Below are 144,179 nucleotides of genomic sequence, written 5' to 3' on the forward strand. Positions count from 1 at the left end.
GGGAGGTAATATCCGAGGAGAATCTTAATAAGCTCGAAGCCCCGATCTCAGAAGATGAAATTAGACAAACAATCAAAAATGCCCCAAACGGTAAAAGTCCAGGACCGGACGGCCTAACTGTTCTTTATTATAAAAAGTTTATAGATATTTTGGCCCCGAAAATGTGTTCGTATATGAATGGCCTAGGCGAGAAGTGGAATATGGGTAAAGAAGCCATTGAAGCTACCATTACTTTAATTTTGAAAGAGGGGAAGGATAGCACACTTTGTTCGAATTATAGACCGATCTCTCTTTTGAACTGCGATACCAAGATTTTTTCCAAAATAATAGCAGAGCGGATGAAGGGAATAATGAAGGATCTGATCCACCCCGACCAGGTTGGTTTTGTACCAGGACGGGAGGGGAGAGATAATGGGATCAGAACACTGCTAGCCATTCAGAAAATCAGCGATAGTGGAGCTCCAGGTCTACTCTTATCAGTAGATGCAGAAAAAGCGTTTGATCGAGTAGACTGGAGCTTCATATATAAGACTTTAGAAAGAATTGGATTAGGCAAAAAAATGATGACCTGGATCAAGGTATTATATAATAAACCCAGGGCAAGAGTAAAAATTCATGGGACCCTTTCAGGGGACTTTGAACTACACAACGGTACAAGACAGGGTTGCCCCCTTTCCCCATTATTATTTATCCTAGCATTAGAACCATTGTTAAGGAAAATAAGGAAGAATCCTGATATTAAGGGCATAGAAGTCGGACGGGAGGAACATAAACTTGCGGCATATGCGGATGATATCTTGTTCTACTTAACATCCCCGAGAACAACGTTACCAAATTTAATAAAACTATTGAAACAATATGGAGAGCTCTCCAACTATAAAATGAATCCATTCAAGTCCGAAACCTTATGTATTAACATAGTTAAGAAAGATCAAATAACTTACCAAAAAGAGTTCCCTTTTGTGTGGGGGAAAAAAGAAATAAAATATTTAGGGGTAAAAATAGCAATCTCTAAAGAGAGGATATATAAAGTAAATTTTGTTTCTATGTTGGAAGATATCAAAACAGAACTCAGTAGACTCACGACAGGACAGATATCCTGGGGTGGGAGAATGAATATTTTTAAGATGGTGATCCTGCCCAAAATCATGTATAAGATACAGATGCTACCGATTGCTCTACCCCAGAAGTACTTTAAGACTTTACAAACGATCTTATTAAATTTTGTTTGGCAGGGTAAAAAAGCTCGTATTAGTTGGGCAACGCTGAAAAAAAATAAGACACAAGGGGGATGGGGAGCACCAGATATAAGAGGTTATTATGAAGCAGTAATTCTCACAAGAGTGATAGACTGGATTAGGGACACTAAGCAAAAAAGGTGGGTAAGCATGGAATTTCAGATGAGCAATGCCCTTTTAGGGAGCATCATCTGGATCCCAGACAAATATAGGGAGTTAGGTAGACAATCACATAGCATCACTCGTCATGCTATAAAAATATGGGATAAAGTTCATAAGAGGGAAAAATGGGATTTTAATTCACCACTAATGCCAATAAAAGATTCATATTATTTTACACCGGGGTTAGAAAAGATATCCGGTAAATGGATAAAAAAAAAGAATGCTCAGCTGAAGGACGTCATGACGAGAGATAAATTAAATACCTATGAAGAATTGAAGGAAAAAGGAGAGATAATAGAGATAAACGAATGGCGGTATGCCCAGTTAAAACATTTTTTTGAGGCTCTCCCACAGCCGCATAGATCAGCAGAAAATTTACGCCCACTCGAGAGAATTAGCCAAGGACAAACAGGGAAAGGAGTTATCTCCAAGATCTATAAGAATTTCATAGAAGTTGATCGTTTGGACATTCCACCATGTATTAAAAAGTGGGAGGAGGAATTGGGATCCTCGTTAAATATTCAAGATTTAAAACAAATATGGAGAAGAGTGTACACTACATCAGTAAATAGTAAAACAATTGAGTTAAACTATAAATGCCTAATCCGATGGTACATCACTCCAGACAAGGCTCACAAATATAAGAAAGAAGCCTCAGAGATGTGCTGGCGCGGATGTGGGCAGATCGGAAATATGGCCCATATATGGTGGCAGTGTCCAAAAATCAAAGTGTATTGGAGAAGAATTAGACAATTAATTACGGAAATAACGAATACAGAGATTCCAGATGACCCCTGGGGATGTTTGCATCAGAGGATAAGATTACCTACGAAACAATACCAGAAAAGTCTCTTACCCCACATGTTAACGGCAGCTAAAAGCATGATAGCCAGTCATTGGCAAGAAAGGGAAAGTCCTCCCATTAAAGAATGGTGTAATAAAATGAATTATATTCAAAACTTAGAATTTCTAAGGTGATGACTAAAGTGATTCAGATAGTTTAGAGGAATTTGAAAAGATATGGTCTAAATGGATGGAGTTCAAAAATTCCATGACATTCGCGGAGCTTATGGGTGCATAGGGTATAATACCTGATAAAATATTTTCGGACTTAAAAAGACGGATTCTATATAAGAGAGCCTCAAAACAAGAGAGGGGAAAAAAAAAAAAAAAAAAAAAGTCAGAAAGGCAACTGGAGTCCCAGGGGATGGGGTGGGGGGGAGGTGGAAAACGGGGGTATAAGAGTGACAAGAATTAAAGGTAAAATGTTTAAAAATATGATAAAATACACACGATAGAAGTAAAAAAAAAAAAAAAAAAAAAAAATTAACTTCTAAAAATTTCCACATATGATGCGAAACCAGGAAGGAGATATGGCGGGCAAATGAAAGGCGGGTTAAACTCGCGACCTTCCTTCGCAAATGGTTATGTCTGAGGTGGAAAAAAAAAGGAAAAAGAAAAAAAAAAAAAAAAATAGTAACATGCTGATGGCGGTGGTGTCGGCGACATATGAGTTTTTATATGTGGACGTGGGGAAGAATGGCCAGATGTCGGATGGTGAAGTCTTTGCCCAGACAGAGTTTTCCAGATGGCTCCAGAGGGGTGGCTTGGCATTGCCACCTGCTGAGGAGAATGTTGAAGGACTCCCATTTGTCTCCATTACGAATGCTAGTTTTACCAGCGCTTCCTTCTCGTACTTGATTCTAAGCATGCATGTTTTTTTGCGCGTCGGAATTGCATACAGACGATCGGATTTTCTGATAGGAATTTTTTCCGTCTGAAAATTTGAGAACCAGCTCTCAATCTTTTGTTGGCGGAAATTCCGACATCAAAAGTCCGATGGAGCATACACACGGTCAAAATTTCTGTTCAAAAGCTCACATCTGATTTTGCTGTCGGAAAATCCGATCGTGTGTACGCGGCATAAGAGTTAAGAGTTAGGACTAGCTTAGGTGTTAGAGATTAAAGAGTTATGTGTTGAGTGGCTGAAAAAATCCTAGTTATTTCAGATACCTTTATTTTTTATCGTGTTCCATGTTTAAGTGATGTGTTGTCACCCTGGTAAAGGAAGAAAAACATTAATGAACTTGCACAGATCATGTTTACTGTATGTCTCATAAACCTTTGTGTCCCCGCAGAATTTTCCTATATGCTTTTTACTTGTAAGGACTGCAAAAATGACATTTCCTACATATAGAAGGATATGGAGAGCTAATAGTTATTATCAAATGGAAAGTATACGTGATAATAGCTATACATACATTACAAGGAGCCGAGAGCTATTGTGACAAAACTCCTTGATTTGCCAGCATTTATGCACACAAAGTAGAAGAAAAGAACAGTTTAAAATGTTAAACTATTTAAAAAAATTCAAAAATGATTGTTTAAAACAATTCATAATGGTGTAATTTTTGTGGAAAATGACAGGAAAAATATCACTTTTAGAAATCTGACATCTCTATGAATGCATTTTGACAATTGATTGCCTTAAGCTTGTAACTGAATACTGTGTGTCAAAATACGTAATTGGCCTCTTATGCCAAACGAAAGACTTGTGTCATCTGCAAAACAAAAAATCGTTTTCAAAGAGAACTGGGAATAAAGCAGTCCTTTCATGTGTGTCAGTTGGTTAATTACCAAACAAAATATGCATATATGTTTATGATCTTTTTATGTGTGTTTTCTTAGTAAATGTGGGGACCTTTTGGTTGGCGTGATTTTGTTTTCTGGGGGGGGGGGGGGCAGCATTTCATTCTTGGTCCCAGGCAGCACAAGGTCTTGGGCCGGCACTGGTATTATGCATGCACATTTGCAGCCCCCAAGTGCATAACTTTGCATTTATCAACCATATACCTCATTTGCCACATAGTTGTCCAACTTAACAGTGCATTGAGGTCGGCTTGTATGTTGGAGACATCCTGCAAGGACGTTATTCCACTGCATAGATTGATGTCATCTGCAAAGACAGAAATGGTACTTTAATACCCAGACCCAATATCATTTATAAATATTTTAAAAAGCAAGGGTCCCAACACTGAACCTTGGGGTACACAACTAATAACCTTAGATCATTCAGAGTATGAATAATTAATCACTACTCTCTGAATAGGTTGCGCTAAGTAAATACGTACCCAACATGTCAAGCCTTAAAATTGTGTATGTTTAAAAGTCCTTACAGGTTATAATTTTAGAGTTAAACATAACTCTAAACTGATGAATTAATGTTGCTTTTACATATGCATATGCATTTACGTGGGGGCATCTCTTTTTGGAGGGGTTTTAAGTGCCTTGATGTATATTTAATTTTTTACACTTCCATTTTTTCACTTACATATATAGTTATAGTCGGTAATGCCGCGTACACACGATCAGAAATTCCGACAAGAAGAGGCAGATGTGAGCTTTTGGTCGAAAATTCCGACCGTGTGTAGGCTCCATCGGAATTTCCACCAAGAAAAATTTGAGAGCTGATTCTTAAATTTTCCGATGGGAAAAGTTCTTGTCGGAAATTCCGATTGACTGTATGCAAATCTGACGCACGAAAAAACATGCATGCTCAGAATCATTTCGACGCATGCTCGGAAGCATTGAACTTAATTTTTCTCGGCTCGTCGTAGTGTTACACGTCACCGCGTTCCTGACAGTCAGAATTTTGTGTGACTGTGTGTATGCAACACAAGTTTGAGCCAAAATTCCGTCGGAAAAAAATCCACGGTTTTCTTGTCGAAATTTCCGATTGTGTGTACGCGGCATGAGGCTGAAAAAAGACAATAGTCCATCTAGTTCCTCCTGTGTAGGTGCACGTATCAGTGTCTATGCTGAGTTCCCATATCCCTGTATGTTGTGTCCTTTAACTGCTTGCAGACCAGCCGCCGCAGTTATATGGCGGCAGTTCGGCTCTGCTGGGCGAGAGCATGTAGCTATGAGTCACCTCGCCCAGCAGCCAATAGGGGCACCCGCGTGCCGCCCCCCGCTCGCCCCCGACTCCCGTGCGCGTGCCCGTCGGGCACCCACGATCGCTCGTTACAGAGCGGGGACTGGGAGCTGTGTGTGTGTAAACACACAGCTCCCGGTCCTGTCAGGGGAGAAATGCCTGACCATCTGTTCATACAATGTATGAACAGCGATCAGTCATTTCCCCTAGTGAGTCCACCCCCCCCTTCAGTTAGAACACACCCAGGGAACATACTTAACCCCTTCCCCGCCCCCTAGTGTTAACCCCTTCCCTGCCAGTGGAATTTTTATAGTAATCCAATGCATTTTTATAGCACCGATCGCTATAAAAATGCCAATGGTCCCAAAAATGTGTCAAAAGTGTCCGCCATAATGTCGCAGTACCGGAAAAAATTCGCTGGTCACCGCCATTACTAGTAAAAAAAAAAATATTAATAAAAATGCCATAAAACTACCCCCTATTTTGTAAACGCTATAACTTTTGCGCAAACCAATCAATAAACGCTTATTGCGATTTTTTTTTTACGAAAAATATGTATCGGCCTAAACTGAGGAAAAAAAAATATTTTTTATATATTTTTGGGGGATATTTATTATAGCAAAAAGTAAAAAATATTTATTTTTTTCAAAATTGGCGCTCTATTTTTGTTTATAGCGCAAAAACAAAAAACCGCAGAGGTGATCAAATACCACCAAAAGAAAGCTCTATTTGTGGGAAAAAAAGGACGCCAATTTTGTTTGGGAGACACGTCGCACGACCGCGCAATTGTCAGTTAAATCGACGCAGTGCCGAATCACAAAAAGTGCTCTGGTCTTTGACCAGCAATATGGTCCGGGGGTTAAGTGGTTAAGAGTCTTTTAAAGATATCCATGCTCCCTGCATCCACCACCAACCATCCTTATTGCCCTAACAGTGTTTAAGGTTAAACCTCTTCTCCTCAAGTCTCATTGTGTGGCCCCATGTCTTTTTACATTCCCTGGGGCCGAATCGTTTATTTTCTATGCTGGGATCCCCATTGAGATATTTGTAGATCGCTATCATGTCCCCTCTCAAGTGTATTTTCTTCAGAGAGAATAAATTTAGTGTATGCAGCCGTTCCTCGTAATTAAAGGTCCTCCTGTCCCCTTATAAGTTTTGTTGCCCTTTACTGGAATCTCTCTAGCTCCAGCACATCCTTACAGAGGACTGGTGACCAGAACTGAATGGTGAACTCCAGATGAGGTCTGACCAGAGCTTTATAGTGTGGCAGAATTATAGTTTTGTCCCTGGAGTATATCCCCTTTTTTATGCATGCTAATATTCTGCCTGCTTTGGTAGCTGCAGCTTGGCACTGCATGCTGTTGCTCAATCTGTCATCTATTAGTACCCCTAGATCCTTCTCCATCCTTTATTCTCCCAGCTGTTCTCCACCTAGTGAATATTTTTTGACCCCAAGTGCATTACTTTACATTTCCCCACATTAAACCTCATTTGCCAATTATTTGTCTGTCGACTCTTTTATTATGTTCAGGTCTTTCTGACAAATGTCTATGTCCTGATGTAAGTTTATTACTCTGCTTATCTTTATGTCATCCGCAAAGACTGAGACTGAACTAGTTATCCCATACTCTATATCATTTATGAATATGTTGAATAGAATTGGTCCCAAGACAGAACCTTGGGGTACCCCACTCACCACTCCAAACCATTCTGAGTACTCCAGTCTGAGTACATGTTATTTACCACAGCCCTTTGGATCCGTCCCTGTAACCATTTGTTTACCCAAGGACAAACCCTAGGGTCAAAGTCCAGATACACCACATCCACAGACCAACCCATATCTAGATGGCTGCTCACTTCCTCGTAAAATGTTAGCAGATTAGTCTAGCAGGAACATCCTCTCATAAACCCATGCTGATTAACACTAATGATATTCTTCTCCTCTTTAAAGCTTTGGATATAATCCCTAATCATCTCCTCCAATAATTTACCCACTATTGATGTTAGGCTGACTGGCCTACAATTTCCAGGAATTTGTCTCTGCCCTTTTTTTGAATATTGGTACCACATTGGCTTTTCTCCAATCAGCTGGTAACAATCCGGTCAGTATGCTGTTCTCAAAGATTAGGAACAATGGCCTGGCTATAACTTGACTGAGTTCTCTGAGGACTCATGGGTGTAAGCCATCTGGTTCTGGTGATTTATTTGTGTTAAGTTTTTGAGTCTTTCATTGTCTCTGCCCTCTGTTAGCCACGTGGGTATGTCATGTGTTGCATCACTAACACTACAGGCGCTGTTGGTAAACCCTTCTTTTTACTGTGTAAAAACTGTGGAGAAGAAGGCATTTAGTACAGTTGTCTTCTTTGTGTGTAACAGCACTGGTGAACAGAGTGAACCACAACTGCGGTTAGCAAGGGTTTCAATGCGATTCTCTATGCGACAATTCAGTACTAGGCCCCAGGCGTCACTCCTCGCAACAGGAGTATGGGGCATCTATACATCATCTCTTTGTCACATAAAGAAAGGCGTTGAGCTACTAAGCATGGACGCATTACAGCATGCGACCAAGGCTTAGCGTTTAAATTTAATTCAAGGTCAATATCCCAATACACCACTACATGCAAGTGATTATCAGTAAGGGACCCCAGGCGTCGCTCCTAGCAACAGGAGTTTGGGAGTTCACTACATCATATAAACTTAAGCATGTAGAGATGTATTAGGCCACTAGAGGAGATGCTATGAAATAGCATCAACCTCTAGCATGGAAAACTAAGAGCGAACATGTTCAAACAATTAGGACGAGGCCTATTAGGATTTGTACTTCTGTCTGGCTTGTAGAAGATAGAGTAGTAGTAACTACTCTCATTTGCATATAAGAGGTACTTTAGTTGAGTAGTAGTACTTGCGTAAGAGAGGCATTATAGCTCAGGTAGTTATAGTAAAATATTGTGGATAACATACTATTGCATATGAGAGACAGTACCCACTTGGCTATTCTGCCAAGCATTTTAATCCTAGGCCAATTTTTCTTCGCTGATTTCTTTTTTTTTTTCTTCTCCCTTCTCTTTTGATTATGCTCCCCACGCCAGAACATCCGGGCTATTTTGTCACAAAGCGCTTTGGCACCACCGACCGGTGGTATATGCGCGCTTCCCAAATAAATAGTAATAATAATAATAATAATATACAGTAGCTCAGGTATATATAGTTGCAGACATGAGCTATATTTGTAGCAATGCTTACTTATGAGAGACAATATAGCTCAGGGTATTTATAGTAGCAATAAAGTAATAATGCTGTAATGATTTAGAGGTAGCTGTCTCTTTAAGGTACTCCTTTGCAAACAAGCTTTAACATAATGGTATATCTCCCAGAAGATATGTTCATCTCCACACTGCATTTGTAATACTAGAAATGTAATAGATGAAACAATTGCATTAGATCTTCCTATAGAACTACAAGTGAAGGAATGACTACTTATGCATTTTGTAGGTATCTTTATGCAGGAGATGGAAAGTCCATGATGCAAGCTGTTAAAGGCATGAAGGTAGTTCCCAGCAATGCTCTAGCTGTAGAGGAAGTCTTTGTAGTAAAGTAGTAGTTGTTTCCTGGAGCGGTGTCCCGGCAAAGGGAGCAGAGACAGGTAGTAATGTAAGGTAGCTGAGCTACAGCTGACAGACATGACTGACAGGCTACGGCTGACAATAATGGAACAAGGCCTATAAGCCAAGTGAAAGCCTTTATAGGGAGGAGAGGAGTATTCAGCTGCAGTGAATGAGCACTGATTCAAACAGCGCTGTGTGCGGCGCACTTTCCACGTTCCAGGCTGGAACGCATCACCGCGCCGGGCTATGACGTCATATATATATGACGTAATATATATAAAAAAATTGGATTATATTTACTTTCTTCCGCTATGTGTCTCTCGTGTCTTCCCGCTATGCGTCTTAGCCGCCCTGATTGTGATTTTACATTTCTTATCACATTCCTTGTAGTGAATGAATGATGGTGGTGACCCATTCCCTTTATATTTTTTAAAGGCCATACTTTTTTCCTTGATGAGGCTACTCACATTACGATTTCCCAACTTGGTCTAGTTTTCGCTTTATTATATGTATTGCCCAATGAAATGCACTGTTTGATACCTTTTCCTAATATGTCCCTAAAGCATTCCCATTTCTCTTCTGGGTTCACTGATTCCAGAAATTGGTCCCAATTAATTTCATGTAGCAATAACCGTAGCTCATGAAACTTGGCTCGTTTGAAATGTAGTGTTTTGTACTACCAATATGCCTCCTTTTCCTGTGATTTATGGTAAACGCGATCATCCTATAATCGCTAGATCCCAAGTTATTGCATATCTCCACATCTGAGATCAGACTTGGATCATTCGTAATTATTAGATCTAACAGGGCATTCTTTCTAGTCAGGGAATCCATCATTTGAGACATGAAGTTGTCTTGTAAAACGGGCCTTTAGTGAATGAGCTGTTCCCTCTGCCCAGTCGATATCGGGATAATTGAAGTCCCCCATTATGATTTCATTTCCCTGTTTCCCTGTCATTTCTAACTGAGATAGTAATTCCAGCTCCTCCTCCTCCTTTATGTTGGGTGGCCTATAGCATACCCCCACTCACCTCCTCTACCCATACTAATTCCATCTCCCCTGGTCCCATACATAATGTCACTCCTCTCTACCACTCTTACATCACTTGAGGGCGAGTGCGAGTGTGGGGCTGCCTCAGGGGGGCAAGCACCGCCAGATCACACAGCAACATTCCCGCACTCAACACTCCCGCTGTAACACAGCTTGGATTTGAATTGCCCATCTCCTGCATTTAAATAAAGTCCTGCCTCCTGGACCGACTCCTATGATAGACAGCACACTACTTCAATTTCCCAGCATTGGAAGGCAGGACTTAGTTTCACCAGGCAATTCAAATCCAAGCTGTGTCACAGAGGGAGATCCCCTCTCTATGTGATCCGACCAGCTCTCCTCTCTTTCTGATGTCCATGCACTGATGAGGCTGCATTGATGGGCACTGGTGAGGCTCCACTTATAGGCACTGATGAGGCCGTATTGATGGGCAATGGTGAGGCTGCATTGATGGGCAATGAGGAGACTGTATTGAGGGCACTGGTGAGGCTTCATTGATGGGCACTGGTGAGGCTGCATTGATGAGCACTGGTGAGGCTGCATTGATGGGCACTGGTGATGCTGCATTGATGGGCACTGGTGATGCTGCATTGATGGGCACTGATGAGGCTGTATTGATGGGCACTGGTAAAGCTTCATTGATGAGCACTGGTGAGGCTGCAATGATAGGCACTGATTAGGCTGTGCTTAAAGGCACTGGCTAGTAGCTCAGGACTTGAAATTGTGTGCCCTAGGGGGGTTACAACTGGGGAAAAGACTAGTGGAGAAGGTTCTGGGTGACCTGGTAGATCATGAGCTTAAAAATAGCATGCAATGCTAAGCAGAGATTTCCAAAGTGAGCAAAATCGTTTCTTGTATTAAAAGAGGTATGGACTGCAGAAAGAAAGAGAGACATTCATTTGGAATACAACCTAATTTGGTTCTCTCTGTGCTTCGGGAAGTGCCTTTTTTCAAAAATTAGGTAGGATTAGTAGGATTCCTTGCAGCAATCACCTCTGCAACACCTGTGTCTGAGCTGGCTGTTTTACCAGTTTTTGATTACAGGCCGGGTTCACACTATACTACATGACAGTAGTACGACTTTCATCCTACTTTGCTCTTTGACATTGGTCCTACATTGATCCTACATCCATCCGATTTTCATGAACAGGATACTACTTTGATCTGACTTTGTGATAGTCTGACTTGTTCTTTGACCTATCAAAACAATTCCAGTGTGAGATAAATTATTTTTAATGCTGCTGTAATCACAATGTCGGATGTCAAAATTCGGATGGTTAGGACAAGGCAGGCTCCTACTTTGGTCCGACTTCAATGATATTCAATGGGCTGAAGTAGGATCAAAGTCGGACCAAAGTAGTACAAGGAGCATTTTCAACGTCGGACCGACTTGTGTCGGACCAGTTAAGACAGCTCTCATAGGGAAACATTGATTTTTCACACGTCATGCGACCAGTGTGAACCCAGGCTCAGGCCGTGTTCACACTGGTCCGACAAACGATCTGACATTGGGAGCTCATGTCGCATGACGTGTGAAAATAATGTCTTATTTGTCCGACACAAGTCGCTCCGACTTTAAAAATGCTCCCTGTACTACTTTGGTGCAACTTTGATCCTACTTCAGCCCATTGAATATCATTGGAGTTTATTTAACATGGTTTCCTATGGAACGCGTTCTGTAGTGCAAATCTGCAAAATGCAAAAAGCACTAATAGCCAGATTCAGAGAGCGATACGCTGTCGTAACTCTGAATCGGGGCCGTCGTAAATTTAAGTGTATTCTCAAATTGAGATACACTTAAATCTAGCTAAGATACAACTGCGGGCGCCGTCGTATCTTAGCTGTCTATTTAGGCCGGCCGCTAGGGGCGTGTACGCTGATTTACGCCTAGAATGCGTAAATCAGCGAGATACGCCTATTCACGAACGTACGCTTGCCCGTCGCAGTAAAGATACGCCGTTTACGTAAGGCGTTTTCAGGCGTAAAGTTAGTCCAACAAAAATCTGGCCCAGCCAATGTTAAGTATGGACGTCGGTCCTGCGTCGAATTTTGAAATTTTTACGTCGTTTGCGTAAGTCGTCCGTGAATGGGGCTGGGCGTAATTTACATTACGTTCAACCAATAAGTCTTTGCGGCGTAATTTGGAGCATGCACACTGGGATATGTCCACGGACGGCGCATGCCGTCTAGCTATAAAACTGCATAGGTGTGAATCCAGCCTTAAAAAGGAAAGTCCTAGTCCTAAAACCCACTTTGTCCCTATGCTTTAATACAAACAGTGTGTTCCTTGTAAGATAAAACAGCCAGCTCAGACACAGGTGTTGCAGAGGTGATTGCTGCAAGGAATCCTACTAATCCTACCTAATTTTTGAAAAAAGGCACTTTCTGAAGCACAGAGAGAACCAGATTAGGTTGTCTTAACCAGGGAGTGAGAAGCCAGGAGTCTCTGAAACAAGATAGATAGGGCAGAAACATGACATGAGAATGACGGTACTGCAGAGGATACAGAACCTGTGTATGCCTACATTTTATTTTAGCTATAGGGATAGGGGGTGCTCTGAATATTATTGATGTAATGTTTTGCAATTTGTTCAAACAATGCAAAAAAAGGAAAGTCCACAATTAAAGTAGTTGCAAAGGATTTTTTTTTTTTAAGTGATTAAAGTTTTGTGTTTTTTTTTGTTTAAAAATAACAAACATGTTATACTTATCTGCTCTGTACAGTGGTTTTGCACAGAGCAGCCCAGATCCTCCAATTTTTGGGTCCCTCACCAGCACTCATGGCCCCTCCCTCCTGCTGAGTGCCCCCACAGTAAGCAGCTTGCTATTGGGGCACCTGAGCTGAGCCGCAGAGCGGGCCCTCTCCGTCTTTCTCCTCATTGGCTCACTGACTTTGATTGACAGCAGCGTGAGCCAATGGTTCCTGCTGCAGTCTCAGCCAATAAGGAGGGAGAGTACCGGACAGCAGCCGAGACTCTCGTGCAAGATTGCTGGATAGAGATGGGGCTCAGATATTAGGGGGGCTGCTGCACACAATTTTTTTTTTATCTTAATGCATTAAGATAAAAAACCTTCTGCCTGCATGCTGTGTGTGTCTATGTATGCAAACAACCTGGCTGATCAGCGAGCCTGCATGTCTGCCCCCCAGCAAGTGGCTTGCTATGGGGGAAAACACAAAAAAGGAGGAGCAGAGAGCACTGGGAAACTCCAGAAGAGGAGGTTTGGGGCCGTTCTGTCCAAATCATTGCACAGAGCAGGTGAGTATAACATGTTTGTAATTTTAATAATAATAAATAACCGTTACAAACTCTTCAATAGAAGAAGCATCTAAGGTGTTGTCAATTGAGGAGCAAGCAATATTTTTTTGCAGACAGATATCCCTCCAAAAGGATTTTTGGGTGTAAAAATCTGTGCAGATAAGAAGGGCACACCCAACCAATAAAGAATGTAGATCCAACCTCTAAATGTCATATAAGCATTACCAGCAGCTAAAACAGATATAAAGATCCTACTCTGGACATTTTGTGTTATGGGGGTGACAATGCTCTGCCCCTGTCTTCCCCAATCTCCTGTCTGTAAATTACCTCTTTATATGCTCTTCCAAAGGAAAACTTATGTGTTGACGCACATTGCCTAGGAATTTAACACTATTCTTACAAAAAAAAGGCACTTTAAAAATCAGGGAAAATGCCCTGTTAAAAACACCTGCAGCTGGTTATTGATGCAGTGCATGTAGACAATGACATGCTGTGAAATAATTCATTGCAATGAATAACAATTAGGAAATTAGGAAAAACAAATCAATTGAAGCCAGCAAAATTTAGGAAATAGTCAAAGTTTTTTGTTGTTTTTAAAAATAATAAACATGTTGGGGCAGATCCACAAAGATCTGCCCCGGCGCAGCGTATCTGAGATACGCTACGCCGCAGTAACTTACTTTTTTTGGTTTGAATCCTGGAGGAATTCGCGTGTAAGTTACGGCAGCGTAGTGTATCTCTCGCGGCGAAACGGCGCCTAATTCAAATCGGCGAGTAGGGGGGCGTGTTTCATTTAAATGAAGCGCGTCCCCGCGCCGAACGAACTGCGCATGCGCCGTCCCTAAATTTCCCGCCGTGCATTGCGCTAAATGACGTCGCAAGGACGTCATTGTTTTGACGTGGACGTAAATTATGTCCATCCTGATTCACGGACAACTTACTCAAACGAAAAAAAAAAATTCAAATTAAACACGGGAACGACGGCCATACTTAACATAGCAGGTTTAACTATACGCCACCAAACAGCAGCTTTAACTATACCCCGGAAAAAGCTGACTAGAGACGAAGTAAAAGAATGCGACGGCCGCTCGTACGTTCGTGGATCGTCAGAAATAGCTAATTTGCATATTTGACGCGGATTACGACGGGAACGCCACCCAGCGGACGCCGAAGAATTGCATCTTAGATCCGAAGACGTACGCCTGTCGGATCTAACCCAGATGCCGTCGTATCTTGTTTTGAGGTTTCAAAACAAAGATACGACGCAGGAAATTTGAAAGTACGCCGGCGTATCAGTAGATACGCCGGCATACTCGCTTTGTGGATCTGCCCCGTTATACTTACCAGCCCTGTGCAGCGGATTTGCACAGAGCAGTCTTTTCTCCAGCCCCTCTTCGGCTCGCCTGGCCCCTCCCTCCTGGTGAGTGACCCCACAGCAAGCAGCTTTCTATGGGGGCATCTTAGCTGAGCTTCAGCTCCGTTTATCCCGCCCCTTTCTCTCCTCGTTGGTTGACTGACCTTGATTGACAGCCAATGGCTCCACGCTGCTGTCTCAGCCAATGAGGAGGGGAGTCCCGGGCAGCCGAGACAATCCTACAACATCGTTGGATAGAGATGGGTCTCAGGTAAGTATTATGGAGGCTGAGGGAAGCTGCTGCACACAGAAGGCTTGTTATCTCAATGCATAGAATGCATTAAGATAAAAAAAAAAAAACTTCTGCCTTTACAACCCCTTTAATTGAATAAGCTGAAGTGGCAAGTTGATTGGCTACCATGGACAGCTGCACCAGTTTCTGAGTGCTTCAGTTTTAGACCCCTTTCACACTGGGGCCTTTTTCAGGCACTTTAGCCCTGGAAATATCCTCTGCTAAGGCTACTTTCACATTAAGGCGTCTGCAGTGAAGCGCCGCTTTACCATCATTTTTGCGGGCACTATTCAGCTGCTAGTGGGGCACCTTTAACCCCCGCTAGCGGGCGAAAAAGTTTAAAATGGTGGCGCTTTCGGCAGCGTTGCCTATTGATTTCTATGGGCAGGGGGCACTTTGGAAGCGGTGTATACATCGCTCCTACAGTGCCTCAAAGATGCGGCTAGCAGAACTTTTTTTACCATCCTGCCAGCGCACCACTCCAGTGTGGAGGGCGCTTTGCAGGCGCTATTTTTAGCGCCTGCAAAGAGCCTCGTGTGAGGATAGGATAGGACGGGAAAAATAAGATGCTGCTTTCTTTTTTTCCCCGGCATTTTTCCTGTTAGAAAAAGTCCGATGGAGCATACACATGGTCGGGATTCCCGGACAAAAGCTCTCATCTGACTTTTTCCGACGGGAAAACCGATCGTATGTACGGGGCATAAATCTCCCCCTATGAGACTCAAGGGGGTTTTAGAGAGGTCTGGGGACCCAAGAGGTTAAACTTTGGTTACAGAAAAATAAAAGTGTTGTGGTCATTCATTTATTTTAGGTAGTAAAGTAGATAATTTTCCAGTTATTTAAATAAAATTTTGCACACCATCAAACTGATACTAAAATTGAGCACAGTAGAAAAATGCTGGCCATAGTTACCATGGTAGCATGCCAATACTGTATGGCTTAAGAGTCAACATTTACTAAAAATAGTTGAAATTGACATTTTAAAAATGGAATTCAACAGATTTTCTTGGTCAGTGTGTTAATAATAGTAATATGTTACCATTCGTCACGTAAGAAGAAATGTTTAAATGACCTCTTACTGTTTTTCAAGGAATCAAGATGTATTCATTATTTTTAGATGAAAGTTAATTTCTTTAAACTGATTAACTTGTCTTAAATGTCTTAAAATTATGTTTTGTACAAATTGTATGTGGTAATGGTAAAACAAATTAAATAATCAAGCAATGTTTTTGTTGGTAGTACAATTAATGCTACAAACTAAGCAGGTGGGACTTTAAATGAGGCGCAAGGCATAGGGCCAAGCGCTTCCATCCCCGATATTTTGAACAATAAGAAATAGGGTGGGACTTTAATTGAGGCATGCACCCCGGGAAAACAACAATAACAGTGGGATTTGGACAGGTACGTGATCCAGCAGAACCGAGCAAATAACATGAAAGCATTGCACGAAAACAATAAACAGTCAGTTATTTAATAGTATAAAAATTATATATACAATAGATACAATAGTAGCATAGTAGATCTGTTACAATAATCAGAGAAAATTGCATACATTTCAACAGTTCATGGTAACAATGATAAAAATAAATAAATAAATATAATAGGTTCATGCTGGAAACGATATCAAGAGAGGCCAAATCACTGGAAAGTGTCTCCATGATAAATGAATATTGATACGTTGGTACACTCCACTGATATAAAGGGAAAATTAATTGGTAATAGATATCATATATAAACCAGAGAGGGGCTTCCAATGGCTCCTAACAGTATATGTTAATGCATAGTATAAACATTAAATGAGATCAAATTCGTTGGAATAACTCCATAGTAGTAGTGACCATAATCGATCATATAATCGATATGTATGATAATAATTAGTAGGGTGAGTAGGGTAGTGCTAAGGAACGACCAGGACCACGGGACACACCGCCGTAAGGAGAACTGCTGTACTGGAAGGAGTATAAATACTCACTAGGGTGGGGAGTGGCTCACCAACGGCACGTGGGTTGTCCAAGGAGGGGAGGCGGCGTGTAAGAGAGGGGGAGCGGGTGATCCCGCCGCCCCACACTAGCCGGCTCGCAAGGACTTCCAGATCAGAGATCAGCAACGTCAGTCCGCTGGCGTCACACGTTGTGCCGCAGCAGACATGGCGTAGGAAGCGTGCCGTCGATGCGCAATTGAACGTCCGCCCGACCCCAGCCACACCCCCACAAAAGGCAGTGGGAGGGATGGGGAAGGGCAGGCCCCAAGAGTGCATCGCAGCTCCCGGGACTGATCGAGCCGGCTGGTACTGTCTGCCCAACCACAAGCTGGCCCATTGTGAGGCAGCAACACATCTGAAAATCACATCGTGGGTAACGATGTGAGGGGTACTGTGAAGCTGAAACCCCTGGAGACCTACACTGGTGTAATAAAAGATTTAAACATATAACAATCATAGAGTTTAAAATGAACAGACAACTAAATAACCTAAAGGAGGGAGAGTACCAACATATATAGTATATAATTGTATGGGTGCATGTATCCATCCCCGGAAACATGTAGATGCAAGAAACTAAGCGGGTGGGACTTTAAATGAGGCGCAAGGCATAGGGCCAAGCGCTTCCATCCCCGATATTTTGAACAATAAGAAATAGGGTGGGACTTTAATTGAGGCATGCACCCCGGGAGAACAACAAAAACAGTGGGATTTGGACAGGTACGTGATCCAGCAGAACCGAGCAAATAACATGAAAGCATTGCACGAAAACAATAAAAAAAACAGTCAGTTATTTAATAGTATAAAAATTATATATACAATAGATACAATAGTAGCATAGTAGATCTGTTACAATAATCAGAGAAAATTGCATACATTTCAACAGTTCATGGTAACAATGATAAAAATAAATAAATAAATAAATATAATAGGTTCATGCCGGAAACGATATCAAGAGAGGCCAAATCACTGGAAAGTGTCTCCATGAATATTGATACGTTGGTACACTCCACTGGTATAAAGGGAAAATTAATTGGTAATAGATATCATATATAAACCAGAGAGGGGCTTCTAATGGCTCCTAACAGTATATGTTAATGCATAGTATAAACATTAAATGAGATCAAATTCGTTGGAATAACTCCATAGTAGTAGTGACCATAATCGATCATATAATCGATATGTATGATAATAATTAGTACATTAGCAACGGGCATGGGATGGGGAGCATCTGGTGGCTCCTCCATAGTAATAACACCCATAGTTGAAAAGTATATAAAATACAATCGATATGTAAAACGTTGGTAAAGGTATAATGGCAACGAATGAGAGGGGGGGCATCTATTGGCTCCACGCGTTTCGTGGCTAGTGCCACTCTTCAGGAGAAGAGTATGAGGTAGATGTCTGTAAATATTAAAAACAGTATGATTTAGAATGAGGGTATGTATAATAGATCCAGTTTGGAAAGAAGGGGAAGAGGATCACAGTAGTAACTAATCCCCAAAGTACTTACGGGTGTGTCAAAACCAAGGGTACAGACTAGGAGGGCAGAAACGTGGCCGGAAAGGTAACAGCCCACGGAAGCTGAGGTGGGCCAACCCCACCACAAAGATGGAAAACGACCCAGTAAATAGCTAGGTGTCCAAGATGGCGGCCTCATGGATAAATGGAAGTTAGTGTATCTTACATAAATATGATGATCTGTGAAAATTAAAAATTATAGAAGCTGATAATAGCTATATCGTGAACAATTGTAATACCAAAATAAGAAATAATAAAAATAAGAATAAATATTAAACATAAAATAATGTCTGAAGGTGTAGGCCAAGGGATAATTGGATTGTGACCGGGAAGTGTATATAGAGGTGCACTATGTCCCAATTGTGGTAACGACCATAAAGGGGGGGCTGTAAGTGGACCTCAAACAATGGGGTGGTATGCCAAAAATAGAAACCAATTGCGACAAAGGGACATAGTGTGAGGAAGGGATGGGTAGTGGGAAAAATTATGATCTCAGTTTTAGAAAGATTGAGTTTAGGGAAGTGGTGTGACATTTATGCTGATATGTCGGTTAGTAAGTTGGTAATGTGAGAGGAGAAAGAAGGAGTGAGGTGAGGAGTAGAGAGATAGATTAGTATGTTGTCAGGATAGAGATAGTAATGGAAGGGGAGTTTATTAATTGACCAAGGGAGGAGGTGTAAATGGAGAAGAGGAGGGGTCTGAGGACAGAACCTCTACAGAAAAAGGAAGTGGAGAGAAGGAAACAAAGTAGCACAGAAGGAGTGCTGTGATAGGTAGGAGGAGAACCAGAGAAGAGCAGGGTCTTGAAGGCCAAAAGAGTGACGTTTTTTGAGGAGGAGGGGATGGTCAACAGTATCAAAGGCTATAGAGAGGTCCAGTAGTATGAGTATGGAATAGTGGCCATTGATTTTATCAGTTAGTGGATCATTAGTGAGTTTCAGTAGGGCAGTTTCAGTGGAGTGTAGTAAGCGAAAGCCGGACTGTAATGCCGCGTACACACAACCGTTTTTAATGGTTTAAAAAAAACGATTTTTTTTTCAACCCAATTATTGTTAAGCCGGCCTTGCCTACACACGATCGTGGAAAAAAAAAGTCTCTAGCAAAGCGCGGTGACGTACAACACGTACGGCGGCACTATAAAGGGGAAGTACCATTCGGATGGCGCCACCCTTGGGGCTGCTTTTGCTGATTTTGTGTTAGTAAAACCTTGGTGAGAGACGATTCGTGCTTTTCAGTCTGTTACAGTGTGATGAATGTGCTATGTCCATTACAAACAGTAGTTTTACCAGAAAGAGTGCTCCCGTCTCATAACTTGCTTTTTGAGCATGCACGTTTTTTTCACGTCGTTAAAGCCTACACACGACCATTTTTTTACGATGTTAAAAACGACGCAAAAATTTAGAGCATGTTCTAAATTTTTAATGCCCATTTTTAACAATGCAAAAAATGCTCTGGAGCCCACACACAATCGTTTTTAATGACGAAAAACGGTCGTGTGTAAGGGGTCAAGAAGGTTGTTGTTAGTGAGGTAGGAGCTCAGACCATTGTAGATTAACTATTCTAAAAGTTTTGATGCAAATGGGAGCAAGGAGATGGGTCTTAAGTTGTTCAGGCTGGTGTGGTCCAGTTAAGGGGTTTTTAAATATGGGGTTGATCAGGGCATATTTATTTAAAACACTTAGGCCCCTGTCACACGGCAAGCCCGCTAGGATCTGCCTGCCCGTTTTTCAGGCGGATTTGAGCGGGCCATCCCATGACTCCTATGGGGAGACGGATGTCAACAGAGATGTGTCCGCTGACACCCGTCTGCCATCCGATCATCTAAAAACAGATGTATAGCGATACGTTCGCCATCAGTCTTTGCGAATCGGATGAGATCTGATGAAAATGGATCTCTCAATAGGAATCAGCGGCGCTCTGATAGGCCCCTCCCCGCTGAGTGAGCAGAGACGGATCTGTCATCAACGGAGTGATCTACTGCTGAGCTAGCGGACTCCACTAAACGGATCCGTCTCGTGTGAATGAGGCCTTACAAACTACAAACACATATGGATGCACACTCACATTAAAAGTGCCTCTCCTGGTACCTTGTATTTTCAGACTGTATTTGCGTACCCCACTGCCACTGCCATAGTGTTATTCTGTTTATTGCATAAAAAGTTTTTTTTAAATACGCTTACAATATAGCTTCTCTTGAAGATGCCCAATGGGAAGGGTGAAATGCCATTTCCCGGCCTATGGAACACACGCCGAGGTGGCTTACTGCTATTTTGTAAATGTAATTTTAAGAAAACTTTTTATGCAATAAACAGTATATCACTATGGATATTTTTATGTGATTATGCTATGGAGGAGTGGAGGAAGAGATACATAGAGAACCAGTTTTTATACAACATGTCAGAGTACTTGGGAGAGTTTTCCATATGGCTTGTTCCTTTGATTGCTGGTGAGTGGGGACACATAGGAGGGGAGCACAGCACCGTGGATTCAGCAGTTTAACCACTTGCCTACTGGGTACTTTTACCCCCTTCCTGCCAAGGTCAATTTTCAGCTTTCAGCTGTGTTGCATTTTAAATGACGATTCAACACTTTTATAATTTTTTTCACACAAATAGAGCTTTCTTTTGGTGGTATTTAATCACCACTGGGTTTTTTATTGTTTGCTAAATACACGAATAAAGACCGAAAATTTGAAAGAAAAACTTTTTCGTTTGTTATAGAATTTTGCAAACAGGTACATTTTCTCCTTCACTGATGTTTGCTGATGAGGCTGCACTGATAGGCACTGGTGAGGCAACACTGATGGGTACTGATGAGGCGCCACTGATAGGTGGCACTGATACGTGGCATTGATAGGCGGTACTGATGAGTGAGTGAGTGAGAAACTTATATAGCGCAGCACATGCGAACTGAATCGCCTCTGGGCACTAATTGGCAGCACTGATGGGCATTTATAGGTGGCACTGATGTGCACTGGTAGGTGGCACTGATAGGTGACACAGATGAGGAGGCACTGATGGGCACTGATTGACAGCACTGGTGTGCACTTATTGGAAGCACTGTTGGGCACTGATTAGCAGGACTGGTGGGCACAGATTGGTAGCACTGTTGGGACTGCCCTGATAATCAGGGCACTGATAATCAGTGCCCTGATTATCAGTGTACATATCCCTTTTAGAGGAGTCGTTTATCAGCTCTCTTCTCCTCTCCTGATGCTGTCAGCATGAGGAAGGGCATGCTTCTGTGATTGGACATAGCTGATCACATAGTAAAAAGCTGCTGATTGGCTCTTTATCTCAATCTGTGATCAGTAGTGTCTGGAGGACACTGTGATCACAAAGAGCGTTCCCATATGACGGCCTCCCAGAACCATTATTCGGCTATAGAGCGGTCAGGAAGTGGTTAAAGAAAATTTCTGCACTTTGCACTTTGATGACTGCACTTTATTATGGACTATTTTTGTGGATTCGTATTTTAATGCATGTATAAGTGTGTTTAAAGGGGTAGTGCTGTGACAATCCTAAGTCCCCTTTCACACTTATACGACTTGTAGCACGATTTTGGACGGCAAAATGGTATGACAAGTCATTCTTCATGATTTTCAATGACTACCATTCATACTGGCATGACTTTAACCTCCCTGGCAATATGATTATTTGAGATTTTAGGTGCTGAAAGCGGTACCATTATTTTTCAGGGAAATTTGGTGTTTTACATTGTAGGCAGTGGTGTAGCGTGGGTTGTCAGCGCCGGGGGCAGGGCAAGAGATTTGCGCCCTCTAACCCGCGGACTTTTAGCACTCTCTGAGTCTCTTCTGCTAGTACAGTAGTACTGATCAACCTGATTCCTACACCGACCTACCTGACCACTATACTAACCTACCTGATTCCTATACTGACCTGCCTGATTCCTACACTCACCACTAAACTGACCTATCTGATTGCTATACCAGTGTCATCTTAAGAGCATTATAGGCCCCCGGGCAATACAGTGCACTGGGGCCCTGTCTACACAATCACGCACGAGAATTTACTGACAAAAATCATAAAATTTACTGGCAGAACCACATTTTTTACTGCCACTGCAAAAAAAGTACCTAAAATTAGTTTTCAGTGCCCAACTATGCAAATGTCAGTATTTAAACTATAAACATATAGCTAGTGCTATTGGCAATGTGTTTAAGTTAAACAAAAGTAAAAAAAAAAAAAATGTCTTCATTGACATGAAGGTCAGGTTACTATAACCCAGCCAGCACAGAGTTTCCTCTTACATCAGAGTCTGCAGGATTCCCCCTTACAGTGAAAGGGAACTCTTATGTAAAGGGGAACGCTGCAGATCATGATCTAAGGGGGGAACTCTGATGTGGAGGGGGGCTATGGTGACCAGAGACAACCTTATATCAGAGTCCACTGCTTTCTCTTTCCCACTTACATCAGGGTCCGCAGACTGAGTTCCCCCTTGCATTGTAAGGGGGAATCCTGCAGACTCTGATGTGGGGGGTACTCTGGTGACCAGAGACCACCTTCCTTAGATTAAATACACTAAGGTAAGGGGAGTCACTAATATAGGAGGGGGAATCTTTATATCAGTGCCCCCTTACATTTTTGCATTCACTCCCCCCTTACATCAGCAACCCCCCGCACTCGTGGAGGACCATATCTTCTCTGTGATTTCCGCAAACTGGGCATGGGCAGTTCTAACCCGTCACTCTCCATAATTTTTTACTGGGGTTGCTGGGCAGCCGGTGGGGCCCCCCAGGCAAGCGGGGCCCCCGGGCAACTGCCCAGCGTGCCCAATGGAAAAGATGGCCCTGTGCTATACTAACCACTACACTGACCTACCTGATTCCTATACTGATCACTACACGGACCCAGCTGATTCCTATACTGTGCACTACACACATTATTATTGCTCACTGATTAGTTGCTAGATGATACTGCACATAATTACCACTTACCCATTGTTTGCTAGAGGTTACTGCACATCATTACTACAAACTGATTGATTGCTAGAGGTTACTACAAGATATTATTGCTCACTGATTGCTCGCTAGAGGTTACAGCAGATCATTACTGTTCACTGATTGATCGCTGAAGGTAACTGCACATCATTACCACTCACTGGTTGCTAGATTGCTGCATATTAATAATGCTCCCTAATTGGTTGCTAGACATTGCAGCACATCATCACGGCTCACTGATTGGTTGCTAGAGGTTACAGCACATCATTACAACCCACTGATTTGTTGCTTAAGGTTACAGCACATCATCTCACTGCCTGCACACCACAGACTGCAGAAGTGACAGGACCCACCAATAGACAGAAAAGAAGAAATTAGCAAAGAGGGTTGAGGGGTGCGCTGTGTAAGGAGTGCAAGGCTGAGGGATGCGCTTTGTACGGAATGCAGGGTTCAGAGGTGCACTGTGTGTGGCTTGCAGGGATGAGGGGTTGCGCTGTGTGTGGCTTGCAGGGTTGAGATGATGCGCTGTGTGTGACTTGCAGGGATGAGGGGGTGCGCTGTGTGTGGCTTGCAGGGTTGAGGGGGGTGCGCTGTGTGCGGCATGCAGGGTTGAGGGGGGTGTGCTGTGTACATCTGCCCCCTCAAAATCAAAGCTCTCTTTCCCACAGATTCCAGTTCAGAGCTCAGCACCAGCCCCCCTCCGGCTGCCATCATCCGTACAGAGCTTTCCTCTGTCGAGGCATACTCGCAATGTCCGTGCAGCTGTCGGTAAGGAGGGGCTTTTGTCTGTGTGGATGGAGAGAGAGGAAAAAAAGCGGCGCCTTCTGAGAGTAGTAAGAAGAATATTTATTAAAAAGTTTACAAAGGACATAAGAGATACACTCACAAAGGACCTAAAAAGTAGGGCTTATCTGTATAGTGATTTGTCCGCTCTATCCCGGGTACTGCTAGTGCTGCTGGTGCCTCGATGTTGACAGACGGGATCACTGTGGCTCCTTGCCTCTGTCAGTAGTGGTGGGGGAACCAGACGCTCTAAGTGTATGGAGAAGGAGAACAGCGTTCCCGAGAGCACAGCCATGGATGACATCACTTCCGGGTGTGAGATCAGCAGGGAGGTGCACGCGTTCGAAGCATGCGTGCTTCTTCATCAGGCTCTATGTGGATGATGCCTCATTCTCTTCCTCCTGGCCCCGGTTTCCTCCAGTCCTTGGTGGTCGGCACAGGGTCAGAGTGCCGGGAAGGCGTTGCAGCACACTGACAGGCACATGCAGGACTCAGAAGAAGCGACGGTGGTCGGAAGTCCGGGCTGTGGGGCGGGAAAATTGGACGGACAGCATGTCGCACGTGGACCTTGTGTGTGGGGAGTGGCGTGTAATTGAGAGGATGCCTCGTAAGTCGCCTGCCCTCCTCCTTCCCCCCAGTCTCCGCACGGTCACAATCCCTGGGATCATCATGGATGGTCTTCAGTGTTCATTTACTCACTGCTGTGTCAGTGTTACCATTAGAGCCTAAGCCAGGAATGCACCTCAACTTCTTCCTCATAGCGAAGCGGAAGAGCTCACAGTCTCCTAGACTGCACAGCACAGGACAAGAGCTGCAGGTCACCTGCCGCTGCGCCCCTCTAAATTTTGCGCCAGGGGCAACCGACCCCTAGCCCCCCCACGCTACGCCACTGATTGTAGGCCTGTAATTCTTAGGAATAACTCACTTAAATCTGTCCAAACAAGAGTCTAGTAGACATCTCGGGTATGATAAAGTTTGAAAAACAAAATCATTCATTATAATATAATAAATAACTATAAATAATTATAACAAATAATAATATTATTATAATAAAAATTATTCAATAATGTAATCAAATCAAAAACACTGAAATTTGCTCAGTTGCAGAATTGTCGCTGTCATTACTTTTATTTTTTTATGACAAATTCCCCCACAAATCGCTATCGCTCAATTCTGCAAGTGATTATAATTTATTATCGCTGTTTTCTAGCTGCTCTAAAACCACTTTTGACATAAAGGGACACTTTTTGGTTGCTATGGACAATCTACAGTTTGCAGGCAGAAGTAACAGTTTTTATTATACAAAAGTACATGTAGGGCACTGGGCAGACCACTAGGGACAAAGGGGGTGTGTTTATTTACTTTTTTAATTTGGCGCCGTTCTCCGCCCCCGTGCGTCGTAACGTCGCAGAGAATGGAGATCGGCGGCACACAGGCACTGTGTGAATCGAGCGAGGACGCTGCTCGCTCACACAGCAGGGATGCATCGCAGGATCCAGGGACAAGGTAAGTAAACCATGCCTGTGGACACTGCGAGGCGATCCCGAGTCTGGCTCAGGGATACCGCTTTTGGTCCTGAAATCTTACCCCGGGCAAAACTCGGGAATACTGACTTCAAAGTCGTGCCGACTTCAAAGTAGTTCCTGCATTACTTTTTTTCTGAAGTCGGATCAAAGTCAGATTCCGTATTAACAGATTCGACTTTGGCATGCGACTTGTACACGACTTGTGCATGAAGGGGAACTCCACGGCAATTTTTTTTAAAATAAAAACTGCATAGGTTCCCCTTTATGAGCATACCGGGCTCTTCAGTCTGGTATGGATTTTAAAGGGAACCCCCACATGCCGAAAAAACAGTGTGGGGTCCCCCCCAAAATCCATACCAGACCCTTATTTGAGCACCAGCCCGGCCGGTCAGGAAAGGGGATGAGGGAGCGCCCCCCCCCTCCTGAGCCGTACCAGGCCGCATGCCCTCAACATGGGGTGGTGGGTGCTTTGGGGCAGGGGGACCCTGCACCCCCCACCCCAAAGCACCTTGCCCCTATGTTGATGGGGACAAGGGCCCCTTTCCGACAAAACTGGCCGTTGGTTGTCGGGTCTGCAGGCGGGGGGCTTATCGGAATCAGGGAGGCCCCTTTAATAAGGGGGCCCCAGATCCCGGCCCCCCACCCTAGGTGAATGAGCATGAGGTACATTGTACCCCTACCCATTCACCTGGAGGAAAAGTGTCAAAAAAATAGACACACTACACAGGTTTTTAAAAACATTTATTAGTCAGCTCTGGGTGTTCTTCCGACTTCTCCTCTCTCCAGGGGTCTTCTTCTGACTTCGGGGGTCTTCTCCACTCTCTTCTTCTGCTCTCCGCGCCCCCGGTTTTTCTCCCGCTCTCCGGTGCCTTCTTCGGGGCTGGCCGCCGCTATCTTCTTTGAAGCTCTTTTACTAGTGGCGGCCAGCCCGGGCCTTTCTCATCGCCTTCTGCCTTCTTCCCTCTTCTTTTCTTCTTTTCTTCCGATGTTGACTCGACGCTCGCTCCTGCTGTAATGCCGGGTGTGCAGTGTGCAACGATTTATATAGGCCTCTTATGACGTCACAGTCCCAGCATGCTCCGGGTGGTGACGACATAAGGGGGCGGGTAATTATGTCATCGTCACCCGGAGCATGCTGGCACTGTGACGTCATAAGAGGCCTATACAAGTGGTTGCGCACCGCACACCTGGCATTAGAGTGGGAGGGAGCGTTGAGTCAACATCGGAAGAAAAGCATAAAAGAAGAGCTAAGAAGGAAGAAGGCAAAAGGCAGAAGGCGACAAGGAAGACCGGGCTGGCCGCCGCTAGTAAAGGAGCTTCAAAGAAGATAGCGGTGGACAGCCCAGAAGAAGGCACCGCAAAGCCGGAGAAGAACCGGGGAGCGCGGAGAGCAGAAGAAGAGAGCGGAGAAGACCCCCGAAGTCAGAAGAAAACCCCCTGGAGAGCGGAGAAGTCGGAAGAAGACCCCCGGAGCTGACTAATAAATGATTTTAAAAACCTGTGTAGTGTGTTTATTTTTTTTGACACTTTTCCTCCAGGTGAATGGGTAGGGGTACGATGTACCCCCATACTCATTTACACAGGGTGGGGGCCAGGATCTGGAGGCTACCTTATTAAAGGGGGCTCCCAGATTCCGATAAGCCCCCCGCCCGCAGGCCCCCACAACCAACGGCCAGGGTTGTCGGGAAGGGGCCCTTGTCCTCATCAACATGGGGGCAAGGTGCTTTGGGGTGGGGGGTGCAGGGCCCCCCTGCCCCAAAGCACCCACCCCCCCATGTTGAGGGCATGCGGCCTGGTACGGCTCAGAAGGGGGGGGCGCTCGCACGTCCCCATCCCCTTTCCTGACCGGCCGGGCTGGTGCTCGGATAAGGGTCTGGTATGGATTTTGGGGGGACCCCACGCTTTTGTTTTGGTGTGGGGGTTCCCCTTAAAATCCATACCAGACCGAAGGGCCCTGTATGCTCATGAAGGGGGAACCCATGCCATTCCTCCTAATTATTGGGGGATGAAAGTCGCGTTCCTGCTCATTGAAGTCGTATTTCAAGTTGTGGGGCAAAGTCGGATCCACAGTCATATGACTGTCTTGTTAAAATCGCGGCCGCGAATCGCGATAAAATCGCGCGACTTTGAAGTTGCACAAGTGTGAAAGGGGCCTGATGCCGCGTACACACGACTGTTTTTCGGGTTGTAAAAAATTACGTTTTTAATAGTCTAGAATAAACAACGTTTTTTTCAACCGGATCGTTAAAACGGCCTTGCCTACACACGACCATTTTTTACGACGTTAAAAACGACAACGTTATAAACGACGTGAAAATTTAGAGCATGTTCTAAATTTTTAATGGCCATTTTTTACATCGTGAAAAATGCTCTGGAGCCCACACACGGTCGTTTTTAATTAAAAAAAACGTAATTTTTTACAACCCGAAAAATGGTTATGTGTTCGCGGCATTAAGTTGTTTTTACAAGGTCAATTATTACCTTTATCACAGCAGCCCAAGTATCACTATTTGGAGGGTTGTTGTATTCTGTATATTTTATTTTATTTTTACTTTATGACCATGGTTTTATTGTAAGGTGACATAAGAGTATGTTGCAGAGGGGGTACTATATATAAAATGTTAATCTTGAATATATCAGACCTGGCTGGCCCCATGGTGGATTATAGTTGAACAGAATGAGAAAGCAAGCTTATAGGACATAGGGACAGAGGGCCAGATTCACAGCAGAGATACGACGGAGTATCTCAGATACTCAGTCGTATCTCTCAGAGTATCTATGCGACTGATTCATAGAATCAGTTACGCATAGATAGCCCTTAGATCTGACAGGTGTAATTGTTTTACACTGTCGGATCTTAGGATGCAATACCGCGGCCGCCGCTGGGGGGAGTTTGCGTCGTAAACCAGCGTCGGGTATGCAAATTAGTAGTTACGGCGATCCACGACGGTTTTTCGCGTTCGCTACGTCGCTGCTAGTCTAGTTTCCCGTCGCAAAGTTAGTCGTCGTTTTAGGTACCCTAACTTTACACAGCACACGTATGTGCTGTATAAAGTATGGCCGTCGTTCCCGCGTCGAAATTTAAAATGTTTTCCTTCTTGCGTAAGACGTCCGGGAATATGGAAGTACGCTACGCACGTCGCCGTTCGAAAAAATGACCTCACTTTGCGCAAAGCACGGCGGGAAATTCAAAAGGGAGCATGCGCAGTATATGGCACGTGCCCCTTTGAATTACGCGGGCTTAAGCCGGAGGCCGCCGGCGGAAGTTTTCTCGCAAGTGCTTTGTGAATCAGGCACTTGCGATGAAAACTTGCGGCGGTGTAACGTATCTACGATACGTTACGCCGCCGCGATTCTACGTGAATCTGGCCCAGAATGCTTTATGGATCCCTTATTTGCTGTGAATACTATTTAGGAATCCAAGTCCATGTTATACTGAAGTTTTAGGAGCAAATACAAGATAACAGTCTGCATTTTAGGAATGTACTTTTAGGGTTTCTGAGTAACTCTCAATATACAGCAGTACTATAATACAGCCCTCAAAATTTCCACTCGCCTACTAGCATTTGGCGAGTGGATTTAAGCTGAGGGCGAGTGATGACAGGGCTGCATGACCAATGTCCCTTCAATCTGTGCCTACACTTAGGCCCCATACACACGAGAGGATTTATCCGCGAATACGGTCCAGCGGACCGTTTCCGCGGAAAAATCCTCTCGAGGATTTCAGCGGATTTCCATGCGATGGAGTGTACTCACCATCGCATTGAAATCCGCTCCGAAATCCTCTGGCGACGACGTGTCGCGCCGTTGCCGCGATTATGACGCAGCGACGTGCGCGACGCTGTCATATAAGGAATTCCACGCATGCGTCGAATCATTGCGACGCATGCGGGGGATCCCTTCGGACGGATGGATCCGGTGAGTCTATACAGACCAGCGGATCCATCCGTTGGGATGGATTCCAGCGGATAGATTTGTTTAGCATGTCAGCAAATATTCGATCTGCTGGAATCCATCCCAGGGGGAAAATATCCGCGGAAAAAGATCCGCTGGAGTGTACACACCATAGGATCTATCCGCTGAAACCCATTCGCTGGGATTTTTCAGCGGATGAATTCTATCGTGTGTATGGGGCCTAAGGCCCCATACTCACGACCAAACATGTCTGCTGAAACTGGCCCGCGGACCAGTTTCAGCAGACATGTTTGGTCGTGTGTAGTTACGAGCGTACAGAATTTCACCGTACATTTGCCCGCCGGGCCGTTTTTCAGCAGACATTTATTTGCAAACTTGTTTTAAAACCGTCCGCTCAAATCCTGTCCGAACGTACATGTTTGGTGGTGAGTACACAAAACCAACGTACAAAAACCCCGCGCATGCTCAGACTAAATGAGGCCACGGGAGCGCTCGTTCAGGTAAAACTCACGTTTGTTTGGGATATGGCACATTCGTCAATAGAAAGATTAATTCTAGCAATAGAACACTGAAGCAAACCACACAATAAACAACGCTTGATGCCGTCGTTTTATTCATTCTTCTCTTGCTATAAATAATCCGTTATTTAGCTCATGTTATTTCAACTGAGTTGTTCCATACTGAAAAGTGACATTTGTTAGCTGTGATGTAGTAAGATTTTAGCAATCTTTTCTTGGCCCGACGTATCATATTTTTAGTGGTCCTCCACATGTCTAATTTTTTGCTTTTAATGTTTAATGTTTATCTTTCCCACTTTATTTATGTGTTTATAGTTATGTCACCATTTAGAATATTTTAATAGGAAATAGTTTTGATTTTGCTTTTGTTTGTATATTTAACTGGATTATTTTGAAGGTTGTTTAAATTGTCTACCATGTTGGCACACCAAATGCCCCCCCCCCCCCCCCCCATGAGTTAGTGAATATTTTAGATTAAACATTTTATTTGTTTGTAATGTTTGATGCCTAAAATAATACCCACAGTATTACAAACAATAGGCACGTTTTTCAAATCAACAAAAAGGCTTTTATTTTAGCAAATGATAAAAAGGAACAAAAACAGAATGGCAGCACTTGAACAGCTAGCAAAATACATGCAAACTTGCATTTCAAACATGGTGAAGGCTAAACTAGCCAACCTCAGGAGGCACACAAACTAAAATCTGAAGCAGCAGCACATAACCAAAGGAACCCAAGCTGTGGTAGTCCAAACAAGATGCCATTTGTGGGGGATCAAATGGAAGGCAGGGCATCAACGTCTCCTCTTTCTTGCAACCTTCCTTCCAGGCTGCCTTACAGCGGGTCTTCCCTGGGCCCTTGCAGGTGGGGATGATGTGGCAGCAGGAGTATGATGTTCAGCAAGCCGGGCCGGGTCACATAGCCCAGTGTCTGGGGTCAGCAGCTCCCTCTGCATCCACCAAAGGGCCTGGTTGATGATGCCCTTGGCCAATTGCCTCTGCTCCTCCGTGCCTTTATTGAGATCATGTGCCACAGAGGCACTGTAGGCCTCAGTGGGGTTGAGGGGGGCCCTCATGATGGCACTCGCCTCCCTAATCATTTGGAGGCTGGCTTCCTCCACTGCCCCCAATTTCTTCTTACGGCCTGGTGGCCTAATATAAAGGGGAGGAGCCTGGCTGGTGGTGCTTGTCCTGGGGAGCTGCTCAACGCCACTGGGCCCGGCCTCCTCCTGGCTGCCACTGACCCCTTCGGCCTGGCTGTCAGTGAGGAGAGGATCTGCCACCTCCTGGCTGGTCTCTTCTTCCTGTGTAAAAAAAAGGGACATGTTGTAATATATTTAGGAATATAATCACTCACATTTTCATGCTTGAATCTTATTTTTTGCCTTGAATTTAAACTTGAAAACAGACTCACCCTCTGACCCCTGCAGTTGTCATCCCTGACACCTATTTGTTTGCCCACGACTTTAGATTTTTACTTCCCAGCTTGTATTTTATTAACCAATATCAAGTCAAGAATCAAACAATAATTAATATTATTACATAAATAGTTATGAAACTACTATACCTCATCATCGTAGAGGCGCAGATCTGCCTCTCTGTCAGCCAGGCCCTCTTCATCCGACTCTGCAGGGCTGTGGTGATCTGGGGAAGTCCCGCTGGGAGGTAGCGTAGAGGGAAGGTTGGGATTCAGACTTGACATTGATGGCCTGCCTTCCAGTTGATCCCGCAAAAATGACATCTGGTTGTAATACCACAGCTTTGGTTCCTTTGGTGGTCTTGCTGCTGCTCCAGATCTTAGCTGCTTTTGGTGAGCTTTGTACGCTCTCCTATATGTGCCCCTGAGGTTGGCAAGTTTATCCTTCACCATGTTGGCACTGCATTCTGGCACCCATGTCCTCATGTATGCTGCTAGCTGTTCAAGTGCTGCCGCTCGTACGTCCTTGTTGTGGTAGGTGGGCTGCTTTGAATCCCACAGGATGGGCATTTCCCTAAATTTATCCAGCAAGTGCTGGATAATCTCTTGGGTCTGCAGGAGATCCATTGGGAAATGATGATTTAGTGATTTTTATTCTAGATTGAAAAAATAAAAAGAAACCAAAAACACAATTAAAAAAAGCCTCAGCATTTACATTGATAGAATATGTTGTTTAAAAAGTAGTACCTATATAGAAATACAAACACAGTGTCTCTTGTTTAGAAAATGCTGGCCAGCTTGGCCCCATTGGTTGGTTGTAGCTAACATTATTTTTATACATGCCGCCCCTTTGGTTACATTGCAGTAAATAATTGAAATCTAGAACCATACACAATTATTACAAATGACAGCATTCATCAAGGCACTATTGCATGTGTAGATATCCTGCCCCTCAGCATTGATTACATGAAAGAAACTTCCTAATGACCTCTGTCCAACCAACACAGAACAATACTTGGCCTGATCTGAATACACCCTACATAATTGATAATGAGTCACAGCATTTTTGACCTCTCTATTTTGTGATGTCTACAAAAGCATTTGGGTACGAAAATCACATTCTGGTATCCAAGAGACATAATAGCTTAATAAAACTGTGCAACCAACAGACCAAACCCCCATCCCATGGCTCTACATTTTATAGCCCGCTGCTGATCCCATGTTTAAATTTCTTACCTGCCTCTCTCAAAATCCTCGTTTGTTACGCTCGCTGAATTAACACGTAACCTACGTAATCACGTCAAGCGCCTTTTATCCACTCCGCGTATGTATGAAACGCCGCCCTCGTCACCTTTGCCATGCCCCTAATCAATTGAAAAAGTAAATATGGCGTTAACTGTGTAGGTTCTGGAATCGCGCGAATATTCTCCGCGTAACCTACGTCAATACGTTGTTGGCATTCGCGACACTCCGCATATGCAAGAATCCCCGCCCTCATCTCCGCCCCTGACGGGACATTTCCTCGTTTCCACGCCCCTAATCTCTGTGGGAAGGAAAGATGGCGATGTCACACGAGCGGGCACGGAGCTCTCATGGCGCAAGTGAAGGGACAGAGGCAGGACCGTCCCGATCCAGGCCTAAAAGATATAAAGCCACTAATATGGCGTTTGAAGAAATGGTGGAGTTGGTTTACATCATGAGGAGGAAGGATTATGATGGTGAATGTGGGCCCTACAAAACACCGAACCGTAGAAAGTCACACATAATGGACAAGGTGGCAAGGAGAATGAGGAGAATGTTTGGTGTCACCAGGTCAAAGGAGCAACTCCGGAAGCGTTGGTCCGATTTAAAATTGAGGGAGCCACATCACATGAAGAAGATCCTCAAAATTCTGCGTAAAAGTAAGTCCATATTATTTAAGGGGGGGGGGGGGGGGAATGTCTGCAATAATGTGTTGACATGTATTTTTTCACATCTGCCTCCTTGGCCTGCTTGTACTTTTGAACACGTGTAGATACTGTATTGTGTTTATGTCAAATAACAACCCTTACCAAATTTCGTGAAATAGTAAACACGCGTAATATGACATTGTTTAGCAAAAATGCGACGTTACTCCAGGAACAACACACCTGGACATGGCTGACTGGCCCCAAACTTGGTTTTCCAACATTGTTGAATAGCAAAATCACAGAAATTAAATTGAGTGCATGTGACAGGCAAACAAGATTCATTCTCCAAAATGCAAATAAAGCTGATGTTTTAACATCTGGAAATGCAAAGCACCTGTGTCTCAATAATCAAAGTATATTTATTTGGAGGGTCGACGAGAATTAATGTTTTGGGGGGACATCCATGTGTGTCACTTCTTTGCAAAAAAGGGGCAGGATCAGAGCTTGGCCTAGAACTACGCCAAAAATGGAGGATTGCTGAAAGAATAAACAAACAAAAATCATCATAAATGTATCGTCTATGCAATGTGTGCGATTTATGATATCCAATATCTGTGTGCTGATGAGTATACCTTTTGTTTTTCCTTATTTCTTATAGGGGAAAGAAGACGCCAGCAATTGGAGGAGGCAGAGAGGGCCAGACACCCACAAAATCAAACACCTCCACATGTTGAGGAGGAGGAGGCTGTGGAAGGAAGAGAGGAGGATGTGGAAGGAGAAGAGGATGTGGAAGGAGAAGAGGATGTGGAAGGAGAAGAGGATGTGGAAGGAGAAGAGGATGTGGAAGGAGAAGAGGATGTGGAAGGAGAAGAGGAAGGAAGAAAGGAGGAAGGAAGAGAGGAGGAAGAAGTAATTTTGGACTTAGAATTTATAGCAGATGAAGGGCAAGTGGCGGAAGAACAATTTGGCGAATTGAAAGAAGGTGGATTGATGGATGAAGGAGGAGTCGAAGATGATGGGGAGGTGGTGGAAGAAGGAGGAGTGATAGAAGATGATGGGGAGGTGGTGGAAGAAGGAGGAGTGATAGAAGATGAAGAAATTGGGGATGTGGAAATTATCAGGCCATCAGGTCAGTGTCACCCTTATATTAATAGGGCCAAACATATGCAGATAGGCTGGAAACTATTTACATATTTTGAATGCCAATTTGTTTCTTTTTAGGGGATGAAGATGGTGTAGCACATTTTTCACGTGCAAGTGCTTCTATAATTGTACAGCAAGTAATGGAGTGCAGCACGGAAATGGACAATATGCGGGAAAGGATGCTAGTCATGGAGCAGAATGTGCGAAATGTCATTTCAGAGTGTAGCACGGAAATGGACAACATGCGCCAAAGGATGCTAGTCATCGAACAGAATTACAAAAATATCATTGACATGATGGGCCGTGTCAAAGACTGAACCACAGAAGCCCATCCCCCGCCCATCCCCCGCCCACAAAACCCTTTTTAATTTTTGTACTTTATAATACGCCAAAATTTCTAAATGCACACACAGTGTGCCAATATGTGCTATCTGCCATCACAGACTATCTATTGTCTGTGCTTTGTGGGTACAAACCCCTCCTCGATCCTCAAGTAGTTGAGAGGAAGAAGGGTTTGCTCCCACAAAACACAGACATTGATCACCCATGATGTCAGATAGCACATGTGGCCATTTGTCTGTTTAACCAATGACATTTGGCGAGTTTTCACTGAATGTGTGCATTTAGAAATTTTGGCGTGTTCCAGTGTGAAAGCACACCATCCATGACTGACTGCTGTTCTTTTTTTAAATTTTTGTTTGGTGTTGATCTTTTTTGGTTTGTAAATGTTTACAGTTTCAGATCACAAAACGAACAAGAAATCTCACCTAAAGAAATAAGTTAAAGCGGATGTGCCACTAAAAAAATATATTAAAAGCCAGCAGCTACAAATACTGCAGCTGCTGACTTTTAATATAAGGACACTTACCTGTCCTGGAGTCCAGCGGTGATCGCAGCAGATGACGAGCCGATCGCTCGTCACCCTGCTGCTCCCCCCTCCATCCACGGTGAGGGAACCAGGAAGTGAAGCGCTCCGGCTTCACTGCCCGGTTCCCTACGGCGCATGCGCGAGTCGCGCTGCGCCCGCCGATTGGCTCCCGCTGTGTGCTGGGAGCCGAGTGTTCCCAGCATACAACGGGGGACGGACGGAAGGTAAGGAAAAAACCCGTCCTTTGCCCGTATCGTAGGGCCGGAAGTGGGTGCAGATACCTGTCTGTAGACAGGTATCTGCACCCCCCTCCCCCCTGAAAGGTGTCAAATGTGACACCGGAGGGGGGGAGGGTGCCGATCAGCGGGACTCCACTTTAGAGTGGAGATCCGCTTTAACGAATTTTCTTTAAAAAAAAAAAAATCTTTTTGTTGTGTTAAAATCTTGTTGAAAAAATTATACACAAACAAATACAAAGCCAAAAAATGTTTTGTATAAAAACAATACCCAAACATTTCTAAATGTAAATAAATGTCTTCGAAACAAATACAAAAAAAAAAAAAAAAAAACATTAAAAAATAACCAAAAAAATTTCTACATAAATTATTCTGGGTTATTGAAAAACAAACTAAATAATAACTTTAATTTTGAACCAAAGTCTAAAAAACTTATGTTTAGAAGTGTGTGTGTATATATATATATATATATATATATATATATATATATATATATATATATATATATATATATATCTATATATATATATATATCTATATCTATCTCTAGAGATAGATATATAGGAGACAAGCCCAAAAATTCTGGCGTATAGTTTCAGTGAAATTATTCTTACATTGTGTTTCGATCAGTATTATTGCTAATCACTGTCAATAAAGACAAAAAAATAAATAATTCAAAGCCAATATTTTGTACCAAAAATTTGCAGGAAATGTTTTCTGCAAAAAAATACACATTTCTTGTTGAAAAATGACTAAAATAAAAAAATTTAATTGTGACATCAAAAGCAGCAAAATGAGTGGCTTCTTATTTCTAGACTGAATACCCAGTTAGTAGATGAGTGAATAATGTGCAAATGTGGTTAGTTAATACATCTGAGTAAGTAAATTTGGCACTAGAAGTGCACTATTTTTGGAGAGAACCTGGAAGACAGAAAAATAGAGAAAAAGCAGTAATGACAAACAACTGTATAAAGTCCAATGGTCTAATTATTTATTAGTTGTGAGAATATTCCTTTCTTTGGGGGGCCGAATTAGAAAGAAATATGATCTGGCATAGCAATGGCCCCCCGACCCATGAAGTACTCAACATATTTGTCGCGTACCTCACGAGCAGATTGGGGGGCCAAGCCAGCGCGACCAGTGTCCAGGCCAGGAATGTTCTCTGAGGGTAGTCCTGCCTCAGAGCCCATGGAGGCTAGGTACGTCTGGGAGTGCCTGCGTAGAAAATTGTGCAAAATGCAGCAGGCAAATATAATGGTGTTCAATTTATATTCCGCCAAATGTATCGATGTCAGGAACAGGCGGAACCGGTTGCTGAGGATCCCAAAGGCATTCTCGACTACCCTCCGAGCCCTGGACAACCGAAAATTGAACACCTTCCTCTCTAAGGTGAGGGTCCTCTGGGGAAAAGGCCGCATTAGGTGAGGTCCAAGGCCGAAAGCCTCGTCCGCTAGGAACACAAACGGAAGTCCTTCCACATTCTCTTCATCTGGTGGCAATGCCAGACCACCAGTTTGGAGACGATCATAGAAATCAGTCCGTGCGAACACTCCCCCATCTGACATCCGGCCGTTCTTCCCCACGTCCACATATAGAAACTCATACTGTGCCGACACCACCGCCATCAACACAATACTATGATAACCCTTGTAATTATAATAGTAGGACCCCGAGTGGGGTGGGGGCACAATGCGGACGTGTTTCCCATCTATTGCTCCACCGCAGTTAGGAAAATCCCACCGCTCGGCAAATTGGGAAGCCACAGACTGCCATTCCTGTGGTGTGGAGGGTAGCTGTGGGGACAAACAAAAAAAGAGATTTAGTACTTTGGCACATAAACATTGCAAACATAATCCTACAAGCATCCTTGTGCAACTTTACATTTTTAAAATAGCATTTTCAAATTATGAAGGGAGAATTTCGGGGCACAAATATATAGGCCCACTTAATTAATAAGAGACTCCACAGCCCTCTGATGGGGACAAAAACACTTTGAAGGGGGGGTGGGGGGTGTTTAAACTGTTTTTAGAAAAAAAAAAAAAAAAAAAAAAGTGGCAAGGTGGGGGTTGGCCCGAAGATAGCATGCTGGACAGGTTAATATTGGGTAAGATCAAAATATGCAGGTAGGCCAAAATAAAAAGAACATGTAAAAGCTGATATCAACATGCATAGGGAGAAAAGGGAACGTTAGTTAAACACACAGCATATCTGGGAAATAAAATAAAAAGTTAGTTTGCCACATTATTAAAGACACATTGTGAGGTTAAAATGAGGAAACTTACCTTCATATACTCCTCGTGCATAACTTTAATGATGGCAGCACACGTGTCCGGTATGATGACCCCAAGCGCCTGCGGAGAGATGCCTGTCGAGAACTTGAGGTCCTGCAGGCTCCTCCCAGTCGCCAGGTACCGCAACGTGGCAATAAGCCTCTGCTCGGCCGTGATGGCTTGGCGCATCACAGTGTCCTGCCTCGTGATATAGGGGGACAGAAGATCCAGCAGACTGTTGAATACGGGGGCCGTCATGCGGAGAAAATTCCTATAGTCATTAGGATTATTCTCCTGGATTTCCCTAAGCAGAGGCATATGTGAGAACTGGTCACGCTGGCGCAACCAATTCTTGGTCCAGAAACGCCTCCGCCCCCTGTTTCTGGCCAAAGTACTGGAATAATGAACATATCCAGCAGCCATCCCATAAACAGCACCAACTCGCGAAAATTTACGCTGCTGCTCCATCATGGCTTCAAACCGGCCGGCTGGTCAGTCAAGAACACACTCCAACAGAAAGCACAATCAAATCCAGCGGTACCTGCAAAGAACGCACGACACACAGATACGAACGCACAGTACGAATCTGCAAAGCAGAACGAACTGCACGCCTGTACCCGAATGCCAACTACGTACCCACAAGCACACGCACTGAACGAGAAAATACTACCTGCTAAAGCCTGGAGACCGAGAAGCGCGAATCAGCTCTAACCAAACCTTCACTAACACGAGCAAAGCCGTAACTAGCAAAAGCGGAACAGAGGGCGTCGCCATTGACGTTGGCCTTTCCATTTATAGTGACGTCAAACGTGGATTACGTGCACGCGTTCAGGTCCGCAGGGAAAAATGGTCCGCTGGTGTGTACAAGCCAGCGGGCCAAATGAAAAAACAGCCTTGTACGCCGGAAACAGCCCGTCGGACATTTCGAGCGAACATGTTTGGTCGTGAGTACTCGGCCTTAGAGTCCCGATGAGATTGGCGGCCGAAGAGGAAAGGTGCATGCTCGGGAAAAGTAGTCTGTTGAGCCGCGCACAGGCAGAGCAGTACACAGGTGCTCTACTTACAATTCTCATTAAGCCATGGGACCCAACAGTATGACCTCTCTAAACCTGCCCCCCTCCCCCGAGCCCCGACCAATGTAGCTGGAGAGCAGAAAGTAATGAGTGAGGTGGAGGATTGCAAAAATTACCACTCCGGTGCAGCACTCACTGAAAGTTGCCCTGACATGAGAGCGGCAGCCTTCTAGTTTGTGCAGTTTTCTTCTCCTTGTGCTCTATGTCCCTCTGGTCTGCCCCCAGTGCCCTGTCCCTCTGGTCTGCCCCCAATGCCCTGTCCCATTTTGTTAAAGTTGTTGTTGGTAATATTTAATTTTGTAACTTGATTCTGCATAAAACATTGTCATTCCATGGAATAATCTACGAGGGTGTGTTTACGGGTGCAATTAGGTGCAGGGCAGTGTATGAATTAGGTGGGGCAACTGGTGGCGAGTAACTCTTGAGGCCTGGCTAGTAGCTCAGGACTTGAAATTTTGAGCCCTGCTATAATCCATTATTTTCCATTGTTAGTGTAGCAATGAAGCTGGGCTACCAAATCTCTGTGTGTATATTGACCCCTTTGACTGGGGTATTCCTATCACAGCTACTGTCAAATTTTCCATATGCATTTCAATTTGCCATCACAGCTTTAAACAAGTCTATAGTGAGCAGAATATTCTCTGACCCCATTCATTCTTTGTAGTCCAGCTGTCTAGGATCTACTAGAATAGCAGAGTACCCTGGGAATTTATTCTGCCTGCTGGTTAAAGTCTGATGCCGCGTACACGCGATCATTCGGCATGAAGATTTCGCCCATTATCGCACACCACCAGGCCCGGCTTGAGGCTCACTGTTGCCAACCACTCATCGGTCTGTTGTTCCATGTCCCTCCACAACTCCTGCGCGGTGTGTGGTTTTTCCCCCAAACAGGAACGTTTTAAAACTGCCTTCTGGCGTTTACCCATGGCTGTGCTGAAGTTGGTGGTGAATTTGTTACGCTGACTGGATGAGGAGGCGGTAGAGGATGAGGAAGCGGAGTAGGAGGAGTTAGGAACAGGAGGCAAACTGAAGCACCCTGCAATCCTCGGTGGTGGAAGGACATGCGCCAAACTGCTATCCGCTTCAGGCCCAGCCGCCACTGCATTTACCCAGTGCGCTGTTAGGGAGATATAACGTCCCTGACCGTGCTTACTGGTCCACGTATCCGTAGTTAGATGGACCTTGGCACAGATGGCGTTGCGCAGTGCACACCTGATTTTGTCCCCCACTTGGTTGTGCAGGGAAGGGATGGCTCACTTGGAAAAGTAGTGGCGGCTGGGCACGACATACTGTGGGACAGCCAATGCCATCAGGCTTTTAAAACTCTGCGTTTCCACCAGACGGAATGACAGCATTTCAAAGGCCAGTAATTTTGAAATGCTGGCATTCAGGGCCAGGGATCGCGGGTGGGTAGGGGGGTACTTCCTCTTCCGCTCCAGTGTTTGGGAGATAGAGAGCTGAATGCTTCCATGGGACATTGTGGAGATGTTTGGGGACCCAGGTGGTAGTGTTGCTTGTCGGTCCTCTAATTGAGGGGTGGCAGGTGGCACTGTCACTACAGAGGTGAATGAAGAGGCCGAGAGGCCCGAGACTGATGCAGAAGAGGAAGCAGGAGGAGCCAGAGACCTTTCTTGGTTTTTGAGGTGTCTACTCCACTGCAGCTCGTGCTTTGCACTTAGATGCCTGGTCATGCAGGTTGTGCTCAGGTTGAGAACGTTTATGCCTCGCTTCAGGCTCTGATTGCACAACGTGCAAACCACGCGTGTCTTGTCATCAGCACATTGTGTGAAGAACTGCCACGCTAGGGAACTCCTTGGACCTGGTTTTGGTGTGCTCGGTCCCTTGCTGCGTTGGGCAGTAGCAGGCATACTGTCTAGGGGACGGACGCTCTGCTTTGGCATCCTGCTCCCTCTTCTGCTGTGCTGGTGGCTCTGTGCGACCACCGCCTCTTCCTCCGAACTACATGGGTCACCTGCATGAGGTTGTCTGCACAATTGCAAAAGCACCAGAAACTGTGTTTCATCATCATCCAAGATGTGCTGTGATGGTCCCCCCATGTACTCATCTTGAAATATAAGTGGTTGGGCATCGGTGCACTCAATCTCTTCCACTTCTGGGGCTAGGCTAGGTGGATAGCCCTGGGAACACATACTAACAGACTCATCAAAAAGAAGAAGAGACTGCTGCATGATTTGGGGCTCAGACTGCTTGGCTGATTTGCAAGGGGGTGAGGTAAAAGACTGATGGTGGACATCAGCTGCAGGCGCCAACTCTGAACTTTCAGCACAAGACTGGTTGGAAGGAACTAGAGGCACTGTCAGCAACCAAATCTACTACCGCCTGTTCTGCTCCTGGCCTCAACATTCGTAGAGCTGGATTAGGCCCGACCAAATACCGCTGCAGGCTCTGTCGGCTACTCGCACCTGAGAAAGGTGTTTCACTTGTGCGTGTAGCTGGCACAGATCGACCACATCCTCTCCCTGTAACAGGAGCTCCACCAGCAGCACCACGACCGTGGCCACGTCCCTTATTTGACGTTTTTCTCATATTTCTCAAATGTAGGATCTTGCCCTAAATGGGTGTTTTTTAAATACAACAATAGTGTAATATGGTGTAATATGCAGATATTCACCTATATAATTCTTTCCCTATAGCAAGAAGCAGGAACCTAGCCCTAAACAATGTACTGGACAGACAGTATATCACAGGGCACAGGTGGAGTGCTGGTGAAATATGCAGAGATTCACCTATATATTTCTCTACCTATAGCAAGAAGCAGGAACCTAGCCCTAAACAATGTACTGCACAGACAGTATATCACAGGGGACAGGTAGAGTGCTGGTGAAATATGCAGAGATTCACCTATATATTTCTCTACCTATAGCAAAAAGCAGGAACCTAGCCCTAAACAATGTACTGGACAGACAGTATATCACAGGGGACACGTGGAGTGCTGGTGAAATATGCAGAGAGTCACCTATATATTTCTGTCCCTATAGCAAGGAGCAGGAACCTAGCCCTTAACAATGTACTGCACAGACAGTATATCACAGGAGACAGATGGAGTGCTGGTGAAATATGCAGAGAGTCACCTATATATTTCTGTCCCTATAGCAAGAAGCAGGAACCTAGCCCTAAACAATGTACTGCACATACAGTATATCACAGGGGACAGGTGGAGTGCTGGTGAAATATGCAGAGAGTCACCTATATATTTCTGTCCCTATAGCAAATAGCTGGAACCTGTCCCTAAACTATGTACTGGACACACACAGTATATCACAGGTGGTGACAGGTGCAGTGCTGGTGAAATATACAGAGAGTCACCTATAGATTGCTGTCCCTATAGCAAATAGCTGGAACCTCTCCCTAAACTATAAGATGCAGATCTCACAGAAATAAACAGTGCTTGTGTAGATTTCTGAAGCAGGATACACCTCTCTGACACTGTCCCTCAATCAACAGCAGCCTGTCCCTATAGCGAAAAGCTGGAACCTCTCCCTAAACTATAAGATGTAGATCGCACAGAAATAAACAGTGCTTGTGTAGATTTCTGAAGCAGGATACACCTCTCTGACACTGTCCCTCGAACAACAGCAGCCTGTCCCTATAGCAAATAGCTGGAACCTCTCCCTAAACTATAAGATGCAGATCGCACAGAAATAAACAGTGCTTGTGTAGATTTATGAAGCAGTATACACCTCTCTGACACTGTCCCTCAATCAGCAGCAGCCTCTCCCTACACTAGCTAATGCAGAGTGACGAGCTGTGCTGTGTGCCTCTATCTGATATAGAGGCTGGTCACATGCTGGGTCACATGCTGCACTGGCCAATCACAGCCATGTCATTAGTAGGCATGGCTGTGATGGCTTCCTAGTCACACTAGTAAAACAAATGGCGATTGGCTGCCGTGCAGCGCGCCATAAAATAGCCGAACTCCGAACCCGAACCCGAACTTTTTGCAATTATTCGGGTTCGGGAGCAAAAAAAAACCAAAGTCCGTACCGAACCCGAACTTTACAGTTCGGGTTCGCTCAACCCTAACCATAAGGCCCCATACACACGAGAGGATCCATCCGCTGAAAAATCTCAGCGGATCAGTTTCAGCGGATAGATCCCCTGGTGTGTACGTTCCAGCGGATATTTATCCACGGATATTTCCGATTTCCAGCAGATAAAAATTTGTAGACATGCTAACAAATCTATCTGCTGGAATCGGCTCCAGCGGATCGATCCGGTGGTCTGTACAGACTCACCGGATCGATCCGTCCGAACCCATCCCTCGCATGCGTCGTAATGATTCGACGCATGCGTGGATATCCTTATATGACAGCGTTGCGCACGTCACCGCGATGGGAATTCCGCGCGGATTTTGATCCGATGGTGTGTACACTCCATCGGATAAAAATCCTCAGAGGATTTATCCGCGGATACGGTCCGGTGGACCGTATCCGCGGATCAATCCTATCGTGTGTACCAGGCCGAAGCCTTCAATGACAGATTCGACCTTAATTTGGATCTCGGACGAATGCATTCTTTAACAGAACAAAATAAAAAAAAAACGAAAAAAAAAATATATAAGTGTGCACATGTCTAACAGGTGCATCATTTGTTTTTGCATTCCTATTTACTTTGGATGAATGGTATGAAATTAGAAGCAGTTCTGAGGCGAACAGAGCCTATCAACATTGACCCTAAAAGATCTAATTACACTGTAAGACCCCTTTCACACTGGGGCTGTGGCCACGCTGGCGCTAAAGCACTGCTTGTTTTAGTGGTGCTTTAGCGCTGTTTAAGCAGCGCTCTTTGGCCAATAGCGGGACACTTTTTAGGCGATTTGGAAGCGCTGACCATTCATTTAAATGGACAGGGCGTTTCGGGAGCGCTATATACAGCACTCCCACACCACCCCAAAGATGCTGCTTGCAGGACTTTTCCTAACGTCCCACAACCACACAACCCAAGTGTGAAAAGACACATTGAAATGAATGAGAGGTGGTTTCAGGCGCTATTTAGAGGCTATTTCTAGCGCTAAAACACCTAAAAACCACCTCAGTGTGAAAGGGGTGTTCATGTTAGGTAACTGTAAACAGTCAACATCTTTTTAAATTTTCCTTTTTTTTTTGCTCTATTTTAGTACATTAAAAAGCCTTCCAGAAATTCACTCATAAGTATCTATTTTGTTGAACTGAGGATTTCAGCTCAAGAAATGTATTTTGTTATCTTGTTTAAATTCTGTAAAAAAGGATTGGCAAAGGATTTTACATTTAATGGCAAAAAGCATAACAAAGATAGTAAAATTACATATTACAGTTTCAGCACAGATAGTCAAAGAGCATCAAGTACTGTAAAAAGTGACTGTTTCTTAGGCAAGGGAAAACAAGCTATGGATAAATAAGGATTAAGCCTAAAGCCTCGTACACACGATCAGTCCATCCGATGAGAACGGTCCGAAGGACCATTGTCATCGGTAAACCGATGAAGCTGACTGATGGTCCGTCGCGCCTACACACCATCAGTTAAAAAACCGATCGTGTCAGAACGCGCTGACGTAAAACACAACGACGTGCTGAAAAAAACGAAGTTCAATGCTTCCAAGCATGCGTCGACTTAATTCTGAGCATGCGCAGGTTTTTAACCGATGCTTTTGCATACTAACGATTGGTTTTGACCTATCGGTTAGGCGTCCATCGGTTAAATTTTAAAGCAAGTTCCTATTTTTTTAACCGAAGGTTACATAACCTATGGGGCCCACACACGATCGGTTTTGACCGATGAAAACAGTCCTTCAGATAGTTGTCCTCTGGCTATTCTATCGTGTATACGCGGCCACATAGGTTATTTAACCATCGGTTAAAAAAAAGCCAACTTGCTTTAAATTTAACCGATGGATTCCTAACCGATGGGAAAAAAACGATCGTTAGTAGGCACAAACATCGGTTAAAAATCCATGCATGCTCAAAATCAAGTCGACGCATGCTTGGAAGCATTGAACTTCGTTTTTTTCAGCACGTCGTTGTGTTTTACGTCACCGCGTTCTGACACGATTGTTTTTTTAACCGATGGTGTGTAGGCGCGACGGACCATCAGTCAGCTTCATCGGTTATCCGATGACAACGGTCCATCAGACCAATCTCATCGGATGGACTGATCGTGTGTACGAGGCTTTATGCTGCGTACACACGATAGGTTAGTCTGATGAAAACGGTCTGATGGACTGTTTTCATCAGACCAAACCGATCGTGTGTGGGCCCTATCGGTTATTTATCCATAGGTTAAAAAAATAGGAACTTGTTCTAAAATTATCTGATGGATAAAAAAAACTATAGAAAAAAACGATCATCTGTAGGTACGTCCATCGGTTAAAAATCCACCCATGCTCAGAATCAAGTCGACGCATGCTTGGAAGCATTGAACTTTTTTCAGCACGTCATTGTGTTTTACGTCACCGCGTTCTGACATGATCGTTTTTTTAACTGATGGTGTGTAGGCACGACTGATCATCAGTCAGCTTCATCGGATAACTGATGGAAAAATCCATCAGACCGTTTTCATCAGACTAACCTATCGTGTGTACAGGGCATTACAAACTGACAGCTTGCTAGTCAGTGCAAAAGCTGATAAAAGGGAAGGTTGATTTGCCTATAGAACAACTTGAAAAGGACAGACTAGATCAGATGATAACACAGTGGCCCAGATTCAGGTAGATCCGTGCAATATTTGCGTGGGCACAGGGCAACGAGTTTTGCTCTGCGCCCACGCAAATATTTTGAAATGCCCGCGATTCACGGAGCAGTAGCTCCGTAAATTGCGCGGGCGATATGCTAAACAGCCGGGCGTAAGGCTGCCTAATGTAAATGATCCCGCCGGGGGCGGGAATCATTTAAATTAGGCGCGCTCCCGCGCCGAGCGAACAGCGCATGCTCCGTCGGGAAACTTTCCCGACGTGCATTGCGGCAAATGACGTCGCAAGGACGTCATTTGCTTCTAAGTGAACGTGAATGGCGTCCAGCGCCATTCACGAATCACTTACGTAAACGACGTGAAATTTAAATTTCACGAGCGGGAAGCACAGCTATACTTTAGCATAGGTTGCCCCTGCTATAGCAGGAGCAACCTTGCGCTAAAGTCGCCGTACGGAAACTCCGTACCTTGCGTGCACAGGGCCCGCGCAACTTTTGTGAATCGGTGGTAGTATGCAATTTGCATACTATACGCCGATCACAATGGCCGCGCCCCCTAGCGGCCAACGCAAGAATGCAGCCTGGGATATGAAGGCATAAGGAGGCTTATGTCTGTCATATCCTAGGCTGCAGTCGGTGTAACGAGGTTCCTGAATCAGGAGCACTCGTTACACCGGAGCAAGTAAGCACTTGCACCGCGCAACCTATGGTTGCGCGGGCGCAAGTGCTTCTTGAATCTGCCCCAGTATGCTTAAGCACTCATTACAAATGATGGATGAAAGAGCAGAAAACATGGAGACTTGCTGCCTGAAAGGCATATGCTGTCATACAACCTGAAAAGCTTAGAGATAGCAAGAACGGGATGACTGCTAAACAAATTCAGGGCAAGAAAGCACAACTGAGAACAGGAGTAGAAAAAACAAATATGTGCTAATGATATATGTTTCCTTTTCCAATAAACTGCCTTGCGACAGGTACTACCTGTGATTCATAGCAAACAGGTACACCCTTTGCCATTTGGTGTCTGATCCATCTGCTTCTGTACTTACATTACTAATATCAACACTCTGTATTACTTACTCTGTAAGGTCTCATGTCATACACCATCACAATTCACTGTATTTCTGCAACCGGGAGTAAAAGGTGACAGCAGCCCAGGGGCGGACTGACCATTCGGGCACTTGGGCACTGACCGAGGGCCCCATGCCACTAGGTGGCCCCATCAGGGTTGCCAGCCTCAGTAAAACCAGGACAGTATGTAAAAATCTGTGTTTTTTTTTCACCTGTCCCTGAAATGTCCCTTACCGACATCCTATGGGTCTATAAATCCCAAGATTATAGCTGCCCCGCCTCTCCAGTACCTTCTCAGTGTGTGTATGTATACTGTGTGTGTATACTGTGTGTGTATATTGTGTGTCTGTATGTGTATACTGTGTATGTATACACAGTATACAGTAGTGTTGCCCCATAATCTCCTATTGCCTGGGGTCCCCATAATCTCCTTTTGCCCGAGGACCCCATAATCTCCTATTGCCAGAGGGCCCCATGAGTTGTCAGTCCGCCCCTGCGGCAGCCTATACAAATCAATGACAGACACCACTACCAACCATATGGCTGTAACTGCACATCTGAGTGGTTATACACATATCTTAATCGATGAGGGGCCCTGGATGCAAACTGTGCTGCAAGTTTTTCACAGTAAGGTCCGTTGTAAAGAATTTACAGTAAGCCTTGTACATCAAACATAAAAATTGTGCAAGCTGGGATTGTTGAGGTAGTAGCTGCCAAGATCTAGTTACTTCTAGATATTTCAAAGTGTGATTTGTTTTCCCAGTATTGGGTCATGTAATCTGTTATGCTTTTTATGCACAAATATGCTTTTGTGCATATAATAAATTCCTTTTTTGTACAAACTTACCGCTAGATATATGTTTGCTTAAGTATGCTCTTTTGCAATCACTTCTATTGTACACGTTTTCATAGGAGTACCATTAGTGCATAATACTGTGTACGTATGTATAGATCGATAGATAGACAGACAGTAGATATGTATATATATATATATATATATATATATATATATATATATATATATATATATATATATATACACACACACACACATACAGTATATTGATGTGTATGTGTATGTGTGTGTGTGTGTGTATATATTTATATATAACAAGATAATTCATCACAATAAATATAGAAAGACCAAGACAGCTTGGGCAGTATACAAGCATACAATGTAGTATATACTTATGTCCATATTTATATGTAAATATTGATTATACTATATGATTAATAAAAGGTACATTTTATTTTATTTTATTACATTTTACAGCTCAATTACATTTCAGAATCTTCTTTTTTTAACTTTTTGGTGACCTTAAAAGCAATTAAAGCAGAACTATAGGCAAATACAAAAAAAAATACGCATTTAATTAATTTGCATATTAATTCATTTGCATATCAATTAAAAATATTTTAGAATATCTTAAATACCTTAGGCATACATACATTATGCATTTATGCGACCATGGGTTGAAGGAAAAAAAATTGCTTGATTACCCCATACAGTCAGTGTTGATGGGTGAATCCCTCCCTAAATGCTATTACGTTCTGTCAGCAAGGAGCGCAGGGAGCCTTCCTGGCCAGCAGAACATAATAATCACTGCTGGCAGTCACCGGGCAAAAACAATGGACTACCTGTTCTGACGTCGATTGATGGATTGACTTTAGACTTTAGCCTGCCCATAGATGAACCAAAAAATGTGTCTGGTTCTTGTTGACCTGGATTAATTTTGATCCATCTATGGCCAGCTTAACATAGGGGGCTTGCTGATAGCAGAAGAGCAAGGAAATACCCTTAATTAGGATGGCACTGCTCCTTTCCTTTACAATTACCAATTAGGGCAAGTCCTTAAACAAACTGTACTGTTTTATTTGCAGCAGAAATGTGATGTCAGAACCTTGATCTGCTGCCAGGTGAATCACAAGAGTAGCTGATCACAATCAAAAGACCTTTAAGAGGTAAACATTTCAGACATATGGATTTCAATAGTTTGTTTAGCTACTTGTTTTATTTTTGTGTCCCACTCAGAAGATTTTACTTCCTGGCCGGTGGACACATCAGAAATGGGGGGAGATGTCTTCAAAGTGAGGAAAATGCTCTCTTGGACAGTTGTTGCAAAACTGGTATTCCCCCCGGAAGATTTTCCCTCTTTTCCTGCTCTGGTGACAACTGGATTATCTCTCACTTTCTGTTTCAGTGACAATGGTCAAATAGGATAAATAGAGCTAGGGGCACAAACTGCAAAAAAAAAAAAACTGTTATAACCACTCAAAAAAAACAAACACTTTAGTTGTAATTTGAATTTTATTTTATTTTACAGTCTAATAAAATGTATCTGTTTCTAAGTACCTTACTATCTACCTATATAAACTGTATGCGTTTAAAAATGTTAATAATGTCATTACATGTGCAGAGACAAGGGGATCCATGTGTAATGGGGAAGCTCAGCGTGGGAGGCAAGTTCTACCTATTCACACCCCTTAGAAAGTGAAACAGGAATTACACAAGAAATGCATAACACGTAAAGACAGATTTTCAATGACAGATTCCATTGACAACTAATGAATCTGATCAGGTGTGCTCCCATGTTGTCTCCAGCTGATACATCTGCACGTCTAGCTCTCAACATTCTTCGGATTACTTTTAGGACTCATACACCCGGACCTTTTAAAAAACGAGCTGTAAAGCTAGTACTGATGAAAGGAAAGAAGCAGCATTAAAAATGTGATTTTATCCACGTTTTGCATTGGTGTCAATGCGCGTTTAGCCGCGCTAGCTTTCAGCCACGTTTTTCTGCCTCTATTCAAAATCAATGATTCCTTATGGGGCTGATTCCTTATGGGAGCCCATTGATTTGAATAGAAGTCGCACCAGAAGATATTTCGTCTTGCGTTACGACTTGTGTGCTGAGGCTCTTGAAGGGGAACCCACCATAATGTAAAAAAAAAAAAAATTGCCTGAGGTTCCCCCCAAGAAGATACCAGACCCTTCCGTCTGGTATGGATCTTAAGGGGAACCCCCAAGCCAAAAAAAATGGCGCGAGGGTCCCCATACAGACCCTTATCCGAGCACACAGCCCAGCAGGTCAGGAAAGGGGGATACAAGCGAGCACCCCCTCCTGGACCATACCAGGTCACATGCCCTCAACATGTGGGGTGGGTGCTTCCCGACCCCCCACTATAGGTGTACATTGTAGCCCTACCCATTCACTTAAAAAAAGTGTCAAAAATAAACAAACGACACAGGTTTTTAAACTATTTTATTAAAGGAGTTGTAAAGGAAACATTTTTTTTTTGCTGAAATGACTGTTTACAGGGTATAGAGACATAATAGTTAACTTATTCCTTTTAAAAATGATTAAAAATAGATAAAAATCAATCATATAATGTACCTACAGTTTCAGTTTCGTTTTTGCATGCTGTTTCCTGCTTCTGTGATATACAGAGACTCAGAGCCAATACAGGGCAGTGATGGTTTGGAAAACTAAACTGATTGGTGTTGAGGGGTTTTAGACACACAGTAATCACACCACCTTGATTAGTGACCACAGAGAGAAAGCTCCCATGACTTTTTTCATCAGGAAACAGACAACCAGGAAGTGTTCAGAACAGAGAAGGACTACAGCAACATCAGAACAAAAACAAACAATGAGGACATGAAACCAGGACTGCAGTAAGGTAAAGGAAGCTATTTAGCTAAAAAAAATCCTTTAGTGACCCTTTAAGGCAGCACCGGCTCTTCTCCCTTTTCTGGCGATGTCTTCTCCCTATGCCGGTCCTTCTCCCCTCTCCAGTTCTTCTCCTCTCTGCACTGTCTTCTCTCTCAGCTGTCTTCTTGCTCTTTTGCTGAGTCTTCTCCCTCTGTTCTTCTTTCAATGTTCACTCAACGTGATCTCTCGGTGTAATACTGGGTCCGCTGTGTGCAATGACTTATATTGGCATGGGGCAGGGCCACCCGATGACGTAATTTGGAGGAAACACCTCTTGTGAATTCACCATCCGGGACATGATGGGGTGATGACGTCACAAGGGGCGTGACCTCCAAATTACGTCACCGGGTGGCCCTGCCCCACACACATGGCGGAACCAAAATTACAACAGGAGATCGCGTCGAGTCAACATCGAAAGAAGAACAGAAGGAGAAACCCCAGCAAAAGAGCAAGAAGACCCGGCAAAAGAGCTAGAAAACAGCGGAGAGGGGAGAAGAAATTGGAAGAGATGCCAAAGCTGATTTAATAAATTACTACCTTTTGTAGTGTTTTTATTTCTTGACACTTTTTTGGAGTGAATGAGTAGGGGTATGATGTACCCCATACTCATTCACCTAGGGTGGGGGGCCAGGATCTGGGGGCCCTTGTCCTCATCCCCCATGTTGAGGGCGCTCGCTCGTCCCCCCCTTTCTTGACCTTCCGGGCTGCTTGCTTGGATAAGGGTCTGGTATAGATCTTGGGGGGACCCTCACTCAATTTTTTTTTTACATTTTGGCGGGATTGCCCTTCAAGATTCTCAGCATACACGTTGCCCCGCAAATCGGATCATCTTGGTGCGACTTCTATTCAAATCAATGTACTCCAATGGGGAACTATTGATTTTGAATATAGGCAGAATATATTTTTGATTTGAAATATATGGAGAGAAACGCCAGATGAGGCTTAACACTGTGTTAAATCACGTTTAACACCTTTTACCGGCGTCTGGCGTTTTTACAGCTCTAGCGCTGGAGCCTAAGAACGCGCTGGTCCTGTTTTTTTTTTCTTGGAGCTTAAAAACACCAATGTGCCATTGAAAAACATTGCTGTAAAAATGTCCGTGTGTATGAGGCCTTAGGCTCTGTTCACACCTAGGCGATGTGTTTTAAGGCAGAAAGTTGTGCCATTTTTTTGCAATTTTTGCCACAATTTTTCAGCATTTGTGCTGCGATTTTGCCGCATTTTTGCCTTTTTTTTTACAGGTCAAAGGGTCACCAATGTAAAAAGCAGAAAATGCCTGTAATTTGACAAAAAGGAAGCTCCTGTACTTTTTTGAGCTTCAGGCGTTTTGCTTCAGATGAAAAAATGCTCAGATGTGAACAGGGGCCATTGAAATGAATGGGAACAATAGTTGGGCATTTTTAGAGCTGATGCTTACAGCAGAATAACGCCCAAAAACACCTAGATGTGAGGCTGCATTCACACCTGAGCGTTTTCAGCTCCTAAAACTTTCATAAACCACCCGGAAAAAAAGCCTGAAAAAACAATCGCATTTATTTCAATAGCACCTGAAAAATGCCTTAAAGCGGTATTCCGCCAAAAAAAACACATACTGCAGCTGCTGGCTTTTAATAAATGGACACTTGCCTGTCCTGGAGTCCAGCGACGTATGCACCCCCAGCTGATGTTTCCATTAGCTGTCGGGTGCTCCGCCGCCATTGCGGGTACGGGAACCCGACAGTGTAGCTTTTCGGCTTCACGCCGGGAACCCTACTGCGAATGCGCAAGGCCCTACTCCTCTCTCCTATTGGCCGGGGGAGGAGGAGAGAAGTCGTGAAGTTGTTGTCCTGTCAATCTTCCCCCCAAAAGGTGGGGGCACCGGAAGGGGGGGGGGGGTAAGATGAGCGAAAGTTCCACTTTTGGGTGAAACTCTGCTTTAAGCTCAAAAAAGAACACGAGCTTCTTTGGGGTAGATTACAGGTGTTTTTCTGCTTTTTACATTTGTGACCTTTTGACCTGTACAAAATCGCTGAAAAAAATGCAGTAAAAATCACTCAGGCTGCTGAAAGTGGCAGAATATGATGGTTTCTTTTAATCCCCTTGGCAGTATTCCCGAGTCTGGCTCGGGGGAAGATTTCAATACCAAAAGCGGTATCCCCGAGCCAGACTCGGGCTCGCCTCACAGCATCCACAGGCACCAATGACTTACCTTGTCTCTGGATCCTGCGATGCATCCCCAATGTGTGAGCGAGCAGCGTCCTCGCTTGATTCACACAGTGCCTGTGTGCCGCCGATCTCCGTTCCCTGCAACGTTATGACGCCCGGGGGCGGAGAACGACGCCAAATTCAAAAAAGTAAATAAACACATTACATACAGTATACTGTAATCTTACAGATTACAGTACTGTATGTTAAGAATACACACCCCCTCTGTCCCTAGTGGTCTGCCCAGTGTTTTGCATGTACTTTTATAAAATAAAAACTGTTCTTTCTGCCTGCAAACTGTAGATTGTCCATAGCAACCAAAAAGTGTCCCTTTATGTCAAAAGTGATTTTAGAGCAGCTAGAAAACAGCGATAATAAATTATAATCACTTGCAGAATTGAGCGATAGCGATCTGTGGGGAAATTCGCCATAAAAAAATAAAAGTAATGACAGCGACAATTCTGCAACTAAGCAAATTTCAGTGTTTTTGATTTGATTACATTATTGAATAATTTTTATTATAATTATATTATTATTTGTTATAATTATTTATAGTTATTTATTATATTATAATTTATGATTTTGTGTTTCAAACTTTATCATACCCGGGATGTCTACTAGACTCTTGTTTGGACAGATTTAAGTGAGTTATTCCTAAGAATTACAGCCCTACAGTATAAAACGCCAAATTTCCATGCAAAATAATTGTACCGCTTTTGGTACAAAATTCCAGACATAATAATACCGCCAGGGAGGTTAAAAGGCTCAAGAAGTAAGGGCCTTATCTTCAAGGCTGATCATTACTACTTTTAAAACTATGAAAATGAAAGCAGTATTAAACCCAAAAGCAAACATTTATTATATTGCAACTTACCAATTCTTATATGTGATGGCTACATTAGTTTTATATATATATATATATATATATATATATATATATATATATATATACATTTATTCTTTACTTTAGGCCGCGTACACACGGTCGATCCATCCGATGAGAATGGTCCGACGGACCGTTTTCATCGGTTCACCGCTAAAGTAGACTGATGGTCCGATGTGCGTACACACCATCGTTCCAAAAACCGATCGGGTCAGAACGCGGTGACGTAAAACACACGACGTGCTGAAAAAACGAAGTTCAATGCTTCCAAGCATGCGTCGACTTGATTCTGAGCATGCGCAGGTTTTGAACCGATGCTTTTGTGTACTAACCATCGGTTTGGACCTATCGGTCAGCGGTCCATCGGTTCGATTTTAAAGCAAGTTCTATCATTTTTGTCCAAAGAACAAAAGACCGATGGGCCGTACACACGGTCGGTTTGGACCGATGAAACTGAACTTCAGTCCGTTTTCATCGGTTTGGACCGACCGTGTGTACGCGGCCTAAGGCATTCTCTTTCTTGAAAAAAATATTACATTTTCTATGCAATCTCTAGACAAATAATGTAACACGCTGCTCTTCCCCCCGATGATGTGCTCTGACGCGAATTGCATTGGGAGTGCCATGAACTTGTGCCATCATATGCCCACCAAGGACACTTGCTGATACGGCATCTGTGTTTCTGCACATACCATTTGCTTCTATTATGTGAATATCTGTCCATGTTTTTAATAAATATATGCCTAGCGGTTTTCACACTAAATGTGGCCTCAGTTTTCTTCCTCCAATGTGGTTGATACAAATGGCCTGCCTGGGTTTGGTTTTTTGTTTGTTTATATAGCAAAACATAAAACCTGTGTTGATTAAATACCACCAAAAGAAAACTCTTTCTGTCTCAAAAAATTATAGTAATTGTCATTCAAAGTGTGACAATGTGAAAAATGGCCTAGAATGGAAGGGGGTGAAAGTGTATGGACTTGAAGTGGTTAATGTACAGTGCATTCATAAAGTATTCAGACCCCTTTCCTTTTTTTTTTTTTTTGTTATGTTACAGCCTGATACTACAGTTGTTTAAATTAATTTGTTTGTCATTAATCTACACTCAGTACTCCATAATGAGGAAGTAAAAACAGAATTTAAAAATGTTTGCAATGTATGAAAAAGGAAAAACTGAAATATCACATTTGCATAAGTATTCAGACCCTTTGCAACAATCCCTTTGGAATTGAGCTCAGGTGCCTCTTATTTCTCTTGATTATTGCTGAGATTTGAGTCCACCTGTGGTAAATTACGTGAATTGATGATTGGACATGATTTGGAACAGCACACACAATATGGTATGGGGATGTTTCTCAGAAGCAGGGATTGGGAGACTGGTCAGGATTCAGGTAAAGTTGAATGGAGCAAAGTTCAGAAATATCCTTAATGAAAGTCTGTTTCACATCGTTCAGACCAAAGACTCAGACTTAGCCACAGATTCACCATCCATCTTAGAAACAAAATCAATGGTGAGTAAATGAAGAAATTGTGATGTGAAATTCAAAAATGGTCAATGAAGTCCAAATTAACGTGACACAAACAGCACCAAAAACTTGTCTTGAGTGAATAAAATCAGAAAAATTCCACCACCAAAAAGTGAATGCACTGTAAGAAATGCACGCTTACCAAAAGGCAAGAATGGATAGCTTGCAGCTGTAAACAAGAAACCAAGCCTCGATCTGAGTCGAGAAACCCGGAAGCTCCAAAATGATAGTCTCAATACTCAATCCGACCTCGGAGAGTGAGGACATTTTTTTAAATAAAGTAAAAATATAAAAAACCCAGCCAAATTCAGACTGACTTTAGGATATGGAGGAAGGAAACTTATATCAAGAGCAATAAGATTTAGAAACTATACTCCATATAAAAATAAATAAATATATTGCTTATGAGATGCAAATGGCTCCATCTAATGGTGAAAAAAGAGGAGTCAATAAACATCTCTCAAGGGACAATACTAACGGTATATAATTTTTTTTTAGGTAAATTAAAAAAGGGTACAATTAAAAAAGCACTCAGTCTCTAAACATTATCTTTTGGCTCATAACAAAGACCCCTCTAAGACAATTTTTTGGGGATTGATAGGTACCGCCCACATTGGCGAGGAAGTTCCCTGGTGAGGAGCATTTCTAGGCTCGAAATGTCATGGATACACAAATTAAAGTGTTACACCCTTTTGGTCTCAACATTGAAGTTGATGTTAACGCATTTATTGATAATTCTTAAGTTGGTTTCTATATATTTATGGACCCTATTATTATTATTTTTATGTTTACCTTTATGTAAACTTGATCTGAGTTGAGGCGGGAACACTCCCATATGTTTTCCTTCCTTGTTGAGGTGGGGGAAACTTTGCCCAATTCATTATCACGTTTTTTAGTTGGTAGATTTTTATTTCTTCTTTATGGTGGGGTGATCAAGGCTCACCATTTTGAAAAAAGTATTTAGAAAAAAGTATTTATTCATATTTTCAGTTTTCATCAAATTATATTTTTTCCATTTTTATTTTCATTTTTATTTATTTTTATTTTTATTATTTTTATTCTTATTTTCCATCATTATAATATTTTTTATATATTTATATTTTATATATATATTTGTATTATTTTCATTCATATTGACCCTGACCTTCCATCAATATGGCTCACGTGCTTGGTCCTTTGGGGGTCATGTGAGTGGCATTTCAAAAATGCATTATTTATATCCCTTTTATTTGGGTTTGTGGGTCAATTTTTTAATTGTACCCTTTTTTTAATTTACCTACATTTTTTATAGACAAGTTTTTGATGCTATTTGTGTCACGTTAATTTGGACTTCATTGACCAATTTTGATTTTCACATCACAATTTTTATTGATTTTGTTTCTACTTTGGATTTTGTTTCATACTTAGGATTCATTCCTTCTTATATTCTATTATTATTTATGTTAGAATTTAATGCGATAGAGCAGCTACATTTTTATTGTTACTGTTATTGGTGTGTATTTTCACTTTTAGTTGCTGCTTAATTTAGTTATTCACATTTAGCGCGGTCATTTTCCTATTTTACATTCACCTTCCATCATGACAACAATCCTAAGTTCACAGCCAAGACAACACAGGAATGTCTTAGGAAAGATTTGAGGCTGTAATTGCTGCCAAAGGTGCTTCAACAAAGTACTGAGTAACGGGTCTGAATACTGAAGTACATGGGATATTTCAGTTTTTTTTTTTTTCATTTTAATAAATTTATGGACATTTGTAAAATTCGGTTTTCACTTTGTTATTATGGAGTACTGAATGTAGATTAATTTTTTTTTTTTTTTTTTTTTTTTTTTTTTTTTTTCTTTCACGTCAGACTCTGCTCACATATAGCGGAGAGGCTAGCTCACGGTTCGCCCGCCCTTAGCGTCTCTCTTGCGGCTTCTCATCATTCGTGGGTTTTTTTTTTTTTTTCTTCCTTTTCTTATGATTAAGTTCCTTTCCTTTTTTTTTTTTTTTTTTTTTTTTTTTTTGCCTTTACAAGTTTAACATTTTTAAACTATTAATTAATCTTTCCCCGCTTAACAAGTCTGACTGCATTCCTTGCTAGTATAACATTATTAGTCCCAACCCCTTTTTTTTTTTTTTTTTTTTTTTTTTTTCTTCCCCCCCCCCCCCCCGGATCTGTGTGTCATGTAATCTTCTTTATGCTTTCTCAGCTATCTGCTTCTATCATTCCCTGGGCAAACTTTTCTGAGGATTTGAATACTTTCCATTTTTCCCAAACCACCCTGTATTTGTCCTCTTCGCCTGTCTCTCTGCAGGCCAGATACTCCATCTCTTCTATATATTCCACCCTTTCTATCCACTCTTTTATTGATGGCCTCTTTGGATGTAGCCAATTTTTTGGGATCAGAGCCTTAGCTGCATTTAATAACACTGGGACCAGAGTTGTTCCATATTGTTTTTTTGTTTTTTCAGTTCCATGAAACAGACAGGGCAACGGGCTACATAGAATCGTCTCTCCTGTTATTTCTACAATATATTTCAAGATTTCTTTCCAATATTCCTGGATTCTCGGGCAGTCCCACCATATATGTAGAGTTGTTCCTTTTTGTTTACAGTTTCTCCAGCATAGCTCTGAATTTCTTGGATGAATCTTACTCATTCTTGATGGGGTCAGGTGCCATCGCACCATACATTTATAGTTTGCTTCTATGGTGGTAATGTCCGCTGCATGATTGTATACTGCACCTATCATTTGTGTTTTATCAATTTTTTTACCGATATCGCCTTCCCATTTTTCTAAGAAAGGCAGTGTGTCTTGAGTCTCGAGTTCTGTTAATATCCCATATGCCTTTGATATTCCATGTGTCAGGGGCTTATCCATGCTGCATATTTTTTCTATTGGGTATAGTGTCTTATCTTCCCTAATTGGTTGTGGTAGTGTGCTCACAAAGTGTTTTAACTGCAAATACTCCCATTCACTCATATTTTGTTCCTTTTCCCCTATTTTTATCTCTTGTCTTAGTTTAATTTTCCCACGTGTAACAATATCTTTTAATTTTTTCTCCCCTAGGTGCTTTCCAAAACGTGTTCCATTTCCTGGTGGAAAAAAATTTGTGCCTGCTAATGGGGTTAATGGAGAGTTATACTCCCATTTTTCCCGTCTAAATATTGTGTCCCATATTCTAAATACGTTCCTTGTTATATTATGTGTGTTCGTGCTCAATTCCCTCATTTTCGGTGGTATCCATATATTTCTATTTAATTGTGTCCTACTTAATATTTCTTCCATACGTACCCATTTTTTTTTTGTGTAGGCGTTTGTCCATTCTACCAACCTTGCTAAGTTTACAGCAAAATAATATCTTTTTATATCGGGGAGCCCCAACCCCCCTCCTTTTTTTTTCATACTCAGCAGTGGATAGCTTAATCTAGCCTTTTTTCCTGCCCATATATATTTCAAAATTACTGTTTTAATTACTTTAAAGAAGCTTTGCGGTATTTTTATTGGGAGCATTTGAAGTTTGTATGTTATCTTTGGTAATATCATCATTTTGAACGCATTAATCTTGCCTATCCAGGAGATATGTTTTTTTGCTAGGTTTTTCAGGTCTTGGTTAATGTCGTTGATTAAGGGGACAAAATTGGCCGAATAGAGTTTTTCAACTGTAGATGTAATTTTTATACCCAGGTACGTTATAGCTTCTTTTTCCCATGTAAATGGAAACTCTTTCTGAAGTTCTTCTGCTTCTTTTTTATCTATCCCTAAATTCAAAATTACTGTTTTTATCGGGTTTATTTTAAAGTTTGAGAGTTCACCGTATCTTTTTATTTCCTTTATGACATTAGGGAGGGAGACTCTCGGTTTGGTCAAGTATAGGAGTATGTCGTCTGCATACGCCGCCACCTTGTGTTCTTCATCTCCCACCCTCACCCCTCCTATCCCCGGGTTTTCCCGGATTTTTGCTAACAACGGTTCCAGGGCTATTACATATAGGAGAGGCGAGAGCGGGCAACCCTGTCTGGTTCCGTTTTCCATGTTAAACACAGACGACATACTCCCATTGACCTTCACCCTTGCCGTCGGGTGACTATACAAGTTCTTTACCCATTTCGTGAACCTTGGTCCCAGGCCTATATTTTGTAAGGTTTCCATCATAAACCCCCAGTCGACTCTGTCAAATGCTTTTTCGGCATCTAAGGACATGAGTACGACTGGGGGCTTCTTTTTTGGATCTTGTTGTAACAGTAACAGAGTCCTTATGCTATTATCTCTTCCTTCTCTGCCCGCTACAAAGCCCGCCTGATCTGGGTTTATTAATTGCGGCATTAAACTTTTTATCCTAGTTGCTAATATTTTCGCGTATACTTTCAGATCTGCATTTAACAATGCTATTGGTCGATAGCTGGAGCACAATGTTCCATCTTTTCCCGTTTTAGGGATAATAGAAATATTTGCCAATAGGGATTCTTTTCTTATTTCCTCTTCCTCTCCTATTTTGTTAAAATAGTTGCACATCTCTGGGATCAAAAGTTCTTTAAATGTTTTGTAATATTTAATCGGCAAACCATCGGGGCCTGGGCTCTTACCACACGGTGTTTCCCGGAAGGCTCTGTGTACCTCATCTTGAGTTATTGGGGCCTCTAAGGATTCAATGTCGTTTTGGGAGATTTTAGGTAATTTCACTTCTTCTAAGTATTCCCTGATTTTCCTTTTTCTCATCCTTTCTTGCTCTTGGGTTTCATTAGTTCTTATTGAATATAATGAGCTATAAAAAGTCCGGAAGGACTCCGCGATTTCGGACGTCCTATATTTCATAAGGCCATCTTGGTTTTTTATTTTTTCTATGTAGTTTTTTTTTTTTTTTTCCCTAGATATTCTAGCTAAAAGTTTCCCTGGTTTGTTCCCCAATTTATACCTCTCCTTTCTAACATTTTTAAATATGTCTCTTGTTTCAACCTTCATAAGATCTCTAAGCTGGGTCCTCTTTACAACAATTTCTTGGTATATTTCATTTTCTCCTCGCTCCTTATGCATTTGTTCCAGTTCAGATAGCTCAGTTGTTAATTTTTTCATGTTTGATTTTCTTATCTTTTTCTTCCCTGCTCCTATTGAGATTAGTTTCCCTCTGATGTATGCCTTATGGGCCTCCCATACAGTAGCTACCCTTACTTCAGGTGTGTTATTGAGGGTGAAATATTGCTCCAAATCCGTTCTCACTATGTTGTTTACCTCTATATCCTCTATAAGTTCTTCGTTTAAGTTCCATGATCCTTTTCTTTGCTCTGTCTCTTTGAATCTAATTTCCACTGTTACAGGAGCATGGTCTGAAATTGTGGTTACCCCTATTGAGGTTTTAACTACCTCTTCCAGTAACTCGTGGTCTACCATTATATAGTCCAGTCTTGAGTATGTTCCGTGGACGGGAGAAAAGTAGGTATAGTCCCTTTTATTTGGATGTGTAATCCTCCAAGGATCTATTAAACAGTAGTCATGCATTTTTTTTCTTAATATTCTAAACTGTTTAATATTTCGCCTCTGAGCCCCGGATGTACTATCCAGTTGATAGTCCATTGAGAGGTTGAAGTCTCCTGCTAGTATTATATGTCCTGATTTAAAGTCCATTAAAGCGTTCAAGATCCCCCTCAGATATTTGTATGGTTGGTTATTTGGGCAGTATATATTTGCTAACGTGTATTTTTTTCCTTGGAGTACTCCTTTTAGGAACAGATAACGACCGTCCGGGTCTACCTTCCTATCTTCTACTGTAAAAGAGATATTATTCCCTATTCCTATGGCAACCCCCTTAGCTCTTTTCTTTGGGGAGTCCCCATAATACCAAATGGGAACTGCCCGAGAATACAGTCTAACATTAGAATCCAACGTTATGTGTGTCTCTTGCAGAAAAACGATTTCAGCGGAATACCTTTCAATTTCTCTTAATACCATATGCCTTTTTTCAGGGCAACTAAGACCTCTTACATTATATGTTAAAAAATTTATGTTTGTCATATTTTTTTTTTTTTTTTTTTTTTTCCCTTTTCTGTCTTTCTCGGATATATATGTTCTATCCTGCTACATGACACACAGATCTGAGTCCCTTTCCCCCCCCCTTCCCAATCCTCCCCGCTCCCTTCCCACCCAAACTCCTCCTCCCCCTCCCTTCTCCCTTCCCCCCCCCTTCCCAATCCTCCCCTCTCTTTTCCCACCCAGACTCCTCCTCCCCCTCCCTTCACCCCCCTCCCCTCATATCTTGCCCCCTTGTTCTTCATTTGGGGCTTTCTCTTCCCCCCCCCCCCCCCCTGGTCTACCCCCGACCCTACGGTCATTTGGAGCTTTTTTTTTTCTATTTGGCGCTCCAGGCGCTCTTTTGCTCCTCCAGCCAAGGTGGAATTCTGTTTTGGCCCGGTCTCCTATCCCCCAAGAGTGGGGAACTGTGGGTAGGGTGCTCTCCAGGTCCCCCCTCTCCCCCCTCCCGTTGCTTACTATGTTAACCCCTCCCGTCCCCCCCTCCACCGCCCCCCCCTCCCCTTTCCACCCCCCCCCCAACCTCATTAATCTATTTTGGTATTGGAATATCCAATCTCTGACAGAATTCTGGCACTTCCTCCAGGAACCTCAGTCTTGCAGAGCTACCGTTTTTCCTGCCTATTAGGCAGGATGGGAATCCCCAGTTGTATTGAATATCATGTTCCCGTAAGACTCCTAATAGTGGTTTTAAGCTTCTTCTTCTATTTAACGTCTCTTGTGACAGGTCTTGGAATATTTGAATATTATGTTGGTCATATTTTAGTGATGACTTCCCCCTCAATTTTCTCCATAGTTGGTTTTTCTCTTCCCAACTTTCACACCGAACGATAATGTCCCTTGGGTACTCCTGTGCTCTCTCTCTGGCACGTCTTATCCTATGCGTACGTTCTATTCTTAATGGGGAGGTTGTTTCTCTCTCTAATATTGGATTACAAATTTTCCTAATGATTTCTGGGAGGTCCTCAGCCTGTGTTGTTTCTGGAACTCCGCGTATTCTTATATTCTTCCTTCTATCTCTATTTTCTTGATCTTCTAATTTATACGCCTGTTCTCGCTGGTTTATTTTTAAGGCTTTTATTTCATCTTCTAGTTTTTTAACTGAGGTTACATTGCAATCAACTTTTTTCTCCACTTCTTCCACTCTTTCCAATATATGCCCCATATTTCTCTCCATTTTATCCATTTGTGATTTAATTGATCTTTCTAAGGCGGCAAACATTCCTTCCATTTCCCTTTTTGTTGGCAAAAGTGTCAAGTCCCGCGTTTCTTCCTTATTTCCCTGATCAAAGTCCATTTCTTTATCTGTTTCTCTATCTTGATCTGTTCTGATCTCTGGGAGTGTTTCTGATTCCACCAAGGTGTTGTCTAGCCCCTTTCTCTTTTCTTTTTTTTTTTCCCTCTCTGCTTGGCCACCTCTACCGGTTAATGATTTTTCCATCTGCTGGTTATCTCCGTTTGTCCCGTGGGTCACAAATTTGCTCATCGGGCCTGGGCTTTGACTTAGGCGGGGGACCTTTGGGATAGCCACACCTTTCGCTACTTTTCCCCTTGTGGTCATCCTTACACCTGACTTGTATCAGTGTTACTTTAAAAAGATTTTCTAGGGAGGACGTTTGCACTTGTGAGAGGTATATACTGCACAAGACGATACCTTTTGGTGTCTTTTATTACCCGATTTAAAAATGTTTCAGGGCTCTACAGCAACCTTAACTGTGCTATATGTTGTATTTTTACCATCACATCTGCCAGCTTTTTAATCACATTCTCTGCCAACCCTTATGTATACTGTGAGTGATGAGGTACAATGCGGACAAAAAAAGAGAAAGAAAAAGAAAAAACAAGATAAAGTTCCGGGCATATCTTGCGTAAAAAAAGAAAAATTCTCACTTTGTTTTTAATTAGTCCCCCTAAGAAGAGAAAATGGCAAGGGAGGACCCCCAGAGACACTATGACATTACTGACATCTTTACAGACACCTGAATTGACGGTAATGAGTTCATGACTCTTGTGTCACGTTGTTTCCTGCTTATGTCAGTCACTTCCATTAGCCATTCTTCACAGAAGCAGTATCCCATTTATATATTTTATTTTCATTTATTTCATTTAGTTCTTATTTCCTTATCAGAACGTTTGTACTCACCACTTTGACGGAGCACTTTGCTAGGTGAAGAAAAAAACGTACTCACCAATCCAATGGCTTTCAGGATAGGGAGAACATAGGAACTGCTGCAATAGATTTCAAAATCTTTCTGTACCTGCTTTGATGGCTTTGGGTAATGGAGCCAGCCATAAACTCAGTCCTCACTGTGGAGTTTTCCTTTCTTTTTAGGCTGCAGGGCTACAGGACTACAGGGCTGCCCACTCCCCTCTCCCCCCCCCCCTAGAGCAGCGCGGCACACCACCACAGCACAGCCGCCCGCACACACGGGGGGGCCAGGAAGACGCTGCGCAGCCCAATGCTCACTGCAACGCCGCACCGCCAGCCCATCAGGTGAACCAGAGACGCCGATGATGCCGCTGACGCCGCCCGGCTCCCGTGACCGGCCCGGACAACAACTCGGGGAGACCCGGGGAAACCCGATCAATACGACCGCAGGGCTCTGCAAGCACCCGCTCCGGCCAGAATCCAGGTGGGGGGCGGGGGAAGGTGGAGGAAGGGGGGATACTTTAGCGGAGGAGACGGGGGATCCAGCTCCCATTCATGTCAACGCACGTTCGGAGCAGGGCTGGAGAGCAGGCAACCCATCTAGCTACCCCTCCGCACTGACCGCGCCATCTCCAGACTCCTCCCTTTCCCCTGAATGTAGATTAATGAGAAAAAAATATAATTTTAACGACTGTGGTATGAGGCTGCAATATAACAACATTGAAAAAAGTTAATGGGGGTCTGAATACTTTAGGAATGCACTGTATCTACTGTTATGGACACAGGGCTAACCAAGTGTCTCCTTGGGTCTTGTCACCCCCTACAGCCAACCCCTTCTATGCTTCCTATATTGTCTTCCATGGTTCACAGCTTTTATTGAATTAGCACAATAAAAGGCACAGAATATTTCTGCTGGCTTTCTCTGTTTATTTTTCAGGTCCTGGGAAATCTCTTCCCTCTCCACCCCACATCCTGGTCACTGACAAGAAGGCACAGAAGACAGCTATTGACAAAAGTTAATCATTGCTTGAATCCTGAGCAGTTACAAAAATGCGTAGAAACTCAATTTGAAAGCCAATAAAGCAACCAATGGGGATGAAGTGTTTTCCTATATACAGTAGGTGCCAACATATGTGGTCTGGTACAACAGTCTGAATCTTCAATCAAATTGACATCTTCCCTCCCTTTGTTGTGGACCTAACTTTAATGGGTGGTACCTGGTAGTAGGTACAGTTACTTGGTGCTTGAGTCCTAAAAGACTGAGCAGGCTAATGTCATCCCACAGGTGTGGGTGGACAGTGTTTATGGTGGTACCTGGTGGTTGATAAAGTTACTTGGTGCTTGAGTCCTGAAAGACTCATTATGTGGTTTGGTTTTAGGTAAAGTTTTAATGGTGATATTGGACTGTGTGTTTAATGTTATCGGTATGGTACAACTAAGGTTAAAGGTTATCATATTTGCTTTAAAACCCAAATAAAGGAACAGAGGCCATAATTTTCCACACTTCAGTTTCATGGTTTTCTTTACTATCATGATTGATCAGATGGTGATGGTGGAGTAGAATTAGGGTGGTTGTTGGTGGGGTTGTACAGTGTCATGCACCATTGCCAAGCTCCTTGTTTTGATCATTTTAATACAAGCACATTTCTTAATTTTCCAAAAATTCAGCAAAAAAATTGGATCATTTTGGGGTGTTCACTTTCCTAAAACAAAGTCGGGGGGGGGGGGTTGTACTGTCCTGGCATTTTTATTTCCTATGTTTTAAAACATAAAATAAGTGAAAAAATGTTTTTGTTTTTTAAATTACTTGGTCTTTTCTCCTTTTTATTGAAAAAAAATAAAAACCCCAGGGGTTATTAAATACCACCACTAGAAACCTCTATGGCCGCATACACACGATCAGTCCATCCGATGAGAACGGTCCGAAGGACCGTTGTCATCGGTTAACCGATGAAGCTGACTGATGTGCCTACACACCACCGGTTAAATAACCGATCGTGTCAGAACGCGGTGACATAAAACACAATGACGTGCTGAAAAAAACGAAGTTCAATGCTTCCAAGCATGCGTCGACTTGATTCTGAGCATGCGCGGGTTTTTAACCGATGCTTTTGCATACTAACGATCGGTTTCGACCTATCGGTTAGGCGTCCCATCGGTTCAATTTTAAAGCAAGTTCTAATTTTTTTGACCGTTTTCATTGGTTTTGACCGATCGTGTGTACACGGCCTATCTGTCTCCAAGCAATGCACACAGCAAATAGAGGACCATTGGAGCTCAGCCAGATAGACACATTGACATCTTTGGATTACCAATCTCCCACACCCAAAAACCCGCTGGCGATTGGGTAAAGCGAGCAAAACATGCTTTAGAATGGTGTGTGTGTGGGGGAGTTATAGAATTATTTTTATGATATATCAAATTGCAAAAATCCTGTAGATTTTGTGCTAACAAAATATGTTGTCTTGCAAACACACAAGTATTTTCTCAATGCAATACTTACATTACCAAAATATGTTTATATAAAAATGCACACACATTAGAAGCACAATTCCGTTGGTTGTTTGGCTGTTTTTTTAGAATGCAGACCACAATGAACATTGACATTTATTTTAGATTTCAATATTTTTAAATGAATGGCAGGCAAAAAGAAAAATATATATTTTAGGGCATTCTGCATTTGTAATCAACTTGATGAACAATTTATTAACATTTCAGGAAAAAAAATATTGATTTACTTTGTGTGTATAGAAATATTGGGAGCATAGCCCTTTTGGCACTGTAATAAAACAGAATAAGTTCAGAGCTAAAGCACTGCCAACATCAGCTCATAGAGCCTGTATTGTATTAGGTACCAAATTAAAGCTTTATAAGAACACAGTTTCTTTTTTCAAAAATGTACTCATACATATGTTACAAATGTAGAACAGGAACAAAATATGTATGAACTTCAAAGAAACTGATTATTATAAAAGCTAATTATTATTTTTTTTCTTTTCTATGCAGCAGTTACTCCTACTAATCAGCAGGAATTATATTTCAGCCCACATGGCAGTTAAAAAAAAATCAAACCTTTTCTTGAATCTACAAAACAAGGAAAAAGAAGTAAAGCTTTTCCACTGCTGCTATCTTCATCTTTTAGTAATTCAGGAAATTATGATTCTTGTACTGCCATTAAGAACTCAGATCTTTGTTTATTATATAGGTATAATTGTATAGTCAGGTTAAGAAAGGGCACACGTCCATTAAGTTCAAGGATGGAAAAAAAAAAAAATAGACAGAATAATTAATTAATTAAATAAGAACAATGGGGCCAGATCCTCAAAAGAGATACTCCGACTTAAGTGCTGTTCAGTCTGTGTGTAACTTTGGAAACGATCCTCAAAAGGCTTTTTCCAAAGTTAGACAGAAGATCCGGCATGTGTAATTGAATTACACTGCCGAATCTTAGGATGCAGTACCGCATCCGCCGCTGGGGGCATTTCGAGTCGAAATGCCGTTGCTAGTATGCAAATTAGCACTTAAGGCGATCCACAAAGCTTTCTAGCTTCCTTTTTGCGCCGTAAGTGTTATTTTGCAAGTGTAAAATTAGGGCTCGTTCTACAAAGTGTAAAGTTAGTCACACCTTGTAAAGGCCCATTCCAGCGACGGCATTTGGTATGCTTTCCCGAGGGAGAACTCCACGTCAATTTGTAAAAACAAAACCGGCATGGGTTCCCCCCCAGGAGCATACCAGGCCCTTAGGTCTGGTATGGGTTGTAAGGGGACCCCCCCTACGCCGAAAAATCGACGTAGGGGGTCCCCCTACAATCCATACCAGACCCGTATCCAAAGCACGCTACCCGGCCGGCCAGGAAGGGAGTGGGGACGAGCGAGCGCCCCCCCCCCTCCTGAGCCGTGCCAGGCCGCGTGCCCTCAACATGGGGGGGTTGGGTGCTCTGGGGCAGGGGGGCGCACTGCGGGCCCCCCCACCCCAGAGCACCCTGTCCCCATGTTGATGAGGACAGGACCTCTTCCCGACAACCCTTGCCGTTGGTTGTCGGGGTCTGCGGGCGGAGGCTTATCGGAATCTGGGAGTCCCCTTTAATAAGGGGGCCCCCAGATACCGGCCCCCCACCCTAAGTGAATGGATATGGGGTACATCGTACCCCTATCCATTCACCTGGAGGCAAAAAGTAAAAGTTAATAAACACACAACACAAGGCTTTTTAAAATATTTTATTATTCTGCTCCGGACGCCCCCCCTGTCTTCGTTATTAGCTCAATTACCAGGGGGGGCTTCTTCTTCCACTCTCCGGGGGTCTTCTCTGCTCTCCGGGGGGGGTTTCTTCTTCCGCTCTCCGGGGGGGGGCTTCTCCGGACTCCGGGGGGGGCTTCTCCGGACTCCGGGGGGCTTCTTCCATCTTCTCCCCTCTTCCGCTCTTGACTCGGCGAACCCCGGTTCTTCTGCAGCTCTCCGGTGCCTTCTTCTTCAGCGCTGGCTGCCTGCTATGTTTGTGTGTTAGCTCGATTTCAAACAGGCAGCCAGCGCGGTCTTCTGTGGCGTCAGGGTCTTCTCTTCCTTTCTTCCGATGTTGCCTCGTCGCCTGTTGTCGCTGTAATGATGGAAGCGCGCCTTGCATCCCATTTATATAGGCATCACCGTCCCATCATGCTCCGGCAGGTACCCACGTGGTGGGTGCACGTGGGTAGGCACCCACCACGTGGGTACCTACCGGAGCATGATGGGACGGTGATGCCTATATAAATGGGATGCAAGGCGCGCTTCCATCATTACAGCGACAACAGGCGACGAGGCAACATCGGAAGAAAGGAAGAGAAGACCCTGACGCCACAGAAGACCGCGCTGGCTGCCTGTTTGAAATCGAGCTAACACACAAACATAGCAGGCAGCCAGCGCTGAAGAAGAAGGCACCGGACATCTGCAGAAGAACCGGGGTTCGCCGAGTCAAGAGCGGAAGAGGGGAGAAGATGGAAGAAGCCCCCCGGAGTCCGGAGAAGCCCCCCCCGGAGTCCGGAGAAGCACCCCCCCGGAGAGCGGAAGAAGAAACCCCCCCCGGAGAGCGGAGAAGACCCCCGGAGAGCGGAAGAAGAAGCCCCCCCTGGTAATTGAGCTAATAACGAAGACAGGGGGGGCGTCCGGAGCAGAATAATAAAATATTTTAAAAAGCCTTGTGTTGTGTGTTTATTAACTTTTACTTTTTGCCTCCAGGTGAATGGATAGGGGTACGATGTACCCCATATCCATTCACTTAGGGTGGGGGGCCGGTATCTGGGGGCCCCCTTATTAAAGGGGACTCCCAGATTCCGATAAGCCTCCGCCCGCAGACCCCGACAACCAATGGCAAGGGTTGTCGGGAAGAGGTCCTGTCCTCATCAACATGGGGACAGGGTGCTCTGGGGTGGGGGGGCCCGCAGTGCGCCCCCCTGCCCCAGAGCACCCAACCCCCCCATGTTGAGGGCACGCGGCCTGGCACGGCTCAGGAGGGGGGGGGGCGCTCGCTCGTCCCCACTCCCTTCCTGGCCGGCCGGGGTAGCGTGCTTTGGATACGGGTCTGGTATGGATTGTAGGGGGACCCCCTACGTCAATTTTTCGGCGTGGGGGGGTCTCCTTACAACCCATAACAGACCTAAGGGCCTGGTATGCTCCTGGGGGGGGAACCCATGCCGGTTTTTTCTTTGAAAATTGGCATGGAGTTCTCCCTCAGGAATGCATGCCGCTGTCATTTTTTTTTTCCCCCGACGCAACTTTAAGCCGTCGCGATCCTCAAAACTCGGCGTAACGTAACTTCGCGCATGCGCAGTACGGCCGGCGCGGGAGCGCGCCTCATTTAAATGGGACTCGCCCCATTTGAATAGGAACGCCTTGCGCCGGCGGAATTTTAGTTACACAGCCTGAAATTTCTAGATAAGTGCTTTGTGGATCAGGCACTTAGGTAGAAACTTTAAGGCAGTGTAACTTAAATTGGATTTTTTAAGTTACGTCAGGTTTTTGTGGATCTGGCCCATTGTGCATCATCAGAACCCTAGATTTGCAGTAACACAATTTACTGTAGCATGGAAAAATAATCTTCCTTGATCCTAAAATGTAATCTAAAAGTCCCTGGATCAACAATTTTGCAATGCTATGATTCATAAATATTCAAATAAATTTATACAGCATGAATAAATACATTTAGCCCTTTTTGATGCACCCTACTGATTATTTTTTATATCTTTATTTTCTGAAACAATAACTGTGTTATAGAAAATATTACATTTCAAAATTACATAGTCTGTTTTTTATGAAAATATCAGAATAAAAAAAAAAACAATGACAAAGGTTATTTATGTCTTCATTTGGCATCCAGACCAGACTAGACCAGATAATGATTTTTTTTTGCCCACCTAGGTTAGGTAAGGTTTTCTTGTTTCAGGAAGAGGATGGGGGGAGGTGGGGGGAGGATGGGTATAGCGGTCAGGAGACAACTTACATCTGGTGGTGGTTGGTTTAGAAGGCAAATTGAAGGTATATGGAGTAGAGACAGATAAAGTGAAAATAATTAAAGTACTTTGACATGGAGTTAGTAGGTGCCTAGAAATCTGCCTACCAATACATGTCAGAAGCAGGCTTATTTTTACAAACAGACATACAACAATTTCTGAAACCACACCTGGATGCATGTTTAGCTTATCAATTGAGACATGTTCTAAGAGCCATAGACTCTTAGGACTATGTTTGAGGACCTATTTTAGGGGAGTTCTTATGTACTGCACCTACTTTCATAAATGTGCAAGATCTTAATACCTCCACCAGCAAAATACTTCCCACCTTATATCTAAAAAATGAAGAAACGTCAAAAAATACTTTTACACCTCCACAAATAAAAAAAAGCTATCTTCTTTGCACAGTTCTTCTATTGCGCACATATACCAGGAATTTGGCATTAAACTGTTCTCACACTGGTTTCGTGTCTGGACCTTTCTTAAAAAATCTAGCCACAGACATCCAAGCGGAATTCGAAATGTCTTTCTCAGCTGGGCACTCCTCTTTAAAAATGTTGGCCTTGTCCAAAAATGTGTTCTTTCTGGTGGGAGGTTCGGAAGGTGATCTAATAACTCACCTCTGTGGACCCAGGACAGCACCCAATTTTTTTAAAATATATATATATACCTGATCCCACCAGAACACTATAAATCACTTACTTGATGCTGCACATGTCTACATTTCAACATGGTAACAGACTACCTCTCCATCAATATCAATATGGTATACGTAAATAAATGAGATAAGGCAGTTAAAGGATCCATAAAAGGACAAACATCAGTGGCAATCTGAGTGTAGCAGTGTTTAAAAACAAGGTTTAATCCTAAGGTAATGCACTCACTAACTAGAAGATGTTATATAACAGGCACATCAATAGAGAGCAGCCAATAGGTACTAGAGGTCCAGGGCGGCATCAGTGGAGCACGGTGTCATCATAGTCTGCGGAGCCGGTGGTTTCCGGTGTGCCAGACTAGACGGAGAGGGCACAGGAATAAGCGTCAACAGGAAGTCTCTGGTCCCTGATGGAAGGAGGCTGATTTGTGCGTGCGTATGGAAAAATACATGCCACACTCTCAATAGAAGTGTCTCTGCTTCCGCCTTGGAGTACCTAGTGCGATAATTATTATAATAGTTAAAGGATCCAACCTCTTTTATCCATATTCAGCAAGGGGCAGGGATAGTGGTGACACCGTTGCCCAAATATGACTAGTGGTCATATGGGCAGAGATATCATTGTTATCACTGCCACTTTGATTATGTGGCAGTGACATCAGTTGTACCTAGGGATGGGGGGAGTGCATGCACCTGCTGCTTCCTTCAGAACCAGTGACAGTAGAAAGCTGTCATATATAGAAGTTGCAGAAATACTGCTTCTTTATTTGATGTTCGGCTCGCACCAAACAGGTGGGTAATGGGCAAAAGTTGGGGCATTTATCTGAACACACAAACAGCCAAGTTTGGTCCGAACCAATGACTTATCCCTAGTCTCCGATTAGTTACACCAACTTAGTCAAGGTTGTATAATCAGATATGGCGATAACATGGAATTAGAATATATTCCCTCAACTGGGTCTGGAAATCACCCATTGAAAGGTGGGGTCATAACAGTTTGGCTCTGATGCCCCCTTGCTTTTAGATACCTTTCCTATTTACCAATCCCCCGATCTAATCCTAGGATTTCACACATGCTTCCCCCTTCGCCCTACCCCACTTTCCACTCCTCCCTTTATTTTATTATTATCCTCCCTCTTCCTCTTCTTTTCCCTATTCTTCTTGCTCCACACTGGGCCCCTCTACCCATAGTAGGCTCTCCTTAGCCACTGAGAATGACCCCAACTTGTTTCTTGCTAAATCCATGTTCAGTCCCGTAAGGGCTGGTTCACACCAGAACACGGCGAGGAAAGGGCATGTTTTCCACTCCTTATTCAAAACACACTGCCTGTGTGATCTGCTGCAGGTACTGATACATTGTTAACGGCACCCCAAATGTATAGTGTGTTTGTGGGCACTAGATTGCATAGTACCTCAGTACCTTTCGTTTTGGTGCGGCACATTTTTCAAAAGTAGAGCTTCCACTGCAATTTCAGACTATTCAAATGAATGGGCTGTAAATCTCAATGCAGGGGAACGAACAGGGATCACACCATGTTCCTGTGTCATTCTGATGCAAAACCAGTCCTTATGATTTGCTTATAATTTATGTTAAAAAACACTGAACAACACACACAGGTTCAGGTATATTTTCAGTGTATCTGATACACTAAACGGTTGCTACTCAGGAGTAGCAAAGGTGAGGTCTATATCAAAAGTGAATCAATAGGGAAGGAGTATATTATAAATAATATGTAATCTCCTATTTTAGGGCAGCACAGTGGCTAAGTGGTTAGTACCTCCACCTAGCAGCGCTAGGGTTGCCGGCTTGAATCCCAATCACAACACTACCTGCCTGGAGTTTGCATGTTCTCCCTGTGCCTGCGTAGGTTTCATCCCACACTCCAAAGACATGCTGGTAGGTTAATTGGCCCCTGTCTAAATGTATGTTTATGTATAAATGTGAGTTAGGAACCTTAGATTGTAAGCTCCTTAAGGGCAGGGACTGACTGATGTAAAGCGCAACACCATTTCGATAGTCGCTATATAAGTACTTGTAATGAATAAATATATTTACGTTCCCAGTTGGGGGCTTCAAATGTTTGCCTGTGAAGGTACTAGCTGTGCTGTTCTAAATAAACAAAAATTTGGTGTGTTCAACAAAGTATAGAGCTGTTCTGGAGAATTATAGGTCAGTTTCTCAGGTGTATGAAAGACAATTCTACATTTTCCCAACTTATGCTGTAAATTCGTATTTCCATATGCAAAGGTTAAACTCTTTTCTACAAGGTACAAAGAGTACCCTTGTGTTTTTGGTAATAACCTTGAAGTGAACAAATTTCCCACAAAAGTTACAACATGGACAATTTATACAAGAATATTTTATCTCTCTTAATTGCCTTATATTATAGGTCAATAGATTTAGTTCAGAGATCTTACTAAAGCCGTGCATAGGGACAATAATATTTCACTTTCACTCTCTGTCTCAGTCTCTGAAATCTATTTGGTTTAATTCAAGAAAAATCTTGCGTGCTTTAAAAGATGACGATTGACATTGCATGCTGTTATTAAGCCTATGATCTTCCATTACAACCAGATCCTTCCCCATGAATGAATAACCCAGTTATTCTACTCCTCCAAAGCATAATAGATTCAATGGCCCAGATTCACGTAGGAGATACGACGGCGTATCTCCAGACGGCGTATTCATAATTTGTAAGGGCAACCAACTGAGTGGAATGTACCAGCTGATTGATAACAAGCAAACAAGGTACCAATATTCAAAAAGGGACCAAGATATATTTCTGAAAACTACAGACCCATCAGCCTAATATGAATACTATGTAAACTATTGGGAATGAGAAGGGACCATATCCAATAATTTGCAGATGGAAATAGTACCATTAGTAGTACCCAAAATGGAATTATGAAGAACCATTCTTGCCAGACCAACCTCCTAACATTCTATGGGGATTTGAGCTGTAATTTCAATAGAGGAATGTCTGTGGACATAGTGTATCTAGATTTTGCTAAAACATTTGATACAGTACCCCATAAATGCTCAATCTACAAATTAAGGCCTTTTGGCATTGATGGGAGTGTATGCACCTGGATAGAAAATTGGATGCAGGAGAGCGCCCAGAGGGTGGCAATAAATGGCATATTTTCTGAAAGGTCGAGTTGTGAGAGAGGTACCCAAGGGCTCTATCCTGGGACCAATTTTGTTTAACTTGCTCATAAATTATATAGAGGTTGGATTGAATTGTTCAATCTCAGGCCTCGTACACACGACCGAGTTTCTCGGCAAAGACCAGCAAGAAACTTGCTGGGAGATATTTTTTTGCCGAGGAAACCGGTCGTGTGTACATTTTTGTTGAGGAAACTGTTGAGAAACTCGACGAGCCAAAAAGAGAGCATGTTCTCCATTTCCTTGAGTGAAATGGCAGATAAGGTTTAATGTAGAAGAAGTAATGCACTCGGAAGCTAAAAATATGAATGCAAACCACACGCTGTCAGGGATCGGATGGGAGACTGATTTGATGAGGTCGGCCTCTCTTATATCTCCTGTCCTGGCTCCGCTGAAGGTGAGACAGAGGAAGCCGAAGGACAAGAGGGACACGAGTGCCTGGAGCCGGGGGTCCCGGGAGAACAGCTTGGCAGGGTTCAGCGGCCTGGAGCAGACTGTGATGAGTTGCGCAGTAACAGGTGATAGCCAGGCAGGTAACCGAGGGTTAACAGCAACCAGGAACATAGACAGGAGCAAGGTCTCAGGGATAGCCAGGTTCGTCAGCAAGCAGGCAGTGAGGTACCGAATCCATAGACAGAGCCAGAGTCAGGAACGGAGCCGGGTCAAAGATGGACATCAGTACAGGAACAGAACACAGAGCCAAGGTCAAGAGCAAGCCGGGTCAGAATACTGGGAAGACATACAGGATCAGAGCAGGATTCAGGAACAAGCTGAAGATCAGTCAGCAAGGCATAAGAGCCCAGACTCCCTTTAAATAGGCTGTCTGGCGCCAAACTGAATTAGGCTCGTACGTGTGCGCATGTGTGCCCGCAATTGCGAGCTCTGGCGCGCATGCGTACGCCTGTGAGCCATTCTATGGCAAAGGCTATTCGCTTGCGCACGTCTATGTGCAAAACGTCTTACAGGAGTTCCCTGACACACGCTAGGGGGAGGACCTCTAGGGGAAACAAGGTTGGAAAGGGATCTGGGGGTGCTGCAGCAAGAAACAGCAGACAGACTATTGGCGTGCAATAAAAAGGATATTTACTCAGGAGATAAAATAATAATTCTACTACTTTACAAAACTCTGGTTTGGCCACATCTTGAGTATGCCATCCAGTTTTGGTCACCAATTCTCAGGAAGAATGTGCTTGAACAGGAGAGAATTCAGAAAAAAGCTAATAAGGGGTCTGGAGGATCTCAGTTATAAGGAACGACTACAAACATTAAACTTACTCTCCCTGGAGAAGAGACACGCAAGAGGGAATATGATAGCGATTTAAAAGTCTATAAAAGGGGACTCTAGTGTCCCCTTGGACACTAGAGTTGTTTAATCTTAGGTCTCTAAAGAAGACACATGGCTACTCAATGAAGTTGGATGAGAAGTGGTTAATTCTTAAACTACATGAGGGTTGTTTTACTATTGGAGTGGAAAGGATGTGGAATTCCCCTCCACTGTTGGTGGTGTCAGGGGGAGTGTAGATCAATTCAAAAAACTTTTAGATGTGTTTCTTAGCGAATGCAATGTACAGTGATATTTAAAATAGTAGTGACAAATACACATACACTCGGATTGAACTGGATGGACTGGTGTCTTTAAACAACCTGACAAACTATATGTAACTATGTAAAAACTTAATGCAAGAAATAAGGGGACGTTATACAGTATATAGCACTAATGAGACATATGCTGTATTTTTGCATAAAATATTTCATCGTTTTACGAACAAACTGAATAAAAGTTACATGGACATACATTTATAAAAGCAGTCTCTTTGTGTATGAATAAGGTATGTTCACAAAAGGTTGTATAACCGCCTTAACATATAACTAATGCCAATGACACTAAATCAGTTGATACGTTTCAGAGATTAAATCCACTTCTTTAGAACTGGGTTGATATACAACATTAAAAAAATTAGCTAATCAGTGGTCCAGGCTTCATTCTAAAATAAGCATATATTAATATTTCAATTAAGTCCATGTACCTATAATATAAACATATCCCAATCATGATTTATCAATATTTCCAGAATACATACAAAGTATGCACAGTATATTTTTTTCTGATTTGTTAGTAATTGTCCCCCATGCTACAGGAGCCTTCCCCATAGATAACAACCAGCGGGGGCCTTACAGATGGATGGAAGGTCAATGGGGGGTGGTACAAAGGGTAAGCTGCAAGAGCAATTTCTCAGGTTATTTTACCAAAAGAGTAGTTGATGCTCTAAATAGATTTCTAGTAGAGACAGTGAGTCAGTCAACATTAAGAGCCAGATCCTCAAACGAATTACGCTGGCTTATCTATGGATACGCCACGTAATTTCAAAAGTATGCGCGGTCGACGCAGTGAAGTTACGACGTTTACGTTAGATTTGCGACGCGTAAAGTTGCCCCTGCTATATGAGGGGCAACCAATGTTAAGTATGGCTGTCGTTCCCGCGTCGAAATTTTAAAATTTACGTTGTTTGCGTAAGTCGTCGGTGAATGGGGCTGGACGCCATTTACGTTCACGTCAAAACCAATGACGTCCTTGCGACGTCATTTGGAGCAATGCACCCCGGGGATATTTTCCGGACGGCGCATGCGCAGTATGTTCGGCGCGGGAACGCGCCTAATTTAAATGCTCCACGCCCCCTACCCGGCTCATTTGAATTAGGCAGGCTTGCGCCAGGGGATTTACGCTACGCCGCCGCAACTTTACAGGCAAGTTCTTTGTGAATAAAGCACTTGCCTGTAAAACTTGCGGCGGCGTAACGTAAACCAGATACGTTACGCCCGCATAGTTTTACGCCCATGTACGAGAATCTGGGCCTATATTTTTATGTTAGGAGACATTGGCCAAAATGGTAAAAAAAAAAATAGTTCATTTCAGAAACTCCCCATATTCCCCCCTCAAGTCCAAGGTCCTACCTAATGTTAAAGCCCAAATCACATGGATAGGTTTTCCTGGACTGGTGGTCAAGTGATATGGCTATTTCCCCTGGAGCTGGGAGCTGGGAGCTCTGTCCAACTAATGTCTTCTTCCCTTTTAAATTCCCTACAGGGCCCGCCCCACCAGAAAACCCATCTTCTGTGGGCGGATCCTGTTCTTTGTATCAAAGATGCCCTAACCTTCTTCCTTTTATTTTTTTAATCTTCTATTTCCTTAGTGTCTTTGGCATGGGGTACAGTTACTAACAGATTGGGTAATATGTGTATATCGTATAGTATATTAAAAATAATAATTATATAATGATCATTAAATATCTGTTTTGGGATATGTATCTCTCATTGATATTTGTACTTACAAATATTCATATATGCTTATTTTTGATTGAAGTGTAAACCTTTACAACCACATGGAAACACTGGGCCAGATTCACGTACAATTACGGCGGCGTAACGTATCCCCTACGTTACTCCGCCGCAAGTTTTCGTCGTAAGTGCTTGATTCACAAAGCACTTGAGTGTAAACTTGCGGCGGCGTAGCGTAAAGCCGTTTGGCGCAAGCCCGCCTAATTCAAATGGGGCGTGTACCATTTAAATTAGGCGTGTTCCCGTGCCGAACGTTCTGCGCATGCTCCGGAAATTTCCCGCCGTGCTTTGCGCGAAATTACGGCGCCCCAACGTGTTTTTTGAACGGCGACGTGCGTAACGTACTTTCGTATTCCCGGACGTCTTACGCAAAAAAAAAAAAATTTAAATTCGACGCGGGAACGACGGCCATACTTTAACATGGATGGTGTAATTTTACACCATCTAAATAGCACTCCTGACTTTACGACGGGAAAAAACGACGTAAGAGAATGCGACGAACGCGCGTACCTTCGTGGATCGCCGTAAACAGCTAATTTGCATACCCGACGCGGAAAACGACGCAAACTCCACCCAGCGGTCGCCGAAGTGTTGCATCCTAAGATCCGAAGGCGTCGTATGCCTGTCGAATCTTAGCCAAAAGCCGTCGTATCTTTGTTTGTGAATTACAAATAAAGATACGACGCAGCAAATTAGAAAGTACGCCGGAGTATCAGCAGATACTCCGGCGTACTTTTTCTGTGAATCTGGCCTACTGTTTTTATAAATACGTGATCTCCCACTTCCCTCTTCCACCACCAATTTTAGACCATCCTAAATTCACCCCAGGTAGACGAGATAAAATTCTTCAAACATTAATAGCTAAGGATAAATATCTTGCATTCCAATTCATACTAAATTTGACTTTGAATCAAATGTCATGTGACCCCTCTTTCTCTTCAATTGGACCTTTACAAATCATTAAAAGTTCAAATTTTCTATGCTTTTTGCCAAATGCTGATTTATTTGGACGCTCATTTATAACATTTCAACAAGTATGCCGGGCAACAGGTCCTTTTCCCCATGCCCTTCCCTTCTCCTGTAAACTCTCACTTTTAGATTCATTACAACAAACTCTAAGATTTATAGATAAATGGGAACAGGATCTGGGCGTTAAATTTACACCACAGGCTAGCTCTAAAATACTTACATTATCAACTCACTCATCTATAAGTAGTCAATATCAGGAATCTGGATATAAATTACTCTATTGTTGGTACCGTACTCAAAAATTATTAAATTCAACCTATTATTATTATAAAGGATTTATATAGCGCCAACAGTTTGCGCAGCGCTTTACAACATCAGGGAAGACAGTACAGTCTTCATATTCCTGCTGGCGATGCAACAACCCACAGGCAGATCTATTGCATATCATCTGGGCTTGTCCCTGGCTTAATGATTTCTGGACCCAGGTCCATACTATTTCTCAAAGTTCACTGATCATTTTATTCCTAAAGACCTGGGGTTTTTCCTCCTACATCATAATGGCATTCCTCCTAAAACATATAAATTTGGTCCTTATTAGTAAATGCAGCACAATCCTGCATCCCAGCTCTTTGGAAATTCTGCTCACTATTCACCATATGACAGGGATTCCTTCAGATTCATGATATTGTACATATGGAAAATCTTACCAGTTTTCTCAAAGATATAACCCAAAAATTTAATATATAGTCCCACTGAAAGCACTTCTTCCATTCTGACGAATACAATCATATGCTGATAGACTCTTCCCCCTTCTCTTCGGGGAGCCCTAATGAACACTAACTTTATTCCGTCCATCATTCATATGATATCTTTATATATATATATATATATATATATATATATATATATATATATATATATATATATATATATATATATATATATATATATATATATATATATATATACAGCTGTGCTCATAAGTTTACATACCCCTGGGAGAATTTATGATTTCTTGGCCATTTTTCAGAGAATATGAATGAGAACACAGAAACTTTCACTCATGGTTAGTGTTTTGCTGAAACCATTTATTATCAATCAACTGTGTTTACTCTTTGTATATTATAATGATAACAGAAACTACCCAAATGACCCTGGTCAAAAGTTTACATACCCCAGTTCTTAATACCGTGTACCATCAATGACAGCTTAAAGGAGTTGTAAAGGAAAACATTTTTTTGCCTAAAATTAATGTCTGCAAGGTAGACAGACAGAATAGTGTAATGATTCTGTTAAAAAACGAGTAAATACCTATTAAATTCCTTCATCTATATCACCTCCGGCATTCTAGTTTCTGTTCTCTCATTCACTTCCTGGTTTGCATCGCTCATTCATGTAAGAACTACAGTAATTCACACCTCCTTGAGGTCCCTAACACATAGAGAGCGTCCTGCCGCACAGATGTAGTTCCCAGGAGGGGGTGAGCACGTTACTGACCACCGCAGTAAACCCTCCCGTCACGGTGGTGAGTAAAATCAGACAAGCAGGAAGTGAACAGAACAGAGAAGAAATAGAGTAACTTCTGAGCAAAAACGAACAATGAGGAAGTGAAAAGAGAAATATCTGCAGGTAAAGGATGCTTATTATGGAAAAAAAATTCCTTTACAACCCCTTTAAAGTCTTTTGTGGTATTTGTGGATGAGGCTCTTTATCTTCTCAGATAGTAAAGCTACCCATTCCTCTTGGTAAAAAGCCTCCAGTTCCTGTAAATTCTTGGGCTGTCTTGCATAAATGGCACATTTGAGATCTTCCCAGAGTGGCTCAGTGATATTGAAGTCAGGAGACTGAGATGGCCACTCCAGAACCTTCACTTTATTCTGCTGTATCCAATGACTTTATTCTGCTGTATCCATCTTGCCATCAATTTTGATCAAATTTCCTGTGCCTTTGTAGCTTGAGGTTTGAGGCGTGTCTCTTTGCTGTTTGGCGTATACTTTGTGGCATTTGAGTAGATTACTACTCAAATGCCACAAAGTATTCCGCTTACAATACGCCAAACAGCAAAGAGACAAGCCTCAAACCTTCTGCCACAAAGTCATTTGGAGTGATGAGACCAAAATTTTGCTTTATGGCCACAACCATAAACACTACATCTGGAGAGGAGACAACAAGGCCTATGATGAAAGGTACACTATTCCTACTGTGAAACACAGAGGTGGATCGCTGATGTTTTGGGGATGTGTGAGCTACAAAGGTACAGGAAATTTGGTCAAAATTGATGGCAAGATGATTGCAGTATGTTATCAAAAAATACTGGAGGAACATTTGCATTCATCAGCCAGGAAGCTGCGCATGGGACGTACTTGGACATTCCAACATGACAATGATCCAAAACACAAAGCCAAGTCGACCTGTCATTGGCTACAGCCATTAGGCTTTCTTCTGGCGACTCGACCATACAGCCCATCTTTCTTCAAGTGCCTCCTTATTGTGCATCTTGAAACATCCACACCACATGTTTTCAGAGAGTCCTGTATTTCACCTGAAGTTATTTGTGGGTTTTTCTTTGCGTCACAAACAATTTTCATGGCAGTTGTGGCTGAAATTTTAGTTGGTCTACCTGACCGTGGTTTGGTTTCAACAGAACCCCTAATTTTCCACTTCTTGATTAGAGTTTGAACACTGCTGATTGGCATTCTCAGTTTCTTGGATATATTTGTATGTCCCTTTCCTGGTTTATACAGTTCAACTACCTTTTCCCACAGATCTTTTGACAATTCTTTTGCTTAACCCATGACTCAGAATCCAGAAACGTCAGTGCAGGGCTGGATGAAAGATACAAGGGTCTGTCAGGAGTCCAGAAACGCAATGATATTTTATACACACACACTAATTACAAGCAGACAGATCACAGGTGAGGATAGTTACATTTTAATAGCCATTCAAACCCCTTTGTGTCAACTTGTGTGCATGTTATCAGGCCAAAATCACCAGGGTATGTAAACTTTTGATCAGGGTCATTTGGGTAATTTCTTTTGTCATTATGATATAAAAAGAGTAAACAGAGTTGATTGATAATAAATTGCTTCACCAAAACACTAACCATGAGTGAAACAAAAGTTTTTGTGTTATCATTCATATTCTCTGAAAAATGGCCAAAAAATCATAAATTCTGCCAGGGTATGTATGCTTATGAGCACAACTGTGTGTGAATATTCATTATTGGATTAGGTATTTCACTTCTGACCCACCCCTCCTCCTTTATTCCCTACCCCTTCCTTCCCCAATCCCACACCCTCCAACTGTGCAATTATTTCAACATCCATTGTGTAATCTCATGATATGTTATGTGTATTATATCTCTATGTTGTTTCATCTCATTTCCTGAACTGAGAACATTTACATTTTTTCTGTTATCCATTAATTTATAGTTACTGTTATGGTTGAACATGCTTCTATATGTTGTCCTTGCACTGTAAAATGTTTAAATATTTAAATAAAAGAATGTATAAAAAAATACAACATGTGACACTAATTTGGAATGTGTAGAATATAATCAGCTTCCAATAATAAGCCATACTTTGCTTGTTTTTATGATATTACCTTTATGTTATATACATTTAAAGATGTATTCATTTAAAAATAAAAATCATAATATGTAAAAAAAAAATTGATTGAAGTTCAGACCACTGATTAGTTATATTTAAAATACTGTTTTTTAAATCAGCCCTGAACAAATGACTTTTGTTTGTGAAATATGTTGACTGACTAATACATGGGTTTTAAAAATGCTTCTGTGGTTATTGCATGGGTTATACGTTAAGCCCTCTGAACCAAAAAAGTTGCCCGTGGGACTTTTGAGAACCGCACCAGACATCAACGGAACAACAATTATTTTTTTTATTAATTTGCAAAAATTTAAATCATGAATAAAATTCCATAAAGAATGACAAGATATAAGGTTTGAAAACTTACTACCATGTATACACATCAAGATAACCAGTTGGTATCCTATAACTCTCGACACATTTCGGGAAACAAAGTTTACTTCTTCAGGAGACAATTACGCTTCATACCTGTAGGATATCAGTAGAGAGGCCATATTAGCACTTACCAATTAGTACAAAAAAAAAAAAACAAGTGTCCAAAAAGGATTCAAAGAAGGGCAAAAGCCAAAGAAACCATGGCATAACTAAAAAATATCAACTATGTAAAAATCTAAATTTCAGGTCCTTTTCAGGTGAATAGCAATGGAGTGTGATGAAAAAGAAAAGCGTGGGATCCACTAAAAAAACAGCGTGGGACCCACTTTGTCTGGATGCTGTAGAGTGGGCAGAAAGCCATAGATACAGGTAAGAAGCTAGATAACCAGACAAAGGATGAAAAACTAAAAAATAAAATTAAGATAATATGCAAATAATGTGATGAGATCCTACAGATCCTAATGGCCTACAGAAAAAACTGAAAAGATAAAGCATAGCCCCATGTCTTACCTAAAAGTAACCATAGGCTCCCATAATTGAGATGCAACCGTCCAACATGTGCATCACCATCAACACAGTCAGATAAGAAATGAGTACCAGTGAAAAGAGAGGAAGATACACCATATATAGGTGCACCTGCCCATGTGATGAACGCCCACTCAAATGTCATGTGGGGGAGGGGGGAATTTACCCCCAATGAAAACCCCCCCGCCAAAGCAGCCGTGAGGTAACCCAGACGCGTCAGGGGAATGGCAGCTAAAAGGACAGGCATGCCTGCGCCAGGAGTGGTAAAAATGTCACACCAGCAGCGCCTGCACAGCTAGAAGTGGCCAATGAGGGCAGAGATGGAATAATGGGAATGCGCCAGAAAGAGCAACGCACCCACGTGACATCACATCGTCAAGCAGCTGGGCATGTACAGCCAAAGTTTGCGATGGAAGGTGGAAGGGGCCACATGACGCAGATCCCCTTCACTGCAAAAGGCCAAAAATGGCAAAGAGCAGTGTTGGCCAACGCCAACAGCTGGAGTTCCCCCCAAAAAAAGAAGAGCATAAGCCAGAAGGGGGATGGGAAAGGGGATTGCCGTTCCAGAAGATAAACAAAAACCCAGGCATGTCGCCATACCCCCAAGAACCTGAAAGGGCAAAAAAAACTTGAACATTTTTGAAACAAGTTTAATAATCATATCAAACATTATCTGATCTTCTAGCTCACATAGTCTCTCAAAAAGACATCAAATAACATAAGAAATTACAAAAGGCAATATACAATGAAATATACAATTAAATAACATCATAAAATTCAACAGGTAAAAATAGTTTAAATGAGGCGGACTTATTCCTACCGGGAGGATTGGTGGCTCCCAGGGAATTAATCCATCTCATCTCTCTCTGCAGGGACCCTCCTGTCTTCGTCACCACCTCTAGAATCTTGTGGAGTGTATCCCAACACTAGGAACAAAAGTGAATTAAGACAATATTGATGATCAATAGCAGCATGTGAACAATGGACGCTTTCTGTACAGGGGACAGCGGTGACATTGCAGGCTTCGGTTTCAGGTAAGTGATACATAATGGGCTACTATGCAATGCATAGTGGCCCATTATACTTTACCTTCGTAGGGAAATAAAGAGGAAGTAAAACCCATCAGGGTCATTGATGTCTAATATGATTATATGCCTTTCTCATATGTTTTTTTGAATAGCCTCTAACCAGGAGCCTATTCCTCAATTTTTTAGCTTCCATCTCGAAAGTGTTATTGTTACTGTAATTGTTTTGTTAAAAGTCGCAAAAACTGACTGTTAGGAATTAAATGTAGGAATGTTCACAAAAGTCCCATGGGCAACTTTTTTGGTTAAGAGGTCTCATATACAGGGACTGAACTGCACTTTCATTCATGGTACCCATGCTTCATTTTCTATGTACCTTGGGCTATATGTTAGGGTGTTCGTATAACATTTTGTGAAAATACCCTACTTATACACAAAGCCACTGATTTTATGGATGTATGTCCACATAACATTTATTCGGTTTGTTTAAAAGTTTTAAATATTTTAAATGAAGATATAGCTTACTGCTATATACTGTATAAAGTCCAATTTGTGTCCTACATTATGTTTGAACTTTGTATGGGATGATAGCACTAGAAAACCATAATAATTTTAAAGAGGTGAATTCTGACTCCATATCTTTGATACTATCAATTTCAAGGTAGTTAAAATCTCCTACAGTTTCCTTTGTGCCCGTTTGAATAGATCTTTTTATCTTTGAAAGGAGCCATATGAAACTTCACTTGTATTGCCTTAGCATCCTCATACTCTCTTTTGATACGGTTTTCTTTCACACTAACTTTTAGATCACTTCTCAGATAGAGACAAACACCACAACCTTTTTTGTTTATCCAGGCTCTCTAAAAGGGGACTTAGCCAGGAATATTAACATTAATTGTGTGAAGAATCAAGCCAAGGTTCTTCAGTACTAAATGTATCAACTTAACAATCTCCTTATTATCGCCCAGCATAGCCCTTCCCTATCTCTCTCATTTGACCTCCTGCAAGTTTCTGATCACTTTCTGACTCCCTTTTTTGGTTCTCTGTGTACCAAATAGAACCTTTAACCTTGCCACCACTCATTATTGCAGGTATAAGGGGCCAAATTCTCAAAAACATGTGTAAATTTAGGATTATCTAACTTATGTCATTTAAGTTACGGCGCCCTAAGTTGGTGTCGTAAGTACCGTATTCTCAGTGCATTTGCGCACAAAACTGCGCCATCCTTAACTTAAGTTTCAATGCGTAAGGCGTGGTTATGGCAAGTGGGAATGAAGTGGGCGTGCTTCATTGTAATGAGCCGTGACCCCATGCAAATGAAGTGCCGGCCGTACTGCGCATGCGCGCACAAATCTGGACCTCACTGCGCATGTGCAGAACTTTGGTCAGCGCAATCAGTGAGATAGGTAAAAGGCCAAGCGTACTTAGTTTGAAGATCGCCCTGTGTCTAAATAGCCCCAGTCAAACAGACTTCAATTGCAAAAGTATTTCCCTGTGTTCCCTTCCTAAAGCAAGTTGCTTCTGCTTTGAACGTTTGTCAGTGTTTGTTGGTAAGATTGGTTTGTGAGAAAAGTGTTTGTGGAGTTGGAGGGTATAGTTGGTGTTTGTTTTTGATAATTTGTTCTTTGTTTTGATTGTTTGCCTGTTTGTTTTTGATAAGTTTTTTTTTTTGGTTGTGTTTATATTTTTTGTTTTCCTTTTTTGCCTGTTTGTTTTCGAATTAATAGTAGCTGTCTGTATATTTTTTATTTTTGCTTGTTTGTATTTTCTTTGTTGTGCGTGTGTATTGTTGTTTGTTTTTTGGGTGAGTTCCCTGTTGCTGGGTGTTGTCTGTCATGGCTCCCAAGCGCAGGAAGCTTAATTTTACCCTGGCAGAGAAGCATATACTTGCTCAGGGCGTCATTAAATTTGGGCGATTTCTCCATGGCCCTGAGAGCCACACCACCACCCTGGCCAGGAGGAAGGAGATCCTTCAAAAGATCACCGATCGGATCAATGCGGCGGGGGGGGGGGAGACCAGGACCATCGCTGGAGTTAAAAAAAAAATAAATGACTTGAGGAGCGTGTCCCGGAACAAGCTGGCAACGCTGCATGCCCATACCAGGGGCACTGGAGGAGGGGGACCCTGCCCAGTCAGGATGAGTGAGGAGGAATGGGCAGTGGCCCAGTGTTTCCACCCACAGCAGGTGGTGGGCCTGCCTGGCTTTGACAATGATCCTCTTATGAGGACAGGTAATTTTTAGGAATTTCTATCTGGTGATTAGCATGTGTGGGTGGGGGAAGGGAAGATGTGCCAAGTGTGTGGATCCAACAACCTGTGATTGTTTTGTGTCCTCCCCAGATGGCCAGGAGGTGGCAGCCCCATCAGCCCAGGAGGTGGCAGCCCCATCAGCCCAGGAGGTGGCAGCCCCATCAGCCCAGGAGGTGGCAGCCCCATCAGCCCAGGAGGTGGCAGCCCCATCAGCCCAGGAGGTGGCTGGGCCATCAGGTCAGGAGGTTGCAGGCCCATCAGGGCAGGCTGCTGCACCACCCCCAAGACAGGCTCATGCAGAGTCCCAAGAAGGGCAGGATTCGCCATGGGAGGGGAGTGCCCACAACTCCCCTAATTTGGATGTTGAGTGGGAGGAGGATGAGGGGGAGGAAGATGACAATATTCTGATTGGGCAGGAAATAATGATGGGCCAAGATATGACCTTTGAATCATCCCCTGAGGGAACCCCACAGGCGCCCAGCAGTCAGGCCACCATCATGGGTCGCCCCTTCCAACCCTCCTCCAACATGCAGCAGCACCCATGGCTCACTCCAACTCCTCCTCCAAGGCCACAAGCCTCAGGGGCAAGTAGGATGCCGACCCCTGAAAACAGGGGGGGGTTGGTGCGTCTGCCGGTCAGTCTGTTGAGGGACAATGTCCGGCAGACCCGCAGTCTGTCTGCAATACAAAAAACAATGAGCAAGGTGGAGCGCAGCCTGGGTGCAATGAGGGAGTCACTGGGTGACGTGGCCACCAACTCCGTGGGGGTCATCACCTGTTTGTGGGACCTGAGGAATGCCACAACAGGTGTGGCCCAGGAGGTGACTGCCCTCACCCAGGCTGTGCAGGCCAATACCCGGGCTGTGCAGGCCAATACGGCTGACATTACTTCCTGTCTGACAAGGATAGCCGTTGCCTTGGAGGGAAGGCCAGCAGGAGGACAGACACCAGGGGAGGCTGCTTCCTCCCCTGTACAGTCCCGCCCCCCTGAAAATACTCCCTCCCCTGCACAGTCCCCCCCCCCTGAAAATACTCCCTCCCCTGCACAGACCCCCCCCGTGAAGATCCCCCAGTCGGCCGTGGCCGTCCCCGTGGCCGTGCCCGTGACCGTGCCCGTGCCCGTGGGCAGCCCAGAAGGAGCACTCGGCAACATCCCTAATTTGCAGGGGTACTTTTTTTTTTGAATTTTTTTTTTTTTTACACTGTACTTATGGTTTGGTTTATGTGTGTGAATGATGTGTGAATGTGCGGGGGTGGCATTCCTGAAAACATAAGGGTGTCACCCTCAGTTTTGGTGGAGTAGGGATCCCCAGGACCAGGGAGAAGTCATCCTAGGTTCCTGAATGGTGTATGAATTCACAGTGACATAATTGGAGCCGTGGCGGGGCGTTACTGCTCCCAAGTACCAAAGGGGGGGGGGGGTACTTGGATCTAATCCAATTCGATGTGCATGTGATGTGTCTGTGCTAGGGACCACAGTGACGTGCATTCATGCATTCTCATTGTGAGATAATTAATGTGCGTTTTGTAACTAAAAAAAAACATTCTCATTGGCATATAAGTAATGTGCATTTATTTTGCAAAGTAAAGATTTAAAGGTCACATAATCTCTGTGATTTGTTCTGGGCAAAGCAAAAACAAAAATATAATTAGGATCCATTTACTGGCCAAAGATGCCTTCAGACAGTTGTCTCCTGATTGCCTGGCCCTCAGCAGACCGGGTAGAGGGGTTTGGGGGGGGGGATTGCCTGGGTGGGGGGTTAGGTCAGGACATATCTCCACATGCATGCCCCTTCTTAAAGCAAAATTGTGCAGTATGCAACATGCCCCAATAATTTGGCATACAAAGTCTGGGGAATACAATAGTGTACCCCCAGTCTTGTCAAGGCATCTGAATCTTGACTTTAGCAGGCCAAAAGTCCGCTCTACTATAGCCCGGGTCTGGATGTGCACCTCATTGAATTTTCGTTCTCCGGGTGTTTGGGGGTTCCTAAAGGGGGTCATCAGGTGGGGTCCCAAGGCATATCCTGAGTCACCTGTAAGGGAAAAGACAGGAGGATATTAGTCATGCATGTGCCCCTTGTGATGTCTGCATCATGGGGGGGGCATACCTGACACCAATGTCACTCACCAATCAGCCAGCTGTCTCCATACACGTTCATCTCAAAGTCTCTGTAGATCTTGGTCTGCCTTAGGATGTAACTATCATGGCACGAGCCGGGAAACTTGGCACAAACGTGCCAGATGAGGCCATGTGCATCTACGATCACCTGGACATTGATCGAATGCCAGCCTTTCCTGTTTCTGAACAGGTGTTCAGTATCATGGGGGGGCTGTAGTGCCACATGGGTGCAGTCAATCGCCCCGATGGTCTTAGGAAAGCCAGCAATATTGTAAAAGTCTGTCATTGCTTGCACACGCTGGTCCTCCTGGGTGGGCATGACAAACTGGTTGCTCATGCGCCGCAGTATGGCAGGGACCACCTGATGTAGACATTTGCTCATGGTTGACTGCACCATCCCAGCCACACCTCCAGATGCTCGCTGGAATGAGCCACTCGCTAAAAAATGGAGGGTTGCCATCACTTTTTCAAGAGGTGTCAGGGCATGGGAACGTAGGGTTGGGGCGATTAGATCCTCATGAAGGAGTTGGGTGATCTCCAGGATGGCCTCCCTATCAAATCGGTAGTTGCCAATCACCTCATAAGCTGGCATTTGCCAAATATCACGCCGTGGCCGATAAACACGCGCCTGTGCCCTCATCCTCCTCCTCTGTGCCCTCCTCCTCCTCCTTTGTGCCTGTAAGGCAGCAAGTGCCGTCAAAATCATCGCTGGTCCTGGCATTTTTAAACAAAAACCTTCACAACTAGAGCTCTAACCTCTAGTCACTACCTTCAGCAAACCCTTCCACAGCATGTGTAAAATTAGGGCTGGTTTTATAATGTGGAAATTTAGTCAGAAAAACTAACAGGTGCGCACAGGGCGGAAAATACGGCACACACACTTAATTCTGAGAATCGCCCTAACTCCCTCATTTGCATCTTTGCCTATCAAAAACAGCGGCGAGCCTAGCGTAATTTGCGCCCGGGAATGCGCAGGTGTAACTAATTTAAGTACGGCTGAAAATACGGAAATCTTTGCTTAAGTCGTTTTGACGATCGTGCGCAAATATACGCGCCGTGTAAATTTAGAAAAATGGAGTTAAGTCTGCGTATCTCTTTTGAGAATTTGGCCCAAGGTGTACATAATACTATAAGAAAGAGAAATGTTTTTTTTTTTTTAACACCCACTTAGTTTAAATCTACTCGGTTCACAAGCCACTATAAACAAGCTTCATGGGAGCCCTGCTTTTAGTTGATTTTCTTTCCTGCAATCCGTGACTTCAGGAAAGAAAATTTCACCATCTAAGGCTGGCTTAAACAGACAAACTATCACAATCGGCAAGAAATCTGCTATTTTACTGCTAATGTGCAGGTTCCTAATGGGAGATACAATAGTCAGAACCTCACTGACACAACAAGAGTCATAAACAGGTCCACAAGAATCATAAACAGGTCCACAAACATATATTGGAATTGTAATAAAACAACTAGAAGAGATACCGGCTTAGGGCTCTTTCACACCAGCGGTAATGCTTACCATCCTCTGAAAAGCTGTAGCCTGTTTTTTTTTCCAATGCGTTTGTCTCAAAGGTTTGCAGTGTGGCCCTGTTGCTCTTAGTCTAGGTTTACATCTATGTGGTTGCATTTTTTCATGCAGTTTTCATGCGTTTTGCATTTTGTGGGAGTTTTTTTCCCAGCTGAGTGTAAAAAAAAGAATTGGCGGCAAAAAAAACTGTAAACAAAATGGTGTGCTCCCCCCAGATCCATTCCAGATGCTTTGGGGCTGGTATAGATTTGGAGGGGAACCCCATGCCCCTCTAGCGAGCAGCCCCTCCTCCTGAACCATACCAGGCCAGATTTCCTCAACATGGGGGGGTGTTTGGCTCTGCCCCCTCACCCCAAAGCACCTTGTCCCTATGTTGATGGGGACAAGGGCCTCTTCCTCACAACCCTGGGCTGTGGTTGTGGGGGGTCTGTGGGCATGGAGATTATTAGAATCTGGAGGCCCCCAGATCCCCCAGATCCTGTCCCCCCCCCCCCCATGTAATTGACTAATTTTACCTCTACTCATTCACCCAAAAAAAGTGTCACGTAGAAAAGACAAACAAACACAGTTTTTGGCAATTACTTTATTAAAAATCCACAAATAATGTCCCCCGATGTAGATCCATCGTCAATTGCACCGCCTGCTGCAGCACTGGACTCGTAAATAAAAAAGCTCTGCACTTATTTAATGCTTACAGCTGACTGCCCGCTCCTCTGCCTGACAGTTTATAAATAGGTAAGAGCCCTTTGTGCCATCACTGCCCAGTGCATGCTGGGGTGGTGACATAACAAGGGGCCGGCGCCACCAGGGGACATCACCAGGGGACATCACCGATTGGCTCTGCCCTTTACCTATTTAAGACTGTCAGACAGAGGAGTGGGCAGTAGGCTGTAAGCCTTCAATGAGTGTGGAGCCTCTTTTTTTTGAGGATCCGGCGGGCAACGTGATTGACAGTGGATCTACATCGGGGGACATTATTTGAGGATTTTTGGGGATTTTTAGTAAAAGAATTGTCAAAAACTGTTTGTGTTTTTTTTTCTATGTGACACTTTTTTGGTGAATGAGTAGGGTACAATGTTTCCCTATACTGATTCACATGGGGGGCAGGATCTGGGGACCCCCAACATACCTGGGCTATGGTTGTGGGGCTCTGCGGCAGAACCCCCCAGCCCCCAAACCCCCCCATGTTGAGGGGGGCATACAGCCTGATATGGTTCAGGAGGAGGGGGTGTCCACTCCCTTTCATGATTTTCCAGGCTGCATGCTCAGATAAGTGTCTGGTATGGATTTGGGGGGAACCCCACACCATTTTTTTTGCTGACAATTTTTTTTTTTTACATTTAGTTGTCAGCGGTGACTCATCAGTTGTTAAGGACATGCAGACTGCTTCCCAGCCTGCTCCTTAGTAACTAGCTATATTCAGTGTTTTTAAAGGGAGAGAAAAAAACACAAAGCGCAAAACGCATCAAAAACGCTACACTTGCATTTCTGGTGCGACTCTATTCAAGTTTATTACACACAAAACACAATCTGCTGCTGTCTCAAACCCTTTCCAAAAATTCAGTGGCTAAAAAACGCATAGATGTGAACGTGTACCATAGGAAACCATGTTAAAAGGACTGTAGTGCATTTCTGCAAAATGCAAATGCACCAAAAACCGTATAGGAGCGAACATAGGGTCAATGAATGATAAACTTTACAGCTCAGGTTGAAAATTCTACGTCTGCAAAGCAAGGCATTGTGGCCCTATCAGACAGTAATGTCAAAATTCCAGTGGGTTGCTTGGGGGGGGGGGGTTCATTGCTCAGATGCCTGACTCTTCCCCCTGCCTCCAATGTGAATCAGAGCTAGGTTCTACATAATAAGTTCTAGATGGTCCTAATAAATAGTAATCTGTCTTCAAAACAACCTCATGGCTACATTATCAGCCACAAACTTGTTTTAAAATCTCTCAGCAGCTTCTAAGCTTCACTGTAGCTTTCACAATCTTTTACAGCCCTCCATTGTGGCAAACTGCCAACCCTTCCCATAATAATGTGGTCACCATTCTGGGATGATTTTTTGTGATCTTAGGCTCCAAACTAAAGCAGGGTAGCTTTATCTCAGGATGGTAAATTGCAAGGGGTCCCTTTGATCCCCTTTGCAGTAACTGAAACCAGAAGGGATCAGGATCTGCTCTGTGCTCTTCCAGGTTCATGGCTGTCAGATCTATCATTTAGGCAGTACAACAGCAAACTGAAGGAACATGCATGGCAGGCTGACAATTCTGAAGCTACCTGTGCTCTAGGCAAGAAGGTTTGTAACAGATTTAAAAAAAAAAATGCCTTGCTTAAGAAAATTGTAAAATTGCTAAAGATACTGAGAAACAGATTTAGAGTTCATCTATACTCTAAAATATTGAACAGCATGGGTATAACTATAATTCTTAGAAGAAGGTCAGCAATGGCAGTTCCTGTATTTACCTGTATGTAGTGGATAATACATAAGAATATACAGTAAATCACATGTTTTTATTTCACAAGCAGAGAATTCAAACACAGCAAAGAATGTCACATGCAATCTCACATGATGCCGGTATCATACTTGTTTTCCTAGAACCCATGATGCAAAGTGTCATTGAACTGCAAACACATAAGAACAGAGCAGTACTCATGTGACTGCAATCAAGAAAAAATTCACATAAAACAATATATACTCTGTAGCAATATTAGCAATCGAACTGTAATGAAAAAATTAGATGTTAAATGAGCTCCAATGAAAAGTATATTTGTATCTTTACTTTACTATATCTTAGTTACTTTATAACTGTATTGCTTAAAGGGTAACTCCACTTTCGTAGTGAAAATAAATAAATAAAAAATAATATAGCGTAAACAATTGCGACACAAGTCATATTGTAATTGAATGTTGTTAAAAATTAAATTTTCTTTGCAATCTGTAACTCTATAACTTTCTGTAAAATGCAATATGGCTATCTGGGGTTGTTGTGTACACAGAATATGTACACAACGCCCCCCCCCCCCTTTAGAAACATAATTTCCTGCTTGTATGATTGGCTCACTGATTTTGACAGAAGTCTGCCCTTAATTACAAGTAAGATTTTAGGCATTCCTGCAATAAAATTTAATTTTTGGTGAGATACTTCCAATAGGAAATCATATTTCAAGGGATGCAGGCCCAGCAGCTTTTCTTATTAGTGCCCTGCAGGTGCAGCAGCTGATTGATAATTAAAACCGCTCCTATTAGATTCACTTTCCCACATGGATACACATAAAGTGAAAAGGAATCTACAATAAAGTTCCTTAAAATCCTTGTAATGTCCATAGATCAGCCAGAGGGGAATGTTTTTTTTTCTCAACAAAAGTGAAGTTACTTTAAATATTGTAAAAAGACTGCCACCTGCTAATTAGTGCATATTAGCACATATGGTTAATTTGATTTATCGCTTTTAAATATATAATATTATTTCATATATTTTAGCACTGCACTGTCTTTTTACATTATTTGAAATGTGGTATCACAAATTTTCAGCATTGACAGCTTTTTAGTATTTTTCATTTAAGCGCAGTGATTCCTTCTGCTTTGAGCATTGCTTAAATATGTATAACTTACATTACATTATACCATATTAAATATGTGGGGGGGGGGGGGGGGATTACAATACCGTGTTCTAAATGATAAGTTGTATATATAAACGTGATTGTCTTTTTGACTATAACCCAGCAGAAATACCCAATTTGCATATTTCAATATATGTGAAAAATCACTCAACTTTATTTGGTCGTAGATCTCTTTACTTTTAAACGTGTTTAGACATAGACTGAAAAAGGCGAAAAATCTGAACATCACTGCAAAATAAGATCAAGGAATTTTGAATACGCTACTATCTTTCATATATGCCCCTTAAAGCCATAATATCTCACGCCCCAATTTTCAGAAGTTCTACTTACCCTAATGTACACACGATCGGTTCATCCGATGAAAACGGTCTGATGGAATTTTTCATCAGATATCCGATGAAGCTGACTTTCATCAGTCGTGCCTACACACCATCGGTTAAAAAACTGATCGTGTCAGAACGTGGTGAAGTACACCACGTACGACGGCACTATAAAGGGGAAGTTCAAATCCAATGGCGCCACCCTTGGGGCTGCTTTTGCTGATTTTGTGTTACCGCGTGTTAGTAAAAGTTTAGTTAGAGCCGATTCGCGCTTTTCAGTCTCCGTGCTTTTCAGATCGTTTTCTAGTGTTCAGTTTGTGCTTGTGGGTTCCTATCTGTCTTTCAGTGCTTGCAGTCAGCTCGTATCTGTTTTGCAGTGCGTTCCTGTCCGCTCATTTTCTGTTTTTCAGCTTGTTCTTTATAGGCCTTGCTGTTCCTAGGTGCGTTCTGTTTAAAGTTCGTTCTGACCAGCCAACCGGTTTGAAGCCATGTTGGAATTACGTTCTCAATCTTGATATTGTGCTGCGTATGGGCTTGCTTCTGCATTTCGTAATGTTACCCGATCTGTGGCTGTGAACAGGGCGAGGAGGAGTTCATGGGCCAAGAATTGGTTGCGCCAGCGTGACCAATTCTCTCAAATGCCTCTGCTGCGGGAAATCCAGGAGAATAACCCTGATGATTTCAGGAACTTTCTCCGTATGACGAACCCCGTTTTTCACCGTCTGTTGGATATGTTGTCCTCCTATATCACGAGGCAGGACACTGTGATGCGCCAAGCCATCACTGCCGAGCAGAGGCTCATTGCCACGTTGAGGTACCTGGCGACTGGGAGAAGCCTGCAGGACCTCAAGTTCTCGACAGGCATCTCCCCCCAGGCGCTTGGGATCATCATCCCTGAGACGTGTTCTGCCATCATCCAAGTAATGCAGAAGGACTATCTTAAGGTAAGTTTGCTCCTTTAACATCACAATCTATGGGCCAGATCCACGTAGATCGCGTATTTTTAAGCAGGCGTAGCGTATCGTTTTTATGCTACGCCGCCGCTACTTTGAGAGGCAAGTGCTGTATTCACAAAGCACTTGCCTCTAAAGTTACGGCGGCGTAGCGTAAATCTCCCGGCGTAAGGGTACGGAATTCAAATTATGAACAGGGGGGGGTGTTTTATGTAAAATAAGCTTGACCCCACGTAAATGACGCTTTTTCCGTGCGGCGCATGCGTGCGCATGCTCAGTATCACGTTGAATTTTCAAATTAAATTACGCCCGCTCAATGCCTAGATGACGTGAACGTAATTTACGCAAAGCCCTATTCGCGAACGTTTTACGCAAACAACGTACACGACGGAAAATTCTACGCTGGCCCGACGTCCATACTTAACATTGCGTACGACTCATAGAGCAGGGCTAACGTTACGCCGAATAAAGCCTTACGTAAACGACGTTAAAAAATGCGCCGGGCGGACGTATGTTTGTGGATTGGTGTATCTAGCTAATTTGCATACTCAACGCGGAAATCGACGGAAGCGCCACCTTGCGGCCAGCGTAAATATGCACCTTAGATCCAACGGCGTACTAAGACGTACGTCAGTCGGATCTAGCCCAGCTTCAGGTGTATCTTGTTTTGTGGATACAAAACAAAGATACGCCGGAGCAACCTGCTTCGTGGATCCAGGCCTATGTCTTTAATGTATGCTAATTTATTGTATTTCTTTCATCCTTCCCTAATTACCATGATTGTAATATGCTGTGAATGTCCCCTTTGACTCCATGCATGCTGTAAGATTTTAATGCTCCTTTTTTGGCCTACATGCATATTTCCCTTCACTAACCTCTCCAGCATGCTATCCTTGGCCCAAACACGCCTAGCCTAGTCTGTTTGAAACTTGTTTTTTGTCTGTTCCATTGTAGTTCTGCCCCCCCCTTAAAATGTGTCCCAATGTCTTGTTTCTCATTCCATTTAGGCAGAGTGCTAGGGGGGGTTCTTTTTAGGGGCCTAAACTCAGCTAGAATCCCCCCTTAAAATGTGTCCCAATGTCTTGTTTCTCATTCCATTTAGGCATAGTGCTAGAGGGTTTTTTTTTAGGGCCTAAACTCAGCTAGAATCCCCCCCTTAAAATGTGTCCCAATGTGTTTTTTCTCATTCCATTTAGGCAGAGTTCTAGAGTTTTTTTTTTTCAAGGCCCAAACTAAGCTAGAACCCCCCCCCCCCCCCCCCTTAAAATGTTTAATGGGCCATCAGAGGGGTGAGGAGTCTGATAAGTGGGCCTATTTTATTTTTGGCTTGAAATACTCACTCAAATTAATGTTCTACTGATGATGGACAGGGATGTCTTTTTGTGATCTGATTGCAATGTTTATGTGCAAAAGTACTAATTTTTTTTTGTTTGACTCCACAGTTTCCTTTCACACCACAGGAATGGCAGACTGTGGCATCCCATTTTGCCCAGCGGTGGGACTTCCCTAACTGTGGAGGGGAAATTGATGGGAAACACGTCTGCATAGTGCCACCACCCTGTTCGGGGTCATACTATTATAACTATAAAGGTTTTAATAGTATTGTGTTGATGGCGGTGGTGTCGTCACAGTACGAATTCATGTATGTGGACGTGGGGAAGAATGGCCGGATGTCCGATGGTGGAGTATTCGCTCAAACTGAGTTTGCCCGATGTCTCCAGACTGGTGGCCTGGCACTGCCTCCAGATGAAGATAATGTGGAGGGACTGCCGTTTGTGTTTGTCGCGGATGAAGCTTTCGGGCTGGGACCACACCTGATGAGGCCGTTTCCCCAGAGAGCCCTCAGCCCGGAGAGGAGGGTTTTTAATTACCGGCTGGCCAGAGCCCGGAGGGTTGTCGAGAATGCCTTTGGGATAATGGCCAGCCGGTTCTGCCTGTTCCTGACAGCCATACACATGGCGGAATATAAACTTAACAACATTGTTTTTTGCTGCTGCATACTGCACAATTTTCTGTGCAGACATTCAGTTTCCTATCTTTCGAACCTTGGGCCTGAAGCCGGACATTCTGACTGGCCTGGACACTGGCCGTACTGGCTTGGCCTCCCAAACTGCCCGAGATAAACGTCAAAAATACGTGGAGTACTTCACGGGTAGGAGGGCCATCACTATGCCAGACCATATTTAATTCTTTACAGACAAAAAAAATAAACACCAAATTTGATCTTTGAAAAACTAGTTTTGTCATTCTTGCTTGTGTTTCTTTTATCTGTCTCCCTGGTTCTCCTAGTGCACTTGTATTGCCAAATGTATTTCTCTGTTTTAGTAAATAACCACAATTGTCACAGTAATCACTCACTTTTAAATGTACAAACTGTTATTGAGCATAGAAAGAAGAAGCCACACATTTTATTTATTTTTTGGGGGTTTTATTCTGTGCACAACTTGTGCGTTTTTATAATTTTCTTGTAGAAAAATAAAAAATAAATGTATTCATTTTTTTTGGCCTCAAGCTAGGCATGGTTAAAACAAGCAAATATCTACAAACAATGGAACTTACAAAGTTCAACCTTATTAGAAACACATGAGATGGGGTGATGTCACCCCCGAACAAGCCAAAATTTGAAGATGCACACATTTTGTTGGGCAAAATGGGTATTTCTATTCTGATCCCATGCCAAATGTCAACATGTGCTATCTGCCATCATAGGGGATCAATGGATGTGTTTTGGGGGTGCAAACCCTTCCTCTCACCTACTTGAGTAGTGAGGAAGGGGTTGCACCCACAAAGCACAGACATAGATATCCTGTGATGGCAGATAGCACATGTTGACGCACTGCGTGCATCTTCAAATTTTGGCTTGTGGATTGTCCAATGCAAATTTTGGCGCAGAACACAACATATATGTAGCGCTCACCCCCGAAGGAGCCGCTGATTAGTTGGGATCGGCCTACTGAGTTACCTTCTTGACTTGGTCTAGGGATGATTTCTGTGAGTGTGAATAAAGAGCAAGTGTCCAGACATCAATTCAGTTTTCAATGCTTTATTCCAAGGCCCAACACGGCTAACATCAACATGGCACACGACAGAAAAAGGTTAATGAGCGTAGAGAAACTTTAGTATCAGGCCTTGGATATGAAGAAAGAGCAAGCCTGCTCTCAACAATGATATAGCTCAATACGTCGCCACCCCAATCAGGGTGGGTAAAGTGCCCCCGGACAGGAAGTTATCTCAGGCCTGGCAGCCGGAGCGTCACTTGCGGATCACTGGGAGGAAACAGACCTCTGCCACAGGCCTGACTCAGGGCCTCTGCCACAGGCTGGACAACTTGGGATTTGTGAGATCAATTTGAGCAAATCCTCCCAGTTAGTTCAATCAGTGTCACCCAGTGACAGCTTGAGCATACCTGTTATATGGTGCGGTGACCGGATCCCCGATGGTTCGTCTAGGCCTCCTGGACAACCTCTAGTTCTAGGTTCCCCCGAGCCGTTTCCCAATCGCATAGCCTCCAGCTTAGGATCCTCTCAACAGAAGGTTGGGACCCAGCAAGTCGCTGGGGCCCCTCTCAATGTCAGGATGAGGCTCTGCATGGTGCACAACCTCAGTGAAGCAGGCCGCAGTGGCGGGGCCCATGGATGCGCGTACCCTGAAGGTGGGTACCGCACCTGGAATTCGGGCCCCGCATAGAACAACCCGCCAAAAACGGCTGCCCCAGATATACCCCCCTCCCAGCATGCCCAACGAGGGAAAAACTCCTCTGATTCGCTGCTGGGAGAAGGTGGATCCGTCAGAACCCCTCTAGCGCCAACTGCCGCCCAGGGGTGATAACATACCCCTGGAGCGCAGACTGACCTACAGGACCGATTCTGAAGTGGGCAGCTGCCTGAGTTTCCATAAATCATGAATGGGAGTGAAACTAACCCTTCCATTTCCCACTAAATTTAGTGTAGCGCCCGCACTGAAAGTAAGGGGGGCGCTACATATAAAAATGGTGGGGGGGGTGGGGTCAGTCTACTATTCGCCCCAACATGTCAATGATGTTTTTATATTTTTGTTCAATGACGTTCATCCTATTCCTCATAATGTCCATTTCACTACTGCATTCCATTATTTCTTGTATCACGAATTTTGCACTAGCACTTGAGAAAGGAGTACTAGTAGTTTCTGTGACACCACCATGTTCATCCCCTAAAAAAAAGGGGGGGGGGGTTTATTAGAAATATGCAGGCCTACATCTCTTTACCTGAAGCTGTGGTGACAGACACTGACCTGTTGTGCTGATAATCTCCACCTCTCCTTCTTCCACCTCTCCTTCTTCCACACCTCCTTCTTCCACCTCTCCTTCTTCAACCTCTCCTTCTTCAACCTCTCCTTCTTCAACCTCTCCTTCTTCAACCTCTCCTTCTTCCACATCTACCTCCTCCACATGCTGAGGTTGGTGGTGTTTAGCATGTTTGTGCTTCCTAGCCTCCTCTGAATGATGTCCTCCCAGTCTTCTATCCCCTAATAAAATGAAACTCAGCCACCAACATTTCTACTTTATTCACTTCATCACCCAGAGTGTTAACTTAAAGGTTGACACTTCACTCCCCAAGTCACATATACACTATAGATGCATATTCTCTCTCTTTTCAAAAAGAAAATCAGACCAGGAATTGTTATTTAACCACTTAACCCCCGGACCATATTGCTGGTCAAAGACCAGAGCACTTTTTGCGATTTGGCACTGCGTCGCTTTAACTGACAATTGCACGGTCGTGCGACGTGGCACCCAAACAAAATTGGCGTCCTTTTTTTCCCACAAATAGAGCTTTCTTTTGGTGGTATTTGATCACCTCTGTGATTTTTAGTTTTTGCACTATAAACAAAAATAGAGCGACAATTTTGAAAAAAAATTATATTTTTTACTTTTTGCTATAATAAATATCCTCAGTTTAGGCCGATACGTATTATTTTACATATAAATAAACGTTTATTGATTGGTTTGCGCAAAAGTTATAGCGTTTACAAAATAGGAGGTAGTTTTATGGCATTTTTATTAATATTTTTTTTTTTACTAGTAATGTCAGCGATCAGCGATTTTTTTTCGGTACTGCGACATTATGGCAGACACTTCGGACACTTTTGACACATTTTTGGGACCATTGGCATTTTTATAGCGATCAGTGCTATAAAAATGCATTGGATTACTATAAAAATGCCACTGGCAGGGAAGGGGTTAACACTAGGGGGCGGGGAAGGGGTTAAGTATGTTCCCTGGGTGTGTTCTAACTGTAGGGGGGGTGCACTCACTAGGGGAAATGACTGATCGCTGTTCATACATTGTATGAACAGACGGTCAGGCATTTCTCCCCTGACAGGACCGGGAGCTGTGTGTTTACACACACAGCTCCCGGTCCTCGCTCTGTAACGAGCAATCTCAGGTGCCTGGCGGTGATTGCACCCGCCGGGCACGCGCGTCGAGATCAGGGACAAGCGGGGGGCGTGTGCACGCGCCCCTCGTGGCCGCTTCACGAGGCGATGTATAGCTACGGGCTCTCGCGCAGGGGAACCGACCTGCCGCCGTATAACTGCGCCGGCTGGTCGGCAAGTAGTTAACCAGAACTTATTTTACTGAAGAAAATCAATTGTACATTCAGTTACTTAGAAGAGCAAGAGTATGCACAAGAGAGCCAGAGTAACACAGCAGTTAGAGATATGGAGAGTCCAACATTAAGTGGAATTGAGTAGAGTTATGGACTACGCACTGTTGATTGTATGGATGTCAGTGAATGACAAAAATACATGAAAGAGATTACTTGTAGATACAGAGTAATAAATATAACAATTATTATGAGGGCAAAGCTTGACAGGGTTACATTTAGAAATCGAGTGTTGAACTAAAGAATGTCTGTGAGTGGTTTTCCAAAGCTGTATTGTAAGTGTCAAATTAATTTGGTGCTATAGAACTCACAGAGGTACACTGTAGAAATTAGTTTTATGCCAGCTTTGAAAAGCGTTTGAGAGTATTTCAGTTTCTGAACATAAATTCTATAAAAGCGTAACAGAGCAAGTAAAAGTCAAGTAAAGCAATTTGCAATTTTTGCTATAGATCGAAGAGAAGAATTTTCTACTGGTCCCAGTCAGTCATCTTCAACAGGATTTGGTATAATTGCCTAAATACACCATAATAGTCTCTCCCCAAACTACAGCTACCTAGCCAAAAATAGCCATTATTATGTTGCTGGAGAGATAATAGGCAAATGAACAAATGTGCACACGCATAAACACAAGAATTTACAAATTTAGGCTTATGTATCCAACTGCAAGATAGGGAGAGCACATTCTAACTGCCATTAGTGAAAATAATGAAAAATAAATCCATGGCTCTTTATAGTATAACTAAAGGCAAAAGTTTTCTTTTTAGCTTTGGTTTAAGGTGAGTTGGATTAGAATACATGTCAGTTTTTATTGCTGTTTGTGTCCCTGTTTGAAAGATTCACCCTGTATATTTGTCCTGTTTACCATTGTCATTAAAGTGAAAGTAAAAGAAAATCCCAGATTTTGGGTTGTCCCCAGAAAAGTAATAGAGGGAAAATCTTCCAAATGGGGACACTTGTTCTGGTGAACAAATTCCAAATTCCCCTAATTTGCATGGATTTGCTCCCACTTCCTGTTTTGCTATGGGATGGGAAGTAAAGTTAAATCTCCCCAATGGGACAAAGATGGCAATAATAAACCTTTATTATTTTGACTATAATTCTACTTTAATTTATGTTATATAAAAATAATAATAACTAATAAATAGAAAAATATTTAGAGGAAAACAATATGATCAATTTCCATTTATCCACTTCACAGTATTTCATAGTTACATAGTTAGTCAGGTTGAAAAAAAAAAAAGTCCATCTAGTTCAACCAATAAAAGAATAAAAAATTTAAATTACCTGCCTTAATTTTTTTAGTAATAGTATCATGCTAGAAATGATTCCACTCCCTGATAATATGACAGGATAATTGTAATGTAATGTTTAGAATGAGGGCTGTAACTTAGTCACTTTTCTCACAATGGATAGTACTATATTATGAGATCAATGAGTTAAAAGAGAACTCCAGTTGGAATAGAACATTTATTTAACCTAACGCCTAAAATTAATCCTTAACACTTAAAGCAGAGCTTGCACCTGTAGCACCTGTGTACTTTTCGTACAGGTGCTATATTAAATTTAGTGGGGGAATGAGAGAGTTATATTGCTCTCATTCATTTGATTTGTTAAAATTGGCTGTCGCCAAATCTGGATTGTCCTGTGGGTCAGTCTCTGCTCCAGAGATGCAGAGTCTCATCTCTGGGCGGCAGGTGGCACCAGAGGGGTCGAGGCGGAGCCGCTTCTTCCCAGCAGCCAATTGGAGGAGTTTTCCCTCGCGGGGCATGCTGGGAGGGGTATTTCTGTGGTGGAGGCTGTTGTTCAGGGTTCTTTCCCGCGGGTTCCTGGTTCCAGGTGCGGCACCCACCTTTAGGATGTGCGCACATCACGGGCCCCACCACTATGGCCTATCAGGCCGGGGTCGCGTGCTACGTGGAGTTCCTGACTCTGGGCTCTCATAGCCCGGAGCAACTGATGCTGCCAGGGGACCCCAGTGACTTACTGGGTTCACATCCTTATTGAGAAGATCCCAAGCTGGGTGCTGTTCGGTGGGGGATCGGTCTGAGGAGAGCCCGGAGGCAGGTGATCCAATAGGACTTGAACGAACCATCGGGGATCTGGGCACTGGACACTGACAGGTTGCATTCAGGCTGTCGGTCGGTGACCCAAAATGACATACTGGGAGGATTTGCTCTACCGTTCAAACTTTCAAGTACTAGGCCTGTGGCAGAGGTCTCATCTTTGAAACCCAAAAGTAAATTAGAGCCAAGTCTGTGGCAGAGACTTGTTCCTTCCCAGAAGTTCTGAGTGGCGCTCTGGCTGCCAGGTTCGTGAGGGAGACCTGTCCAGGGGCACTTTACCCACTTCGGCTGAAGTAGCGACGAGGAAAGAGTTGCTGTAAAAGCAGGACTGCTTTTACTTATCCATAGCCTGATTCTGCGGAGTTTCATTATTCTTTCACCAACCTGTCCTGTCTACCTCAATGTTGGTCGTGTTGACCGGAGAAATAAAGCATTTGAAAACGTCAACGGTCTGGACATTCTATTACAACTCTCATCACTACCATCACCCCTAGACACAATATATAGGTAACTTAAATACGCCGATCCCAAATCTAACCAGCGGCTCCTCCGGGGGTAGCGCTACACACCTAAATAACATGGTCCCCTTCTTTTATATCTGGTCCCCTCCTGCTTGTTAAAATGCTGCATCTTCAAAAGAACTGAGGTAGGAAAAAGTTGAAATACTCACCTTTTCCCCAGCTTCCACCCAGTGCATCTAGACGATGGTGACATCATAGTCCTTTCAGCGAAACTCTAGGAAATGTTAAGTAGCCCAAATATCACTGCAAAGATGATCATTATGAATTTTTTTTTTTTTCCTCAGCGGGAGTAATTTTTTTGTTGTATGCAGTAGAAGGAGGGGGTCCACACTTAAAATTGCATAGATAATTACCATCCACAAATAACATTTTATAAAGCGACCTCTTATTTTATAAAGTAATATCTCATTTGCACGCAGTAATTTTAACTGCCTGATTTCACCAAGAATCAGAAAAATCTGTTTGGATGCAAATCCCAAAAGTGACAGCATAAAATAATGAATTTATCTATATCACCAACAGGATATTGTATAGGCTGAGCCTTCAGAAAATACGTTTATTATTTTTTGTATGTGTGTAGATGTGCTTGTGCCCTTCAGATTCACTCTATTAGGCCCCTTTCACACTTGTGTAACCTAAAGGTGGGCCACAATTTAGCCACGACTTTGAACGCGACTTAAAGCAATGTATGCGTAATCTTGAGATCTATGGACCTCAAGTCACATCAAAGTTGGGCCAAAGTAGTTAAGGGACTACTTTGAAATCGCTGCAACTTGAAGTCGCACAGATATGAACGGTACTCACTGGAAATCATGGGGTACAACTTGTCATGCGACTTTGTAGTCCCAAGTCGCAGGACAAGTTGTGAAAGGGGTCTTAGTGTCATTGTATAGATTCTTTCCAGGCTCCTTTGTGGTCAAAGTAGTCTGCCATGAGTAGGCCATACAACGGTGAAGCCAGCCTTTCCAAGGCCAGGTTTATACGATATACCTCCTAAGCCAACTGTTTTGTGCCACCCTGCTTCTACCTCTGTTGACTAGCTAGCCTCAATATTACATTGCCTTCATAGCTACATAAGCATTCCAAGGCTGGTAGAAGACAGAATGAGAATGATAGTTTGTCCATTCTGTGTTAGTAGAATTAGAACTGATCACTAGAAGAGGGCAAACTCCCTTCCTACTCTACTAGTAATTTGGTGCAGACCTAAAATGGGTGAGCGGGAACAACAACAAAGAGGACCAAGCCAAATTCCAAACAGCGGGCAGGGCAGCAGCCTGAAACATCTCAAAGTTATTGTGTCACTGGCATCAACATCAGGGCTCAAGTCCTGCGGGAACGCGTGGGAACGGAGTTCCTGCACTTTTTTCAAAGCAGGAACGCAGTTCCCTTTGCAGGACTAGAGCAGCCGAGCCGCCCGAGCCAATCCTTCACTAAGCGACGATGCCCAGCTCGAGTCACTGTCAGGGGCAGGCGAACCTTAGTAATCCTTTGTTACTGACCGCTTCCTGTATATGGATTCATCGCGTAGTGTGGGGGTATTCCGTCACTTCCTCGATGCCGCAATGTCTCCTGGGAGCTTTTGTCATTGTTCCCAGGAGACATTGCGGAGGTCTGCCGCAAGTTATCGCGGGATTTAGAAAGAACTTGCTTCTAGTAATTAAAACATGCGGTTTAGTAATTATGCATATGAGTGTATAATTTTTTTTCTTTTGGTGGGGGAGTGGATCTTGGGTGGGAGTTCCCACACTTTTTACCCCAGGACTTGACCCCTGATCAACATGATGTGTCTGCAACTGTGTGCTGTCCCTGTGATCGCCACCATTCATCTGTCTCCCGGGGGGGGGGTCACCGCTGTGGGAGGGGGGGTGGGGTGTTAGTTTAGAGCACCAGCCGCCACTGATTCAGGCCATGGAGGAGCCTATACATACAAATGTTGACGCAGAGGCTTCATATTTATCCCTGGCATTATCTCCCACCAACTTCATGCCTTGTGTGCACATAACAGACAATATATTCACCCACTTTGGACTTGTATACTATGAAAATATCTATAAAATTAATTAACAAAAGCACCTGCTCAGATCAGTTTTAAAAATAGGAAAAATTAGAAAAGTGCACATGGGCAGGGCAATATACATTACAAAATATATAAAAAAGAAAATGCAGCACATAAATGTCCATTAAAATAAATGTAAAAAGTCCTTTCATTCCTGGGAAGCACCTAAAATGTGAGTGACACCTGTCTTGCAGGTGAGCAAAAGTCCTCCACCAACACAAGAGGTCAGGTCAGGAAGATACATTACAATGCAAAGGGAGTCCCAAGCACACTTAAAATATAACCAGAATACAAACTAAACTGTTTCAGCTACTCAGGTTAAAAACAAAGGTTTTTGTTGCATACATTTGCAAATAATTTTGAAGCCACACAGATATACCAAGGCATCTGTGGTCCATAACTCAAAATTATATAATTCCTCAACTATGGAGCATATATAGTAATGCATCAACTAAGAGGGGGCTGGCGGGGCATGGCCAAGCAGGCATGTGAGCAGCAGCTTCTTCACAGAGCTCCCGACTTACATCCTGACTTGATCTGGTTTTAAGCAATAAAATAAAATGGCGGCCATTGCAACTTTTTTTCTTGCACTGTATTTGCGCAATCATTTTTCAAACGCCTTTTTTGGGAAAAAACGGTTTTATGAATTAAAAAATAACAAAACAGTAAAGTTAGCCCAATTTTTTTTGTACAATGTGAAAGAGGATTTTACGCCAAGTAAATAGATACCTAACATGTCACGCTTTAAAACTGCGCACACTCATGGAATGGCGCCAAACTTCGGTACTTAAAAATATCCATAGGTGACGCTTTAACATTTTTTACAGGTTACTATTTTCGAGTTTCAGAGGAGGTCCAGAGCTAGAATTGTTGCACACGCTCTAACGCACGCAACGATACCTCACATGTGGGGTTTGAACGGCGTTTACATATGTGGGCGGGACCTGCATGCGTGTTCGCTTCTTCGCGCAAGATAACTGGGACAGGGGCGTATGAAAAAAAAAAATTTAATTGTATTTTTATTTTACTTAATTTTTTTTATTTTTACACTTTTTTTTCATTTTTTTTTTTGATCACTTTTATTCCTATTACAAGGAATGTAAACATCCCTTGTAATAGGAATCGGTATGACAGGTCCTCTTTATGGAGAGATGTGGGGTCAATAAGACCCCACATCTCTCCTCCAGGCTTACAAGCATGAAATCGGTGAAAAAAAATCACTGATCACATGCCGACAGCCGCGATTGCGGCTTTATTTACTTCCGGGTACCGGGCGTGACGTCATAACGTCGCGCCCGGGCCTCCAACGGTCATAGAGATGACTGGTGACCATCTGGTCACCAGTCATCACTATGATTTCCAGCAGCGACGACGATTCGCTCTCCGGGCCCCGATGGCACGGGAGAGCCCGGAGAAGCACCGGATGGCGGCATCCGCTACCTCTAAAAATGATCAAGCGTGGAACCGCCGCTTTGATCATTCTTATGGTGCAGAGAATCGGCGGCTGAAGATGGCGATATTTGAATGATGCCTGTAGCTGCAGGCATCATTCAGATATCACCGCACAAAGCCGAGGACGTCCCAGGGACGTCCTTGGTCGCCAAGAGGTTAAGCTCCCTGTTTTGGCTCCAGAGCAATCCAAGACACTTGCAGCAGCTTAAAGACAGATTTTCAGTGGCCAAAGTCATATGATGACCCATGGAAACAAGGGAGAGGGTCCACGGCTGGATCGTCATGGTGGCCTTTCCACCTAAACCCCCTAAAGATCAGACTCGGGTCCCTCCAAAAGACATGAGATATTATGCACTAAAGCTGACAGAGCTGTCTGAATATGCTGCTCCTTTAGAGACTGATTATGTTTCAGAGGAACCCGGTACAGAGATGGCAGAGGAGGAGAAAGATCAGGGATCTGCAGCCATTATAGCATCTGCTCTGCTGAGGTAGAGGAGGATGAGGAGACTGGAGAGGAGGAGGGAGAAGAATCGACTTTGGCAGCAATCCTGAGGACTGTTAACAAGTGCACTGCTTCGGTTAACAACCTGCAAGAAAGATTTGGAGGTCATTCTGATAAGGCAATATCTACAACAGATAATAGAAAGAACCACTGCTGCAGATAGCACAATTAGTGACATAGAAGACAAGCTACCCCCTCTTCTCAGGGAGACTCAGTCTACTGCCCAGCTAGTCAAAGCTACAGATATGCAGGCCGATGACTTTGAAAATCATCTAAGGCACAATAACATGCATATAGTGGGCCTACTAGAAAAAGTGGAGTGCCATGACCCTACTGAATTTGTGGAGCAATGGCTGATAGATGTTTTCGGAAAGGAGGCCTTTACACCCTTATATGCTGTGGAGAGGGCTCATAGAGTTCCCCCTCGGCCACTACCACCTGGTCATCCACCACGTCCACTCCTGGCACGGTTGCTGAATTATAGAGAGAGAGAAATTGTCCTGAGGCTGGTTTGTGAACAGAAAAATATTCAGTTCAATGGTACAAGAATCTCATTTAACCTTGACTTCTCGGCAGAAGGTCCAGAAATGTAGATTATGGTCTAAGGAAGACTGATTTCATTACCTCTTAAGCTTGGATATCATAGAATGATCTAGTACCCTTACCCTTTTCCTAGAGGGGTTTTACTGGAAACACACATTGGGGTTTATTTACTAAAGGCAATCTTGCACTGCAAGTGCACTTGGAAGTGCAGTTGCTGTATATCTGAGGGGGACATGCAAGGAAAATAAAAAACTGAATTTTTGCTTGTAAATGAGTGGATGATAAATTCAGCAGAGCTTCACCTCATTTCAGATCTTCCCCTCAGATCTACAGCGACTGCACTTCCAAGTGCAATTCCAAGTGCACTTGCAGTGCACTTGTAGTGCAAAGTGGATTTGTCTTTAGTAAATCAACCCCATTGATTTTTTTTACAAAAAGTGAGTTCAGAACTGAGCTTGCTACTTTGCAATTCCTTAACTTTACTAGAGACTTGGATACTGCCGTTAGTGGTCATACAGACAGAGAGAGGGATCTGTTGTCCCACTTAGTTCAATTGTTCCTTAAGACAGTTTTGTGCCTTATTATGTCTACTATTCATGTTACAAAGGATACATGGCCATCATGGCATACTCTGAATTCCATTCCATCATGGCTACTTCATCAGGGCACCCTTAAGATGTTTGGAGTACCATTGTGCTCCTTTGTTCAGCTTTCATGGAAAACCCTAACCATAGCATTAGAATGTTCTCAGTGTAGCCCCAATGGAGTAATTTTTACTTCGAGACTACATTCTAGGTGGACACCACTTTAAAACCTGATTTTGGATATGGGAAAGACTCCATTGCCACCTATTGCCCTGGACGGAGCATCTTTTTTTTTTCTTTACCCTGTAATTCCTATACACATTCTCTTAAAGTGACAATGGTACCTGTGTTGGCATGGAGCATCAGGGGGCTGCATGGGCCTCTAAAATGCACCATGGTGTCTACCTCACTGCATAAGCACTTACCTGCTATTTGTGTTCTGCAGGAGACCCACCACTCAAATGACTCATGTTTGAACTTTGCATGGGTGGGGGAGGGCATACCACTCCACTCACACTACCTATTCCAGAGGTGTGAGTGTACTGGTACACAGCTCCTTGGACTCTGAGGAACTTGATTGTATGTTGGATGATGAGGGGAGATATGTGTTTCTACTATGCCGGTTATATTCTTTGAAGTGTATTCTTGCATTTGTGTACATTCTCCATCCATACAATAAGAAGACACTTAGAGCATTACTTGAGTATCAACTGAGATACCCTGAAGTACCCTTATTTGTTATGGGGAACCTCAACTGCTATATAGAACCTGATCTGGACAAGCACTACCCTGCTACTGCAGGGAGTGGAACTCATTGTACTGCCTTGAAAAAATTTATAAATGAAGTGGGTTGGATAGATCCATGGCGTGCAAAGCACCCAAGAGAAAAACAATTTCCCATTTTTCCAAGGCTTATTCTTAATTTTCACGTATAGACCTATGCCTATGCTCACTTACTGCTGATCGCTATATACTGGAAATTCATTATGCCCTCAGAAGCATCTCTGACCATTGCCCATTAATTATACAATTGGAGGTATGTCCTCCCTCTACCTTAGATAAGGCTACCTGGAAATTAAATGCCTTCTACAGTAGTTACACCTTTTTTTCCCCATGAGTAAATAGTGTCTCAAATAAAAAAAAATGTGGCATACTCATGCTGATAGCAAGAGTGCAGACGATACCTGGGAGGCCTTTGAGGCCTTCCTTAGAGAGGTCTTTTTTTTATAAATGTTCAAGCTATCAAGCAAAACACAGGTGCTCAGAGGGAAGGAACAGAACAGTTGGTGAATGACTTGGTGGTGGAATTCATTGATAGCCACATCTTTCTATGCTCATCAGTAGGACTATCAGCCCAGGAGGCACTATGTTGCACCACCGCTTCAGTGTCAGAGCAGAAACACTTATTTTAGTAGGCTAGCCTTTTATGAGGAGAGTGAACACACTGGTCACCTGTTGACAAAAATAGCACATTCCCAAAAAATATCCACCTCCATTGGAGCATTGAGGAGGCATACTGGACGGGAGACTAACTCACCAGATATTATTATGTCAGAATTTGTGGACTATTATTCCTCCTTATACATGTCCAAACAAACTTATTCAATAGAATCATTGAATGACTCTCGTGGCAATATTCGATTGTCCAGCACGTCTACTTCCTCCAGAAGGCAGTTGAATACTCCCATGACTTTGGAGGAACTGCAGATGGCGACCAGCTTGTTTCCCAATTCTAAGGCTGCAGAAGAAGATGGTTTACCCATCGAAGTGTATAAACAATATGCTGACTGTATATTACCCAGATTGTTGACAGTATTTAATGAAGTGAGGGAACGCCACTGCCTCCCAATGTCTATCACCAGGGCGAATATTGTACTGCTGTTGGAACCAAATAAGGACCCCCTTGACCCAGGCTCCTAAAGACCTGTATCTCTCCTTCAATCAGAATGATTTAAATATTCTGGCAAAAGTTTTAGCTCTAAGCCGCGTACACACGACCATTCTTCATGTCATGGAAAAAAAATGAAGTTTTTCTCGACGTGATTATTGTCAAGCCTGCCTTGCATAAACATGATTGTGAAAAGAAAATGCTCAAGCAAAGCGCAGTGACGTACAACACATACGACGGTACTATAAAGGGGAAGTTCCATTCGATTGGAGACACCCTTTGGGCTGATTATGCAAATTTCCCTTCTCATAACCTGCTTCTGAGCATACGCGTTTTTTTCCCTGTCGTTAAAGCCTACACACAAACGTTTTTCAAGACGTGAAAAATGAGAAAAAATAGAGCATTTTCCAAATTTTTAATGCGCATTTTTCACGTCGAGAAAAATGCTCTGCAGCCTACACACGGTCATTTTTAATGTCCAATTAAAAAATTTGCATTTTTCTCGTCATGAAAAAACGGTCGTGTGTACGCAGCATCAGACTAAATAAGGTTATTTCCGCCATTATCTGGGTCCATGCCTCAAAAGTCTACAGTATTAAACTAAGCAGACTTTTTCTTAATATACAGTCTCCAGCAGATAACCCAGCTAACCGAGCATTACTGTCCCTTGATGCCCATAAGGCTTTTGATAGCATTGAATGAGACTATCTTTGAGCAGTTATGCGTATATATTCAGGTTTGGAAAATGTTTTATTTTCTTGGTCCAATTGTTATACAATGCCCCATAGAGGCTATAAGGGAGGCGGGAAGGGTTTCTCTGAGGCCTAGTACACACGAGAGGATTTATCCGCGGATACGGTCCAGCGGACCGTTTCCGCGGATAAATCCTCTCAAGGATTTCAGCGGATTTGGATCCGATGGAGTGTACTCACCATAGGATCGAAATCCGCGCCGAAATCCCCTCACGATGACGTGTCGCGCCGTCGCCGCGATGATGACGCGGCGACGAGCGCGACGCTGTCATATAAGGAATTCCACGCATGCGTCGAATCATTACGACGCATGCGGGGGATCCCTTCGGACGGATTGATCCGGTGAGTCTGTACAGACCAGCGGATCAATCCGTTGGGATCGATTCAAGCGGATAGATTTGTGGACATGTCTACAAATTTTTATCTGCTGGAATCGGGAAATTTCCGCGGATAAATATCCGCAGGAATGTACACACCATAGAATCTATCCGCTGAAACCGATCCGCTGAGATTTTTCAGCGGATGGATTCTATGGTGTGTACGGGGCCTGAGCTTTAGTTTGTATAGAGCGCATAGCTGAACGGTGGTGGGATTCACAGCGCATTTGATTTTGTTGAATGCCCAGAGGTGGAAGATAACAAGAATTTATTTTATTTATTTGGACACTGAGAACTTTGTTTTAAATGTCATATTGTTTGATGAACATTGAACCCATCCCGCCTCCCTTATAGCCTCTATGGGGCATTGTTAGGCATGTGCAATTTTTTAAGTTACGAATACGTTTTCCGTCAATTTTCGTTATTTTAGTTGATTCGTTAACATACGAATAAACGAACGATTTAGCGCAATTAATAACGAATAACGATATTTTCAAAATAACGAATATGAAAAACAACGAAGATACGAAAGATGAAAGAAACGAAAACATAGAAACAACGAAAATACCGAACCCAAAAAAAATAATAATTACGAAAAATAAAATGAACGAAAATGCAAACTTACTAATATTCGAAGACCGAAAAGAAAACAACCGAAATGCCGAACAAAGAATAAAAAACGAAAATCAAAACTAACGAAAAATAAATTACGAATCTTCGGAAAACGGAAATTAAAACAACGAAAATACGAAATAATGTAAATTAGCTTTCGTTAATACTGAAATATTTCTGGACCAATAGCCACTGAGTGCTGTCCCTTTCCTCTGAAGAGGTTTGTTCCTTCCCCCAATGAGCTTCTTTCTCATTACCTCCTGGCTCCTTGTGTCTTTTTCTGTGTTAGGCCTCGTACACACGGCCGAGGAACTCGACGTGCCAAACACATCGAGTTCCTCGGCCAGTTCAGCCCTGAAGCCGCCGAGGAGCTCGGCGGGCCGAGAGCTCCCATAGAACAACGAGAAAATAGAGAACATGTTCTTTATTTTCTCGACGAATTCCTCGGCGGCTCCATCGGGCCGAAAGTGTACACACGACAGAGTTTCTCGGCAGAATCCGGCTCTGACCGAGTTTCTCGCCGAATTCGGCCGAGAAACTCTGTCGTGTGTACGAGGCCTTAGACTGCAGTGCATCTAATTTCTAGATTTGTATTTGTAATATCTGACATATTTTAGTTTTCTTCTACGTCAGACTTCATTCTAGACAGGGTGTGTGTGCTAACTAAGACAGTCAAGTCAATCACAGTAAAGTACGAATTACAAAATTACGACGAGTAGTGTGTCGAATAAACGTAAAATGTATTCTAACAGAATTACGAATGCAATAAAATCTACAAAAGTACATTTTTACAATCAAAGGAAATTAGACCCGAAAATACGAATGATCATAAAGCAACGAAAATATATTTCTTACGAAAATACGAATGCGGAATGATGGAAAATATAATGTAAATACGAATAGCAAAACAACGAAAATTAAACCAACGTAAAAACGAAGGAACAAATAAAATCATTTTAAAAATACGAACGCGGCAGAATACAAAATATAACGAAAATATGAATCTCGATTCAACGAAAAATAAACTAACAGAAAACAACGGAAACGGAAAAAAGAGTGTTACGAAAATACTAAAGAGTACGAATACGATAACTAACGTCTTACGAAATTACGACTCGTTACGAATCACGATAAACGAACAGAAACGAAACAGAAATAAACAAAATTTTTTGCTGTGCACATGTCTAGGCATTGTATAACAATTGGACCAAGAAAATAAAACATTTTCCATGTTTTTCCATAGAGCGCATAGCTGAACAGTGGTGGGATTCACAGCGCATTTGCTTTTGTTGGATTCCCAGAGGTGGAAGATAACAAGAATTTATTTTATTTATTTGGACACTGAGAACTTTTATTTAAATGTCATATTGTTTGATGAACATTGTAGTATCACTGCATCATTAATGTGTATTATATACTGTATGGGTTATATCTCAGTTTGGAATATTATTTGATGATAATTAGCACACACTATAGAAGTATAAGGTAAGCAGTGTTATATTTGAATTATTTGAACCTGAGTTTTGACATTTTGGATTTTCATGTTTCTTTTTTTTTAGCTTGGCTTTAATTCTACTGAACACATGTGGTAACTTGTACATATTCTTGCATCAGATCACTTCCTTTCACATCTGACCTAGCATTTCTGAGATGTAAAACCTGTAAAACCTGTGAATGGGAAGTCAACACAGTATAAATTGCTGTTAATGTGCTAGCATGTCAGCACAGTTAAACGTAATGATGATTTCAGCATTTGTTAAAAAATAAAAATGTAATTTGGAAATAAGTGAACCAGCTGAACATAGACCTATGAAAACTAAATACATTAAGAGTTTACACAGACAAAGCACATACAGTCACAGCACTTGCAGTAAATGAGCACGTACAATAGATAGAAAACACATATAGATAGATCGCGCATAGTCAGAGTACACACAGTTTGAGTACATTGCACCATTTCCATTGGCCAGTCTGTACTTGTGTAGCACTACCCCCTAAGGAGCTGCTGATTTTGTTTGGGTGGCATGTTACCTCTATTTCCTCGCCGTCTAGGGTATCAGATGAGAGCTGCGAAAAAGTTCAATGTCCACACTTTAGACTTCTTTTTCTTTGATTTAATTGCTGAACTTGGTAAAAGAATAAAATAAGTAGTCGAAGAGGTGGAAGGGTAACAGTTAACAGGTTCAGGCGCACAACTTCTGTCCGTAAACACTCCTGCTTCCAGCAACACAGCTTTTGTTGCCACTCTAGCCAGAGTGGGTGTTGCGTACCCAGATAGGTCACTCTCACTAGCCTAGCAGCAAGGATAGCGCACAGAAATTAATAAAGTCTCTGCCACAGACCATCCCTCAGATGGAGATATGTTCGGTCCAAAATTCTCTCAACACAGGATTCAGCACCCGGATCTCTCATGATTAACTTCTTGCAAACTTAGATCTGGCAGGCGACCATCATTCAGCCTTTCAGTAATGGTGCGTCCTTTACTTCAAGGCCTCTCCTGAGATACCAGCCTCATGCTCGGTGCTCTCCAAGATAGGTTCTTCATCCAGTGACTTCCTCCCTCCAGGACGGACAGCACAGGATCACTCTGCAAACGTAGACCCAGTCTGACTACCTGTCCTACTTGGTAGATTACAACCCCGGACCAACATGGTCCCGGAGCCATGAACATGCACCCCTGGCCAGGAGGGCCACTCAGGAGGACAAACCAGCGATCGTCGACCCCGGTCCAATGGCGTCTGTCCCTTAAGTACTCCTCCCCAGCATGCACAGCGGGACGATCAACTCCCACTGATTGGCTGCCTAAGGGGAACACCCAAAACACCTTGACCTGACTGCTGCCACCCTCGGCCTGGGGTGGTAACAGCACCTCAGACAACAATAGTGGTCACTCACAGTACAGCCATTTTTTTTTGCCCGCTAGGTGGCGCTTCCGTCGATTTCCGCGTCGAGTATGCAAATTAGCTAGATACGCAAATTCCGGAACGTACGCGCGGCCGACGCAGTAAAGTTATGACGTTTACGTTTGGCTTTTCAGGGCCCCTGGGTCTATGAGGCGCAGCCAATGTTAAGTATGGCTGTCGTTCTCGCGTCGAAAATTTTAAAATTTACGTCGTTTGCGTAAGTCGTCCGTGAATGGGGCTGGACATCATTTATGTTCACGTCGAAACCAATGACGTCCTTGCGACGTCATTTGGAGCAATGCACATTGGGATATTTTAGGGACGGCGCATGCGCAGTTCGTTCGGCGCGGGACGCGCTTCATTTAAATGAAACACGCACCCTACCCGCCAAATTTGAATTCCGCCGGGTTATTTACGCTACGCCGCCGCAAATTTACAGGCAAGTGCTTTGTGAATAAAGCACTTGCCTGAAAAACTTGCGGCGGTGTAACGTAAATGAGATACGTTACGCCCGCACAATTTTGCGCCCATCTACGCGAATCTGGGCCTTAATGTTGCTTTACTTTTCCTGAGGCCACCACATTTTTATACACGCTCTATTGCTTAAGAATCCTGTGCTTGCCATTATCTACTATCGATTGAATTCTAAAACTGCTGTTATCCTACCTCCCAAGCCAAAATGTCCTCATGTATATTGTAGCAACATGCCCTTACCGTCCTGCCAAATTTGGTTAAGGTGCTCAGAGCAATAATAACTAGTCAGTGTTGGCCAACCAAGGTTTATATGAGGACAGTCACGTTCAGTGTCCACAATCCATATGAATGACAGCTTGAATCTCTTGATTTACAAGTACCTGGCAAAATCCATTCTTCTTTCTACTTGCATAATGTTATGGAATATACCCTGAAAAATTGTCCTTCCTAAAAAAAAAAATTTTTTTATTTTTTTTATTTTTTTAGTAGGGTCTGACGTGTGGTGTACTTCCTTCTTTCTAAGAACTGTATATGGCCATGCCCACTACTCATCACAGCATTCTTTCTGTAGCGTATTCTTGTGTTGGGGTTGGGAAAAAAGCAAGGTCTACTTTCTATACATTTTGTGTGAAATAAATTACATGGCACTAGACACTTCTAATGGTTAGTTTTGTATTTTCTTCTACTATTTAGGAATTCCCTTATGTTATGTTTACTTTTTTGTATGTTCAGTAAATGTATGGTAAAAGTATTACTAAACCCAGGACCCATGGCTGTGCTTGGAGGATTTTTCCCATTGTTTGCCTGTGGGTGGCTTTACCAATGTTGGAACACAGGCAAGCCAGAGTGCATTAGGTATCCTTTCCTCGGTAGTAGCCCAGTAGGAGTGGTCTCCCCGCTGGGTATGCTGGGAAAGGATACTTAAGGGGCAGACGTCATTTTCTTAGGTCCTTTTTCGTCTCATGGCCCTCCTGGCTCGAGGCATGTGATGGTCCATTCTCAGCCCCGGGACCACGTTGGCCCGAGGCTGCATTACTGCCAGGTAGGCCCAGTAGTCTTGACTGGGGCCTGCACTTTGAAGGTGATCCTGTGCTGTCTGTCCTGAGGGAGGAAGCCACTCAATGGAGGAAACTAGGGGAGGACCTGTCCTGGAGAAGACCAAGCGGAAGGCTGGTATCTCGGGAGAGGCCTGGTAACTTTATTGGAGGATGCACCGTATTCTATGATGCCTTACAGTGTTGCCAGGTCGGCTTAAAGGCTCTAAACTGTACAGCTGGAAATCCGAGTACTACTCCTGTGGCAGAGGATTCTGGAACAGTTTATTTCTACCCTGAAAGAAAGGTCTGTGGCAGAGACTGTGTTCTTTTGTCCATGCATCATCCCGGCTGCTAGGCCAGTGAGAGAGGCCTATCCGGGTGAGAAATACCCACTCTGAGGAAAGTGGTGAGTTGACTTTTAAAACCATAGAAGTTCCCCAGTGATCTGCATTGTGTGCCTGAACCTTCCCCTAACCCTCCATCCCTCTACCTATACAAGTTGGTGTGCAAATAAAAATCTGACAGAAAAGGGATTTACAACTTGTGTGAACATTGAAGATTCTTAGACTCTCATCCCATCCCCTAGACAACAAAGAGCGAGGTAATGTGCAAGACCCAAATTTAAACCAGCAGCTCCTACGGGGGGTAGTGCTACTGGTGTTAGTCTTCAAAACAGTTTTCTGAGTTTCTTCCAATCACGGATGCAATTCTTACTAGCCACTAGGACTCTGGCAATGGACGGTTAAATAGTAGACGGTGGGGAGTTAGTTCTATGAGGCAAAGGGACTTAAAGTGGTTATAAAGACAAAAAATATTTTTCACCTTACTGCATTCTCTGCATTAACTTTCCAAACATTGCTTTCACAAGCCCCCTACTTACCTGAGCCCAATCTTCATCCAGCAATGTGCTCATCTGCAGCAGCTCTTCTCTCCTTCTCACAGGAGACTTGGTAGCAACAACAATGTTCAAAGTACAATACCCCTTAGTGATGATTTAGATTTTATTTATACATAAATACAAATTATATAAAATAAAAATGATAAATAAATATGTTTTAAAGTATCTATATAGCACACAGTATATATTGTACATTAAAGTAGCTGTGAACACACAAGGAAATATACACTTTTGAATGCAGTTATAACTATGCAAACACCATAGCTGCTTTTGCTTAGTCTCATAAATGATCTTTCTTACCTTTTTTACAAGGTTAAAATGTTTTGTCTGGGCATGTATCTCTTCTTCCTGTAGGTGGGGGCAGTGTTACAGGACATTGTGCAGACACACAGTGTGCCTGTATTCCACAATCTGCTCAGCCTGAGGCAAGATGAAGACTGTTCTTGTGCAGGGGGCATATTCAAGAGACAGAGTGTGATTTTGAGGGGGTGTGTGCCAGAGGCAGGCTGTGACTGGTTGAGGGGACATATTGGCTGAACAAACTACCCAATACAGGTTTAAAATAAGGAGGAAAGATGGCTGGTAGGATCAACTAGGTACTTCAGATATAAGAAGAAGATAAAAATTATTACATAAACAAATACATCAAAAAAAATTTTAGGTTAACATACACTTTAAAGTGGTATTAAAGCTTTGTTTTTGTTATTTTAAATAACAAACATGTTATACTTACCTTCTCTGTGCAGTGGTTTTGCCCAGAACAGGTCTGATCCTCTTGTTTTCTGGTGCCCCAGATGGTGCTTCTGGCTCCTCCCCCTCAAGCAGTGCCCCCAGGGAAACCAGCTTGCCCTGGGGCACTGCTGCATGCTTGTTTCGGAGCTGCTGTTCTGTGCATCCATAAGAATCATAAAGCCATGGCTTGGCCGTGCCCCCTGCTCTCTCCTCATTGGCTCACTGGCTGTAATTGACAGCAGTTGGAGCCAATGGGCTCCTGCTGCTGTCTCAGCCAATAAGGAGAGTCCCGGCTAACTGCCGATTAAAATGCATGAAAAGTTTTCCATAGGTACAAGAACTGTCCTTGTGTTTTTTCTTTTTTTGTCTATATGAAAATAAGGGAAACATTACATAAAGAATGGAAGGACACAAATATGAGAGTGAGCAAGGCTGCACACCCCCAAAAAATACAAAAATGGAACAGGGTTTTTTTCAGCAGCAAAATATAATGTAGAACATTTAATTATCAAAGTTAAAATCTTTTATTGTATCAAAATGTAGATTAAAATTCACAGTGAGTTTAAAATGTGAGCTTTGGTTAGTGACATATAGACGGCAACATTGACCATCATTCTTGGCAAAAATTGTTTACAACTGGCTATCCACATGAATACCCCAACATGTTTTGACCCCTACAGTCACAGTCTTCTTCAGGGGATTTTTGTTCATTTGGAGAATGGACAGGTGAAAATATATTCTAATACCAGTTATTAAAAAATAATGAATTCAGTGATCCTGAAATCTCTGTGTTATTCTTCCACCTCCTCCGAGCGGACCTCAGCTCCAAAGGGCTTGCAAGGAGCCACGCTCTTGGACCTTGAGAGGGAGAAGGAGGGCGAAGCACCTTGGCTAGTGAAAAAGATTGAGATGTATAATGCCAAACCAGCAAGGATATATGACACACTTACCAATACTCAGAGTGTTTGAAATAAAGCCAAATTTGTCACTCCAGTCCTCTTGTGTGTGTCAACAGCTCTCCCAGGATCGCTACATTACATAAAGAGTTAAGCAGTGGCGGCTGGTGCTCAAAATTTTTGGGGGGGGCGCAAACGAAAAAAAAAAAATTGCAGCCTCACTCTGCTTATCAAATGCAGCCGCTGTGCCATCAATTGTCACCACTGTGCCATGCAATCAAACACAGACACTGTGCCATCAATTGTCACCACTGTGCCGTGCCATCAATTGTCATCAATGTGCCATGCCATCAAACGCAGCCACTGTGCCAATTGTCACCACTGTGCCCATTGTTGCCACTGTGCATGTCACTGTGCTGTGCCCTTTAATTGTTGCCACTGTGCCCATTGTTGTCACTGTGCTGTGCCCTTTAATGGTTGCCACTGTGCCCATTGTTGTCACTGTGCTGTGCCCTTTAATTGATGCCACTGTGCCCTTTGTCGCCGCTGTCCCCTTTAATTGTTGCCACTGTGCCCATTGTTGTCACTGTGCTGTGCCCTTTAATTGATGCCACTGTGCCCTTTGTCGCCTCTGTGCCCATTGTTGCCGCTGCTCCCTGTAAAATGAACTTACCTTTCTGCTTCCATGTCCTCCCTCGATGTCTTCTTCCGCCTTGGTGACACTTAAGCCAATCAGGTTCCTGATAACCAGAATCCGGGAACCTGATTGGCTGAAACAGCCGTCAGTCTTATCCAAGGAACACAGCCCCCTTACATTCCGAGGATAGACCTTCCGGGAGACTAGGGCTGTACTCAGAAAGCCTATCAGAGCCGCCACTGGAGGCAAGACAGAGCAAGAAGAAACAGAAACATTTAGCATTTCATGAAGCCTGTCAAAAGGTAAGAGGCAAGTAAAAACTGCTCCAATATTTATTTAAATATATGCAGTTACCTTAGCCAATCTTTTTTTTTTTTTTTTCTTGACTTATGCTTTTTCAAGATGTGTAGATAAATGGTACCTCCTGTTTTTTTTTGTTTTTTTTTTAAAGCCTGCTACTTTAATTAAAAAAAAGGACATCTGGTGGGTTATCTACTCTCTCAAGATCAGGAATTTGGTTGTCTTCCAAAACTTTGCAATATGTGATCTACAGTAGCTGTAATCATAATTATTTCTAAGATGTTTTTATCTGTCTCATCCTGAGTGAGTAACATTCTGTTATCTGAACAGGCATATACTGTAACAGGGTTTTTGGAGAGATTCAAATAACAGGCTTTTTAACACAACTGAAAAAGCAAATTAAAATTTTACTGGATTTCTCCAAGTATTCACTAGAGGCACCAGGTAAAATAGAACCACCGACCTAAATAGACTGCAGAGAGCTGGGGTCCATACATTTACTATTTGTAGGGTCGGGTAGAAAAAAGCTGGTGTTTTAAAGTTGAACTTTTAGTAAAGGTTTGGGGGCTCGAAAAACTTTTTTACCAGTTGGATTTCTCTGCTGAATTTTTTAATACCTGCTCTCATCGATTACAAAAAAAGCAGGCAGATGCACCATTTTTAAAAACTACTCAAAAGCCATGAAAACAGACTCATCCAGTTGTATATTTCTAGGATGCTAACATGCTAAAAGAATAATAAAAAAAACAACAATATAGGAAACTGGACTTTAGATATAGCAGAAAAAATAAATGTATGTTAATATTAAAGGAGTTGTAAACCTTTTGTGCTGAAGCACCCCCCACAGACTCCCCCTTTATATTACCTGAGCCTGATTGTTTCAGCGACAGGGATAAGCACAGCAGCTCCAGCCATTGTCTTGGGTTCTCATTGGATAGATTGATAGCAGCAGGAGCTACTGGCTCCCGCTGCTGTCAATCAAATCCAGTGACACAGGATTTGGGGGTCTGAGTCCTGCTGTCTTTGTTAATGGATGCAGTAGCGGGACTCAGGAGCGTGCCCACACGAGTGCCCCCTTGGAATGCAGCTCTCCATGGGGGCATTTGATAAAAGGAGGAGCCAGGAGCATTTTGGGTGACCCCGGAAAAGGAGGATCGGGTCCACTTTGTGAAAAACCATTGCACAGAGGAGGTAAGTATAACATGTTTGTTATTTAAAAAAAAAAACACGAAGCTTTATAGCCGGTTCACACTGGGGCGACTTGCAATCCGACTTCATGTCGCCTCAAGTCGTCCCAAGTCGCGCTGTAGAGAAAAACAATGGAAGTGAATGGGAGCGGTGTTAATACACACGACTCAATGCGATCCGACTTCAGAAAAGGTTCCTGTACTACTTCAATCCGACTTGTAGGCGGTTTGTACCCATTGATTTCAATGGAAGTCGCCTCAGAAGTCGGATCACTGTCTTAACTGAAGCGACTTTCCAGGAAGATAACATACATTTCTCAGGCAAACCTCTCCTGCCCCCCTCCCTCCCCCTCCCTCTCCCAGAGCTGATTGTTGTTTTATTTGCCACTGGAAAGTCTCCTGTCCTGGAGACGACTTTAAGTTGTGTTGTAAATCGCCCCAGATCGCCCTGTGGTTCATGTTCAAGTCGTGTCGGAGTCGCCTCTGAAAGTCGTGCTGGAAGTCGTGTCGCCCTAGTGTGAACCGACTCTTACAATCACTTTAAGTTAAAAAGGCCCAATCATATATTGATGTGTAATATATTTACATTGTGCAAAACCCTGCAATACACCAAATTCTTAAGTAACTATATACTATATGGAATGCATCCGTACCATCCCACAAATAGGACAGGTGAGAGAGGCTTACTAAAACTAGAGCACTCAGAATCTGTTGCAGCTGTGCATGGTAGCCAATCAGCTTCCAACTTCAGTTTGCTCAATTAAAGTGGTTTTGAAGGCTCAAGGTTTTTTTTGTGTAGCAGCCCCCCCAAATACTTACCCGAGCCCCACCTTGAGCCAGCAATGTGCATGAGAGCCTCGGCTCTACAGGGATTCTCACTCCTTATTGGCTGAGGCAGCAGTGGAAGCTATTGGCTTCCACTGATGTCAATCACAGTCAGTGAGCCAATGAGGAGTGAGAGGGGGCAGGGCCGAGCCACCGCTCTGTGTATGATTCTGAATGGACACTCAGAGCCGTGGGTAAGGAGCAAGCCTGATTGAGTGCCCCCAGAGCATCAGAGCAAACTGCTTGCTCTGGGGGCACTTGGCAGGAGGAAGGGGTCAGAGAGGCCCGGAGCAAAAAACAGGAGGACATAGGCGCAGGGCCGGCCATGACGGGGTTAAAGAAAAACCCTGCCATGGTTCGGTGGGAGGGGTCAGTAAGGAAGGAGAGCAGTGGGAGGGAGGTTATATATTTCCCCTCCCACGCTTCCCGGGTAACACACGTGGGGCGAAGTTTCTGCCTGCTGGGGACTTGCTGCGCTGCCAGATTCAGAAAGGGGTGAGGTAGGCCGCGACCGGGGACATTTCCTTTTCGTTTTTACAGCGTTTTAGACCAGCGCTGCTGGGGGAAGCTAGGCTCTGCCAGAAAAAAAAAAAAAAAAAACGAGCGCCGCTAGGCCGCAGCCGGGGGCTACATTTTTGGCACATCCATCGGCCTGCACCATGGCTGGGGTCGAGGCTATGCTCGCCCAGCTCAGGCAGGAGGCGGATCGCCGCGGTGAGGGGTGGCTGCAGTCTATGCTGGGGCCGCTCCTCCCGCCCGGGGACACTGAAAACGATTCACCCGTTCGGGGGGGCGGGGGGGGCACCCCGCGAACGGGGGGGCGCATACTGCCACCCAGGACATAGCCAGCGATTCACCCATCCAGGGGGGGAGGGGGACACCCCGCGATCCAGGGTGTCCCGGCCTCCGGCACGTTATTCCCCGGGACCGTCCACCCGGTCCCACAGGAGAGGGGGTAGCCCCATCCGGGCCCCCTCGGGCCCACCCGCAAAACAGACAGCGTCGGCGGCGGGGGGGCGCCAGGAGAAGGCCACCGATCGGCAGCGGGGAACAGGGAGGGGGCGGCCAGGGGGCTCCAATGCGGCGGCCAGGTCTGCTCGGCGAGAAGATCGGAGGGATGCGGGCTCCAACCCCGGTTTAGCACCGGAGGGCCGAGAGCCTCGGCAAAGCACATCTGTCCCTGCGGTGGCTAGCTCTTCAGCATCCGCGGCTAGCCACCTCCAATCCAGCCCCGTGGTGAGGGAGCAAGGGGGAGGGGAAGACGGCAGAGTGTCCGAGGCGCCGAGAAAAGCTACGCGGAAGTCGGTGCACGGGTCCAGGGCGCGCAGCGAGAGTGAGTCCAGCTCTGGGCCCGCGGCTCCCAGGCCCGAGAAGGGGAAGTGTCGGAGGAGGAAGTCGTGCCCAGGACGGAGGTCGCAGCGCGGGAGCCAAGCCGGATGGCTGGTGGGATTGCTTCCAGACAGCCCGGTGAGTCGCTTTTGGCTTTTCCTTCTACTTTACAAAATGTGGGGGTGTTAGCGGGGGGACGGGGGGGGTCCCCGTAATCGAGTGGGGGTGCCCGCAGGGGTGAGTAGTGGTGATTCTGGTGCGCTGGGGGAACAGTCGAGAGAGGATGCGGGTTTGCACCGGTTCCTGGCGGGTCTGGAGACGTTGGTTAGCCAGCTGAAGGGTGGGGTCAGCCCCGCCGTTAGCCCGGCGGCGGCATGGGGAACGGTGGGTGGATCCGGGGTTACGGCACCTGCAGTAGCGGTCGCCGTGCCGGGGGCTGTGGTGCCCGTGGACAAGGGACAAGAGGTAAGGGCAGTGGCGGCAGGTGCCGTGGTGCCTCCTACGGAAAAGGGGGATGCGGGGTCGATTCCGCGAAGAAGAGAGAGTTGGTCCGGTTGGCGGACGCGGCTAAAGGGGAGGTTTACACGTGTTGGGAGGCACCGCTGGGTTCGCATTTGAAGCCGGAGGTGCGGGAAAAGATTTGGAAGAGTGAATATGTAGAGATATTCGCGTTGTTACCGCTGGAAAAGTTTAACCTGGATAGGGTTAAGCCGGAAGAGTCCAAGAAAGAGGACGAGGAGAAGAGGAGGTATAGGCTTATACCTAGGACTTTTGCGAATTGGTCGCAGGCCTACTCGATCATGGCGAGCGTGATCGGTGAGAAAAACCCCGAACATTGTTCGGCGCTTTTCAGTTACCAGGAGGCGATTAGCGAGGCCTACCGGTGTTACGGGGGCACGGGGTGGCTCCGGTATGATGAGCAGTCCTGGCAACGCCGGGCTATCAGGCCGTATATTAGGTGGGACACTAAGGACATTGGCCTTTGGATGCGGCTTATGTCGGCCCCACGGACGTCCACGCCGTTTTTTCAGGGGGGGGGCGGTGGAACCTCTTCCCCAGGACAGTCGGCCGGAAAGAAGAAGGGGGTCTGCTGGCAGTTTAACGAAGGAAACTGCAGGTTCGGAGGGTCTTGCCGGTTCAAGCACGAGTGCTCCGGCTGTGGTGGCAATCACCCCTCTTCCCGGTGTTTTAAGCAAGGCAAGGGACGTCCTGGAGATTCTTCAAGAGGGAGGACTCCGGTGATGGTGGAAAGGATGCGACCGTTTCTCGGTAGATATCCTGATAGGGCGGCCGCCCTGTCGTTGGAAAGGGGATTCTCGGTGGGTTTTAACATTCCGTGCTCTTTGGCCGTGGTCCCCCCGGTGGCTAAGAATTTGCGTTCCGCGTTACAACACCCGGATGTGGTTTCAGAGAAACTGCGGAAGGAAGTGGCGTTGGGCCGTATGGGGGGCCCATTTGTCTCGCCTCCCTTGGACGACTTGGTGGTTTCCCCGTTGGGGGTGGTGCCTAAGAAGGAGCCGAACAAATTTCGGCTTATTCATCATTTGTCGTTTCCAAAGGGGTGGGTCGGTGAACGACGCCATCAGCATGGAGGAGTGTACGGTGAATTACACCTCTTTTGATGCTGCGGTGGGCTGGGTCAGGTGGTATGGCCGGGGGGCCTTGATGGCCAAGTCGAACATTGAGGCGGCGTTTCGGCTCCTGCCGGTCCACCCAGATAGTTTCAGGCTCTTGGGCTGCCATTGGGGTGGGGAGTTCTACGTAGACAAGTGTCTGCCGATGGGCTGTTCCATTTCCTGTGCGCTGTTTGAACGGTTTAGTTCGTTCCTGGAGTGGGTGGTTCGGGATGTGTCCGGCGTAAGCTCCGTGATCCACTATCTGGACGACTTTCTCTGTGTTGGCCCGGCGGGGTCGCGGATTTGCGCAGTGTTGTTGGCCACGTTGGAGCACATGGCGGAGCGATTTGGTGTGCCGCTGGCACCTGAGAAAACGGAAGGACCGAGATCGGTCATCCAATTCTTGGGCATCGTGATCGACTCGGAGAGGATGGAATGTAGGTTATCGCTGGACAAGTTGGTGGGCCTCAAGGCTGAGATTCAGGAGATGGTGGGCTTGCGGAAGGTGCAACTCCGAGCGCTTCAGTCGCTCCTGGGGAAGCTAAATTTTGCTTGCCGCATTCTCCCCATGGGGAGGGTCTTTTGCAGGCGCCTTTCGGCGGCCACAACGGGCGTCAGGTCGCCTAGGCACTATGTGCGCCTGGGGAAGGAACATAGGGAGGATTTGTTGGTATGGCACTCCTTTTTGGACTCCTTCAACGGCAGGGCCTTGTGGATGTCCGGCCCGGTTAGCAACTTTGACATGGAGTTGTTCACAGATGCGGCCGATGGCGCAGGTTTTGGGGCATATTTTCAAGGGCAATGGAGTACGGGCTCTTGGCCTCAGGCCTGGTTGGAGGCGGGGTTCACAAAGAACTTGGTGCTGTTGGAATTGTTTCTGGTGGTGCTGGCAGTAGAATTGTGGGGGACGGCCTTCCGGGATCGGAAGGTGCGGTTCCATGGTGACAATATGGGGGTGGTCCAGGTGATCAACAGAGTTACGGCGTCTTCTCCTCCAGTTATTCGGCTGTTACGGCACCTGGTGCTGCGCTGTTTGCGGTGCATTTACCGGGGGTGGAGAATGTAGTAGCTGACGCTCTGTCTCGCTTTCAGTGGGACAGGTTCGGGGAGCTGGTGCCGGAGGCAGAGGAGCAAGGTGTCCCCTGTCCGGAGTGGCTTTGGAGGATTCCGTTGGAATCGTCTCCGATTGGATCAGAAGGTCGGTAAGTGTGAACACCTGGAGGGCGTATGAGAAGGTGTGGGCGGAATGGCAGGCTTTGGTTAGGGAGGCCGAGGTGGACCCGGCCGGTCCCGAGGTCAGGGGATTGGTGTTGTATTTCTTGGTCAGGAACATGGAGGCCGGGGTCTCTCCGTCCATGTTGGACAAAAAGTTGGCTGGTTTGGCTTTTCTGTTTAAGTGGCAAGGGCGCCCGGACTTTACTAAGGATTTTTGTGTCCGGCAGGCCCTTAAGGGTTACAGGAAGCAGGGGCGTCAGGCGGATTCCCGGCGCCCTGTGTCGTTTAAAATATTGAGGGGTATTATGGAAGAGTTGGGGACATTGTGTTCGTCCCGGTTTGAAGTGTTATTGTTTCGCGCGGCGTTCGCGTTGGCGTTCTTTGGAGCTTTTCGAGTGGGGGAGTTGGTTAGCCCCTCGAAGACGGTGCAGGGTGGCGGAAGTGCACAAGTTTGCACGCTTGGATCGACCGCCGGACGTTTTGTTGATCCATGCGGGGGGAAACGACTTGGGGGTGCGTACTATGTTGGATGTCGCACGAGACATCAAGTTTGATTTCTTGAGGATTCGCATGTCCTACCCGGAAACGGTAGTGATATGGTCTGACATTGTGGGCAGGTCTTCATGGCGGATGACTAGATCATGGGAAGGTGTGAACAGGGCCAGGAGAAAGATTAATCGGGACGTGGCTAAATTTGTGATCCGGAACGGCGGGTTGGTGGTTAGACACCCTGAGTTGGAGGTGGATACGTGGAGATATCAGCTGAGAGATGGAGTTCATTTGACCGACGTAGGGATTGACATGTGGGTGTTGGGCCTACAGGATGGGATACAGCGAGCATTGAGAGTGTGGAGGTGCGCCCAAAGGTAAGGAGTTACCTTTGGGTGCTGGTGGCGGGTGTTTTGGACTTTGCAGGAGAAGAAATTACCCTGAAGTGGATGCCATTACCCAGAGGTGGTATGGGTTCTGAAGGGGCTGTTAGTCCAGTCTACCAAGGTGTAGCTGACAAGTGGTTAATGGGGGTACTGCGGTCAGTTGGTCGTCTTTGAGTCAGTTTTTCGGCTTGAGGCCTAAGACCAGAGTTAGGTACAGCAGTGCTCATAAAACGTTTTAGAATGGTTACAAGTGTGTTAATGTGCCTGCAAAGTCCAGCACCAGCAGGGTTAAAAATATTGTATCTCAGGTCTAATAAAGGTTATGTGTGAAAATGTTATTTAATGTTATTTAATATTTAAAAGGTTATTTAAAATAAATGGAGGCTGCTACGGCCAGTTTTTACTCCAAAGATTACAGTAGTGGTGTCAGTTATTTATTAAGGTAAAGGTTGAGTAAAAAATGTGGGTCTTAGCAGATAAGGGGTTAATGTATTTATACCATAGTCATGGAGCGCTGGCAGGCAACCCAAGAAGAGGAAGATGCAAAACTATTACACAGAACAGGTAAGTATGACATGTTTTTTTTCTTATTTTTTTAAACAAGACATTAATATCATTTTGAGCTTTGACAATAAAACCTGGATTGGTTTCTATGCCGAGCTGCACCAGATATTGCATGCTCCAGTTTTAGTAAATCCCCCCAATTTGTAAGAATGTTTTGTTTTTGTTTTTGTTTTCTGTTTTTTTTTTTTTTTTTGCATAATAATTAAGCTATCTGTATTTGGAGGGCTATAAGTGAAACTGGATTTCCTGACGGCTCCATGTGAGCACAGCTGGGTGCAGGCTCCGCCCACCCCACACCCACAGGACTTAACTGGTATACATTTTTCACTCACCTCAGCGTTTTGTTACCCGCTACTCATCCCTATGGCCTCTTTCACATGGACGGCTGTTTTGCAGCAGTTAAAAGCATGTTTATTTTCTGTGAAATTCAAGACTCCAGGCACAGCGATCAGCTGCATTTGTACAGTGCGATTAGCTGCGTTTACATGCGGTTGCATTTAGCTGCGGCACGATATTGAAAGGGGATCCAACTTGTACCGCCGCCAATACCAGTCACTGTTTGGTATGAATCATGAGGGGGAACTCCAACTCCAACTCATACCAGACCCTTATCCGAGCACGCAGCCCGACTGGTCAGGAAAAGGGGTGGGGACAAGCGAGTGCCCCCCCCCCATGAACCGTACCAGACAGCATGCCCTCAACATGTGGCCCCCCACCCCAAAGCACCTTGTCCCCATGTTGATGAGGACAAGGGCCTCTTTCCGACAACCCTGGCCATTGGTTGTCGGGGTCTGCGGGCGGGGAGCTTATTGCAATCTGGGAGCCCCCTTTAATAAGGGGGTCCTCAGATCCCGACCCCCCCACCCTATGTGAATGAGTATGGGGTACATCGTACCCCTACCCATTCACCTGGGGGAAAAGTGTTAAGAAAAAAACACACTACACAGGTTTTTAAAGTAATTTATTAGGCAGCTCCGGGGGTCGTCCGACTTCTCTGCTCTCTGGTTCTTTCTGGCGGGCTCCTCCGCTATCTTCTTCCAGCAATTTTACTAGCGGTGGCCCAGTCTTCTCCCGACTTCTCCGCTCTCTTCTGCCGCACCGCGCACATGGGATTACAGCGGGAGAGGTCGTCGAGTCAACATCGGAAGAAGAGAAGAGGGAAGAAGACGGCGCAGAAGACCGGGCTGCCGCTAGTAAAAGAGCTGGAAGAAGATAGCGGAGGTGCCCGGCAAAAGACAGAAAGAACCGGAGAGTGGGAGAAGTCAGAAGAAGACCCCCGAAGTTGGAAGAAGAGAAGCACAGGCCGCCGCTAGTAAAAGAGCTGGAAGAAGATAGCGGAGGTCCCCGGCAGAAGGCAGAAAGAACCGGAGAGCAGAGAAGTCGGAAGAAGACCCCCAGAGCTGCCTAATAAATGACTTTAAAAACTTGTGTAGTGTGTTTTTTTTATCTTGACACTTTTTCCCCCATGTGAATGGGTGGGGGTACGATGTACCCCATACTCATTCACATAGGGTGGGGTGCCGGGATCTGGGGGCCCCCTTATTAAAGGGGGCTCCTGGATTCCGATAAGCCCCCCGCCCTCAGACCCTGACAACCAACGGCCAGGGTTGTTGGGAAGAGGCTCTTGTACTCATCAACATGGGCACAATGTGCTTTGGGGTAGGGGGGGCCTGGTACGGGTCAGGAGGGGGGGTGCTCGCCCGTCCCCACCCCCTTTCCTGACTGGTCAAGATGCATGCTCGGATAAGGGTCTGGTATGGCTTTTGGGGGGACCCCATGACGTTTTTTCGGCGTAGGGGTTCCCCTTTAAATCCATACCAGACCCAAGGGCCTGGTATGCTCTTAGAGGGGGAACCCATGCCGTTTTTTTATTTAAAATTTGGCGTGGAGTTTTCCCTCAAGATTCATACTAAACGCAGCTGACACAGTGCACTGCGATTACCTGCAGTTATGTGCAGATAGATGCACCAAATCGTTCCTGGATGCAGTCAATTTTATTTTTTCTATCTGCACCAAACCGCATGTAACCAAACCGCAGCTAAACGCAGTGTGTGAATGGGGCCATAGGAAAGCATTGTGGGCTTTTAGCTGCGGTAGATAACTTGAGAATCCGCAGCTAAAAGCACCACTCACCACTCTATCTGTCTGTGTGAAAGGGGCCTATGAGTGTCAAGGAGTGACTCCCTCTGCCTGGTAGATTAAATCTTCTCCAGTCCCATTCATCCGGCATCCGACAGGCTCAGGCTGATGGCCGGGGTCTGGAGAGGCAGGGGCTAATGGATATCGAATGCTCTGTGAAGATTGAAATAATCTTACGAGACAAGAAAGGACAACGCTAAGCACACCTATAGTGGAACATGACATATATGCCCAGTATATTCGCTGATCAAGATTTTACGCTGGACTCGTCAGAAGCTTGCTCCGAATGCCTACAGACGAGGCTTGACTTAGCTCTATGCGTAAGCATGCTATAGGCATGCATTTTGGCTATCCCTGTCTTCACCGGCATACAGTGGGCTTCCAAAACTTAATTATACAGTTTTTCAAGATGCGACTCAAATTGTTTCCGGAATGCGATATCCCAATGCTGATGGATGTTATTTCTTCATTAGATGTCTTCAATCACCATGTGGTACCTCTCTCTGAAACTGATTTACTGGTGGTAATTACATCAGCATTGGTATCCTTGGGGTTTAGAGAACCCATACTCGCCTACTTCCCAGACCGGATGGTGCTCATGCCAGTGCTCGAATTTGTGTCTGAACTGATCTTCAGAGTCCATTTCACACAAGAGGTTTTCCTTCTACATTCCCTTTGGGGAGTAATCAAGAAGTTAGCCCATCGGATGTGGGCTAAGCTCTAAAATATGTAATCAAGGCGACTGTTGCCATCAGGAAGTCTGTTCATCTGTTTGTCATTTTCAGGTGGAACGCATAATGATTTTACGGCTTACAGAAAGATTATTGTCACTTGGTTGGTAACCTCATCTCCTTTGGCCTGCAGGCTGTAGGGCTGGTTGTGCCAGGAGAATCATGGCACTCTCACTAGAAGGGTCCGGACCTTGAAAGTGACAGCAGGCCGGGTGTCTCAAACCTTCTGCAATGTGGACACCAAAATATTCATATTCTTGGCTTAATGACAATTTGAGCTTGACAGAGGCATCATGGCTTCTGTTACTGTTACTGTTTTAGTCAGAATTGAGGAGTATGTAGCATTATCCCTCCCCTGTTTTTGTTAGTTAATTCCTAACTGTGCTGACAGCTGTCAGGAAAACGGAAAATTGAATTCAAATTCTTACCGTAATTTTCCTTTCCTGTCGAGCTCCATCTCAGTACAAATGCCCGCCCAGTTAAGTAGTAATAGTTATGAAACGCTGAGGCTGAGGTGAGTGAAAAATGTATACAAGTTAAGTCCTGTGGGTGTGGGGTGGGCGGAGCCTGCACCCAGCTGTGCTGACATGGAGCTTGTCAGGAAAGGAAAATTACGGTAAGTATTTGAATTCAATTTTCGGTTTTCAGATGAAATACGGACATACATGTATCCCTGTGTCAGAGGATGAATATCCGCTGACACCCATTCTCATCAGTCCCCGCTATGGTCCGATTCTATAGATGGAGGAAAATCTATCCGTCTGCGGATCGGAACAGGTGAAGACAGACAGACGGTCCGTGTTCATCCCCATAGAGGAGAGCGGAGATCTGACAGGGCGGTCCCTGCACAGTTTGCAGGGACCTCCCTGTCATCTGCCAGCTCAGCAGGGATCAACGGAGCGATCCCTGCTGAGCAAGCGGAAGAGAAAGGTAGGGATCCTCACGGGAGCCGTACGTGTGAAAGGGCCCTTAGAATCTTCTGAGAGGAGATTACAATGCCCTCTATGATTTTTGGAACTGAACATAGTAGGTTCAAGTACATATAAAGTATATTTCTGCTTACCAATCTTTAGACGTTGTAGCTGCATGATCAGTTTTATAGGTTTAGTTAAAGGACAACTAAATCCAAGAACAAAAGAGTAATATTTTGCAGCTTACAGTCTTTAGATGTAGTGGCTGCATCAGTCTATTTTTTTCAAGCTAAGAATATTTTTAACAAATAAAGAAAATGCCTGCTGATCCTGGCAGAAATGCCGTGACCTTGTCACTTCCAATTAATTGCATCGAAGAATCATTTTTTTTCCTAGCTATCTTCTGTAAACTTCCAACTGTCATGTCCCCCAAGTAATGGAGAAGAAGAATAACAGTTTATAGTCCATAATATAGGAGCAACCATGGTTCCCTTCATAGATACATTGGAGAAGTGATATAGACACCCAGGAAATGTGTTATTTGCAGGATTTTATATAGATGGAAAAATCTACACTTACCTCTACAATACAATTTAAATGATATGTAGTGGGATGATGAATTTGGGGTGGGGTGGGGGATTTATGCTGGGGGGGTTGGGGGCAGAGGATTTGCCTTTGGGGGCATTGGAGGGAAGGAGTATTTCTGTATATTTGGAAGGGAAGAGAGTTTGTACTAGAAGGGGGATTTGGTGGCGGTGGGGTAATTTGTGCTGAGGGGTATTTGTACATTTGTGCTGGGGGGGGAGTCAAGTAGAATTTGTTCTATGAGGAGAATCAGGATTTGTGCTGGGAGGGGTGAGTATGCAGGATAGTGCTGTTTTGTTTTTGTTTGGAGGGGAAGGAGTGGGGACTTTTGCTGAAAGGGTAAATTGGGGAAGATTATTGCTTGAGAGGAACACTTTGTACTCTCCTGACCCCTACACCGTGTGTTACACTACCTTGACTCCTGCACTCTTTTTGTTATGTTCTCCTAAACCTGACACTGACTAACAAACATAGGCTCATAGTAGGTGTCAGAGAGATTTTGGTAATTGAACTGATTGTGTATATTACCTCTTACCAATATCAATTAATGAGAGGACAAGTCCAAAAAATGTGTGTAAAGTCAGCAGTTCGATGATCACACTGCCAGCATTCTAGAGAGACTGGAGAGTCTATTTATTGTACCCTCTACGGGGTGAAATAGGCCTTGTGCACAATCTTGAACTGAATTTGTTTATGCCTGGAGAGGAACCATTTGCCGTTCGATTGTAAAGACTGTTACTACTACCGCCTCTCGGTAATAAACGTTACCTTGTTCAAAGAACTTTACGTGTGTCTCCCTCTGTGAATCGCCGCACCCCATCCCCGCTTACATACAATCGCCATTGCGGGTTGCTTATCTTGGAGGGGGATCTTTGACACAGAGTTTGGCCTATGTTCCACGGCAACCAGGGTCGCCTGTCTACCAGCACTTTGTGGCGGCTGCGCGGAGGACCAGAGACTGCCAGTTGCGGAGAGGCCAAGAATCGGGACACTACAGATGGAGCATACTGGAGAGGCGAAGCCTTGTTGGGTATGAAGGGCACCTGCCCAACGATATAATAACTGTAACTGTTGTTTGGAGGTTAACACGCCACGTGCAGGGATACATTGCATCTGGCAGTGGCTGTGCATTAAAGGAATTTGCACTTGTGTCGCCAACACGCCATATTTACTTTGAGTGTTCGTTTCCATTTTCTTTACCCCTACTGGATTATAAATTGTTAACGTGCACAAACTAATGCTAACGAAGACTTCAGTTAACCGGAGGGAACGATTACAGGATTCAGTCTGACTAACTGAGCTATCATAGTGGGACATGTGTCCAAGAATTGCCCGCTAGGGGGAGATGAAGAGTTATAGACTCATATACCTAGCATAATTATTTTATACTCATGGTACAGTACTGTTGTTCCTGAGAGCTGGGTGAGGCCTACTGGAGAGGTACTCCAGTGCTGGTGGTATTGTATTGGGGAGACCTCTCCACTGCATTCTTTCACAGGTCTGTGTTATTTAAACCTGTCCTTAAAGGAACACTAAAGGCAGATTTTTTTTTTTGTTAAAATAACAAACATGTAATACTTACCTCCACTGTGCAGCTCGTTTTGCACAGGGTGTCCCCGAACCCGGTCTTCTGGGGTCCCTCTGCGGCTGTCTTGGCTCCTCCTCGCGAGAGCTTTCCACCTTCATGCGAGCTCTCTCGCATGGTGGAAAGCTCTTGCGAGCGCGCTCCTGTGATACAGCGGTGGCCATGGCCGCCGACTGTATCACTCCGCCCCGCCCCCCGGCAAGCTGCATCATTGGATGTGATTGACCAACCTAGCCAATCAACGGCCAGGCTGGGAAACGAACAGGATGACAGGGACACGCGCGGGACTTTCGAGGGGTGAGGTAATTAAAACGAGGGCCCAGGGGGGGGGGCAGTGCTGTCGGATGTTTTTTCACCTTAATGCATCGCGCTGATTCTCGGCGACAGGGTGCCGACATCTCGCACTCGCTGGAATAGTAAAAGCACATTCCAGCAAGCACGTCATAGAAGCGACGGGAGATCCGACTTGGATTCCCGCCAATTCTACACGTGTGCGGCGTTTGTTATGAATCCTGAGGGGGAACTCTCCGCCGGATTTTAAATAAAAATCCGGGATGGGTTCCCCCCTCAGGAGCATACCGGGTCCTTAGGTCTGGTATTGGTTGTAAGGAGGTCCCCCTACAATCCATACCAGACCCGTATCCAAAGCACGCTACCCGACCGGCCAGGAAAGGAGTGGGGACGAGCGAGCGCCCCCCCCCCTCCTGAGCCGTACCGGGCTGCATGCCCTCAACATGGGGGGGTTGGGTGCTCTGGGGCAGGGGGGCGCACTGCGGCCCCCCCCCACCCCAGAGCACCCTGTCCCCATGTTGATGAGGACAGGGCCCCTTCCCAACAACCCTGGCCGTTGGTTGTCGGGGTATGCGGGCGGGAGGCTTATCGGTATCTGGGAGCCCCCTTTAATAAGGGGGCCCCCAGATACCGGCCCCCCACCCTAAGTGAATGGATATGGGGTACATCGTACCCCTACCCATTCACCTGGAGGCAAAAAGTTAAAGTTAATAAACACGACACAAGGGTTTTTAAAATAATTTATTAGTCTGCTCCGGAGGCCCCCCCTGTCTTCTTTATTAGCTCTCTCACCAGGGGGGGCTTCTTCTTTGACGTCTTCGGGTGGGGGCCGCTCTTCTTCGCCGCCGTCTGGTTCTCTTCCACTGCCGGGGGGGTCGCTTTTATAAAAGCGCCCCCCCGGCGGGTTTCCTCCGACGTCTTCGGCGGGGGGTGGTGTGCTTCTTCTTCCGCTATCCGGGGGGTCTTCTCCGCTCTCCGGGGGTCTTCTTCTATGTTCGCCGCTCTCCGCTGTTGACTCGGCGCACCCGGTTCTTCCTCCCGCTGTCCGGTGCCTTCTCCTTCAGCGCTGAACGTCTTCTTCTTCTTCTTCTTCTTCTTCTTCTTCTTCTTCTGTGCTGTGATGTCGTCTTCTTCTTCTTCTCTTCTCCCGATGTTGACACGTCGCCTCTTCTCGCTGCAATGACAGGTGCGCGGCTTGCATCTGACTTATATAGGCCTCACAGTCCCATCATGCTCCGTACCTACCCATGTGATACCTATCCACGTGGGTAGGTACCGGAGCATGATGGGACTGTGAGGCCCATATAAGTCAGATGCAAGCCGCGCACCTGTCATTGCAGCGAGAAGAGGCGACGTGTCAACATCGGGAGAAGAGAAGAAGAAGACGACGTCACAGCACAGAAGAAGAAGAAGAAGACGTTCAGCGCTGAAGGAGAAGGCACCGGACAGCGGGAGGAAGAACTAGGGTGCGCCGAGTCAACAGCGGAGAGCGGCGAACATAGAAGAAGACCCACGGAGAGCGGAGAAGACCCCCCGGATAGCGGAAGAAGAAGCACACCACCCCCCGCTGAAGACGTCGGAGGAAACCCGCCGGGGGGGCGCTTTTATAAAAGCGCCCCCCCCCCCGGCGGTGGAAGAGAACCAGACGGCGGCGAAGAAGAGCGGCCCCCACCCGAAGACGTGAAAGAAGAAGCCCCCCCTGGTGAGAGAGCTAATAAAGAAGACAGGGGGGGCCTCCAGAGCAGACTAATAAATTATTTTAAAAACCCTTGTGTCGTGTTTATTAACTTTAACGTTTTGCCTCCAGGTGAATGGGTAGGGGTACGATGTACCCCATATCCATTCACTTAGGGTGGGGGGCCGGTATCTGGGGGCCCCCTTATTAAAGGGGGCTCCCAGATTCCGATAAGCCTCCCGCCCGCATACCCCGACAACCAACGGCCAGGGTTGTCGGGAAGGGGCCCTGTCCTCATCAACATGGGGACAGGGTGCTCTGGGGTGGGGGGGGCGCAGTGTGCCCCCCTGCCCCAGAGCACCCAACCCCCCCATGTTGAGGGCATGCAGCCCGGTACGGCTCAGGAGGGGGGGGCGCTCGCTCGTCCCCACTCCTTTCATGGCCGGCCGGGTAGCGTGCTTTGGATAGGGTCTGGTATGGATTGTAGGGGGACCCCCTACGCCGTTTTTTTGGCGTAGGCGGGTCTCCTTACAACCCATACCAGACCTAAGGACCCGGTATGCTCCTGAGGGGGGAACCCATGCCAGATTTTTATTTAAAATCCGGCGGAGAGTTCCCCCTCAGGATTCATAACAAATGCCGCACACGTGTAGAATTGGCGGGAATCCAAGTCGGATCTCCCGTCGCTTCTATGACGGCTTTCTCTCCATCGCGGCAAGCCAGCTCGGCGCTGGCTCCCGCGATGGGGCTCGTAGGTGGTCAATCTCGCCGAGAAAGGGAGCGAGATTGACACAATATCGCGGTCACTCACTGTAGGATGCATTAAGGTCAAAAAACATTTACCTTTACAACCCCTTTAACCTTTATCATTGACACTTGCAGGGCCCTGTAAGGAGTTAACTGTTTAACTCTATTTGTTCTTCTCTTCACCAAGTAAACACTTATTGGTTAATATGCATTTTGTGTGGAGCCTTATATATTACCATTTGAACAGGTGGTCAGCACAAGGTAATAACTTTCAATTGCATTTTTATCACTGTTTGATATCATTGTGGTTCCCAACTGCCAGTGGGTTCCACAATTATTGTGTAGTCCAGTTGTGCCAAGGGAGGGTTCGAGCCAAACTTCTGGGGTTGATAGGCAGAGTACAGACCCAAAATGTAATCAGCAGCTCCTTCGGGGGTAGTGCTACATAAGCTTAGCCGGTCTTGCATGTCTACTCTGCATATCATGTTTGTCTGTCTCGCTAACACTTAATTGTTTTTTAGCCTTGGCTTTCTCGATCAGTTTTACCTCCTTCATCCATTCAATTTCTCAATCCCATGTCCGTTCCCATCGTCCCTTGCCTGTGCTGTTTGTCTTTTTTACCTTATTTTATCTTATCACATTGGTTATGGTTTACTTTTTTAGCTGCTGCTTTGCTCTTCTTTTTATTTATTAGTCTTATGCCTTGTACACACGATTGGAATTTCTGAAAAAAGTCAGACGGAATTTTTTCATCGGATATTTCGACCGTGTGTGTGCCCCATAGGAGTTTTTCCATCGGAAATTCCGACGGACTTAGAAAGAGAACATGTTTTCCGTTTGTCTGTATGGAACTCCGACGAAGAAAAAAAACATGCATGCTCAGAATCAAGTTGACGCATGCTCGGAAGCATTTTTCTCAGCTCATCGTAGTGTTGTCGGAATTTGGTTATTACAGTGTGTATACAAGACAGCTTAAACGGAATTCCGTCAGAAAAATCCGTCTGAGTTTATCCCAACGGAAATTCCGATCGTGTGTACTGGGCGATACCTTCTCTTATCAGATATCTTTATTTGTTTGTCCCACAGCATGCATCAGTAGTGCCTTCTTCAATCATCCCAGCTGTCGGTCTCATCTTACTTTGCCCATCTCATCTGTCACCAGTTTTCTGTCCTGTCATTCTGTTTTTCATACTTCCTATGTTGACTTTATTTGCCCATCTCATATTAGTCTAATTTATTTTGCCCATCCCATTTACAAACCTTATCTTACTACATCTGTCCCATTTAATTTGTCATCTTCCTTCTTTTGACCCATTTTTCAGTTCTCTATCTCTGTCAGTTCCAACTTCTTGACTTGCTGTTTTCATCAGTATTTTTCTTCTTCCCTCATGTGTCAGTTATATCCTTCTTCACAAGCTCCACATGTCATTATAGTGTACCTATGTCTAGTTCTTTTGGCAGTTGCACCTCCTTTCCCTATCTTGGAAGTACATCATTATCATCCTCCTTTGCCCAATATCTCTGTTATTGTTACTTTCCTTTATTCATCCTGTCACTGTGGCTTGTCTTTTCTTGAATTATGCCAATTTTCAGTTTAATTTTGCCAAATGCCCCTGTTCACCAGTTTTGTTCACTTGTGTTATCAGTGGCCCGGATACAGGTAGATTTGCCCCTTATTTGCGGAGGTGCAGGGCAGCGTTTTTGCCCTGCGCCCCCTCAAATTTACTGCGCTACCCGCGATTCACAGAGCAGTAGCTCCATAAATTGCGTGTGAGCTGTGTAAACTTGCCCTGCGTAAGGGCGCCTAATGTAAATGATCCCGTAGGGGGCGGGAATCATTTAAATTAGGGCGCGCTCCCGCGCCGAGCGTAGAGCGCATGCTCCGTCGGGAAACTTTCCCAACGTGCATTGCGGCAAATGACGTCACAAGGACGTCATTTGCTTCAAAGTGAACGTGAATGGCGTCCAGCGCCATTCACGAATCACTTACGCAAACGACGTAGATTTCAAATATCGCAATGCGGGAACGACGGGTATCCTTTAGCATTGGCTGTGCGTGCTATTAGGATGTGCAACCTTACGCGAAACCCGACGTATGCAAACTACGTAAATTGCGTACGCAGGGCTCGCGCAACGTTGTGAATCGGTGTTAGTATGCAATTTGCATACTATACACTGAGCACAATGGGAGCGCCCCCTAGCGGTCATCGCTAGAATGCAGCCTAAGATATGCGTGGCATAAGAGCCTTATGCCACGCAGATTTTAGGCTGCAGTCGGCGTTACGATGTTCCTCAATCAGGAGCATTCGTAACGCCGGGGCAAGAAAGCAATTGCGCTGTGTAACCTATGGTTACACAGGCGCAATTGCTTCTTGACTCTGGGCCAGTGGCCCGGATTCAGGTAGATTTGCCCCTTTCTTGCGGAGGCGCAGGGCAACGTTTTTGCCCTGCGCACCCGCAAATTTACTGCGCTACCCGCGATTCACGGAGCAGTAGCTCCGTAAATTGCGTGTGCGCTGTGTAAACTTGCCCTGCGTAAGGGCGCCTAATGTAAATGATCCCGTAGGGGGCGGGAATTATTTAAATTAGGCGCACTCCCGCGCCAAGCGTAGAACGCATGCTCCGTCGGGAAACTTTCCCGACGTGCATTGCGGCAAATGACGTTGCAAGGACGTAATTTGCTTCAAAGTGAACGTGAATGGCGTCCAGCGCCATTCACGAATCACTTACGCAAATTACGTAAAATTCGAACGTCGCGACGCGGGAACGACGGGTATACTTTAGCATTGGCTGCCCCTGCTATTAGAAGGGGCAGCCTTACGCTAAACACGCCGTACGGAAACTACGTAAATTGCGTACGCAGGGCTCGCGCAACATTGTGAATCGGTGTTAGTATGCAATTTGCATACTATACACTGAGCACAATGGGAGCGCCCCCTAGCGGCCATCGCAAGAATGCAGCCTAAGATATGCGTGGCATAAGAGCCTTATGCCACGCACATTTTAGGCTGCAGTCGGCGTTACAATGTTCCTGAATCAGGAGCATTCGTAACGCCGGAGCAAGTAAGCAATTGCGCTGTGTAACCTATGGTTACACAGGCGCAATTGCTTCTTGAATCTGGGCCAGTGTGTTTTGTTTATCTTTTATTCTGTCTTGCTTCTCTAATACTGGTATTTCCATCTACTTCACCATCTTTTGTCTGATATTTTTTGTTTGGCCACCTGTTTCCCCTTTCGAAACCAATTGATCCAATCATTTATGCCAGTATTTCATTTTGTTCACCATTTACATTCAGTATTATCTATCTGTCACTTACATTGATGCCAATCTGACAAGAGTGGGTTTACGCACCTCCAGTCTAAGCACACCTAAACGTGTTAACAGATGGTACCAGGGAAGTAGAGTGGCACAAGTGCTTAAAGTACAGCGGGTAAAGAAAATAATCCCCCCCCCCCCTTTAAAATAATCACATTTTGTTGCTTTGCAGCCTGAACCGAGGACAGCTGGTGAATGATATAACACATACATGTCATAAAAAAAAAAAAAAATGAATTCATAAACAGAATCACTGAGTTGTAAAAAAAAAAATTAAGCACATGATTAGAGCCTTACGCTCTAATTGGCTTTAAAAAAGGGTGGGTTCTAAGCGCAGAGCACTGCTCTCTAAATCCACCCGGTTGTGGGACATTAGCAAATGAATATTCGATAATATCTTCGTCGAGTTCGTCTGAGAGGCTGGCGATCCAAAAGGGCTTCGACAAACCACCGGGGATCAAGGTAGCCGGACACTGAAGGATTGATCACCTGTCAGTCGGTACCTGGGCGACATTAAGAAGGAGATCCAGGCGTGATTCAGCTCAGGAGGATTACCTCCGTACAGGGGTCAAGTCCTGGGGAAAAAAGTGTGGGAACTCCCACCCAAGATCCACTCCCCCACCAAAAAAAAAAAAATTATACGCTCATATGCATATTCACTAAACCATGTTTTTTAAGAAAGAAATCACGCGATAACTCGCGGCAGACTCGCGGCAATGTCTCCTGGGAACAATGACAAAAGCTCCCAGGAGACATTGCAGCATCGAGGAAGTGACGGAAAACCCGCACACTACCTGATGAATCCATATACAGGGAGCGGCCAGTAACATAAAGGATTACTAAGGTTCGCCTGCCCCTGACAGTGACTCGAGCTGGGCATCGCCGCTTAGTGAAGGATTGGCTTGGGCGGCTCGGCTGCTCTAGTCCTGCAAAGGGAACTGCGTTCCTGCTGTGAAAAAAGTGCAGGAACTCCGTTCCCACGCGTTCCCGCAGCCCTGCCTCCGTAATACAAATGAGAGTGGACCTGTGGCAGAGGTATCTCCCTGAAGTCCATCCAAGAAGGGTCTGTGGCAGAGACTTTTCCTCAAAAGGGTTCGAGCGATACTCCGGCTGCCAGGTCAGTGAGAGAGGCCTGTCCGGGTACGCTATTTCCACTCAAGCAGGAGTGGCGCAGAGAAGTGCTACATGTGGGAACAGGACTGTTTCCCTCTTGCTACGCCTGAATTTGCTATTCTCTTTTCTTCCTTCAACTTTACTTTCCTCACCACAAGTTTTAGGCCCCTTTCACACTGGGGCAGGAGGCGCGGTGGCGGTATAGCGGCGCTAAAAATAGCGGCGATATACCGTCGGATTTCCGGCGGGATTCGGCCGCTAGAGGTGCAGTATTAACCCCTGCTAGCAGGCGATAAAGGGTTAATACTGCCCGCAGTGCGCCTCTGCAGAGGCACATTGCGGGCGGTATTGCTGCGGTTTCCCATTGTTTTAAATGGGAAGGAGCGGTATACATGCCGCTCCTCTCACCGCTCCAAAGATGCTGCTGGCAGGAGATTTTTTTCTCTCCCGCCAGCGCATCGCCTCAGTGTGAAAGCCCTCAGGCTTTCACATTGAGTATGCAGTGCAGGAGTTTTTCAGGCGTTATACCCGCCATATTTTTAGCGCTGTACTGCCTAAAAAACTCCTCAGTGTGAAAGGGGTCTTATTGTTTTTACCCGGCTGGGTAATAAAGAGCACAGCAAAGAGCACCTGTTGCGGACATTCCTTTACTTCTGCTGAATGCTAAATGCACCATTCACCCATAGGAATTAAGAAGAGCCACAAGGTAAATGTGCCACCCAAAACAACCAGCAGCTCCTCCGGGGGTAATGCTACATAGAGGACACATGTACACTGGCAAGCTCAATCAGCTTAGTTCCTAGTTTTAGCTCATCCTGTCAATGTTGCTATAGAAACGGAAATTTATGGCTGTGCATGTTTCAGTGGAGTCAAGTGGTGCCCACATAGAGCGGTGTTCTGCTATTCGAATCAATCCCAAAGAACAACATATTTTTTGTATACCCCATCAGTCCCAATGACTTTATTATCTGTGAAGTTAACCCACCGAAAACAATTATTTTTGTCATGGGTGGAACTTTATAAGTTAGACAGATTAGTAAAATTGCAGTGGGTTCTGCACACAGCTGCACAAACCTCACACTGCTTCTGCATAAATGTCAACAGATTTTCCACTGAAGCCGATTGGGTTTGACACATTCAATCAGACAGGCAGAGCAATTAGTAAAAAAAAAAAAAGTGTTAGCTGCAAGTAGTTAAATCTACAAAGCATGACTGTGAATTAAATTTTACCATTTTGGTTACCCCTCCACTAAAAAAGAAATGTTAGTCACAGCTCCTCATATATTAAAAATAAATGATTTAAGTGGGTCAAATGCAAATATTAAATTTTTGGGTTCTATGTCTACATGTCAATGCAAGAAACATAGAATTAAAGAATATGTTATCTCCAGCATTTCATTTTCTTGATATGTGCTTGTTGTACCATGTACTTGTGTTAACAAATACCTCTTTGTATTGCTTCCTTTATGATATTGAATTTGATATACCTGGCGATCCTGACAGTCCCCCTGCTCTCCATGCAGGCCCGTCGCTACAGGACAGGCAAAACAAACAATTGCTTGGGGCCCCGAGCTGGCCTGGGGCCCCCAACATCCCCTTCCCAGGCTGTAGCATGGCCAAGTTCCTCTTTCTGCCTCCTGGAGTCCTGTCAGTCCGACCATGTACCGCGCGTGGTACAGGAGATTCAGTTTCCTGTTCCCGGCCGGACTGACAGGAAGTGTACACTGAGTGCGCACTTCCTTTCAGTCCGGCCGGGAACACATGAAACTGAATCTCCTGTACCGCACGGTACCTGGCCCGGGCACTATCTGATAGGGGACTGGGGACCCATAATGATAGAACACCGGACTGACAGGAGGAAGATGAGCTCGGCCACACTACAGCGGCAGCCTACAGGGAAGAAGGGGAGGTGAGAATAGAAAAACATAGGGACTGGGGGGGGAGTAAGAAAATGGGTGTAAAAAAATTGTGAAGCGCTAACGTAGGCTTTGCGTGTGGGGGGGTGCTTGGGGGCCCCCATTTTGCTTGGGGCCCCCAAATTCCTTCAAACGGCCCTGTCTCCATGCTAGGCATGAGAACACATTCATCCCCGTGTAGCGCTACCCCCGGAGGGATCGGCGTGTTTAAGTTACCTCTATTCTGTGTCTAGGGGTGATGGTAGTGCTGAGAGCAATAATAGAATGTCCAGGACTGTTGGTTGTGTTTTCAAATGCTTTATTTTCCCGGTCAAACACGACCAACATGTAACTTGAAGTAGACAGGATGGGTTGGTGAAGGTAGAGCAACTTCACAGTATCAGGCTATGGATAATAAAGACAGTCCTGCCCTTTAGCAATAATAATGGTATGCGTCGCCACTCCAGCCAGAGTGGGTGAAGTGCCCCTGGACAGACCTCTCTCACAGGCCTGGCAGCCAGAGCGCCACTTAAAGCTTCTGGGAAAGGAAAACAAGTCTCTGCCACAGACTTGGCTCTAAATTAGATTTAAATGTCCATGATGAGACCTCTGCCACAGGCCTAGTGCTTGGAAGTTAGAACAGTAGAGCAAATCCTCCCAGTATATCTTTGGGGTCACCGACTGACAGCTTGAATGTGACCTGTCAGTGTCCGGTGCCCAGATCCCCGGTGGTTCATTCAAGCCCTATTGGATCACCTGCCTCTGGGTTCTCCTCAGACCGATCCCCCACCGAACAGCACCCAGCTTGGGATCTTCTCAATAGAAGTGGGGACCCAGTAAGTCACTGGGGCCCCTTTGCAGCAAACGTTGCTCCGGGCTATGAGAGCCCAGAGTCAGGAACTCCGCGTAGCACGCGACCCCAGCCTGGTAGGCCATAGTGGTGGGGCCCGTGATGTGCGCACACCCTAAAGGTGGGTGCCGCACCTGGAACCAGGAACCCAAGAAAAACCCCGAACAACGGCCTCCGCCACAGAAATACCCCTCCCCAGCATGCCCCACGAGGGAAAACTCCTCCAATTGGCTGCTGGGAAGAAGCGGCTCCACCTGGACCCCTCTGGCGCCACCTGCCGCCCAGAGATGAGACCGCATCTCTGGGGCACAGACTGACCCACAGGACAATCTAGATTTGGCGACAGCCAAATTTAACAAAATCAAAGAATGAGAGTAACATAACTCTCTCACTCTCCCACTAAATTTAAGCATAGCACCTGTACGAAAGTACACAGGCGCTACACCAGTGTGGTCAGTTTTCTGGCTGTAAGAGCACACCCTGGCAGACTTCCAATGGCCACGACTTGTGCTGACACACACCCCTGCACAGCTATTCACCCTCTTATGCAGCTGAAAACAGAGATTATGTGATCACTTAAAAAAAGAAAAAGTTTTTATAATGGCCCGGATTCAGAGAGCAATTGCGCCTGCGTAACCATAGTTATGCAGCGCAATTGCTGACTTGCTCCGGCGTTACGAATGCTCCTGATTCAGGAACATTTTAACGCCGACGGCAGCCTAAAATCTGCGTGGCATAAGGCTCTTATGCCACGCAGATTTTAGGCTGCATTCTTGCGATGACCGCTAGGGGGCGCTCCCATTGTGCTCAGTGTATAGTATGCAAATTGCATACTAACACCGATTCACAATGTTGCGCGGGCCCTGCGTACGCAAGTTACGGAGTTTCCGTACGGCGTCTTTAGCGTAAGGCTGCCCCTTCTAATAGTAGGGGCAGCCAATGCTAAAGTATACCCACCGTTCCCGCGTCGTGAAATTTGAATTTCACGTTGTTTGCGTAAGTGATTCGTGAATGGCGCTGGACGCCATTCACGTTCACTTGGAAGCAAATGACGTCCTTGAGACGTCATTTGCCGCAATGCACGTCGGGAAAGTTTCCCGACGGAGCATGCGCTCTACGCTCGGCGCGGAAGCGCGCCTAATTTAAATGATTCCCGCCCCCTACGGGATCATTTACATTAGGCGCCCTTACGCAGGGCAATTTTAAAGAGCGCACACGCAATTTACGGAGCTACTGCTCCGTGAATCGCGCGCAGCGCAGTAAATTTGCGGGGGTGCAGGGAAAAAACGCTGCCCTGTGCCTCCGTAAAAAAGGGGCAAATTCTACCTGAATCTGGGCCAATGTTTTTTACATATATATATAGACTCAAATGATTTGCCTTTCAATTCTGAGTAGAAGCTGGGCTTCTGTGTTTACAAGTGACAGTAAAGAGCGGTGACAATGAATCTGGCCCTGTTAAAGCGGATCTCCACTCTAAAGTGGAGTCCCGCTGATCGGCACCCTCCCCCCCTCCGGTGTCACATTTGACACCTTTCAGGGGGGAGGGGGGTGCAGATACCTGTCTACAGACAGGTATCTGCACCCACTTCCGGCCCTACGATACGGGCAAAAGACGGGTTTTTTCCTTGTTTCCCGTCCGTCCCCCGTTGTATGCTGGGAACACTCGGCTCCCAGCACACAGCGGGAGCCAATCGGCGGGCGCAGCGCGACTCGCGCATGCGCC

The sequence above is a fragment of the Rana temporaria genome, chromosome 4 (genome assembly GCF_905171775.1).
Source record: "Rana temporaria chromosome 4, aRanTem1.1, whole genome shotgun sequence".
Classification (NCBI taxonomy): Eukaryota; Metazoa; Chordata; class Amphibia; order Anura; family Ranidae; genus Rana; species Rana temporaria.